Source organism: Thalassophryne amazonica, chromosome 23, assembly GCF_902500255.1.
Source record: "Thalassophryne amazonica chromosome 23, fThaAma1.1, whole genome shotgun sequence".
NCBI lineage: Eukaryota > Metazoa > Chordata > Actinopteri > Batrachoidiformes > Batrachoididae > Thalassophryne > Thalassophryne amazonica.
Genome location: NC_047125.1, coordinates 13,641,703 through 13,784,492, shown reverse-complemented (window position 1 = coordinate 13,784,492; position 142,790 = coordinate 13,641,703). Strand labels below are relative to the sequence as shown.

Sequence of the window (142,790 nt, the reverse complement as noted above, 5' to 3'; positions counted from 1 at the left end):
GGTTTGGGGTGTGAGGCGAAGCCGTCGCAGATCACACCAAACGCCAATCCCACAGATAAGGACACACCAGGAAAACGGCTGCAAAGAAGTTCAGATTAATACTCAATGTTTTGAGTCAGCAGAGAAAGTTACCTGAATGGTAGCTGATTTCTCGGCGAGGAGGTGGAGTTGCAGTCCGGCCTTTATGGTGATGGTGATGAGATGAATGAGTGACAGCTGGTGCTGAGGATGAGTGACAGCTGTCACTCCCAGTGGCTCCGACGCCCTCTCGTGCTTGAAGCCCGCACTCCAAGTAGGGCGCCATCTGGTGGTGTGGGGCCAGCAGTACCTCCACTTCAGCGGCCCACACAACTGGTTGGGGCTGAGGGAGAGAACCAGGAAAAAGACATGCTGTGGAGGGGAGCAGAGATCAATCACTAATGATTAAATACAGAGTGGTGCATACAGAGCAAAAAGAGAAAGAAACATTCAGTGCATTATGGGAACCCCCCAGCAGTCTACGTCTATAGCAGCATAACTAAGGGATGGTTCAGGGTCACCTGATCCAGCCCTAACTATAAGCTTTAGCAAAAAGGAACGTTTTAAGCCTAATCTTAAAGTAGAGAGGGTGTCTGTTCTCCCTGATCCGAACTGGGAGCTGGTTCCACAGGAAAGGAGCCTGAAAGCTGAAGGCTCTGCCTCCCATTCTACTCTTAAAAACCCTAGGAACTACAAGTAAGCCTGCAGTCTGAGAGCGAAGCGCTCTATTGGGGTGATATGGTACTATGAGGTCCCTAAGATAAGAAGGGACCTGATTATTCAAAACCTTATAAGTAAGAAGAAGAATTTTAAATTCTATTCTAGAATTAACAGGAAGCCAATGAAGAGAGGCCAATATGGGTGAGATATGCTCTCTCCTTCTAGTCCCCGTCAGTACTCTAGCTGCAGCATTTTGAATTAACTGAAGGCTTTTCAGGGAACTTTTAGGACAACCTGATAATAATGAATTACAATAGTCCAGCCTAGAGGAAATAAATGCATGAATTAGTTTTTCAGCATCACTCTGAGACAAGAGCTTTCTAATTTTAGAGATATTGCGTAAATGCAAAAAAGCAGTCCTACATATATGTTTAATGTGCGCTTTGAATGACATATCCTGATCAAAAATGACTCCAAGATTTCTCACAGTATTACTAGAGGTCAGGGTAATGCCATCCAGAGTAAGGATCTGGTTTTGACACCATGTTTCTAAGATTTGTGGGGCCAAGTACAATAACTTCAGTTTTATCTGAGTTTAAAAGCAGGAAATTAGAGGTCATCCATGTCTTTATGTCTGTAAGACAATCCTGCAATTTAGCTAATTGGTGTGTGTCCTCTGGCTTCATGGATAGATAAAGCTGGGTATCATCTGCGTAACAATGAAAATTTAAGCAATGCCGTCTAATAATACTGCCTAAGAGATGAAGAGAACTATGCAAAAAGACACAGCCAATAAGCCTATTTTCATGAAGATAGTGAATTTTAAATGGTGTAGCCTAAATAATTCTTCGTTAAGACAGTGTTCCACTTCCTGAGAATTGTTTTTAATACAAATAAAACGAAGGTTTATTTAAATCCCTCGTTCCGCATGTGGGATTAGTCACCCTGCAAGTCTGCACTCATCTGCAGACTCTTTCCCAAAAAAATGGTGGAAAAACAAACCTGTGAAAATGAAATAATAATGTCACTGAGTGGAAGCAGCAGGTGAGTGAAGTCGAACTGGCAAAACATTTCTGCTGAACACACAGCCCTGGAGTAAGTTTACCTACAGTTACAAAAGTCATAAGGGTTGCAGAGCATATCCATGTGAGCCTGTTCAAGATTTTGGTCTAGAGAGCACGTGTATCCAATACGAAAAGAAAATGCAGATTTGGATTTAACGCAGCGGAAGGAAGAACAGGACCAGGAGAGTGGGAACACGGCATTAGATTAATATCTAATTAAACATTAATTCACCTCCTTGGGTGAGTTCAACAAGTTAAAAATATATTATGCTGCAGATGAATAGCGGTCATTTTTGCTTAAAAGTTCGGGTTAAATAAATAAGATAAACCAATGAATAAATGGTAGATGGGGAAGATGAATGTGTTCTAATTTTAATCACAACTCTGTTTCCAGCACTCAGCGTCATTGACGCCTGGCGGCTCTCCACTGGTTACAGCGCGGCGCTAAACTTTTTGGAATTTCAAATCAAGTGTTAAATAACAACACGTCAAATTTACAATTCGCCACCCATCCTTCCATCTCGTCTTAATGTGGGTGGTGGAAAGAAGACGAAAAGTCAGTCCCAATACCCGTATCTGTGTGTGGCACCACACACACACACACACGCACACGCACACAAAGACAATGCCAGGATCCCGGGAACACTTTATCTCCTGTGATCATCTGAGCTTGTCAGCTTTGAGATAATGATCGAGCAACAGGATGAGACTCATCAAAGAGCGTGTCAGCACTGGACATCACAGAACCATCTTGAGTCCTGAATGGCAACCACCAAGGCAGACAACCAGACCATCCCCACCTCTCGAACGTAACCATCTGTCTGCCACAGCCAGGCCAAAGGCCTTCTCCAATACTGAGGCACCTACATACTGGATGACGACCACGGAAAACACATCCAGAGTCTTCACCTTACATCACTGGTTAGTATACAAGTCTTTCCAGGACCTTAAAGACTTAGACCTTCGTTCTCCTGCAAAGGTACTGGCATTGCCAAACACCTCTGTCCAGCAATGTCAAGACTCCAGAGAAGCAGAGATAGGAGACTGGATTAGATTAGACAGAATTTTATTAATCCCTTGGGTAGACTTCCTCAGGGAAATTGAGGTTCTAGCAGCATTGTGTAGCAGCACACAGGGTAAGAAGCACACAGAGTATCAAAAGTGAAAGTAAATAAATAAATAAATAAAAACTGCAAATATAAATACCAGAAATACTGCTCGCTACTGGTTTACTGGCTACTACTGTTCCTCTTCTTCCCGCCCCCGTCTTCCTGTTACCCTCGAGTGAGGAGTTGTACAGTGTGAAGGTCTGAGGGACAAAGACGTTTTTCAGTCTGTTGGTCCTGCACTTGGAAAGGAGCAGTCTGTGGCTGAAGAGAACCTTTCTGGTTGCTAACAACAGTGTGCAGAGGGTGACTGGCATCGTCCATAATGTCCAGCAGTTTGTCCAGTGTTCTCTTCTCTGCCCCCGTCACCAGAGTCCAGCTTCATGCCAACCACAGAGCCAGCCCGCCTGATTAGTTTGTCACAGGTTCAACTTCAACTACAACTTCACAGCTTTGACTGCACAGATACACATCTGTGCAGGAAGTCAAATCTCAAACCCAGACACTTAGACTCCTCGCTCAGCTTCTCAAGTGCTGCAATCAGGGAATTCATTGATTCTGCAAAGGTCACAGCACTGTTGGCAAAGTCAAGGTCAGTAAACCTTTCCTCATCGATAAAGGCATCTAAGTCGGTGGTTTACATAACCCAACCCAACACCCAGTCCGTGCAAGTATTGAACAGTGTCTGTGCCAGAAAACATCACCTCATATTGTACAAAGTCAAAGAGTTTGGGGGCCATTGCTGTCATCCCACATAGTTTAACATTGATATAATGTCAAACATGATATCATAAATGAGCTCATCGTTATTGCGAATGTTTAAATTTCAGCATAAGGTTCATGCACACCAAGTGCCTTTGAGTGAGGTGGGGGGTCCCCCACAAAGCTTTAAAATTTGATTTTGGAACATAAGCATGGCACAATCTGAGAAAAATAAATAAATAATTGGAATGTCATAATGTTACAGTTCTACATTTAAAGGATAAAGCAATGAAATATAAATAAGCCCTTCTCTCTCTTTCTTTCTCTCTCTCTCAAAAAGTTTTATGAGCAGCAGGAGTCAACAAACAAAAGAGCTCAGCTGTCAGCGACTAAGTCCTACATCGGCCGCTTTGCTGAGAGAGATTTCTGTATGTCCAAAATAATGTCTCAGAGTCGCTGCGTTACATCAAGCTCTGTGGTGCCACGATGAATAAATCATGAGGGAAACATGGAGAAAGTTGTCGGCTCAGTGAAGAGATGCAGCTTCTTCTCCCTGACCTAGATTTCAGGCACAAGGAGTCGGGTCGTCTGTCTGCTTCTAATAGGTCTCTGTCTGTTTTCTTTCAGTCCTACTGATGCTTTTCTTTGGAATTCTTCACAGATAACAGATGGACTTACTTCACACAATACAGTGAGGAGAATGAATTGTGTCGTTTAAAAACACATTATTTTGTACATTAAGGAAATCTTTACTTATTATTTCACTATTATTTACTACTTTTTACATCATTTATTTGATACTTGGTCTTGTCTCAGAGTGATGCTGAAAAACTAATTCATGCATTTATTTCCTCTAGGCTGGACTATTGTAATTCATTATTATCAGGTTGTCCTAAAAGTTCACTGAAAAGCCTTCAGTTAATTCAAAATGCTGCAGCTAGAGTACTGTCGGGGAGTAGAAGGAGAGAGCATATCTCACCCATATTGGCCTCTCTTCATTGGCTTCCTGTTAATTCTAGAATAGAATTTAAAATTCTTCTTCTTACTTAGAAGGTTTTGAATAATCAGGTCCCATCTTATCTTAGGGACCTCATAGTACCATATCACCCCAATAGAGCGCTTCGCTCTCAGACTGCAGGCTTACTTGTAGTTCCTAGGGTTTGTAAGAGTAGAATGGGAGGCAGAGCCTTCAGCTTTCAGGCTCCTCTCCTGTGGAACCAGCTCCCAATTCAGATCAGGGAGACAGACACCCTCTCTACTTTTAAGATTAGGCTTAAAACTTTCCTTTTTGCTAAAGCTGTTGTGTGGGCCGCCAGAAGAGGAGGTACTGCTGGCCCACCACCACAAGATGGTGCCCTGCCTGGAGTGCGGGCTTCAGGCGCGAGAGGGCGCTGCCGCCACGGACACAGCCGGGGGTGACAGCTGTTACTCATCATCTCATGACAGCTGTCACCCATCTACACTTCATCATTCTCCTCCATAAAAACCGGACTTCATCTCCACCTCGTTGCCGAGATATCATCTACCAGTAGAGGTAACTTTCTCAGCCGTTGTTTTTGTCTTTTCAAACAGTGTTTGCTTCTGTATTGTTTGCAGTCAGTTCTGTGAGTGCTCGCAGCTGGAGGCTGAGTTTGTGATACGTGGAGAGCTGACGTCTTCGCTCCCCACGCCAAACTGTTGATAAGTACTCATTACTACTGCACGTGCCAGTTTTCTGGATTAGAAGTGGAGGTGGAATTCCCACCATTTGTTATTACTGGGTGTGCACACACCCACCTTTGATTGTTTCTGCTCCTCGCCAGTAGTACCAGATCCGACGCTCGGGGACGGTGGGCACCTGGGGACTCGGGACTTGGCGGCTCCAGTATTCTCCAGGTTCAGTGGCGGAGGAAATCGTGTGGTTCCGGTTCTTCTCAGGACAGATGTCTTCTATCCTCGAGCCTGCCCACACGTCACCTTTGTGATTGACTATTGTCTTACATTCTGTAATCTGTTGTATTGTGGTTGTGCTCATTCACAACAGTAAAAGTGTTCATTTTTGACTATCATTGTCCGTTCATTTACGCCCCCTGTTGTGGGTCCGTGTCACGACACTTTCCCAACAAAAGCTTATAGTTAGGGCTGGATCAGGTGACCCTGAACATCCCTTAGTTATGCTGCTATAGACTTAGACTGCTGGGGGTTCCCATGATGCACTGAGTGTTTCTTTCTCTTTGCTCTGTATGCACCACTCTGCATTTAATCATTAGTGATTGATCTCTGCTCTCTTCCACAGCATGTCTTTTTCCTGATTCTCTCCCCTCAGCCCCAACCAGTCCCAGCAGAGGACTGCCCCTCCCTGAGCCTGGTTCTGCTGGAGATTTCTTCGTTAAAAGGGAGTTTTTCCTTCCCACTGTTGCCAAGTGCTTGCTCACAGGGAGTCGCCTTGGGGCAACTGTTTGTTGTGATTTGGCGCTATATGAATAAAATTGATTTGATACTTTGTGGGCCTGCGATGAAAAATTGGAGCACACCTTTGTAAAGCCTACTGGCTAAGGTTAACCATAACCACAAATTTATCCGTAATCTAAGTCTAACCTAACCTCATCCGAACCGTAATCTAAGCCTGGCCTTCACCCAAGGCTGAGTTTAACCTAATCCTAACCTTTAGCCAAGACTAACCCTAATTTAAACAACAGCAACAACAATAACAAACGGTGCACTATGCCCCAATCTCTGGTGCTGAAAAATCAAGCTAACACGGAAGAGCCAGATCTTGCAGTGAGACTTTAAAATATGTAAATATAAAGCACATTCAATTTTCAATATTTACTGATTCTTACTATACTCAACAAAAATATAAACACAACACTTTTGGTTTTGCTCCCATTTTGTATGAGATGAACTCAAAGATCTAAAACTTTTTCCACATACACAATATCACCATTTCCCTCAAATATTGTTCACAAACCAGTCTAAATCTGTGATAGTGAGCACTTCTCCTTTGCTGAGATAATCCATCCCACCTCACAGGTGTGCCATATCAAGATGCTGATTAGACACCATGATTAGTGCACAGGTGTGCCTTAGACTGCCCACAATAAAAGGCCACTTTTAGATCTTTGAGTTCATCTCATACAAAATGGGAGCAAAAACAAAAGTGTTGCATTTATATTTTTGTTGAGTGTATATACCCAGGCTTTTGAAAAGTCTAGTGAATGTCATTTTCAATTTATTTTCATTTATAGAGAGCCAAATCAAAACAAAGTTGCCTCAAGGTGCTTCACACAAGTAATGTCTAACCTTACCAACCCCAAGAGCAAGCACACAGGCAACGGTGGTAAGAAAAAACTCCCTCTGAAGAAAAAACCTCAAGCAGACCAGACTCAAAGGGGTGACCCTCTGCTTGGTCCATGCTACCGACACAAATTACAAAACAGTTCACAAAATGAATATTCAGGAAATGTTGCCGGTGCACAGGATGGGAGGGTTTCAGGAACAGATACCACACCCATCTCTGGATGGAGACGCACCTCAAACAGAGAGGAAAGAAAAGAAAAAAATAACAAAAAAAAAAAAAAACAGAATCAGGCATCAGAAAGACAACAAATACAGTATAATTTGTCAGCAGTAAACAACAAGAAAAACAAAAGAAATACTAAGGTGATCGCCGGCCACTAGTCCTAAGCTTCACTAAAAGACCCAGAATTTAGATAAAGTTGAGGCCGTAATGAGCAAACAGATAAATGGGTTCATTTATAAATGCTATCATATTGTGCATTACAAAATCAAAAGGCCACACAAGGAGGACAAACTGATTAAAATATGGTGACTTTTAATGCACGAGATCAACTAAAAAAATGTTTTGCTTAAATAGTAAGCAGACAAGGCTGCCACCTGCTGCCTGAATTATGAAAAGGAGCAGATGCTTCTGCATAAACTTATTTTCAGTATTTTTTTTTCCTACAGTGCTTATGTTCTATAGCTCACACAGCCCAGCCATGCCTCCACACAACCCTGCAGAAAGGATCTGTATGAATGTAGCTTCAGCAGACACTTAGCACTATCTCTCACACTAAAAGGATTTAATTTTCTTGTAACCCCAAGCTTGGATAAGAAAATGCAAACTGCATCTACTGCACATCATGTGGAGGCAAAGCAGCCTTCTTATCGCTGTTTGGAATGATCACGCATTCTTCTCATAGTGGAGCTGTGATCTGTTTACATGAGGGCAGCAGAAGCAGGGAGACTTACACGGCAGGGAAAGCAGGGTCAAGGAGGTAAGCGCTGCTCCTCTGGATCTTCTCCATGGTCTCCAGGGCAACACCAGGAGGAGGCTGAGGTCATGCACAAGGGAAAGAGTGTGTGTATACACACACACACACACACACACACACACACACACGCACGGGCAGCAGAAAGGCAAACATCACTCGCCAGTGGGTTGACTGGATTGCATAATCCGTGCAAAACTTCTGGAAATGTGGGAACACGAACAAAAAGACAAAACCTCTTTACTCTGGCCATGAAAAGCTGCAGAACTCACATCACACTCACTTTCAAGTTCTAAATCATCACTTGTCAAATTATTGTGCAAGACGTACGGTGGTGTCGAAAACTGTCAGGGCTTCCTTTGCTGCTGTCGTCGCCTATGCAGGTGGATCCATGTGGTCAGAACAGGAAATACACTCACATTCATCAATACTCACTGACACGCCCAGTCTGCTACAACACAATCAAGGAGGGTGCTATAAATATATATAGGGTGTGTGTGTACGTTTGCATTTTCATTTATTTCTAATCACACTGTAGATTTCATCTCACTTTAAGATGAAACATAGCATTTTTTTTCCAACTTGAGCTGTTTTTTTTTTTTTTACTTTGATTTAACGCTATCTTCTTCTTTGTCTTTCGGCTGTTCCCGTTAGGGGTCGCCACAGCAGATCAATCGTTTCCATCTCACCCTGTCCTCTGTATCTTCCTCTGTCACACCAACCACCTGCATGTCCTCTCTCAGCACATCCATGAACCTCCTCTTTGGTCTCCCTCTTTTCCTCCTGCCTGGTGGATCCATCCTTAGCATCCTTCTCCCTATATACCCTGGGTCCCTCCTCTGCACATGTCCAAACCATCTCAATCTCGCCTCTCTGACTTTGTCTCCAAACCGTCCCACCTGAGCTGTCCCTCTGATATGTTCATTCCTAATCTTGTCCATTCTTGTCACTCCCAAAGAGAATCTCAACATCTTCAGCTCTGCCACCTCCAGCTCTGCCTCCTGTCTTTGTTAGTGCCACTGTCTCTAAACCATACAACATAGCTGGTCTCACTACTGTTTTGTAAACTTTCCCCTTCACTCTTGCTGATATTCTTCGGTCACCTTTCTCCACCCACTCCACCCTGCCTGCACTCTCTTCTTCACCTCTCTACCACACTCTCCATTACTTTGAACAGTTGACCCCAAATATTTAAACTCATCTACTTTCACCACTTCTACTCCTTGTAACTGCACTATTCCACTGGGCTCCCTCTCATTCACACACATGTACTCAGTCTTGCTTCTACTGACTTTCATTCCCCTTCTCTCCAAAGCATATCTCCACTTCTCCAGACTAGACTCAACTTGCTCTCTACTCTCACTACAGATCACGTCATCTGCAAACATCATAGTCCATGGGGACTCCTGTCTGATCTCATCTGTCAACCTGTCCATCACCACTGCAAACAAGAAAGGACTCAGAGCTGATCCTTGGTGTAATCCCACCTCCACCTTGAATGAGTCTGTCATTCCGACTGCGTATCTCACCGCTGTCACACTATTCTTGTACATGTCCTGTACTACCCTAACATACTTCTCTGCCACTCCAGACGTCCTCATACAATGCCACAACTCTTCTCTTGGCATCCTATCATAAGCTTTTTCTAAGTCCACAAACACACAATGTAACTCTTTCTTTCTCTGTACTTTTCCAACAGTATTCTCAGAGCAAACATTGCATCTGTAGTCCTCTTTCTCGGCATGAAACCATATTGCTGCTCACAGATCTTCACCTGTTTTCTAAGCCTAGCTTCTACTACTCTTTCCCATAACTTCATGCTGTGGCTGATCAGCTTTATGCCTCTGTAGTTACTGCAGCTCTGCACATCACCCTTGTTCTTGAAAATAGGAACCAGCACACTTCGTCTCCACTCCTCAGGCATCCTCTCACTTTCCAAGATTTTATTAAACAATCTGGTTAGAAACTCTACTGCCATCTCTCCTAGACATTTCCATGCCTCCATTGGAATGTCATCTGGACCAACTGCCTTTCCACTCTTCATCCTCTTCATAGCAGCCCTCACTTCTTCCTTACTAATCTCTTTTACTTCCTGATTTACTCTCACCACATCATCCAGCCTTTTCTCTCGCTCATTTTCTTTATTCATCAACTCTTCGAAATATTCCCTCCACCTTCTCAGCACACACTCCTCACTTGTCAGCACATTACCATGTGCATCTTTTACCACCCTAACCTGCTGCACATCCTTTCCAGCTCTGTCCTTTTGTCTGGCCAATCGGTACAAGTCCTTTTCTCCTTCCTTACTATTCAACTTCTTGTACAGCTCACAATATACCTTTTCCTTTGCTTTTGCCACTTCTCTTCTCGCCTTACGCCGCATCTCCTTGTACTCCTGTCTACTTTCTTCATCTCTCCGACTATCCCAAAACTTTTTCGCCAACCTCTTTCTCCTTATGCTTTCCTGGACCTCTTCATTCCACCACCAAGTCTCCTTGTCTTCCTTCCACTGTCCAGATGTCATACCCAGTACTGCCCTAGCTGTCTCCCTCACCACATCTGCAGTACTCTTCCAATTGTCCAAAATTGCTTCCCCTCCAACTAGTGCTTCTCACCTGCTCACTAAATTTCACACAACAGTCTTCCTCCTTCAGCTTCCACCATCTGATCCTTTGTTGAGCTCTCACTCTCTTCTTCTTTACCTCTAAAGTCATCCTACAAACAACCATCCTATGCTGTCTAGTGACACTCTCTCCTGCTACCACCTTATAGTCTGTGATTTCTTTTAGCTTGCATCTCCTATAAAGAATGTAGTCCACCTGTGTGCACCTTCCTCCACTCTTATATGTTACCCTGTGCTCCTCCCTTTTCTTAAAGTAGGTATTCACCACAGCCATTTCCATCCTTTTTGTAAAATCAACTACCATCTGTCCTTCCCCATTCCTATCCTTGATACCATATCTACCCATTACTTCCTCATCACCTCTGTTCCCTTCACCAACATGCCCATTGAAGTCTGCTCCTATCACCACTCTTTCATGCTTGGGCACACTCTCCACCACCTCATCTAACACACTCGAGAAATCTTCTTTCTCCTTCATCTCACAACCTACCTGTAGGGCATATGCACTGATGATATTCATCATCACCCCTTCAATTTCCAACTTCACACTCATCACCCTGTCAGACACTCGCTTAACCTCCAACACACTTTTAACATACTCTTCCTTTAAAATGACCCCAACACCATTTCTCTTTCTGTCCTCACCATGGTACAACAACTTGTACCCACCGCCGATGCTCCTGCTCTTACTTCCCTTCCACTTGGTCTCTTGCACACACAATATGTCTACCTTTCTCCTCTCCATCATATCAGCCAGCTCACTCCCTTTACCAGTCATACTACCAACATTCAGTGTCCCCACTCTCATTTCCACCCTTCTAGTTTTCTTCTTCTCCCGCTGTTCGTGGCAACGTTTTCCTCCTCTTCTTCGTCGTCGTCTTCGCCCAGCAGTAGCCCAATTTCCACCGGCACCCTGTTGGGCAATAGCACCGGTGGCAGACGTTGTTAACCCGGGCCGCGACTGATCCGGTATGGGAATTCGATTCTGAGTCTGCATAGTTGGGTTGGCTTGTTTTACACCGGATGCCCTTCCTGACGCGACCCTCCTCATTTATCCGGGCTTGGGACCGGCACTCAGAATGTACTGGCTGCACAACGCTATAAACACTAAAAGTATGTTAACATCACAACAGTGTGATTGTATTTAATCACTGCAGAAACAGGATATTGAGGTGATACACACAATACCACAAAGAGATCATAATATTTTATATTGAGCACAGATTGTCACTTGCCACACACACAGTGAGGAAAATAAATATTTGATCCACTGTGTTCTTGCAAGTGATTTCCCACCAACAAAGAATGGAGAGGTCTGTAATTTTTATCGTAGGTACACTTCAACTGTGAGAGACAGAAAATTACATTGTATGAAATTTAAATAATTAATTTGCATTTATTTTATTGCATGAAACAAGTAGTTGATACAATAGAAAAACAGGCCTTTATATTTGGTGCAGAAACCTTTGTTTGCAGTTCCAGAGGTCAGACATTTCCTGTAGTTCTTGACCAAGTTTGCACAAACTGCATACAGATCTTCTCCAGATCTTTCAGGTTTGGAGTTTCAGCTCCTTCCAAAGATTCACTATTGACTTGAGGTCTAGAGACTCCAGGACCTTGAAATGCTTCCTACAGAGCCATTTTTTAGTTGCCCTGGCTGTGTGTTTGGGGTCATTGTCATGCTTGAAGACCCAGCCACAACCTATCTTCAACGTTCTTCCTGAGGGAAGGAGGATGTTTGCCAGAATCTCACAAGACATGACCCCATCCATCCTCCCTTCAATATGGTGTAGTCGTCCTGTCCCCTTTGCAGAAAAGCACCCCAAAAAATGTTTCCACCCTTATGCTGACGGTGTTCTTGAGATTGTTCTCATCCTTCAAACACAGCGAGTGTATATAGGTGGGTTTTGGAATTGCCAAGATAAAGTCAAATTTGCCAAAGATGATTAATTTAGGCAAAGGTCACTGTGGTCCAAGGTTTTTCCCCCCATTCCAATAGGCATCAAGCTTAGTATCCATGTGTGGGAAGGTTCCTGAATTGCTAAGACAAAGTCACATTCACCTAAAGTCAATCGCTGAGATGAACGTCAAGGTCATTGGGGTCAAAGATCAGATTTCGACCAGGCACAAAGTGAAAATAAGCATTCGGCATTTGCTGCAGAGCAACAATATGGAGCAAAGGAAGAGCCGATAGGATCCCTTGAAATTAAGTGTCACCAGGCAAGATAATTTACATGTCTCACAGATCTCTTCGAATGCAGAATTAGAATCAGATTTTGGCAGCTTCACATGGATAAAGAGAGGATGGCACTGAATTTTTAAAAACTCACTTCCCAGAGATGATGTAACGGCACTCTGGCTCACACTCGCTGCTTTCTAACAAGCTCAGATAACTCAAAATGCCGGGTGTTTATGGACTTGAGAGGTCTGGTGGAGGGTCGAAGGTCATGGGTTCCATGGGCAAATTTACAGTCTTCATCCTGTAGGGGGCAGCCCTGAGGGTGGTGGGTGTAAAACCAGCACGGGCGAGTTTTTAAGTCGCCGGGAGTGACAGGTTTCCTCTTGACATCCACCCTGGTCTTGCAGTCCCGCCAGTCTCTGATGCGTACCCTCCCTCCCTCCACTGAAAGGAAAAGATTAGGGTTTTGTTTAAAGAAGCCAAACCCGTTAATTTAAATAAACAATCTCTGTACACACGTGTATTAACTGCACAATTATCTCAAAGTCAGAACTTAATAGAGTGGAACCTCGGTTTTAGAACTTAAATGGTTCCTAAATGTTGTTCTTAAACTGAAAGCAATTTTCCTATAAGAAATAATGCAAAATGGATTAATCGGGTCCTGGCCCCAAAAACAACACTGTGGTTTTACCTTTTTAACAGCATTTCATGCATAAAAGGCAGACAAAAAACAAAGAATATGTGTCGTATCTTATACAAAATACTGTACAGGAATTATAAGAAAATAGCCAACTTTATTTCACCTTACCTGTACAGGAGGACAACAAGTAACTGAACTTCTGAACGGATCAGATGCCTCCGTTGCAGTGAAACTCTGGTCGTATTTCATGTTGTACGCTAACAGCATTAGCACTTTTAGCTGTCGGCAGCCACACTCTTACAAGCGCCACTAGCTTAGCTTATGACAAGCTAAAAGTGGACGCTCTTGTTTTGGCCGAACTTCTTTCCACAGTTTCTGGGGATTCTGTGTTAGTACGCGCCCGCGGCCAATGTGCTTGATGAATTCCTGCGCAAAAAGTAGTTCCCAGATAATTGGGATATATTCCTGTGAGATAATGAGTATATCTCACCTAAATCAATTCTAAAATTTACCAGTAATAAAATTATAAAGAGAACTGAAGTTTTAAGAGTGGCCATAATAAATATTTAAGAAACGTAAAAGTTTATGAGCATTGTAAACATTGACACAATGGAGTTTGTGCGGAAGAGTTCAGAAAGATACGATTGGAATGTTTTGATTACCATTTACAGTTGGCGATGAAAGACTTGGGTGTTAACTTCGTGTTAAAGTCAGATCAAAAAGCTACACTGAAAGAGATTTATCTGGCAAGAGAAGCATTCTGTGTGTTGTCGCTCCAACAAGAGCGGCACGCTGACCAGTTTCGCGAAAGTAGTCCGGCGAGCTCAATCTGTGGGCGCGAGCTATCCCACAATGCCAAAATAGCAGAGATGTCGGTCCAATGAGAGTGGCACTCTGAGCAGGGTGGTCGACAGCTTCACCCGTTAGCACCAATTAATGTATGATTACTGGAAAAAATACGCGGCTCATAACTTTTAATGTCCACAACAAAGTAAACTGTGAGGAGAACCAAACATCCGAAGACGGGCTTTCTTGCTTCTTCTTTCGAGTTGATTGGTGGCTTGCAACCCAACACGGTGCATTACCACCACCTACTGTGGCGGAGGTGTTCGTGAACCAAGACTTTGTTCAAAAAATTATGCATCTTTCGCTCTAAAAAATATGTTCTTAAACCGAGGTTCCACTGTACTGCAATCTATTTTGTGTACTAACACCCTGATTTATAGATATTTTTGAAAAAATATTTACTCTGCACTAAGAAAATCAAGAGACGATGTCCTTGAAAAACAAGTGCTACTAATATTTTTGCCCATCCAGTGGGTGTTTTTTTTTTTGTAAAGCAGCGTGCACTGTAAATACCTCTAAAGACTTGGTAGCTGTTCTTGAGGAGCGTCTGCAGTCCTCCGCACTCCTTTTTTAAGAGCCGAAGGGTTTTGTGCTCTAGCAGCCCGGCGACTTCGCTTACAGAAAGGCTGCCTGAGAACAAGGGAGGTGGGGGTTGCGGAGGGAGTATTAATCAATCAATACAACATTCAGCGAGAGTATTAACACGCTGCTTCGCACAAGTGCAGCGATTATAGTCACCGCAATGAAAGAAGTCTCCAAATCAGCAGAAGAAATAATCAAAGACCATAGAGAAAATATTCTGCAGGAAGGAAGAAAGAAAAAAAAAAAGTTGCTATCTTTCAGCGTTATCCCGGGTTGGAAAATGTGCTCAATTAAAACAAGCTGACAAAACAACCAGCATGCATTTCACCGCCGCATCTCCCACTGGCCATTTGAGAGTGTGAGTGATTTATTGTTGTCACTCCCCTACTGAGATAAATAACTTTAGAAATGACAGAGGGATGAGAGAGAGAGAGAGAGAGAGAGAGGCGAGCTCTGCTCATAAAACTCCATTCAAACAGTGAAAAGATAAATAAAAACCTCTTCCAGTTCGGAGCAGCCAGTGGTTTCACTTTTTCCTGTTTGGCCCTTTTTTTTTTACCCTCCAGAAGGGAGTTCGATCTGTGCCGACCTTTGGCTCGTACAAATGACAATCTCCCCTGTTTTCTCTGACATATTGGACTGCGCCACGCCACAGGATTTCTAACGCTCTGTGTGAAATCTTAATGCAATGAGCAGGAAAAAAAAATAAATGTGCAGATGTCCCTGTTTTTACAAAATTGTTACCTAAAACACATTATGATGTTAGTTTTTTTAATATCCTGTGAACTGGGCATTGAAAATGGGTGTATGTTGGATAACTTTTGATTTTGACCAGTTTTCACCCAAGACTGTTTAAGATCCCCCCACTTACTGAATGGAGCACTAATTATTGTAATTTATTCAGACATGAAAATTTGACAGGAGAACTGCAAATATTTTACCCAAATTCCGATGTGGTAGTGTGGTGCAGTCAGCAATATATCTGTTTGTTTTTATTTCCAAATACAGCATCAGAAGGAATAAAAAGATAAGAAGATCTGCTATTCTACCTTCCAAAGCGATCAAACCAAGCCACCTTGACACTTGCATGAATTTGATCCCCGCACTGGCACGCAATCTTGCTTGCCATTGAGTAAACTCGTAATCTGTGCGAGTCCCTGTGCATGATGACACGCACTGACACACAGTGACATGCGGTGTTTTCAAATAAGTTGCGCAATGTTCACTAGTTCACGCAAGTGGCTCAAAATTTACGCGTGCCAGAAATTTTGAACATTTCAAAAAATTTTTTGCACACTGCCACTCAGCCTCACACTGTTTACGTCAGTTTACGAAGATTATATGCAAGTGCGGGGATCAAATTCATGCAAGTGTCAAGGTGGCTTAAGCCGACTGAATACCATGATATAAATTAGCAGTGGCGGATGCTCAAGGCAAAAGTGTGCCTTCTTATCTTTTGCGGCGGTGCATGATCAAGTATGTCACGGACTTCCGGACTAGTTGCATTGTCTTTGCCAGCAAAATCTTAATAACGTTATTTCATTTTGTATTAATTCTACTCCAATTAACACCTATTAAGAGCTACATTTGGAGCTTTGACAGCATTCGATTGTGCAAAACCTCTTTTTGTGCCACTAAACCATATTGCACACTCCAACTATAGGTGGTCAAATTACTGAGATAATGCCTAAAATATGCAGCGATACACTCCTACATTCACACATACTTGAACAGCCAAACCGTCTTGTGCTGCAGAGTGTGAAATGAAGCTAAGTGCCAGAATGCAGCCAAGACACCGTAGAGCTCCAGGCTTTAATATAATATCAATAGAGTGTTTAGCGCTGCCCTTTACTGTCTACAATCTTAATGGGGATTAATGGGAGGAGTGCAGTATTGACAGAGTGGGTCCTACTTGGATTAAAACTAACCGTAGATGATTATTAATGGCTCGGTTTGATGTACGTCTTTAAGGTTGTGCGTCCCCCCGTGTAAAAAGCTAAGAAGGCCACAGATTGATTTCTTGTTCTGGAGAAATGTTTCTGCTGCTTAAGCTGATTCTGAATCAGGCTGAGTGGAGGTGGAAAAATATTGTTGAGCAATGAATAACAAATGTGAAAGTGCCACTTTAAGGTGAGCACAGATGTGTTGTTCGAGCATATTGCACGAGATGAAAATTGAAACGATCCAAAAGAAAATAAGCGGGAGCGCAGATTGTAGACCCTCATCCTTATGATCAGTTCTCTGCTTCAAAATGTCATGTATAAAACATCCAACAACATGTACTATACTGATGAGTGGGGGGCATCTGAATACCAATCATCAGTATAGTAGTCTACTCCTTCCAAATACTTTGGCCAATTTCTACCAAACTTGGTAAGTGGATTTAAAGGTTGACTCAAAGGAATTATTTTGTTCAAGGTCAAAGTCATTGTTGCTGAGATCAGTGAATCTGATTTTCCACCCAATTTGGTCAAAATCTGCCACAAATATGTAGGTGAATTCCAGAATTGTCCTGGCAAACTCAGCCAAATGCCAATCTAGGTCATTGGGGTTAAATGTCAGATTTCCACCAGGAAAATAACTGTTGTTTCCGTCACCAGAGCCACCAGTTTCACACATTAAATGCCTCAGTTTTCCTATTCCTAAAACAGATTGTGTTTAGGTAAGTCCTTCTCTTGTAAATTTCCACTGGGTAGACGAATGCAAATATCCAGTGCCAAATATCGGTTTGGACAAATTACACAATCTGCTTTGTTCTGACTTGATCAGGCAAATGTGTGCTTTTGAGATGTGTTTGAACGCACAATGAAAGAGAATCGAGCTAAAGGCTGATCAGACTTACTGAGCACAGAACCAAAGGCCTGATCAACAACATTTACAAATGTGGTACTGAAAACCACATGGACCCAATCACCATGGACCCAATCTTTTGTTTTCACTGTAATCTTGACTCTTCCTGCACAAAACGGACCTTGAAAGGGGGTTTCTACTGAAAACACAGGATTCATAAGGACAAACTTAACAGCAGAATGTGCACACTGTATGGAAACGCTGACCCATAAAACAGACATTTTTGAAAATGATGGAAATTGGCACCGCTAATAGACATTTCCCCACATATAAAGTGAAAAGTTCAAATGTTACTCACTTATGGGAAATGGTGGCAGCAGTTGTACAGTGTGTGCTATTCATGAGGACAAACTCCTAAATTTTAAAAACCCAGACTGTCAAAGTGGTTCCCAAACTGGCAGCTCAAAGGAATTGCAAAAGTGGTAGAAAAACCATGAAAAGTGTGCAAAAAAACATTATTATTGAGTCTGCTTCACTTTAGACCAATTACAAAACAATTTTTGAAGGCAGCAATGACATCCACACTCAACATGGCTAGATTTAACCAGACATAAAACCAACCAATACAGCTGTAGACCAGCTTTTCTTAAGAGTGTTGCAGCAGCAAGAGTCGTACAGTAAAAATAAATAAATATATATTTATTTACATTAAAGAAAGGTGACTAAAGTACATGAATGACCCCGAGAGGTCTGTGGTAAAATTGGCAAAATGCTGATAAAATTTAAAATATTTTAAATTAATCACATTTTTAACTGAAAAGTGTTTTTTTTTCCAAACTGTTTAAAAACTGGAGCTCTTGGTAAAATCTATTGTAGCTGCATTAATTGAAAAATTCCACCAGGTGGAGATATTGCTCCATTTCAAGAACCATGAGTACAGGCTGGTGATGGACACACCAACAAACCTGCTGCTTATAGTAATATATTACTTAAAAGTCTAATAGATATTAGCACATATTGTAAGTATTATTTTTGTTATTAACTTAACCTGTATATAAATAATTATAGTTTTTGGATGTCTGGGGAGTTGGGTGGAGTGAAAGATTTATTTTAAGATAAATGTTACTGATTTCACAGCAGGGAAAAAAATCACTTGTTGCAGCTGCAAGAGTCGTACAGTAGTAAAAAAAACAATTCATAAAAGAAAGCTGACTAAAGTATATTGCAATGTTTTCTGGTGGGTGCATAAATACTGATGTGAACAGATTATGTGAAAAACAGAATATAGTGAGTATAAGTATGTATAGATATGGTAAAAGTATTGCACAGGACAACATGCACAATTGTGCATGTAATAAAGCACAAAAGGTGACGGTAGATGTAGTTGATAGTGCAAAATCAGCAGGTGATTATGGTGCAAGAATCTTTACTGGTTAAATGGGCCTGGGCCGGAAAAGTTTGGGAAACACTCTTCCAGACAAACAAAAAGGAAAATGGATATTACTCATTTTTACACAAAACAGGATTTATTCAGTCTTGGACTCCCTGCCAAATTTTGAGTCATTTCTCTTTATGGAGAGATGGGAAATGTACATGGAATGTGCTTGTTAATGCGACATGAAAAAAAATTGTAGTTTTTTTCCTCAATATTAAAAAATGTCAGTGAGATAACTTTCTTTTCAACATCCAGATGAGGAACTGTTGAAAAATGTTTGCCTGGTTCTGCAAATGTTTTTGTTGTTGCTGAAAATTATACTGTAAATTTCACTCTGTTTTACACAAGAGGCACCAGCTGATAAAAAAATGCCTTGCTTCCCGATGGCAGCTGACAAAAAACAAAACAAAACAAAAATCCATGAGGATAAAATTTCCAATAATCCTCACATGCTTTGTGAATGCAGATATAACGTAGAGCGAAACTGAACCCCAGAGCCCTTTTGCTGACTCAGAGCTCCCCGCTGGATTTATTCAGCACAGTCAGTGTATCCTGAAGGTAAACCTTTGTTCTTAGCCAGCAGATAACTGGTAGGAAATCCTGAATACAAACACACAGTCATGCATAAATCATAGCTGACGGTGCATTATTCATTTAGTCTCTGCACAGATACAGTCGCTCACCCTCATATTTCCTATCCCTAATTTCAGCACCGTTTTAATCATACTAGTTCTCGTCTCCTTATGTCACTCATACTGCGTTCTTGTGCAGCAGCCGGCTTGCAAAGGCTCTGACAAAAGTGATATGTGGGTCGCGTGTAACAGAATGTGCACGTCATGTGGCGTGTGTATGTGATGCAGGAAATGGCGCGGAGAATAAGGTGGATTAGAGCGCTGCTGCTCAGCCGAATTTGTGGGGGACAAAATTCAAAGAAGGCACAAAGCATGACATATATTTCAAGGTCCTGATGAGAAATGTGAGAGGTGAATCATCTGCATCCAATATTCCTAAGTAATGAATACGGAAAAATGCAATAGTAAAAGCCCAGATTTGGTATGAGCTTTAGTGGTAACCCGTGTTCAGGGACGTGTGTATGTTTATCGTGGTTGTCGCAGCGATCATTTCTGCCTACCTCCATGGTTCCACTCATTGGAAGATGCTCCATCTTCATTCAGAGTCATTTTCAAGAGAGCGTGAGCGACCTGCAAGACGACGCTGTCGGTTAAGTCCCGTGGGAGAGTGGCGCAGTTTCGAACAGTTTCAACCTTCTCTCGTGGCTGGAACCCGGCTTCCCATTCATTCCTTGTGGTCCCGTCAGCAAGCCCATTGCAACATTCTGCACTGTTTTGAATATCTGGCTCTTGTACTGTGACTCTGCCGGTGGGCTGGCGGCTCTGGATGTAACGCGCTCGCCGATGCTCAGCCTGAGCCTCGTCTGACACCTCGTAATTTCGTGACTTCCCAACCAGACAAACCTGTGTAGGAAAAGCTTGACGTTAAAGTGCGAATGTCAAAAGTAACATTCAAGAGGAACGGGGAAACATTATGATTTTGTGAGGAAAAATATCATAAAGTGGTACTAGAGCACCGCACTCGTAGAGCGCAAACCTCCGCCAACACTCTTTCCACAAATTTTTACATTGGGAAAAAATTTTCAAGGTCAAAGTCTTGTTAGAACTGGCTTTTCATAAGCTAAAATATAAGATGAAATATATATCAAAAGGGGTTTGCAGTGTTATAATGAAATATCTGCTAAATCCGCAATATGTTTCAGATGCAGATCAAACTTAGTCTGTTCATTGACAGTGACAGTCTGCACCTCGTTGTCACAAATGAGAGTGATTGAGGCACTTTTGATTGAGATATAATGGAAAATATACATCAAATGGGCTTTTCAATATTAAATTCAAATGTATACAAAGTCCACAATCCGGATCAGATCCGGATCAAACTTTGTCAGGTGACAGTGAGTGTCAGTCTGCACCTCACTTTCAAATATGAGAGCTATTGGGGCATGTTTGATTAAGATATAATGTAAAATATACATGAAATGGTTTTCAATGTTCAATTTTAATGGCCACAAAATCTGTGATCTGGATCAGATCCGGATCAAACTGTATCAAATCAATAAAGAATACCATCTTACATAAGGCTCTCAAATATGAAAGAAATTTGATCTTTTTTAACAAGAGATATGGATTTTTGAAAATTACTTCAATGTTAGTTAATATGGATTTTTCCAGTTTTCCAAGATTTTTCCTGACTTTGCCATTTGACTATGACCTTGAAAATTGAGTAAGTTTTTGCCTATCACGATATGAATCTTCAGTAAAAAAATTTTATAAAGATATATGAAAAATTGTGGGCTCCAAGCTGTTCACAAACAAGTAGACAAACAAACAGGCGAAAACATAACATCCTCCAAATCATTTTTTTAATTTTGGTGACTTCACGAAAATGTTTGAACCTTAAGAGAAAACCTCTTCTTGGAAAATTTCATCCAACCAAGAGCGGCACAAACACTTATGCAGTGGCTGACAAAGTGAGTGATCTGCATGCAAAGGCGCCAGTAAAAAAAAAATAGCATTCTTTTCTTCTGCAGCCATGAATGGTGACCACCTACAAAGCAAATCCCATTTTCACAACAATAAGACCTGTTCTGGTTCTGTGCCTCTTGTGGTAAATGAGGTTCAGGTTAGAACACAGCAAGCGGGCACAGCTGTGCCCATTTTAAGGAAATGAATAAATTTTAAAATCTAAATGCTCAATACCAAGCGGCCGTTGCATGTCTGCATGATTGACAGTCAGATGGAATAAAGACAGGAATAAGAGAGATAAAGTCCACAAATATCTGGACAATGTCAAAGTGATCTGAAGACATGCAAATCTTAAGAGCAGCATTTAACTGTTGATTTGCATGTCATGAGGGAAATTTGAGTGTGAATCAGTACAGGAAATGGGTGTCCAATTACTTATTGTCCACTGAAAATAGGGGTCTGTGCACACACCATTCACCAGATCTGGATGTAACTGCAAATTAAAACTAATAGCATGTGTTAGTGCAGCAGATAGCAGAAACAATCTTTCAAATGGTGATGCAAACACCAGATTTGGCACAAATCCTCCTTACAGATTAACTCTTTTGAAAAAACAGAGCGTTCATTTGAATTTTCAATAGGCCGCCAGGTCAGGGTCAATTGAAGAATTACACAGGGGTCACAATTTATAAATGCTCCAATCATATTGAAAAATATACCACATTATTTTACGAATCATAAAGATTCCAAAAAAGGTATAGTTTGGACTATTTATGGCTGAATATTATGGAGTTATGGGATAAAAACAGCAAAAATGGTGAGAAATGTCCATTTCAGTTTGTACAGGGGTCAAAAGTCAAAGTTACTCCAATTTTGGAAAGAAGTGATGCAAATTATTGGTCAAGCTAATAGGTTTAATAAATTGAATAGTTTTGACCGTGTTGAATGTTTGGTGTCCATAGTAAAGGTCAAACAATGTCCACATCCATTGGATTCTGTTGTGTGGGCCGCTGAAGAGGAGGTACTGCTGGCCCACAACCACCAGAGGGCACCCTGCCTGGAGTGCGGGCTCCAGGCACAAGAGGGCACCGCCGCCTCACAGGAGCAGCCGGGGTGACAGCTGTCACTTATTACCTGTGACAGCTGTCACCAATCATCTGATCTTCAATCGTATATCAGCAGGACGACATCTCCACTTCTTTGCCAAGATATCGCTATGCTTAGGAGGTAACAAGCTCAGCCAATCAAGTTGTCTTTTCGACAGAAGAATATTGTTGCTTTGTGTTTTTTGACAGCAGACTTTTCGACGAGAGGTGGAGGAGGATTTCCCACCATACGTGTTGCTGGGTATAAACACACCTACATCTAACTGTTTTTGTTCCTCGCCAGCAGTACCAGATCCGACAAGCGGAGGCAGTGGCCACCTGGGAGTTCGGGACTTGGCGGCTCCAGTATTCCCGGGGTTCGGTGGCGGAGGAAATCGTGTGGTTCCGGTTCTGCTTTGGACAGACGTCTCTTATCTTCGAGCCTGCCCACATGACACGTTCTGTAAATTGACTTCATTGCATACTATTGTGACCTGCCGTGTTTGTTGTGCTCATTCACAACAGTAAAGTGTTGTTATTTGACTTCCTCCATTGTCCGTTCATTTGCGCCCCCTGTTGTGGGTCCGTGTTCCTACACTCTCACAACAGATTCAACAGCATATAACGTATGTTACCCTGTAATATGATAATTAAGCATGACAGATGGTGCAAACTATTCCTTTTTAAAACTCTATTGGCTCAACCAATAATCTGCATCACTTTTACCAAAATTGGAGCAACTTTAAATTTTGACACCTGTACAAATTGAAATTGTCCTTTCTCACCATTTTCACTATTTTGTTAACCCCATAACTCCACAGAATTCAGTCATAGATAGTCCAAACTATACCTTTTAGAAATGTTTATGATCAGCCAAAAAATATGGAATACCTTTCAATACGAATGCAGCATTTTTAAATTTTCATCCCTGTGTCATTTTTCAAGTGACCCCCTACCTGGAGACCTATTAAAAATTCAAGTGGACATTCTGCTTTTTCAAAAGTAATGTCTAAGGAGTATTTATGCCAAACCTGGTGTTTGCACCACCATTTGAAAGATTCCTGTGTAAATATTCTCTTATGTGCTGGACTGTATGTACAAAGAAGTCAAAGCCATAATTTGGTTTTCACTCATACATGTTGTGAGACAGCAAAAATAAATAATAAAACCAATGATTGTGGACCAAACTGTCGATGGTGCTTTTGCTCCAGTCTTCCACAAACTTTCATGAAAATCAGCCTGGAGGTTTTTGTGTAATCCTGCTCAGACAGGCAAACAATAATGAAAAGCGCAACCTCTGTGGCTGAGATAATAATAAAAAAAAAACAAAATACTTGGAGAAGTGGTCACAGGTTTAGTTCCCAACCTAAGAGGAAAACATGGGTGGGGACTTAATCCCCAAATGGTGCTCCATTGAGCGCTGTGCATGGCAGTACACTGACATCAGCGTGTAAATGTGCAGCACTTTAGGCGTCTACATTTGAGTTCCTCCCCCTACCCGTTTGGTGGACGGTATTCTCAGGCAGTCCTCCTCCGTGTTGAAGCCGCTGACTCGGCTGACCTCCGCGATGAAGTTGATGTATTCTTTATACTGGCACTTCTGGGACTGGCGCCTTTGGTATTTAGTGTAGAAGTCAAAGAAACAGCAGGGGAGGACAAAGTACCTGCAGGTGTACGACAACCTGCCACAGAAACGCAAACGGTGATTAAACAGATTTTCTTGTTAGTCAACAGAGAAGAAATACATCCAGGAGATAACAGAGCACATCTGTGCTAACAAGTGATGAGTCCCAACACTGGCTCATTGGCGCCACCATGTGGTCCTCCTAATAAACTTACTTTTGACCTGATAAGCAGTGGGACACACACACACACACACACACACACATACCCTCACGCAGAGACAAGCTGCTACTTGAGTAGCGGAAGGAGACTGTGCCTGCTGATGACTTGCCTGGCCGCCATAATGGGGATCCACGGTGTGAGCTCATCTGAGTGGTTCCCAATCAGCCAGTCCGTACCGGGGAATAAGAAGCACTCCTTGGGAGTAATTGCCTTTTCCTAAAATAGCAAAGAAAAAAAGAAAAAAACACAAGAGGTTGTTAGAAAAGGGAGCATGCACTATACTATGGTGGTATTTAATTTTTAACTAATTATTGAGAAAATGTCTAAGAGATGCCATCACCGCCCCTTTTCATCCATCACGAAGCTAAAAATTACCTGTCACTGGAACCAACTGGGTTGGGGTGGGGGGTGGGGAGTCCAAAAGACCTGACAAGAATAACTGGAGAAAAAAGCTTCCTTCACTTGTAGAATAGGAAAAAAGATCATTCAAATTGGGATGCCCCAGCCCAATCGCCGCAGTTGTATTGGGCCCAATTAAGGGATTTTTTTTTCTTGCATTGATTGGTATCAGATTTATTAACCCTCTGGGGTCGACGCCGTCGTATACGATGGCTAAGACCAAGCGTTACTAAATTATAAATAGCTTTTTCATGAGATAGAAACTTCCTTTTTTTTTTGCTGAAAAGTTAACTCCGCGGACGTTCGAGCCAGCCATCGGCCATCTTTGTACTCCTCATAGAAGCTGTATGATGACATGCGCAATGTGAGTGTCCAATCAGAATTGGTTCACCGTCACATGGTTTTCCAAAATCCAATCGTGGGGCAGATTTGCCTCATGTGAAAAGGCAAAGATCGTTTTCAGGAGTGATGTGTTCCAAGTTGGCCCGTTTGAATAGCCGCCTGGGTGCTCCAATGAGGACATACTATTAGTACATACTCAGTGTGCCCTGCACCATTACGCACAGCGATCAATGAAAGCAGGAGCAGACGAAGAGCCTCTGATGACAATCTCACTTGCTCAAACAGAGTGTGTAACTACCAGGATTGCTCCACTAGTTTGCATGTGAAAGTTACTAGATAAATCTGTTGCTTTCTCTGCGTAATGCACGGTTTACCATATCAATGGACAACTAAATGCATACACCATTTTGTTTATATTGTTCAAAATGCATTTGTGTTTATTGTTTGAACCTTTTTCTTGTACAATCTTTCTCACAAGACCTCAAATTACCTTTATAAAGTTTCAAAACAGTTGTTTATTACAGTTTTCTGTGTGTTTTGAATAAATGTGTGAAAAATTATTTTTTGATTTACTTTTTCCTTTCTTATTTCTGATTGTAAACCTTTATTACACTTATAAAACACAACAAAAACATATATATTCTGAAAGCACAGGTTGTCCTGAAAAAAGACATAAAACTTGATTGTGGGATGCAGGGAGAGCTGTTAACAGCAATAATAAAAAATTTATGCCAGGCGAGTGAACTGTCCAAAAAATGCCCTCGGACCCCAGAGGATTAAACACTAATTGAAGTGTTCTGACGTGCTCCAATTCAGAAGCACCATGCTGACAGAGCGAGCAGCTACCACTCTATCAATGCTTCCCGATCGCTCATCAGTAGCACCACAGTGCATGTTGTAAAAGGATATTTATTCTCTGCTTCGCTTAAAATATGAATCAAGTGTGTGTGTCTGACAGATAGTGTGTGTGTGTGTGTTACACTTCTTACAGGCCACCCAGGTTGTGCTTCCCACTCATCATTTTGTCCTTGTTTTTCTCCCAAGAGCATATTTTGAAGAACTTTTTGCATACATAACACTACCACTACTCATTATTATTATTAATAATACTATTATTTAGAGGGTGAATATTTCTAACAATTAAGAGATGGTCGCCAGACATTTATCAAAGTCATTCAACTCTGTATATTCTAGTTTTACTACTACAGTGCTGCACTAAGTGGATTCTTCTTTTTTTTTTTTTTTTTACTTGAGTTGGATTTTTTTAACTCTATTTTGTAAATAAATAAATAAATACAAACATAAGAAGCAGCTCAGACTGAAGGTTTTTTTCTTAATTCATTGCAGAGCTGTTCAATTGTCAAGCACAGTGATTCCCAGTCAGTGGACACCCATTAAAAATGAATAAATATGCATTTCATTTTCAATTTTGTCTAAAATAACCATTGTTAAAAGGAGTAAGAAAACAACAACATGAGATTTAAATTATGTTATTCTTCATTTATATTATCTGGTTTAACATAATGCATGAAAATGCTTCATCTTAACCACATGAGTTGATCAAAATTGTAATTAAAGGAATGGGTAGACTGCAAACAATGTTCAGATTTCAAAGTGGGCCCCAATATTATCATCTTTGTAGTGTGGTTGATGTACGTGGAATATTTAAGAAAGTACAAGTACTGCATCGTGACTCGGTATTGGCAGCTACTCCATATTCAATGACTTGGAGCTGGATGGGAAGCAAAAGCAAACTTGATCAGGTCATCTCTAAATATAAATATACAACACTTTAAAACAACATATCGAGCCAGGAATTTAAATAAAATAATTTCTATTTGGCTCATTTCAACTGGCTGGTCCATCGCCAGCATCACAAATGAGGTAAGTGGTGAGAATTAAGACCTGCAAGATTTTGTCAGCCTCTGAATGAAAGTTTTATGGTTGATTAGAGTTCCTGGAGGCCGACAGAGAGTCATCTGCTGCATCCTTGGCTGCCAAAAGTGGCCGATAAACCATTACCAGAAATGTAAGCAGTGAAGAGCTCGTCGTCAAAGCAGACTGAAGCCAGAAGGAAGGAAAGAAAAAAGGCGACAAATATTTCAACATGTTTGACTGCTTTCATCCCCCATTACACTGCAAACCCTCACAGCAATCATTACATCAGTGAAACCATTTATTCGTATAAGTCTACTTTATCAAAATCACTCTAAAATAAAGAGGACTCAAACGGGATTGCTTTTGGAATGTTAAATTTTTGCCAATGATGAACAGTTGAAGGCCAACGCTGTAATCCCAGGACGACTCTCATCCTTGTGAGCCATTTTTCATTGTTATTGATATCTGTTTTGTCAATTTGCGGAAGACAGAGCTAGGACTAGAGCCCGACCGATATATCGGCCAGCCGATATAAGCCCTTTTCAAAGTACTCACTATCGGCCGAACTTTTGCTGATAGAACGCCGACAATTTCTCATAAACAGAACAGTTACCGAAATAATGTTTGTGTCGGCAATGTAAAATGTCCTTGCACCATTTGTCCAGTAGATGGACCTCTGACTCCATTCAACTGAGAGCTGCTTACACCACTGCTTACATGTGTTCATCACCGACCCCCGTAGTTCGCCGTCACACTGCACTGATCAGCTGACAAAAGCATACAAGTAACTTTAGAATGATGTTGTTTGTAATAACTTTGTGATTACATTCACCCCACATTTCTCCCGTTTCAGTTCAACTCAGTTTGATTAACTCAGTTTATGTAGTAATGTGTCAAATGTGCTTCATTGTGTCGGTCATGGTTTTTGTTAAGCCCACGTTGTGTAGACCTTATTTCTAGCATGAAAAACTTTCATTTACTGCTAAGAGGTTGAAACATTCAGATTCACTGGTCGTCCGGAAGGGTTCTGGGAATTACTGCCGTTCGCCATTAACCCTCTGGGGCCAACGCCGTCATATACAACGGCTGGGACAAAGCTTTACTAAATTGTAAATAACTTTTTAATGATATGAGATAGAAACTTTTTTTTTGCTGAAAAGTTAACTCCACGGACCTTCGCTCCACCGTTGGCCATCTTGGTACTCCTCATAGAAGATGTGTGATGACGTGCGCAATGTGAGTGTCCAATCGAAATTGGTTCTCCATCACATGGTTTTCCAAAATCCAATCATAGGGCAGATTTACCTCACGTGATATGGCAAAGATCGTTTTCAGGAGTGATAGCTTACTAGTTGGCCCGTTTGAATAGCCCCCTAACTGCTCCAATTGCATTTTCGCATTTTTTGAACTTGAAAATTCTTCTCTGTTATAAAGTTACTCAGTATGAGGACAAAGCTTCAGCTTTTAGCTCATACCTTTTTTGTCAAGGGTCCAAAAAAGAACATTTTATTCATTAAAAAAAATAATATCGGCTGATTTATCGGCTTTCGGCAAATCAGCCAATTTATCGATTATCTGCATTTTTTCATCCAAATATCGTTATCGGCATCGTCCTCAAAAAATCCATATCGGTCGGGCTCTAGCTAGGACTGTAAGACAAATAAATCTTAAACCATCAAACCAGCTGAACTATCGACACACCAAACTGAAGTGATGGATTTAGAAAGTTCGCATCCCAGCTCCCTTTTCAACATTGAATGTGATGGGGCTTGAAGTCTGCAGCTGTTTTTTAAACGAACTCTGCAGCAAACAATCTAAAGGCGTTAAAAACTAACACAGATCGACAGATTGTTCTCTAAGATGGGAGAGAAAAAACATCTATATTCCAATGAAAACAAAGAAGGAGTGCTCGCGATGTGGCATCATGTCATGTGACATTATAACATCAATTACAAATTGAATTTTGAGTATATATTTAAGCTGTGGTGTTCACGCTCAGCTCACTCACCTCCAGCAGCGTCAGCGGGCCGTACATGTCCCATATCTTCCTCTTCCGCACATCAATGCCCTTTCCAGGATGCTGCAACACAAGATGGTGTGATGCGTAACGGCTAATCATCCTCATACGCTGACCCCGCCTCTCCGCTGATGTGACGCATTTCACTTATGACATTATTACGCACCACGACACAGTGGAACCAACTCTGAGCAATAATATGTCATTATTAAAGTACTACTGCAGACTGAGCTTGCTGGAAAATCTCTGCAGAGAGCAACACGGTGGGGGGGGGGTCAGCATTTGCAAATCAGCCATATTTGTCGCCAACGCAAAATATGTAGCTCAAACATTTGAGAGTTACCTAAATTAGCATGCTTGTTGTGTGGGCCGCTGAAGAGGAGGTACTGCTGGCCCACCACCACCAGAGGGCGCCCTGTCTGGAGTGCGGGCTCCAGGCACCAGAGGGTGCTGCCGCCTCACAGGAGCAGCCGGGGTGACAGCTGTCACTTATCGCCTACGACAGCTGTCACCAATCATCTGATCAGCAGTGGTATATCAGCAAGACGACATCTCCACCTCTTTGCCGAGATATCGCTCTACCTAGGAGGTACAGTACTCAGCCGACTGTGTTGTCTTTTTTGACATTAACACTTTGTTACTTTGTGCGTTAAATAGCAGACATTCTTCCGACGAGAGGTGGAGGTGGTTTTCCCGCCATAGGGGTTGCTGGGTGCAAACGCACCCACATTTAACTGTTTTTGTTCCTCGCCAGCAGTACCAGATCCGACACGCGGAGGCAGTGGCCACCTGGGAGTTCGGGACTTGGCGGCTCCAGTATTCCCGGGGTTCGGTGGCGGAGGAAATCGTGTGGTTCCGGTTCTGCTTTGGACAGACGTCTCTTATCTTCGAGCCTGCCCACGTGACACATTTTGTGAATTGACTTCGTTGTCTATTGTTGTAATCTGTTGTGTTTGTTGTGCTTATTCACAACAGTAAAGTGTTGTTATTTGACTTCCTCCATTGTCCGTTCATTTGCGCCCCCTGTTGTGGGTCCGTGTTCCTACACTTTCACAACAGGATATCTCAGCCAACGTCATGGACCCTGAGGGGCGTCAACCAGCTGTTGAACGGCCAATGGAAGAGCAGGGCGCACAGGCGTCTGCAGGAGGAATGATCGGAGGGCGTGGCCGGGCACGCGCCGTCCCTCTCCCTTCCGGTTCCGACCGAGTTCCGCCCTCCCCACGCTCCACGGCCTCTACGCTCCGTGTGGTTACAGCTCCCCCTGCTGATGAAGCTATGGACACGAGCAGGGCCACATTTAGGCCACCAGATAGACAGAGGAGGCTGGTCCGCGGAGCGTGCTTTGTTTGTGGCTCAATAGAGCATCAAGTGAGGGACTGCCCCGAGCGGTTAAACACCAACGCCCGACCCTAGAAACTGGGCTAGGGGTGGGCCAAGACATTCACGTGGGACATACCCATATTGCCACACGACTCCCAGTTACAATCCTTTATGAGGATTTAACCCTGCAGGCCCCAGCACTGGTGGACACGGGCTCTGAAGGGAATCTGCTAGACAGCAGATGGGCCAGGGAGGCAGGGCTCCCTCTGGTGGCGCTTACCTCGCCTGTGCAGGTGCGGGCACTAGATGGCTCCCTACTCCCTCTAATCACACATAAGACACCACCAGTAACTCTGGTGGTGTCAGGGAACCACCGGGAGGAGATCGAGTTTTTTGTGACTCCTGCCACCTCCCGTGTGATTCTCGGGTTCCCTTGGATGTTAAAACACAATCCCCGGATCGATTGGCCGTCCGGGGTAGTGGTTCAGTGGAGCGAGACCTGCCATCAGGCATGTTTAGGTTCCTCGGTTCCTCCCGGTTCCCAGGCTAAGGAGGAGGTCAGAGTCCCGCCCAATCTTGGGACGGTGCCGGTGGAGTACCATGACCTTGTGGATGTGTTCAGTAAGGATCTGGCGCTCACCCTTCCCCCCCACCGTCCGTACGATTGTGCCATTGATTTGGTTCCAGGCGTTGAGTTCCCGTCCAGCAGGCTGTACAACCTCTCACGACCTGAGCGCGAATCAATGGAGACCTACATCCGGGACTCTTTAGCCGCCGGGTTGATCCGGAATTCCACCTCCCCGATGGGTGCAGGTTTCTTTTTTGTGGGTAAAAAAGACGGCGGACTTCGTCCATGCATTGATTATAGGGGGCTGGACGAAATCACGGTTCGTAATCGATACCCATTGCCCTTGTTGGATTCAGTGTTCACGCCCCTGCATGGAGCCCAGATATTCACTAAGCTAGATCTTAGAAACGCGTATCACCTGGTTCGGATCCGGAAGGGAGACGAGTGGAAGACGGCATTTAACACCCCCTTAGGTCACTTTGAGTACCTGGTCATGCCGTTCGGCCTCACAAACGCCCCCGCGACGTTCCAAGCATTAGTTAATGATGTCTTGCGGGATTTCCTGCACCGATTCGTCTTCGTATATCTAGACGATATACTCATCTTTTCTCCGGATCCTGAGACTCATGTCCGGCATGTACGTCAGGTCCTGCAGCGGTTGTTGGAGAACCGGCTGTTTGTGAAGGGCGAGAAGTGTGAGTTTCACCGCACATCTTTGTCCTTCCTGGGGTTTATCATCTCCCCCAACTCCGTCGCTCCTGATCCGGCCAAGGTTGCGGCGGTGAGAGACTGGCCCCAACCCACCAGCCGTAGGAAGCTGCAACAGTTCCTCGGCTTTGCAAATTTCTACAGGAGGTTCATTAAGGGCTACAGTCAGGTAGTTAGCCCCCTGACAGCCCTGACCTCTCCAAAAGTCCCCTCACCTGGTCGGATCGGTGCGATGCCGCGTTCAAGGAGTTGAAACGGCGCTTCTCGTCTGCACCTGTTCTGGTGCAGCCCGATCCTAGTCGCCAGTTTGTGGTTGAAGTGGACGCCTCGGACTCAGGGATAGGAGCCGTGCTATCCCAGAGCGGAAAGGCCGATAAGGTCCTTCACCCGTGTGCCTATTTTTCCCGCAGGTTGACCCCGGCCGAACGGAACTATGACGTCGGCAATCGAGAACTCCTTGCGGTGAAAGAGGCTCTTGAAGAGTGGAGACATCTGTTGGAGGGAACATCCGTGCCATTCACGGTTTTCACTGACCACCGGAACCTGGAGTATATCAGGACTGCCAAGCGGCTGAACCCCAGGCAAGCCCGCTGGTCACTGTTCTTCGGCCGTTTTGACTTCCGGATCACCTACCGCCCCGGGACCAAAAACCAGAGATCGGATGCCTTGTCCCGGGTGCATGAAGACGAAGTCAAAACGGAGTTGTCGGATCCACCGGAACCTATCATCCCGGAGTCCGCTATCGTGGCCACCCTCACCTGGGACGTAGAGAAAACCGTCCGGGAGGCCCTGGCACGGAGCCCGGAACTGGGCCGAAGAACAAACTTTACGTCCCACCAGAGGCCAGGGCTGCAGTCCTGGACTTCTGTCACGGCTCCAAGTTCTCCTGTCATCCAGGGGTGCGTAGGACCGTGACAGTTGTCCGGCAGCGCTTCTGGTGGGCGTCCCTGGAGGCCGACGTCCGGGATTATATCCAGGCCTGCACCACCTGCGCGAGGGGCAAGGCTGACCACCGCAGGGCATCGGGACTGCTCCAGCCGCTACCTGTGCCTCATCGCCCCTGGTCCCACATCGGCCTGGATTTTGTCACGGGCCTCCCGCCGTCCCAGGGCAACACCACCATCCTCACGATAGTGGACCGATTCTCCAAGGCGGCCCACTTCGTGGCCCTCCCGAAGCTCCCGAGTGCCCAGGAGACAGCGGACCTCCTGGTCCACCACGTCATCCGGCTGCATGGGATTCCAACAGACATCGTCTCCGATCGCGGTCCCCAGTTCTCCTCGCAAGTCTGGAGGAGCTTCTGCCAGGAACTGGGGGCCACGGTGAGCCTCTCGTCCGGGTATCATCCTCAGACCAACAGGCAAGCAGAACGGGTCAATCAGGAGGTGGAACAGGCCCTGCGCTGCGTGACGGCCGCACACCCGGCGGCCTGGAGTACCCATTTGGCCTGGATCGAGTATGCCCATAACAGCCAGGTGTCTTCAGCCACCGGCCTCTCCCCTTTTGAGGTGTGTCTGGGGTATCAGCCCCCGTTGTTTCCGGTGGTTGAGGGAGAGGTCGGTGTGCCCTCGGTCCAGGCCCACCTGCGGAAGTGCCGTCGGGTGTGGCGCGCCGCCCGTTCTGCTTTGCTAAAGGCCCGGACGAGGGCAAAAGCCCATGCAGACCGTCGGCGGATCCCGGCCCCTGCGTATCGGCCAGGGCAGGAGGTGTGGTTGTCCACAAAGGACATTCCCCTGAAAGTGGACTCCCCTAAACTACAGGACCGTTACATCGGTCCCTTCAGAACCCTTAAGGTCATCAGTCCAGCCGCAGTGAGGCTTCAGCTTCCGGCCTCACTGCGGATCCATCCTGTTTTCCATGTGTCCCGGATAAAGCCGCATCACACCTCACCCCTCTGTGTTCCGGGTCCGGTGCCGCCTCCTGCCCGGATCATCGTTAGCGAGCCGGCTTGGACTGTGCGCCGGCTCTTGGATGTCCGTAGGATGGGCCGGGGCTTCCAGTATTTGGTGGACTGGGAGGGGTACGGACCCGAAGAACGCTCCTGGGTGAAGAGGAGCTTCATCCTGGACCCGGCCCTCCTGGCCGATTTCTACCGCCGCCACCCGGACAAGCCTGGTCGGGCGCCAGGAGGCGCCCGTTGAGGGGGGGGTCCTGTTGTGTGGGCCGCTGAAGAGGAGGTACTGCTGGCCCACCACCACCAGAGGGCGCCCTGTCTGGAGTGTGGGCTCCAGGCACCAGAGGGCGCTGCCGCCTCACAGGAGCAGCCGGGGTGACAGCTGTCACTTATCGCCTACGACAGCTGTCACCAATCATCTGATCAGCAGTGGTATATCAGCAAGACGACATCTCCACCTCTTTGCCGAGATATCGCTCTACCTAGGAGGTACAGTACTCAGCCGACTGTGTTGTCTTTTTTGACATTAACACTTTGTTACTTTGTGCGTTAAATAGCAGACATTCTTCCGACGAGAGGTGGAGGTGGTTTTCCCGCCATACGGGTTGCTGGGTGCAAACGCACCCACATTTAACTGTTTTTGTTCCTCGCCAGCAGTACCAGATCCGACACGCGGAGGCAGTGGCCACCTGGGAGTTCGGGACTTGGCGGCTCCAGTATTCCCGGGGTTCGGTGGCGGAGGAAATCGTGTGGTTCCGGTTCTGCTTTGGACAGACGTCTCTTATCTTCGAGCCTGCCCACGTGACACATTTTGTGAATTGACTTCTTTGTCTATTGTTGTAATCTGTTGTGTTTGCTGTGCTTATTCACAACAGTAAAGTGTTGTTATTCGACTTCTTCCATTGTCCGTTCATTTGCGCCCCCTGTTGTGGGTCCGTGTTCCTACACTTTCACAACAATGCTTGTGTCAACATACAGTGTCCTCCAAAAGTATTCAGCCTCTTGATATTTCACACATTTTAATTTGCTTATGCCATTTCAAATACAAAAAAATAAATCAGGCTTCTCAATATAAAATTTTCTACAATTATCTTCCTTAAACTCAAACTCAAAGCAAATCTCTGCCATTTGATATACATTAATTAAAAATATAAAAGCCAAGATTACCAATTTTCTTCAGACACGTCAGGGGATGGATACTTAGGCTTAGACTCGTTTTTATTGTCATTCAGTAAAAAACATAACAGATTCTGTCACAGAATGAAATATCAACGCACTGCACAAATAGATGAAAACACAGAATACCAGCCCAAGGTGTGTGATAATGATAAAAAGTTTTTTTAAACCTATCGATAACTGTCTCTGTAGCTGTGTATACACAAATTACAATAAAATAAAGGAATATTGCACATATGAAGATGCTCCAAGGATAAAGTTGCTACCAGATGCTACAGTGCATTCTATGTCTTACTTTCTATATTGCACAGTTCTTTCTATCGATTTGTATTTAACTGTCTTATAGCGGTTGGGTATAAGCTGTCCCTGAATCTGCGAGTTATCTGCAACTCAGGCTACGGTAGTGTCTACCTGAGGGCAGGAGGGAAAACAGATTGTTAAAGGGATGTGAAGTGTCCCTGACTGTCCATCTTGCCCTGGACAAGCAGCACTGTTCTGCCAGTTCACCAATGGTTGGCAGCCTGGACCTAATAATCTTCTCTGCTGCCCTCACGACCCTTCTTAGGAGCCTGTCTGCAAGGCTTCTACTTTCATGCCACAGAGAGTTACTACTGGTTAGTACACTCTCTATTGTTCCTCTATAGATACACGAACATTTCCAAGTCACTGAATATGTCTTGGACTTTATTTACATCAGTTATGAATAAATACAAACAGTATGGCACTCTATGGTAAATCTGTGTGTAGCAGACAGTTCTCAAAAACTGAGTGACTTTGCAAGAAGGAGAAGAGTGAGGAAAGCCACCAAGACACCCAGATGACCCAGAAGTTATAGGCTTCTGTGGCTGTGAATGGAGAAATTGTGCGTAGTGCATGTTTTGCATTTTGTATCCCCACTTATACAGCTTCACGATTAAGTGGTACAGAGAAGGATTTTCTTAAAAAGAAGACCCGAAAGTTCAGCTACAATTTGCCAGAAGGTACATCTGAGATGCAAGCCGAGATTTGATGTTTTGGTAAATCAAAATTTATTCAGCTCATCTCCTCCCCAGGAAGTACCCAAGGTGCAAGTATCAATCAAGCGTGTGTGATTTATTGTTCAGGAGTGATCAGGTTCCTGTATTTTTCACAATACTATTCTGGGTCTTGTAAATATTTCACGTCCTTCTTTATATCTGTCTTGTCTGATTCAATCAGTTTGGTAGTCTAAAACATTATTTTTTTTGTTTTTTTCAGTGAAACGAGGTTTGCATTCACTCACCCCTTCGTTGGCCAGTATATGAACAAGGAGGCCATTTCCACAGCCCAGATCCACAAAGGACTGTTTGGCAGTCAGATTTTTCTCTGCTCGCTCCTCAGCCCACAGCACCTGCACACAGTCCAGCTTTTATTCATTTTGCTAAAATCTAATTCACAGCTCCAGCGTGACACCTGCTGCTACGACCCTCTTCTGACAGGACGTGCGAATTGATTTGCTGGCTTAGAGCCATTTTCATACTCAGAGTGATTGACCTGGCTCTGGCTACGCCAGCTGACACTGACCAAACACATGTACAGCAAATTTAAATAAAGACAACTGAGGAGTAGGAGAGCTTTTTGTTCCAACAAAGCCCATAAAAAACCTTACAGCTGAAGTGCAGAAATTTGACCAAATTAGGTGATATGACCCATGGGCATGAAGACTGTAAGAGCTCTCGCAATCTGACATCTGACCCAATGATCTTGACCTTCATCCAAATGGTTGACCTTACCAGGGCACTTTTGGAATCCACCTAAGTGCTGATATGACATTTTTGCCAATGACCGACCCCATATGTTTGCCAAGTTCGATGCAAATCAAAACGGAAAAACTTATATTTTGACCTTCAGCACCAATGGCCTTGAACCCAATGATTGACCTTTTGTGAATTTTACCACACTTTGGCAATTCTGGAACACAACCCCATGTGTGTCAGGTTTGGTGTATATTTGAGCGAAAAAGTTCAATTTGATGTTTGACCCCAGTGACTGGCCTTTGGTAAGCTTGATGTCACCTGGGTAATTCCAGAACTCACCTACATATGTCTGCTAATTCAGATGAACACGGGATTTGGGGTGGGGTCATCATTTCAACCTTTGACCCCAAAATCAAACTCTTGAAGGGCAATTCTGGGATTGACTGTTATGCTCTTTGCAAGTTTGGTGGAAATCAGCCAAAGGACCGGGGAGGAATGATCTTTGATCCCAATGACCTTGATCTTTGCCACAAGAAAGCCCCGAAGGACAATTCTGGGGTCAACCTAGACGCGCACAGCATGTTTGGTGGAAAATGGAAGAAGCACTGTGAAGGAGTAGTGGAATAAATAGACAAGACATTAAAGGCTGCACTCACTAGAAGATACGTAGCAATCGCAACATCCTCATACACAAACTTCTCTGGGTCGGTCACCTCAGGCCAAGCCTGCAGAATGTGTGAAAACATGAACGTCAGATCTCAGGAAAAACTCTGTCTTAGAGTGTGCACGATCTCCTCACCTTAACCATCGCCTTGTACTTCTCCTTCAGCTGCTGGTACACCAGGCTGTATTTCTCCACTGGCAGCAGAGACAAGGTGCTCTTGAACTCGCTGCTTGTGCACTCGGTGGCCCAACGCGCCAACTTAGGCAGCAGATCGGTGGAGAGCCATGGCATCTTAGGATAGGCCACGCCGTCTGAGAACCAGTTGTCTGAAGTCAGGAGATGTAGCTCCAAGATCCTGCAGGTGAAGGCAGTCATCCACATCTTTCAGATGTTCCTGAAATCACCTGTGCATTCTATCGTTTTAGAAATGTTGCATATTGCTGATATGACCACGTTGCTGCTTTTTTTTTAAAAAACTTGCTTCACTTGTTTTTGTGTGATTGTTGATACACAGGCCTTTGGGGTGTGTTGGGCGACCTATGGACACTCACCATTCCCCACCATCCTGACGAAGGAGCTGAATCTGATGAATGTTGCCCTTCTTTAGAGACACCTGCCCTTCTGCATCCTCTTCAAATGGTAGAAAAGTCACTTGTTGTCTGCCCAAATCTACATAAAGTCATGAAACATAAAAGGGTCATATTCTGCAAAATCTGCTTTATCTACTTCTTATAGTTAACATAGTTAGGGCTTCATTTTAAACACAACAAAAGTCCCGCAGTTGTATAATTATGCATGTAGATATTCTCCTGTTATTCGCATTATTTGTACATGAAATAGCTCATTTTAGACTTTTGTGACATATGTCACAAAAGGACAGTTGATATTGTGCAGGGTGTTGTCACAACCACGACACTGCGGGACTATCCCGCGTCCTGGATGGGACCCACCCAGGCCTGACAAATGGTCCATCTCCACCTCTTAAATGTTAGCCAGGACCCATGGACACCTCCTTGTCCATTTGCAGTTCCTGGGGCCCTCAAGAGTGAGGGACCTATGGGCTGGATCATGCAAAATGAAATGCACCACAAATGCAAAATGAAATGCACCACAAATGCAAAATGTTGTTGATGACGTACTCTCCACAATGCAAGTAATCCTCCTCCGAGTGTCTATAAGTAACTGTTCATTTGACACATTCATTCCAAAGGTACCCAAGGATACTTCAGAGATACCTCGTACAAAAGACAACACATTAGGTCACTGGTTAGCGTCCAAGTGTCACCACCATACAAGCACCAGCACCCCAAAGGTATCACCAAACAATTTTGCCCAGTGATCTTATGACTCTGTAAGCTCTTCCCAAGTGTCTCCTGATCTCAAAGGTGGAGGGCCCACAGATATGTCTGCGTGTAGATACACTTCTGAAGGCAGAGTCCAGGAAGTCATTGAAAGCCTATTCCATCTTAATCTGAGAAAATCACAAATCCAGACACTCACACTCCTCAAATTCCAAAGTGCTGCGATCAGAGTATGCCTTCTGTAAAGGTAACAGCATCGTCCACAAATTCAAGGTCAATAAACCTTTTCATGCCAACAAAGTACCTGAGCCACTGGTCTCCACAACCCCACCTAATACCCACTCCATGTAAGCACTTTATAGTGAAGGAGCCCAAAAACATCCCTGATGAACACCAGAAGTAATTTTCCCCAGCACGCGTAGTATCTGTGTATTAGCTACTTGTTGAGGAACCTACAGCATTCCCAGGATGTCCCAGAGAGCAGTTTATTCAAGCGAATCAAATACCTTGTGAAAATTAACCTTGGCTAATTAGAGGCCATTAAAATAAAATAATTTGCAAGTGTGCTTAGCAGGCGAAACATTAGGCTTTGAGTCGTTCGAACAACAGAGTTGTACAGCACCTTTCCACAAATGGTAGTCAGCTGTAAGAGCAGAAAATAAAAAAATCAGTTTGTCCCAGTTTGCATACTGCATGCAACACATACATCAACTTTTGTCCATTTGGAGACATTTGGCACTATATTTCGCTGTAAAAAGGTTCTAATATGACCCCTTTAATAACAGCACAGACCCCAAGTCTCACCTTTGAGTATCACTTCTTTCTGAATATTTGTCCCATAACAGTTTACTTTAGGAACAAATGTCCTGACACTAAAAGACCAAGTCTTTCCATTTTGCTGTCCAGCTGGCTGTCTGCTGGTCAGAAAAGTCAGGACATCATGGGAAAGTCCAAAACCAGGATCCAGCAGGAGTTCCAGGTCCTCTGCGTCCACATCTGTCCTCTGAGTCTCTGTGACGCCACAAAGCCGTTTGTTCACCACGTGAGGTTTCTTTATCCACACGTCTACAGCTGTCCAAAAGCCGTCAGGCAGACTTTTACATTCTCCTGGAAGCTTTAAACCGAACAGTTTGGACATGATTCAGCATCAGACACGATCAGAAGTCTCGAGGACAAAAGAATAAAGAAAACCACGTTCATAAACCGAGTTCGTTTAAAAAAATAAATCAATACATTTCAACATTTAACGCACATGCTTTAAGCTTTAGATCAAAGTGAATGTAAAGAGTGGCGCTGTGTGATGACGTCACCGCAAGACACCAAATAATCCCGATTTAAAAACACTAGATGGCGCTGTTTCTACTTGATTTGAGTTGATGCAGTAAATAAATATTACACAAATCAGACCGTTGTAATAACGTGACAATAATCAACCAAAGACTCACAAACTAGTGACAGCACATCAATAAAGAGTTTTAAAACACATCTCAGAAAAATGCAACGTGCTTGAAAATACAGAAAGTAAATATATAAACATTAACACTAAATGTAGTTGAGAAATAGTACACATACTACAAATATTAAAAATTTAAATTACAAATTGTACTGGGGTGGCCCAAGAAATCAGTCACGCTCATTTCTACCAGGGTCCTTTATAAATAATTAAAATTAAACAAATGGAAATTAAATATAAAAGTAAAAAGCCTATAAAGTGACTGTTTATACCTAGAGTTACAAATACTGTAATGTTTAATACTATTTGTCCAACAGTCTCCATGTATTCACTTCATCTGTTTAACTCAACAGATAATTCTATGACAAAATTTCAAAATTTGACATAGGTGCACATTCCTGAACTGTCCAGCAGGTAGCAGCACAGCATATGCTGGCTTCCTTTTTGTACCGATTTTGATACATTGTTTGAAACGCAGTTGTTTGATAGGTTTTGAAACATTTCAGAAAAGTGTTTCGAGTTTGCAGTACCGGTGAAAATATTTGTTATCATCCTCATTTACATTTTCTAGCTGTTATTTATTTCTGGTTTTCATTTCCCGTTATGTTATCTGTTTCAGTCTGATAATGGTGAGGTAGTGACCGAAATGTTTCTTCCTACACCTGCTATCTTGTTAGCTCACATAATGGGCACCGCATCCAGCGAGTGACACAAAAATCTAAGGAATATTACAATAGACAAACAAAGTTGCTGTTTTGATTGATGTGGTGCATCACGGTTCACCAGATTTGAATCAGTTCATCCACATGATGTGCCGTTTTAAACTGAGCGTGTACAAGGTGACAGCATTTATTGTGTGTGTGTAGTGTTCTTGTACTATAAAGTGATACAGAGGAACTCTGACCTCAGACTCTGACACCGAACTTGCAGTAAAAAGACAGTAAAAGTGTAAAACTGCATTCCACAACAAAACCTGCTTTATCTCCCTGGAAGTTTACAGGATCTGAATATGTCCGTGCTGCATCACAGTCATGATTAATTTGCATATTTTATGGATGAAATACTTGGCTCACATGCAGTTGCCACACAAACGTGCCATTAACCTCTTGCAGCTTTGTTTGGAAGTGCAGGAAATAAATAAAAAGTAATCTGTACAGGCTCTCCTGTTTGCACAGAATCTATTGTGCACGTTGAGTAATCGAGGTGCGGGAGATACTGTACCAGGAAGGGCAGAGTACAAGCACAGAAACAGCCAAGTGAGCAGGTAAAAAAAAAATATCCTGTCAAACCTGCTTGGCAACACCGGGTACAACGGAAAGACACACACACACACACACACAGAGAGAGAGGGAGAGAGAGAGAGAGAGAGAGAGAACAAAAGTGAGTTCTTTAACTGATACACACGAGGATTACTGCATATTTTGACTATCATTTAAACTTATTTATTTTTTTCTCCAGCACTGTTAACAGCATATGACATGTTTATCAAAATGTTTGCTGATCCCCAGCCAAATTGTGTTGACAATAATCCAAAAGGAATTAACACAACCATCTCGTACGTCTCCATATTAAAAGGGCATATAATGAGGATACATTGAATGAAATCTGGTGAAATTGGCTACACCACATCAACCGAAAAAACAACTTTGTTTAGATTATGTACTGTAATATCCCATTGACATCAACACCCGCCTTGAAGTGAGCTAGCAAGTTTAGTTAGCAACCGTGGTGAGAAACATGGCGTAAAACAAGAATTAAACAATGTGAATAGGGATAACAAATCTTTTGGGGTGAGACTCCGTAGCCACTATGGAGAGTGTTGCTTTCTGTAACCGGCAATCAGTGCACAGCTACAGAAAGCAATACTTTCCGCTAACCCTAACTCTATATATTTGTTATTATATATAACATTATTATATTCATTATAAATATTTATTATAATGGTTTCACGGCTAAGCTGTTTAACAGCTATGGAATCAGTTCCAATCTTTTTTGCTGGTACTCCAAATTCCTATTGACTATCTCGAAATACTGCCCTGAAACCTGTGTTTTGAACAGTGTTCCGAAGTCTAAATAAAAAGCAATGCATTGCATGTTGTGCTGCCACCTGCTGAACATTTCAGCTAGTGCATCTATGTCAAATGATGAATTTCATATTTAACAGTCGGCACAGCTTATGTAACGCACAAATGTAGCTAATTTACAAATTTGCTATGGATATTGTCTGAGCAAGTCTAAATTATGCAGTACTAATGCGCATTACCTGATGAAGCACAAACTAGATTAGAGATGTTATTTTCCATTTGCATGCAAGGTTTGGGTACACAGGAATTCTTGTGCAGGACTCTTGAGTAAATAAATATAAAAGTGTGTAAGAGTATAAATTCTTGTTCAGTGCTTCAAATTAGCAAAATTCTTTTTTTTTTTTTTTTTTTTGCTCACAAACAAACCCAAGAAGTATTTTTCCCCAATTTTTTTTTCTTTTGTTAGCTACGTACATGCTAACGGGATCAGGAATACTTACATACGCCCCTGCAAATGCGTCACTAAAATAATAAATAAATAAATAAATATGTGAACTCTAAATAATAAAATTTGGGTTTCAAAGCATTTTTAAGAGCTAAATACCATATTTATTCCGAATATACTGATCTAACACCTGTGCTGAAGTTTGGAACGTTTGCGAACACGAAAGTTCAGGTGAGAAAAAAGTGCGAAAGAGGCGTGGCCACGGCAGAAACTCAAACTAGGAAGGGGGCGGAGACAGGAGCTGAAAAACACACAGGTCGCTCACAGGTCCGTTTTGTGACGTCTCACTGGCGTATTTCAGACAAAGTTAAAAGCTTCAATTTAACCGAAAAACGATTCAGGTGGTGGCGAAAGGAATAAGTCGGAGGGACGTGCTGTGATTTGAGGGAAGAGCGGGAAAAGGTGTCCCAAGGTGTTGATGGCGACATGGATGATTACTTCAGGGCGTGTGTGGAAAAATGAAGATCAGCTCATAAACCAGTTAGTTCGCTTGAGGTTGGTGTCAAATGTTTCTGTTTCAGCTTTGTTTCTGTTTTCGGGGGGCAGAAAATTGTAAAAAATAAATAAGTAATTATTATTATTATTAATAGTAATAATAATAACAAATTTATTAATTGTGATTTTTTTTTTTTTTTTTAGAATGAAAGATATATCCCAAGCATAAAAATTATACAGACTAGCTTTACTGTGGCAGTTCAGGAAAATAAGATCAAAATACAGCCCCCCCCCCCCCCCCCCTGTTTTTTGTTGTTTTTTTTTTTTTGCTTAAATTCTCTCAATTAAAATGTTCACTTACAGAATTCTAAGCATAAATCAATGCCAAAACTTTGACTTGTTGTCTTAATAGTTGTGATTTAGTGTACTCACTTTGACAAACAGATCACACGTTTGCCTGAATATATAATACATTTCAATTGTAAAGCTCAAATGTTGACATACAGTGGACATATTTGTCGTAACATGAATTTATGATCTCATAATTATGTCTTTAAAATCTCAACTTAAAGTTAAAGCTTTGATTTTAAATAAAAATGACACAGGACCAATTTTGTTTTACAAAGTCAAGTTGTTATTGTTGCGACATTAGACCTAATGTTACAACAATAATACATATATATTTATAATATATATTTAAAATAAAAATACAAAAATGAATATAGTATCAAAATTATTGCTGTTAGTGATGATGATGATGATGATGATACTAATAATGATTTATAATGTTGTATAAAATGTATTTTGATATTAAATTATAAAAAAATAATATTGATAATTATTATTATTTCACAGCGTAATAAATTGGCAGCCTGTCCAGGGTGTGCTCCCCCCCCCCCTGACTCTTAACTGGCCTAAGGAAATTTAGAAACTAGATTTTGTTGTTATTCACACTCATGTCGTGACTTACGAAAGTGACAGCAAATGTTACATTAAATAAACTAGAACTCCGCGCTTGTAGAGCGCAAACCTCCATCATCACTAGTTTCCAATTCCACAAATTTTTACCTTGGAAAATTTTTCGAGGTCAAAGTCTTGGTAGCTTTTCATAAGCTAAAATATAATACAAAATATAGATCAAAAGAGATATTTAATGTTAAAATCAAATATCCGCTAAATCCACAGCACAGATCAGATGCGGATCAAACTTAGTCTGTTCATTGAGAGTGCCAGTTTGCACCTCATTGTCACAAATGAGAGTGATTGAGGGACTTTTGATTGAGATATAATGCAAAATGTTCACCAAATTGGCTTTTCCATATTAAATTCAAACGTCCACAAAATCCACAATCCGCATCAGATCCAGATCAAACATTGTCAGTTGATAGTGAGTGCCAGTCTGCACCTCACTTTCAAATATGAGTGTGATTGGAGCATGTTTGATTTATATATAATGTAAAATATATATTAAGAGCCAATTTTTTAAGGATCAGACAGGCTGTGATTCAAGCCGACTCAGATTTCAACTAAACATGGGTCAGAGATGGAACCTAGATTTTCTATCTTTCCAAGATTTTTCCTGATTTTCCCTTTGACTTATGACCATACCAATTGCATCAGTTCTTGCCTATCAGGATATGAATCTTCAGTACAAATTTCATAACAATATATGAAAAATTGTGGGCTCCAGTCTGTTCATAAACAAACAGGGGTGAAAACAACTCCGTTGGTGGAGGTAGAAAGGACTGTCAAACACAAGTGCAGTTTTGATGGGTAACAGTGCTGGGAACATTTGAATTTAACTTTGCCAGTGGAGGTTGAGGCTGACAGTCTATGGTTGAGACATTTTTTTCTCAAGAAGGCTCCCCCACTTTAGGGTGTTACTTGAATAGTTGTTCGATTGGTCACAAGTACCCATAGGCTTAGAGGATTTTTTTCGGTAGCTGTCTGAGTTAAAGATTTATCACTCTGTACATAGCGCGATGCGATCACAGAGCTCTTTGTGGTTTCCACGTTGTGTGAGAGTCGCTTTAGATTTGTGCTTGTATTTGACCTGCAGAGAATTTGCATGGTGTTAAATAAAGGTGCATTGCGGATTTGATTGGGAGTTGTCCTTGCAAAGAATACAAGCCCAGGCTTGGTGCCCTGTTGCATACCTCTTTTTGTTTTGGGGATCGTGACAAAGATTGCTGCATGTGACTGTAAGGACTGCAACTGGAAAAACAGTTTGAAAGTAACAAAAATAAATAAATAAATAGTTCAACCAGCCATGACAGAACTTAGTCAAAGTTGTGTTTCTGTTTCTCCTTTTTTTTTTTTTTTTTTTTTTTCCGTCACATAAAAGGCGTGTAAAAAGTATCCGGTCCGACTGGTGGATCAACACGCTTGAGTTTCCATGTTTGAATTTTTCCCTGCAAGAACGTTACCTCTGAGGTTAAAAATTAGTTCCTTTTCTTTCAACAGTTCATATGCAAAGACAGAAAATTATGTTATGAAAAGGATTACCATAGTGTTGTGTCTCCATGGTAACCTAAAAAGGTTTGAGTGGGAGCCATGTCTTTTGTGCATGTCTAGAATACATGGTTGAAAGATTTAGTTTCTGTGTGGTAATGCTATCTGTTTTTCAATCAGTGCAATGTGCATGCACATCTTGCACACAAAATGTCCCTGAAACGTTTTATTTAACTAAAGGCAGGTTGGCGCCTTGTAGGCTGGGTGATGCTGATGGACCAGAACACTCAGTGGCTGTACCAACTCCTGGCTGAGGTCCAGCTGGAGAAGTTCTACCTGCTTGTCAGAGATAACCTCAACATCACCCGGATCGAGCACTTTGCCTACGTTAAGGAGTCTGATCTGGAGCAGGTCGGGATCAGCAAACCCGGTGAGCCTCAGTATATGTCTTTATATATCATGTAGAAGACGTATGTCAGGGCCGGCAAATCCAGTGAAACTATGAGTTCAAGAATGCGCAGTAATGTACAACGGATCATGAAAGTTCAATCAAGAGAGCAGGTTTCTAAGGTGGATTGAAGGGAAGAAAGTAACATCATAAGAGCCTGCTGACTCCTTTTTCATCTCTAGCATACAAAGTATTTGTATTTGGAATATTTTAATAAAACATTTGGACAGTGATCCAGAAAATAATTTCTACAGCAATATCATTGATAACTGTTTCGATTACACAGAGGAGCAGTATATCGGCACGTAATAATTTTCCATTATACATGTCAACAGTTGAACCTCTACGCAAACGTCGACAATTTCAGACTATCTAGGCCAGTTCTCACAGCGATGACCTTGACCTCATGTGAACTAGCAGTGCGATGTCCACTCACAGAGGCCCAAATAAATAAATATCTGTACTTTTGTGCAAATGGACACCTGTACTGAGATGTTAAGGTTTGATGCATGTTTTTTTTTCCATCATGTAGCACAAAGAAGATTATGGGATGTTCTAAAACGCCACCGAACAAATGTACGGCCACGGATGGCAAAGGTACTCAGATGCCGCTTCTTATTATGTTAACCTTCCTGTAACCAGGTAGATTTAAGTCCTCACACTTATGATTGTCCTCAGGCTAACAGTCGAGGTCAAGATGGGTGTGAGCAAGGCCTGGAGGCGACCAGTCGGACTCTTCCTTGCCTTATCCCGGACACCGAACTGGTACTCGGGGAGAAGCTGGGCTCCGGCTCCTTCGGAGTGGTGAAGAAGGGCGAGTGGCACACGCCCTCCGGAAAAGTGGTAAACAATTCCAGGCAATCAGATCCTTGTTCAAAGCTCTGTTGGTAGTACAGCATCAGTACTCTTAGGTTCTTTATTTACTTTACTGCAGCTGCTTGTGGCAGTAAAGACGCTAAGGGCCAGCCTGTCTGCGCAGATGGACTTCATGAAAGATTTCTTCCAAGAAGTGACGACCATGCAGTCGTTAGACCACCTCAACATCATCCGGCTCTATGGTGTGGTGCTCACACAACCCCTAAAAATGGTGAGATTGTTTTATTTCTCACTAGGTTATTGATTATACCTGTAATCTTTGAAGAACCTCTTCAAACTAAGACCTTAACATTGCTTCAACGAATTTCTTCAAGGTAACAGAGTTGGCTCCTTTGGGTTCGCTGTACGATATGCTACGTGCACGCCAGTATGAGTACCCTCTGGTCCGCCTCTGGCTCTTTGCTACCCAGATTGCAGCAGGTATGGACTACCTGGAGAGCCGGAGGTTCATCCATAGAGACTTGGCTGCACGAAACGTGCTGCTGGCATCCAGAGAACTGGTCAAGATCGGAGACTTTGGCCTGATGCGCGGCCTGAGCCAAGAAGTAGACCATTATGTGATGTCGGCGCACAAGCGGATTCCGTTTGCATGGTAAGGAAGGTCCAGCAAATAGTCAGTTTTGTTTTTTTTTAATTGTTGGAGGAACTCAAAGTCTAACACTGTAATGTTCCGTCTTGTTGCTGAGCAGGTGTGCTCCCGAGAGTCTCCGTGTTGGCTCCTTTTCCCATTCTTCGGATGTGTGGATGTTTGCCGTCACCCTCTGGGAGATGTTCACCTACTGTGAAGAGCCGTGGTTTGGTCTTTCAGGCAGACAGGTACATCTCAATCTCGCTTCATGCCATGATGACATGCCCATGTCACTCAGTACTTTGGAGCATCTTGTGATCACTCTTGTAGTAGAATTGGTTTTACTCTTCTGTGTAGATACTGTGGCGAGTGGAACGGGAGGGTGAACGACTGGAGAAACCACCGGATTGTCCCCAAGAGCTGTATGGCGTCATGAGAAAGTGCTGGGCCTGCAACCCTGCAGATCGACCCACTTTTGCCCAGCTTATCACGCTTTTAGCAGAGGTCCGTCATTTGTAAAAACACGTCTTTATTGTTCCTGGTGATAAAAATCAGATGGTTCAGGTTAAACTGCATCTTGGAATACTGTCAGACGTGTGACTCATCAGTTTGTTGTTGCATCCACAGGCCAAACCTCTGGAGGTACAAGCAGCAAGGGATTTTGCAGAACACAGAAAACTTGCACTTACAGCCACCGACGTTGTGACCGTCATAGACCACGGGTGAGACCAACAGAGCAGGATGGCCAAAAAAAAAAAAAAAAAAAGCACATAGTTAAACAAGTTTTTTTGAGGATTGGAAGTGAATTTAAACAGTTCCATTATCTCAAACATACTAACTGTGATCTGACAGACGGTTGTCTCATTTGTATGTTCAGCCACCCACCAAGATGCTATAATTCTGGAGAAAGGCTACAATTTTTTTAATTCTGACTTCAAAATAGCGCCCCCACATACTCATTTCTCAGCTGCTTGCCTCTGTCTGACTGTAGGTTGGAGATGACTGAGTGGAGGGGTCAGAACCAGAGGACTTTGTCAGTGGGCTGGTTTCCTGCCTGCCTGATAGTGCCGTTACTTCCTTCGGTCTCTGCAGTTGTGATTTCCAGCAACGCCGGACCAAACCCTGCCTCTCAACCCACCTACATCTCACCACCCCAAAAGGGTATCTTCCATCACGCGGGACACGGAGACGTCAACCCTGATCGTAGCTGGGGAAAACCTGAGACCTTGGATGAGTCAGTGACACTCCTTAGATGTTTAATCAACATTAAACCTCCGATTATTTGTGCATGAATGTTCTTGTATGTAAAGGATACGGATACCCCCCCCAAAAAAGTGGCATAAAATGAAGGTGTCATTCTTTCAAGTACAAACACCATCTGGTTGTGCACATATTAATTCATAAACTGCTGTGAGGGGGCGATGTTTCTCACTCGAACCATAAGGAAGAAGTGTTGTCTTTGAAATTTATGGTCTACTACAGTTACTCTTAGGCTTTTTCCACCTACAGGGAAAGGGCTCGATTGTGGTTCACGCATTAAATTTTGAATCGTTCGAAGCATTTCCAAAAGAAATAAACCAGTTCTTGGTCTGGAAATCGAGTTCCCAGTTGGAACCAAAAATACTTGTTTTTTTCTGTAGCCATGACTCTTTCGTTTGATGATGTCCTTGATGACAAAGTTTCCGCTCAAAACTGGTAGAAACATGGTCCAGTGCCCTGAGGCCCATTTATGTTGGCGCTTACTGCTGGATTCCGAGGAGTGCACTGATAAGAATCTATACTTCTTTTGGATGAGAAGCATTGTTGTGCATAGTGCATACATTATTATTAGCAAACTTTATGTGTATATTATGTAGCCTGGAACCAAATACCATATTAAAGCTATCAATAGTAACCACAGGTTGAGTGACCCCAGAACCTGTACTCATTTAGACTTTAGAACTCTTAAAATTTGTCTGCTGCCAAATTCTCATAAAATAGTTCAATCTCAGCTGTACACATTTTGCTGTGTTGTGGTGCTCTGACAGTGTAGTTTGTTAGCCACCGCTGTCAGACTAATGTGTGTTTTGTTTTTCACAGTATGGACTGGAATACTGGAAAGCAGGGCTCCAATCTGCAGAAAATGGCAGGTATGTTCAAAATAGCCCATCTGCAGAATATCAAAGTCAAAACTCGTATATTTGCATTTGCCATTTAAAGATTAGATTAGGTTAGATAGAACTTTATTAATCCCTTGGGAAGATTCCCTTGGAGAAATTGAGGTTCCAGCAGAATTGGATAGCAGCACACAGGGTAAGAAGCACACATGGCATCAAAAGTGAAAGTAAACCAAAAAAATTGTCTTTCAGGTATGTCTCGGAGCCTGGAGTCAGTCTTGGGTGCCCCTCGTGCCAGGGCCCTTTCAGTTGACGTGGTCAGAGTGGATCAGCACGGCAGACTTCTCCCCCCCGCAATGGTGGCTCATAGCGCGGTGATGCAACAGGACCCCCGTCGGTTGAGTGAGGCCAGTATCATCCCTCCTGCGCGCCCGCCGCCCCCAAATATGAAACGCCTGAAAACCCAGAGAAGGCCCGGCGTTCCCCTAAACCCTGGCTCCCTGTGGTCGCCACAGATGGTCCACTACCACCTGCCACAGCCTCAGCTGCCATTCCAGCCTCAGCCGGGGGGTAGCAACCTGGCCAAGCTGTCCCACCTGGCTCGATCTACCCCCCAGCTAGCAGACCATACAGATGGCAGAGAGGCGAATCGAGAAAGGGAGCGAATGAGAGATCGACAGAGGGATAAATCGCCTCATGTGCAGAACACGAAGGAGGCTCTGATCGCGCAGGTACAACACCTTTCTGACATGCTTCTTTTCTGTGTGAGTAAAATAGGGGAGTAACATATAAGTTGCTCCGAGCAGGTTATGGAGGCGGTACACGGCGTGACCACGGAGGAAGTTCACAACGCACTTCACCGGAATGACTGGAATCCAGTAAAAGCTGAGCAGCTACTCAAGGTGAGATGACAACAGTCCTTCAACACACCTCACTGCTGAGTCATTTCCTGAATGAAAACAAATCAGACATTTTATTTAAGGTAAATAAAAATGTAAAACATGATAATTGTAACGGTTTGTTGTCTGCCTCGTGTCTCAGATGGAGCAGCTGTATTCGCTGAGCGTTTGCTCTCGAGAGGATTGCGCAAAGATCCTCTCCAGGTACCAGTGGAACCTGCAGCTGGCCAGCCGCTACCTGATCCGCTATTCGCGGGATGATCGACCCGGCCCAGGTGAAAGAGAGCGACCTCAGATCGGCGCAGAAAGACGAGTTTGACATCAACTCAAATGATCTTTTGTAGCGATCTCCTGCTGGGTACAACCTCCAAACAGAAATGGATGTACGACGTCACTACGGAGGATGAAGATGAAAGGGGGAATAAAAACGACAATCACAACACACACACCTTGCATTTTTAAGTGGTTACCAGCGCATTTAGTTTTTTGCAAATAGTTTTGTATCTTCATGCATTTGTACATAGTTTTTATGTTGATTGTTTGGTCAAATAAATGGGGATCCAACTACAGAGACAATATGGGCATCTTTCGTTTAGTGTTGATGACCTCAGCAGCTGGAGAACAACACAAAGATGCTCTCGTTTCACCTGTCTACAGCAGATAGATGGTTATTCTTGGGATGTAGGAATGAACCAGCTGTCTACCTTAAGTGGTTGCCATCCAGGACCCAAGGTGATTCCATTTAAATGAATGGGAAAATGTGTCCAAACATAAGACTGATAGTGTATCCATAATGTATATGTGGCAGACATGAAGGAGCGAAGTACCTCACCATGCCATTTAGGTCCTTTTTTTTTTTTTTTTTTTTTTTGAGAAAATGCTTCAGGGGAGCATTAGCATGGCTAAAACCTTTCAAGTGGTGGTGGGGGGTGCTTTTTAGCCATTTTTCTTTTTTTGCCTTTCAGCTTCTGGGGGGGCTCCAGCCCCAGACCCCCTAATTACAGCCCTCTTAACCCCCTGCCACTTTAAGCATTTTTTTTTAAATGTAGATGTAAATTAATATTCAAAGTTGACAGTAGGGCTGTACAATATGGCCAAATTATCGTATCTCAATATTATCATATCAATATGATATACGATATGACTGATTTGACACAAAGTGCAGCAACAGTGAAAATTAAACATTCTTAAACAAAACAGTAATAATACTACACTCATTTTGCGCTCATCATACGGTTAGGATACTGTGCCCTCCAAAAGTATTGCAGCACTTGGAATTTCACACATTTTAATTTGTTAATGCCATTTTAAATACAAGAAATACAAAAAATATCTTCTTCTTTGTCTTTCGGCTGTTCCCGTTAGGGGTCGCCACAGCAGATCAATCGTTTCCATCTCACCCTGTCCTCTGTATCTTCCTCTGTCACACCAACCACCTGCATGTCCTCTCTCAGCACATCCATGAACCTCCTCTTTGGTCTCCCTCTTTTCCTCCTGCCTGGTGGATCCATCCTCAGCATCCTTCTCCCTATATACCCTGGGTCCCTCCTCTGCACATGTCCAAACCATCTCATTCTCGCCTCTCTGACTTTGTCTCCAAACCGTCCCACCTGAGCTGTCCCTCTGATATGTTCATTCCTAATCTTGTCCATTCTTGTCACTCCCAAAGAGAATCTCAACATCTTCAGCTCTGCCACCTCCAGCTCTGCCTCCTGTCTTTTTGTTAGTGCCACCGTCTCTAAACCATACAACATAGCTGGTCTCACTACTGTTTTGTAAACTTTCCCCTTCACGCTTGCTGATATTCTTCGGTCACAAATCACTCCTGCCACCTTTCTCCACCCACTCCACCCTGCCTGCACTCTCTTCTTCACCTCTCTACCACACTCTCCATTACTTTGAACAGTTGACTCCAAATATTTAAACTCATCTACTTTCACCACTTCTACTCCTTGTAACTGCACTATTCCACTGGGCTCCCTCTCATTCACACACATGTACTCAGTCTTGCTTCTACTGACGTTCATTCCCCTTCTCTCCAAAGCATATCTCCACTTCTCCAGACTAGACTCAACTTGCTCTCTACTCTCACTACAGATCACAATGTCATCTGCAAACATCATAGTCCATGGGGACTCCTGTCTGATCTCATCCGTCAACCTGTCCATCACCACTGCAAACAAGAAAGGACTCAGAGCTGATCCTTGGTGTAATCTCACCTCCATCTTGAATGAGTCTGTCATTCCGACTGCGCATCTCACCGCTGTCACACTATTCTTGTACATGTCCTGCACTACCCTAACATACTTCTCTGCCACTCTGGACTTCCTCATACAATACCACAGCTCTTCTCTTGGCACCCTATCATAAGCTTTTTCTAAGTCCACAAACACACAATGTAACTCTTTCTGTCTTTCTCTGTACTTTTCCAACAGTATTCTCAGAGCAAACATTGCATCTGTAGTGCTCTTTCTCGGCATGAAACCATATTGCTGCTCACAGATCTTCACCCGTTTTCTAAGCCTAGCTTCTACTACTCTTTCCCATAACTTCATGCTGTGGCTGATCAGCTTTATGCCTCTGTAGTTACTGCAGCTCTGCACATCACCCTTGTTCTTGAAAATAGGAACCAGCACACTTCGTCTCCACTCCTCAGGCATCCTCTCACTTTCCAAGATTTTATTAAACAATCTGGTTAGAAACGCTACTGCCATCTCTCCTAGACATTTGCATGCCTCCACTGGAATGTCATCTGGACCAACTGCCTTTCCACTCTTCATCCTCTTCATAGCAGCCCTCACTTCTTCCTTGCTAATCTCTTTTACTTCCTGATTTACTCTCACCACATCATCCAGCCTTTTCTCTCGCTCATTTTCTTTATTCATCAGCTCTTCAAAATATTCCCTCCACCTTCTCAACACACACTACTCACTTGTCAGCACATTACCATGTGCATCTCTAACCTGCTGCACATCCTTTCCAGCTCTGTCCTTTTGTCTGGCCAATCGGTACAAGTCCTTTTCTCCTTCCTTTAATATTCATCTTCTTGTACAGCTCGCAATATGCTTTTCCCTTTGCTTTTGCCACTTCTCTTTTCGCCTTACGCCGCATCTCCTTGTACTCCTGTCTACTTTCTTCATCTCTCCGACTATCCCAAAACTTTTTTGCCAACCTCTTTCTCCTTATGCTTTCCTGGACCTCTTCATTCCACCACCAAGTCTCCTTGTCTTCCTTCCACTGTCCAGATGTCATACCCAGTACTGCCCTAGCTGTCTCCCTCACCACATCTGCAGTACTTTTCCAGTTGTCCAAAATTGCTTCCCCTCCAACCAGTGCTTCTCTCACCTGCTCGCTAAATTTCACACAACAGTCTTCCTCCTTCAGCTTCCACCATCTGATCCTTTGTTGAGCTCTCACTCTCTTCTTCTTTACCTCTAAAGTCATCCTACAAACAACCATCCTATGCTGTCTAGTGACACTCTCTCCTGCTACCACCTTACAGTCTGTGATTTCTTTTAGCTTGCATCTCCTATAAAGAATGTAGTCCACCTGTGTGCACCTTCCTCCATTCTTATGTTACCCTCTGCTCCTCCCTTTTCTTAAAGTAGGTATTCACCACAGCCATTTCCATCCTTTTTGCAAAATCAACTACCATCTGTCCTTCCCCATTCCTATCCTTGATACCATATCTACCCATTACTTCCTCATCACCTCTGTTCCCTTCACCAACATGCCCATTGAAGTCTGCTCCTATCACCACTCTTTCATGCTTGGGCACACTCTCCACCACCTCATCTAACACACTCCAGAAATCTTCTTTCTCCTTCATCTCACAACCTACCTGTAGGGCATATGCACTGATGATATTCATCATCACCCCTTCAATTTCCAACTTCACACTCATCACCCTGTCAGACACTCGCTTAACCTCCAACAAACTTTTAACATACTCTTCCTTTAAAATGACCCCAACACCATTTCTCTTCCTGTCCTCACCATGGTACAACTTGTACCCACCGCCGATGCTCCTGCTCTTACTTCCCTTCCACTTGGTCTCTTGCACACACAATATGTCTACCTTTCTCCTCTCCATCATATCAGCCAGCTCTCTCCCTTTACCAGTCATACTACCAACATTCAAAGTCCCCACTCTCATTTCCACCCTTCTAGTTTTCTTCTTCTCCCGCTGTTTGTGGCAACGTTTTCCTCCTCTTCTTCGTCGTCTTCGCCCAGCAGTAGCCCAATTTCCACCGGCACCCTGTCGGGCAATAGCACCAGTGGCGGACGTTGTTAACCCGGGCCACGACCGATCCGGTATGGGAATTCGATTCTGAGTCTGCATAGTTGGGTTGGCTTGTTTTACACCGGATGCCCTTCCTGACGCAACCCTCCTCATTTATCCGGGCTTGGGACCGGCACTCAGAATGTACTGGCTGCAAACCCCATATGGCTGAGTTATTACAAATACAAAATACAAAAAATATAAAGAATAAAAATTTCTAAAATTATCTTCAAACTGAAAGCAAATCTCTAAAACTTGTAAATAATAAACAGTTTTATTGCCAGTTTTCTTCAGACAAGTCGGGATGGAAACATTAACATTTCCAGGTCACCGAATATGTCTTGGACTTTATTTACATTACATACAATTATGAAGAAATACAAAATTTTCTATCACCAAAACATCAAATCTAGGCTTTCATCTCAAATGTACTTTCTGTCAAATGTGTAGCTGAACATTCAGGTCTTTTTAAGAAAATTCTCCTCTACACCACTTCATCAGGAAGCTGGATTTTATATTTTTAATTCATTTATATCAAGTTGTAGAGATTTGCTTTCAGTTTGAGTTAAGGAAGATCATTTAAAAAAAAAACATTGTAATGTCATTGAAATGGCATTAATATGTAATATTATTACGTAATGTATTACGTAATACGTAAATTGAAATGCTTGAAATACCAAGTGTTCCAATATTTTTGAGGGCAACTGAGAAACACTGGGGAGCAACATCTTATACAATACAGCAGAAAAGAGAATATTTAGAGCGGAATGCTGCAAATGGTGATAAAAGTATCAAATTTGGCACAAATACTCCATGATGCAAATTTTTGGTTAATTGGGTTTTAAAAAGTAACAGTTTGCATCATGTGTCATGCTTACCTCATGTTACAGGGTAACGTGTCACGTGTCATAGAATCTAATGGACATTGACCTTGTTTGATCTTTACTTTGGAGACCAAGCATTCAACACTGTCAAAACATTTCCATTTATTAATCCTATTAGCTCAACCAATAATTTGCATCACTTTTTACCAAAACTGGAGCCACTTTAACTTTTGACCCCTGTACAAGATGAAATTGACCTTTGTCACCATTCTTGCTGCTTTTATCTCATAACTCCATAACATTCAGTCATAGTCCAAACTATACCTTTTTGGAATCCTTATGATCATACAAGTAATGTGGTGTAGTTTCCAAGTTGATTGGAGCATTTTTAAATTTCAACCCTGTGTAATTCTTCAATTGACCCTTACCCTACCTGGCTGCCTATTGAAAATTCAAGTGGCCAGTTATTTTTTTCAAAAGTGTAATGTCTAAGGTGTATTTATGCTGAATTTAGTGCTTGTATCACCCTTTGAAGGATTGTTTCAGTTATCCGCTGCACTAATAAGCCAACAGAGCATGAACCAGCTGCTATTAGCTTTATTAATCTAAAATCACTGGTAAAACGTGTATATATAAGGCAACCCGAATTAAAGGAAAAATGCTGCTTTTAACAACTTGGACCTCATTTCGGGCACAAAATATGGTCATTTACTCACCAATATAAGTTTGGTGTCATTAGGAGTCCATGGTTCACACATGTTCAGGTTTAAATTTGGCTCCATGATTTTTCTTCTTCTACTAAGGTGAATTAGAACTTTTTGTGGTACGCAGTGCCATCTACTGTACAGGAGAAACCTAGCAGTCAATATGTGTCAGATTTAAAATGGCTTTTTGCAAGCAGACCTGCAGTGCCGTGACATGTCAATCATCTGTGGTGGTAACTGGGGTGTCCAATCAGATTTCAAGGTGGTCCAGTGACAACCAGCTCCACCCATGCCAGGAAGTGTTTGACATTGACATTTCCTGTTTCACTGTGGACTCAAAATTTGGCACTTCCTGTAAGGGACTCCCTGTACGACAAGCAAGCTTTGTACCACTGCCACTAACACTTCACTCATATAACTCATCAATTTGAAGACATTTTAAGTCATAAGATTATGAATAATTAGGTAGCTTTGAGTGACAGCTGTGTCCAGAGCCCCGCTAATGGACAGTGCTGGCTGTTGTGGACTGACCATGTCTGTCCTTTCTGAGCATTTTTTGACAGATAATCTGGTTTGTGGTGTGGTTAGCTGTATTAACAGACCATATACGAAGTCTGTTTGAATATTTCCATTGAGCAAAATTTTTGTGTTTACTAGCAGATGTTATCTTAGTGATGCTAGCGCCACGGTTACTCCATTACTGGGGCAATATGGCAAACCATAATTTTTAATGCCCTCACCCAAGCCGCCCATAAGGAAAACTGTCCAGTCAACAAAAATCAAATCAATTTTATTTATATAGCGCCAAATCACAACAGTCACCCCAAGGCGCTCTATATTTTAAGGCAAAAGCCATACAATAATTACAGAAAAACCCCAATGGTCAAAACGACCCCGTGAGCAAGCACTTGGCGACAGTGGGAAGGAAAACTCCCTTTTAACAGGAAGAAACCTCCAGCAGAACCAGGCTCAGGGAGGGGCAGTCTTCTGCTGGGACTGGTTGGGGCTGAGGGAGAGAATCAGGAAAAAGACATGCTGTGGAGGGGAGCAGAGATCAATCACTAATGATTAAATGCAGAGTGGTGCATACAGAGCAAAAAGAGGTGAATAAAAAGAATAAAAATGCATTATTAAACACCCAAACTAAGCTCAGCCTGTTAACTTGAGCTTATTTAACTCAGATGTGTTCAGGCTTCTTTTGTCGCATTCAGGTCACAATGATCTTGACTACTACATTATCACCCACCAAAGCACAGTCAACATGACGACATTCAGCTCTACAACATGAGCGTCAAAACGCTTGAAAACCGACAGGTGACACCGGTTTGTCCAGTGTGTGTACACACACAGAGAGAGTCGATGCCAAGTTTGAGAACTCTGAGAAGGAAAACTATTAAAAACATGAAGGCAAAACAATTGTGACCCTTGATGACAATGCTGTCTGCATCCTCACCAGTAGTTTTGCACATGCATTGTAATTTTTGAAACCACAAACGCAATTTCTAATCTTTCTTACCCACAGTGGCATTGGCAGCAGTTTGCACTCTAAACCCGATCTTCACTTGAGTGTTTAGACTTGATGAAGATTCCAGAACCTGATGATTTACTAAATATCTGCACTGCAGGAGCAGGGTTGTAATACCAACTGGTGAACCATCAGACTGATTTTCTCTTTCATAAGAACTCGTAAAATGTTACAAAAGATGTGGGCATGTCTGGACATCTTTAATATTAGATTAAGCACAAGCAGCGCACAGCAGGTGGAGCTGTAGGTTACCCAACAGCTATCTGCTGAAGCACCATATTCCAGTTCAAAAAGATTAAAAACACACCTGAAAAAAAAGCTGTGCTTTAGTGAGTTAATGCTGGGACAAAACAATCAGGGTGGAATCATTTTTTCCCCTCCAAGCGAAGCCAGATGTTTCCTATTTAGAAACCTTTAGATGGGCTTTCCCCAAAGTTTCCTGGACAGTCACTCGAACAGAGCAACACAACACACAGGCATCTGCAGTGGCTTAAAAAGTCAAAACTCTATTTTTTATAGCCGATTTATTTTAGTTCTGTAAAAAAAGTGTACAACATGAGACAAGTGTTGCAGAAACTGGCACAAAACCCAACACTATCTTGTGCATGCTGAAAATAAAACAGCATGAGTGAAATTATAGTGGGTTGTATATCTGAGGTCATATGCGATTAAATGTATAAACACACACTACAGAAATTAGTGGCAACTTTTAAACAGTGGGTGCAAAAGTAACTCTTTCTTCCTAAAAGTTTCTGCGCACGCCTGAACAACATCTTCACTCATTCATGGGTCATAATAAAGTGCAATAACCTAACTTCTCTTTCCTTCAAGTTCCTCTTGCTTTTGACCTTTCGCCGCTTTCGCTCTGCCTTCAATGTCCTGCTGGCGCCGCTTCAGTGCAGCGAAATCTGGAGAACTGGAGGCTGCATTGCGATCAGTCTCCGTAGCAACTTGTCAAGTGAAAACAAGTGAGGGAGCATTTACGCCAAACTCTAAATTAAGGAGGTCAGTTAGATTATCTACAGGAGACGAGAGGACGGAGTGGAAGCAGCAAAGCAATGTGATAAGTACTGCTTCAGCCAACAGGATAAAAAAAAAAAAAAAAAAAAAAAAAAAGAAATGCAACAAAAACAACTGGATTATGATCAGCATTATAGCATGTTATTGTACTTGTTTAAAAAAGTCACTTAAACAGCTTCTACATCCACAATAGTACTGCTCCAATTCTTACAAGTTTATATTGATAAGTATAAGATAAATACGGTGGCCATGAAAGACTACACTTATAAGCGCAAAAAAAAAAAAAACCTGCACCAATTCAACAAGTACTTCTATCAAAAACATACTTGCAAACTGGTAACTGCAGCATATGCAACAAATTTAATTTGATAATGTGTCTATTGCAAATTCATAACTCCACACACTCAAAAAGAGACCAGATCAGACTGGAGTCTGGGACCTGCCGTTTGTATGGAGTTTACATGTTTTCCTCCCGTTTGCATTTCTAAAAACATGCAGGTTTGGTGAATAGGTGACTCTATATTGGCCATAGGTCTGTGAGTGAGAATGTGTTCATATACGCATCAGCCCTGTGATAGACTGGCAGCCTGTTCTGGGTGTACCCCCGCCTCTCACCCATTGACCACTCGGCTCCAGCCAAACCAAGTGACCCTTTATTGGGCACGTTTTGTGAATTTGCAACAGACACGTTATCAATTTAGTTGAATGTGATGCAGGTTGGAGTTGTTTGTGTTCTCTGTTTGCAAGCTTTTTTTTTCCCTCAAAACCCATTTTTCAGAGCATTTTTCATACAATGACCTATTGTTAAATAAATTTGGGTGGGATTTTTTTTGTATTTGTTAGTGTCGTCGCCTCTTTTGGTCAAAACAGAAATTAAAAGTATGGAATAAAAATAAAATGTCAACGCTGGTGCAGCATAATGGCCATTCAAAGCTTCCCTCTATTCTGAGGTACTTCCAAAGACACTGATGGCAAATTTGACTCTTTGGCAGCCGGAGCTGGAAAAAAGGACAGAAATAATTTCCACATGGTAGACACTCTGTTACTCTGTCTTTTGAAGATCAAAACACAAGAAGAATAAAATCTACAGTGGACATTACAACTCGGAATCTCAAATGGAATTTTGTGTATCAGATCCTGGGATTGGCACCATAATGGCACAGGGTTACCAAATGAAGGAGCAAAAAAAAAATATTGCAAAATATTGCAAATGGACAAAGAATGCATAAATGGATAAAGTTCTTCTCGTGCCCCTTTTTCTTCTGTTATGAAAACACGGTGCTGCGCTGGTTTGCGTCCCCAACTTTCTCAAAGAACATGAAGTCCTGCAAAAAGAAGAAAAAATAATGTTTGTGTACAAATTCTTCAAAAAAAACTAATCATTCAACAGGTGTGTTAAATGGAGAGTTTTTGGCTATCAAGAAGGTAGGTTATTTACATCTTACTTTAAATGGGGAGGAGGTGCTGTTTGCCCGCCTTCTCAAGCAGTTCATATGGGTGTGTTACATAACATACAGACAGACAGACTTAAAAACAAGCTACTTCAGACCTAGGTTTTTGGAGAAGATGAAAGTTGAAAAATCTTTTTTAATGAAAACATTTTTTGGAGACTGTGTGTAATATCTGTACAACTCCGTCTTGACTTTAGAAGCAGCTGTAATATTGTTTAGCTATTGCTTATATTTGTACGAGCAGAGTGCCGCGAGGCTCGCTCTATGGTAGACGGAGGCACAAATCGGAAATGGCAGAAAAAATAAAAAATAAATCTCCCCAGTGGGGAAAAAGCACAAACAGTTGTTGTAGAAAGCAGTAAAAAGCCACAAATCGACGGTAGACAAACAGACATTATAAAAGAGGAGTAGATGCCACATTGGTTGCTGAGGTGCAAAAAATGCAGCCGCCATCTTGGACCGGTGACTATAGCGATTCTATCAAGGCACAGTGAAAGTTTGATTTTATATAATCTTATTTTCTTTTTTAATCTTTCTAACAAAGCCCATCCCCCAGAAGCTGAAAGGTTTTAGCCATGCTCATGATCCACCGAAGCATTTACTCAAAAAACTATGAAGGTCCTAAATGACATGGTGAGATCTTGAGGAGCTTTGCTTGTCATGTCCGCGACATATACATATTAGCTTACTATAGTGCCACGAATAGTTCTGGAGTCAGTTTTCTACTGGAATGTGGATACATCAATGATTAAAATCTGTTATTGGATTTAGACTATGGACTTACAATGAGGAAGCAGGTTCCCAATAACACCGCTTTCATTTTAACATTCATGTCCAGCGGGAACTGGATGCCAAAGTTGTCAGCGTCTGTAAAAACTTCCTTCAAAAGGCCGCTCCATTGTTTGGTAATTCGGCCAATGGGCCCGCCGCCATCTTTCGATTTCAGCTGCAAGGGAGAAGAGCAACAGTGTCCACAGACCCATTTATAAATGTACGCAATTGGATGAACCATACAAAAATTAGCTGAAGCAGCTGAGCTTCACCAGCAATATGCGCCAACCTGAAAGGTGACATCGCCACAGCAGTTACAGGCGAAGCAGGGTCCCTCCAGTTTCATCAGGGTAACCTTGTTAGCATCCTGGATGGAAAAGCGAGGTATGAAAGGGTGCCAGTCTTGCTTCACGTAGCCAATGGTAGTGCCTGGTGGGGCTTGGACCTCCATCTGTGATGGACAAACATGACAAGACACGGGGAAATTTTTAGACATTCACTCATTTTCTATACCCACTTACTCCAATCAAGGGTCACGGGAGGAGGGGGTGCTGGAGCCAATCCCTGTAAACAAAGGGTGTGAGGTCGGGTACACCCTGGACAGGACACCAAGTTATCACAGGGCACATTACAGAATTAGATATAACAAAGCTGAAACTTTGCCACTGGGTGGCTTTAGGGATAATTGTAGGGTTGGTGATGGTCTAGTAGTGGTTAAGCGTTGGGCTTGAGACCAAACAATCCTCGGAAATGACAAGACAGCAAATTTCTTAATTTGCTGGACTTTGCAGGATCTATTACAATTTTTATGGTTCTGATGGGGTTTTTTTTTTCCAGTCACCCTGTAATACTGTCAGGTCTCCTAACGTTTTATCAACTCCTATCTTAGTACAGAGTCTGTTCCAGCTGCTTTTAATCATGCTCTGGTTCGACTCCTTAAAAACCTCACCTTGACTCGTCGGCTTTATCCGACATTAGACCCGTCTGGCATCTGCCATTTCTCTCCAAGGTTTTAGAAAAGTTTTTTTTTCTCCATACAGTCATTTTTAGGAGACAATCACATCATGGAGTTGGGACACAAATGTCATGCGGTACATCAGGAATGGGAATGTTAAGCGAGACACTGACTGCTCCACTGTGGCGTAATGACGATAACGTGTTTCACATGGCTTGTGTCTGGACAGTAAACAGAAGGCTGAGCTATGTGAAAGTTCACATGGCCTGATTTGGTTTCAGCAGACACATGGGAATGGACGAAAGCAGACAGCTGAGGATTTAGTAAAATGGAGACGGAGAGCAAGGGCTCTCATCCGCGGAAGATCAGGAGAATCTAAGAGATCATTTGGACACAATCGACTATGGACATTGTTTATCATCCGTTTTTCCAGTTACTGAAAACCTCTGTGGGGTTTTAATTTTTCACTTTTTGTTATTCCCCTCCAGTGAAGTGAACATAACTGAATCAATATTTTTAATCAACTAAACACTACATCTCCAGACAAGGAGGAAAAGAACACGTGAACCGATCAATAAGGTTGAAGATTAAAGAGCTCATATCACAATTTCCTGTGAATTACAGGAGGACACAGGTCAGCTCAAGTGTTTATCCAGAATAAAGTGAAACAACTAATCAGGGCGAACGAGACAACGGAAGAATGTCTGAATTTGGATGATTAAAAACAATAAGCTAAACCGTTACCCAGGAAGCTCTGCTAAAACATAAGAAATTGAAAGTGGCTTTAAAGCAGTTAGCGAATTTCTTTTAATCTGTTATCTGTCAGATTAGCAGAAAGGACAAAAGTGTTTTTATAATATTTGTTGATGAACCAGTCCTACAAGAAGATGCAGACGACTCGTAATGTTTTCCAGAATGGGCCCAAATGTGGATGGAAATTCAAAATTCTGGCTCCATGGACCTAGTTTGGATAGTTAATTAAAAAAGAAAAAAAAAAAACCCACTGATCCAATAAGAACCCTAGAAACTGCAGCAATGTGACATTTTCACCAAATTTCCACCATTTCCACATGCTGTTCATGTGGAATCAAATTTATAATTCCAGTTCCATTCTTTTAATTTGTAATGTTTTATGTGGTGGAAAAAGTAAATAAAATCATCCACAGTTATCCAATAGGATGTAAACTATTTACTTTATTTTCAATATTCCACTTCCTGCAGAAATTATACTTGGAAATTCTTAATTCCGGCTCTACTAGTTTGTGTACAATATTTTATATTGGAGTAAAACTCAAGAAAATTCAATCTGTTCCAACATGAATTTGAGAGGTTTTGACCCAATTTCAACTATTTCCATTTCCTACAGAAAGTGTGGATGGAAATTTGTGCATTGTGTTTTACATGGTAGAATAATTCAATAAAATTTAAACTGATCCAAGAGGAGCTCTGGGACAAGCAGGGATTGAATGTTTTGACTTGATTCACAGTATTTCCACTACCTGCAGAAATTGTTCATGGAAATTCAAAATTCTGGCTCCATTAGTTTCTGGCTCCTGTGGATTGTTACATAGTTGAAAATTCAGACTATTCTCGTAGGAACCCTATACGTGATTTCCGATCGACTGATCGGAAATCAGAGAGATGGATACAAAGATAAATACATAGATACTTTATTCATCCAGAAGGGGACATTCAGATATCTACTAGCTTATGAATAAAAACACACCACATACAAACAACAAAAGTATATATAAATAAATTAAAAGTGCACCATACTGTAAGCAAAAAAACTATTGCACGTGAGCCCAGACGTCTCTAGAGGGAGGTTGTGGTGGTGTCAAGAGGCATTAAAAAGTCTAATGGCTGCGGGAACAAAGGATCTCCTGAACCTCTCAGTCCTGCAGTGCAGTGAGATGAACCGCCCACTGCAACTGACACTTTGTCCAGCCAAAATGTTGTGGAGAAAGTGATTCACCATTGTCCATTATAACTTGGAGCCTGCTCCATGTGCGCCCCACCACAGTTTTCATTAAGTCAAGTCTCCTGCCCAGCACCAAACTGGCCTTTTTTGTTTTGCTTTGTTTTTTTTTTTAAACCAGCTTGTCCAGGTGCTTGCTGTTTCTGACTGTCATACTGCAGCATGAAACAGGGCACTCGCTACAACAGTCCGATAAAAGATGAACTGTAGCCATCATAAACTGCGCGCGGCTGTGTGCCAGTGCACAAAGAAAATTTTGAAATGTTCAAAATTTCTGGCACGCATTAATTTCATGCCACGTGCGTGAACTAGTCGTGAACATTGTGTAATCGATTCAAAAACACTGCATGTCAATGCGCGCAGGTGATTATGACAAAATGTTACAACTATAGTAAACATAACTTTACAGATACATTAACTCCTAAGAAGGAATGAAAATGCAACCGTTTTACCAATCCATTACCGTATATATTTTAACAGCCAAATGTCCTCTGTGCGCATGTGTGTATGGCTTTGATTACGCACCACTTTTCTTTTTGCTCCCATTTTTCATGAGCTGAACTCAAAGATCTAAAACATTTTCTATATACACAACATACCTATTTCTCTCAAATATTATTTACAAATCTGTGTTAGTGAGCATTTCTCCTTTGACGAGATAATCCATCCCACCTCACAGGAGTGGCATATCAAAATGCCGATTAGACGACATGATTATGGCTCAGGTGTGCCTTAGGCTGGCCACAATAAAAGGCCACTCTGAAACGTGTGTTTAACAAAGTGTGGCCTCCATTGGCACGACGAATTGCGCAGCAGTGTGGGGGTTCAAATTCGTGCAAGCGTCAAGGTGCCTATACTGTCAAGCTTCTCTCTCTCAGTATGGGGGGCTGAATGGTATTAAGCTCATTGGAAAAGTAAAAAAACATAATCCTCACATGGGAACCAAGCTCTTCCAAATAGGCATGTACCTGGTACAGCATATAGAGTACAGCATCCTCCACTCCTATATGTTCCTGGTATACAAACTGTAGGGGATCCAATTCCTGTGGTACCTGTGGCATTATGTAATGGAAGAGAAGAGTTTCCACTGATTTCATAATGTGTGATGTCAATGCTACTGGCCTGTAGTCTTATCTCCACTGGACGCCCTCTTTTGGGTATTGGTACAAGACTAGATGTTTTCCACAGCACAGAGACTTTCCATCTGCAGACTCATGTTAAAGAGCTTCTGTAGAGGTTTGGCTAATTGAGCTGCAAAGTCCTCCAACATTCTTGGACCTACCCCATCCGAACCCACTGGTTTCCCTGAATGCAGCCTTTTGAGCTCTGCCCTCACCTCATCTGTTACAAAAACAGGGAGGAGGGAGGCTGGTTACATATAGAGGTGATGTCTGAGAAGGTGGTGGTGGGAGGGAGAGTGAAAGAGGCTCTCCCAGATGAAGCAGGACTATCCCGAGCTGCCCGATCAAACCTGTTAGAAAGCTGGTTAAAGTCATTGGCTTTGTTCACATCCCCCTCCACAGCCTGGCTTTTCCTGTTCTTATAGCCAGTAATGCTCCTCATTCCTCTCCACATTTCTTTTATGTTATCCTGCCGCAGTTTTCTTTGCATCTTGTTTTTTATAATTCACCTTCGCCTGCTTTAATCTCCTCCTGGTCGCCATCCTTAAACACTTGCTTTTTCTGATTCAGTAACTTCTTGATGTCACGAGTTAGTCATGGTATATTATTTGAAATGCAGCAGACAGTCTACAGGGAGCACAGTGTCCCGACAGAGTATAACGCCATCAATGCTCATGGCCATCTCATTTTCCTACAACTCCAACAGCACATCCTGCTCTGTGCATTCAAAACAGTCCCTCAAGAGTATTTCCGTTTCCTGCAAAACCTGGGCCCGGTTTCATGAAGCAGTCTAATCTTGTTTAGTCAAATAAACTCACTTCTTTAACACATTTTTTTTTTTGACAAAGTGCTTAATCGGCTAAAGTTTCACGGTAGCCGACTAAGGTTTTCAGCCTGGTACAGAGGAGGCTAATCTTATTTTAGTCGACAAAACTTAAGGTTCTTACCTCAAAAATGGCAGCTATCATGTACCACCGCTTGATGGTATACTCAAGAGCACCCCTACGTAGCTCGTATTCCTCTCAAAGGAGAATTTCCTCCGCTTTTGGCTCTGGTTTTAGCAGACGACGACTCATGATGCGTCTGTGACAGTTCTCAGATTAGCCACCGGGCATCGCTGAGCTGCGTTGTGTGCACACAAAGGCTTGACGGAAGTCCTGTAGTATGTAGAAGAATAACTGCTAGGCTAAGAGCTAAACAGGTTGTTCTGTTTGTAAATGTTAATAAAGCCAATTAACGAAACAAAGACTGGGCATTTCATGACAACGACCAACTCGGAAGAAAACAAAACTCACAGGGCCGCTGTGTGCCTGTGAAAATCACTGACTAATGTAAAACGGCTAATCTACAAGTTTAGCCATCAATATAAAATGGAGATTAGATGGATAATGTTGAGTGACTAACCTTAGTCAAGTAAGTTTAGTAGACTAAAAGATTAGACTACTTTATGAAACCAGATCCTGGACTGATTCGTTTCTGAGCACATGAGCCTAGTTTACATGCCGGAAAAGTCAGATGGATCCTTTTATGTTACTGAAAGTTTTGACAGGCATTTTAAATGTCACTGTATTTTTACAGCTTGTTCTTTCTACAGCTCTTGTTATTTCAAAATATTTTCATATTCTTGTGATTTGTGTAGAGTGTTTGACACTAGGTTTAAAATGGAATATGTAAGTAAACAATCTTGCCTTGATGCTAAGCCAATAACATTCGGTAAGAGTGTCTGTGTGAGTGTGCGAGACACTTAGCAAAGTGGGTACACAAAAATAACCACACAGACCTCTTGCAGGCAGCAGGGACACCAGCAGGAGACGCAGCGGAAGGGACGTATGAGACGTATGACTTCTCTGTCCATGTTGTCCTTGATTTTCATGTCAAAGCTGCGCAGCGAGCCACAGCAGTTCCTGGTGCAGCAGTCGTTCTTCTCCTTGGCCTTGTAGATTTTCTGGCCAAGACTGTTCTTGATCTCATACTGGTTGTTTGTCTCAAACCCAATCAACGCTGGCAGGACAGGAGAATGAGGGAATAAGGAAGTGGCACTGATTCAGTAAGAGGCTTAAAGCTCACCTGCTGCACCAAAAATTCAAAAAGCTACTTGTTATTTGCAGTTTACCTTCCAGGAGTTCCACTTTTTGATGAATCAGAATCTGGTCAATCTAAAGTCAAAAAATGAGAGAGATCGATCATTTTAATAAATACTGTGATTCATTGTCACTTACATCTCTATTGGTCATTTCTACAGAAACGGAACTGAATAGTCAACCATGTATCAGCTTACCATAAACAATTTCCTGAAATTGTAATTCCGCTACAATAGAATTACCCTATTGTAAATGTCCCCTTTTTGAAGATAAATGATTTATATAATAAAAGCAAAGTGGCCTCTGTGTACGTGTATGCATGTATTTATACCTTCGATCACAAAAACTGGGGAGAGCTGACATTTGCCATGTTTATGTATTTTGGGTCAAGGTTGAACACCACAAAAACAGAAAGTTGACAGGACTAATATTTTTGGAGAAATTAGGGATATTAGGTTAAAAAAAAGGGGGAACAATGGACGTTGATATCACCATTAATCAGTCCTTGGTAACCAGACAAGCTCTGAACAAAGGAAATATTTCTACCGTGCCTGTTGTAAAACATGACAAAACGAAATGTGCTAAACAATAAATACAATTATTCACAAAACTTTCACATTTTAAATTTCCTGCACTTTCAGTTACCCTTGAAAAATGTCAGCAACCTATTTTATAAACACTGCCCAATCTAGAGCCCGTGGATCCCCATGAGCAACACGCTAGTGTTAAAATAACAATAAACTAACTTTTAATCAGTTTTCAGAAACCAAGCTAATGTTTTTTTTTTTTTTTTTTAAATATAAATGGTACAGTGTTGATTTTGGTGTCAAATTATTCCCAGCACACAGAACTGTTTATGGTCTGCCTCACTGTTTGAACGATAATCGCTTTAATGGCGAACATTTACAGTGTCAGGTCATTTTGGGAGTGTCAAAAGTCATATTCAAGAAAAAAATTAATTAATTTTACTCAAGCAAATGGTCATGTGGACTCTGAGTAATTTAAGGCCTGTTTTTCAGCCTCAGTGGTGGTGACAATCCCAGCCGTGGCTGAATTATGCTGTTTTCAGCTGTCAAACCGCTCCAATCAGATTCAATAGATTTTACATCTTGCAACTAATTTAGCACCAAATGACCTGCAATTCCTTGAATATAGCAGAACTTCCATGGAAACAAAGAATGGATGGAAAGTGCTTCTTTTTATTTGGGTTGCTCTCCATGTGACTGAGGCTCCAGTTCTGCATTTTTTTTCCAACATTTGAAGCTACAATTTAAAAAAAAAAAAAACCTACCTGTGTGAGGTACTCCAGCCCCGGTGGGACTCCAACAGCAACCATAGGTGAAGGGGCGGGTGCGACCTGTACAGGTGCCCCTGAGGGCCCCCCGTATCCTGGTCCTGGAGCTGGGCCCGGCTGATACATGACAGGGTGGTTTGGCGCGTAGCCCATGTTAAAGCCGACAGGGGGAGGGGCTTGACTCGGGTCTCCATAGCCACCCTGATTGACAGGGTAAGGGGCCACAGAGTGGCCACCAGGTTGACTCATCGGATAAGCTGAAGAAAAACAAGATGATTGCACATAAAGTTTTTTTTTTTTTTAACGACATATTTAGACCATCTTGAAAATCTTCTCTGAGGAACCTTCAGATGCCTCATTTGGGCATGGAATTCTTTGTCTCGCCATTCCAAAAAGAGAAAAATTAAAGGAGTCACATAATCATAACATTGGGTGTAAGACATAAAATATTACGATCTGTGTGCACAACAGGATACTGTAACTGTGGATCATCCTGCTTGGCAAAAAACAGCAGAGCCAAGAATCCAAACCAGGAAAAAAAAACAAAAAAAACCCAACAGCGAATTAAAACATATTTAAACAGTTTGTTATATTTAGTTGGTTTGGGTTATAATTTTGCATGGTGAAGAACTAAACAGCTTCATAAACATTGCAATCTGCTGATTAAACTCTTATCAGCACCAAATAAACCACAGTTATCAGGATGTTTTGTTTTTTTGTTTTTTTTCTTCAACTGGCAGCTCAGAAACAGTTACAAAAAAAAAAAAAACACTTTCTGGAACTGAGGCAGGTTGTGCAATATTCATGCACTGACATTTAACATTTGTAATTAGTCACACCATTTACTGCTGCTCGGAATTTCTGAATTTAATTGGACAGACAAGCATGGCAGTTTTTACTGGTGGTGCCGTCTTTAGATGGATTCCGACGCTATTAACTGCAATCATATTGGTCACATTTGTGTCTTTTTTGTGTCAAGAAAAGTAGAGAGGATTTGTGGAAATAAAAGGTAAATCCAGACCTAATTACTTTTTTTGATTATGCTGGAGTTTGTATTGGAAGACAGAAATATGTGCACCACATAATAAAGCACGGTTACCTCAGTACGACCAATTTGACTGATGTCCTCCCACATGACAGAACGGAATGCCTAAATATTATTAGCCTGAGCGCGCGCGCGCGCACACACACACACACGTCATCAATCAGTATAAAGCCATTGCTCTATTGAATTCAAACCTACAGTTTGAATCCTGCAAATCAAAATCAGAATATAATCCAAATTATGATGAAGTGCTCTCATGCACAGAACTAATTCAGGTGTAGTTTCTGCAAAACATTTTTCTGACTACTCACAAATAAATGTCATTTCAAGAAAGGATGGGGTAAAAAAAAAAAAAAAAAAAACTTTTACTTAACAGTCATCATTACATTGTGTCTGCGCTTAACACATATGCACTAATAAAAGAGATGTTGATTCAGAATACTGATTACACATTGGTACGTCGCTGACTTGACCAATCACCGATGAGTAATATGATGAAAAATGAAATTAGGCATTCCCGGAGTAACTCGTATTCACAGTAAAACTGACGTAATGTTGATAATGAACAGACACATTCAACCAGCAGCATTTTCATTTGTTCATAAAAATGACCATTACATGTTCTCGGAACCCAGAAAGATGCCTTCTAGTTACTTTATCAGGCAACATTTGAAAATTCAGAGATTTTCAAGTGATACACGATTTTGATTGATTATGATTATTAATTTCTGATTATTCTACCATTGGTTGAGAACCATTTTATAACTTGGTCAAATTATGTTATGCGTACTATTAATGACAAAGGGTAATTGAGAAGTTTTGAGTCTGACCCAGAAAAAGTAGGGTGCGGTTCTCCACATTTTAAATTCTGAGAATCCAACATTTCTCAGCTTTTCACCCAGTGAGTCAAAAGGTTACAGTCTTAAGAAATGCTGGTTTCTCAGAATGCAAAAGATGGAGAACTACACCCCACTTTTCTGGGCCAGGCTGAAAACTTCTCAATTACCCCTTGTAGAACGGCACTCAGTGGAGCGCTGACCAACAGCTGCACATTTGAAGAGTTTCAACATATATATTGCCATCCTCTGGTGGCTGGACTGAAATACAATTTCCTTGAGTGGAACCAAGGACATGACCATAAAACAAGACAGTTCACTCGGCACACGTCTGCACAGGCAATAAGTCCAAATGCCACTCGGTGACATCTAGCATAGCGTCGCCAGGAAAATGCTGATGCCTGACAAAGGCTTTGACGAGATACGATCTGTTCGAGGTCTGTCCAGAAGATTCTTGGATTCTGCTAGAATGACTGCACTACATGAAGAGTTGATTACAGAGCCTCCAATCACAAACACTACTTGTATCACAAATGTCAACCACAATTCACTTGTACATCAGTGCCAAGGAAGCACTCAATTCAAATAACCCAAAGGGACGTCCACATATGGTGATGGACCTGTGGTCTGCCTGGGTGGTTGCCAACCGGGATCCACCCCAGTAATTTAGTGCGGTAAATGCACCACCAGGACAGTCCAAAGCCTAACCAGACTTCGCCAACAGAGGCAAGAAGGTACCACCCTGTTTTAAAGAAGTAGCAGCAGGGGTGGTGGCCAAATGGTTAGCACACTCGGTTTCAGTGCAGAAGGTTCCTGGTTCAAACCTCACCCCTGCCACATTTCTCCATGTAATTTGGAGCTGCTTCAGGAAGGGCATCTGGTGTAAAACATGCCAAATCAACCTTGGATCTGCTGTGGTGACCCAGAGTGAAAACGAGGGAGCAGCTGAAGTAATGGGAAGTAGTAAGACCTATACAGGCACTGATGCCCAATGATGCTGGCACATAGTGCGGGATCTCATAGCTTGAAGCAGGACGCCAGTCTGTTGCAGGTTCCTCACACAGCCAAGGCCTGTACCCATTTTTGGAAAATGCAGATGAAGAGTAGTCTCCAAGGGCACAGATAGTTGGCATGACTTGGAATCGAACACCGATCTCACCCAAATATTAAAAAGAAATGGCTTGAAAATGTCTTTCTTTTGCTTTGAATTTCAAATTTTCTTCGTGGAAACCGGTATCAACAGCACGTATTCATGCTGATGATTGAGGAACGTACTCTAATGTCAAATTTGACTAAAAACTAACCAAACCAGTTTTAGATAGCATGGAAAAACAGTGTTGCAACAGACCTGGAAATATCCACTGAATGGTTGTAAAGGTCATTTGAGCCTTTCATGTCAGTCTTGCCTGTAATCACATGCACCGTGGGGGAAAAAAATCTGGAATAAGCTGTATGAACATGTCCAGTCAGGTAACAGGCTTGCGTCAAGACACGTACAAGAGTACTGTCCTGTTAAATGTGATTCTTATTACCGCTCCACCCCCCCACCCCACCCCATTCCTTTCTCCGCTTGGAGGAAACAAAAATTTTAAGTCAGCATGGTTCACACCACAGCTTTCATCATAAGTACCTGGAGACACTCCTGCACAAACAGGGCTTTGGAAATCAAATAAACAGTGCTGGTCAAAGGGGAATCAGGCAGTATTCACAGGTGTTTTCACTTCTGTTATCATGCAAACATCCAGGAAAATTGCATCCAGTGTCACCAGTTTGGTGAGAAGAAAGTTTCTCTAAGCGCATGGAGGAATGTGAAGGAGCGGCAAGGAATTCTCCTTTTGTATAATGATAATGGAAAGTTTGACACAACGAAGACTTCAAAAGAGCCAAACCATTTCACAAATGATACCACAAAATCAACAATTTAAGGGATTCAACTGGCTTAGTGTTTACTTTGGTAAACACTCAAACCCAGACATCTCATCTGTAGAGGAATCTTGCTAATTATTTTAGTTTGCATGGTTTACGATTAGTTATTTTTTTGTGCAACTGAGACATACAACCCCTGGCAAAAATTATGGAATCACCGGCCTCGGAGGATGTTCATTCAGTTGTTTAATTTTGTAGAAAAAAAAAGCAGATCACAGACATGACACAAAACTAAAGTAATTTCAAATGGCAACTATCTGGCTTTAAGAAACACTATAAGAAATCAGGAAAAAAAAAATTGTGGCAGTCAGTAACGGTTACTTTTTTAGACCAAGCAGAGGGAAAAAAAATACGGACTCACTCAATTCTGAGGAAAAATTATGGAATCATGAAAAATAAAAGAACGCTCCAACACATCACTAGTATTTTGTTGCACCACCTCTGGCTTTTATAACAGCTTGCAGTCTCTGAGGCATGGACTTAATGAGTGACAAACAGTACTCTTCATCAATCTGGCCCCAACTTTCTCTGATTGCTGTTGCCAGATCAGCTTTGCAGGTTGGAGCCTTGTCATGGACCATTTTCTTCAACTTCCAAAGATTTTCAATTGGATTAAGATCCGGACTATTTGCAGGCCATGACATTGACTCTATGTGTCTTTTTGCAAGGAATGTTTTCACAGTTTTTGCTCTATGGCAAGATGCATTATCATCTTGAAAAATGATTTCGTCATCCCCAAACATCCTTTCAATTGATGGGATAAGAAAAGTGTCCAAAATATCAACGTAAACTTGTGCATTTATTGATGATGTAATGACAGCCATCTCTCCAGTGCCTTTACCTGACATGCAGCCCCATATCATCAATGACTGTGGAAATTTACATGTTCTCTTCAGGCAGTCATCTTTATAAATCTCATTGGAAAGGCACCAAACAAAAGTTCCAGCATCATGACCTTGCCCAATGCAGATTCGAGATTCATCACTGAACATGACTTTCATCCAGTCATCCACAGTCCACGATTGTTTTTCCTTAACCCATTGTAACCTTGTTTTTTTTCTGTTTAGGTGTTAATGATGGCTTTTGTTTAGCTTTTCTGTATGTAAATCCCATTTCCTTTAGGCAGTTTCTTACAGTTCGGTCAAAGACGCTGACTCCAGTTTCCTCCCATTCGTTCCTCATTTGTTTTGTTGTGCATTTTTGATTTTTGAGACATATTGCTTCAAGTTTTCTGTCTTGATGCTTTGATGTCTTCCTTGGTCTACCAGTATGTTTGCCTTTAACAACCTTCGCATGTTTGTATTTGGTCCAGAGTTTAGACACAGCTGACTGTGAACAACCAACATCTTTAGAAACATTGCATGATGATTTACCCTCTTAAGAGTTTGATAATCCTCTCCTTTGTTTCAATTGACATCTCTCGTGTTGGAGCCATGATTCATGTCAGTCCACTTGGTGCAACAGCTCTCCAAGGTGTGATCACTCCTTTTTAGATGCAGACTAACGAGCAGATCTGATTTGATGCAGGTGTTAGTTTTGGGAATGAAAATTTACAGGGTGATTCCATAATTTATTCCTCACAATTGAGTCCATATTTTTTCCCTCTGCTTGGTCTAAAAAAGTAACCGTTACTGACTGCCACAATTTTTATTTCTTATAGTGTTTCTTAAAGCCAGAAAGTTGCCATTTGAAATGACTTTAGTTTTGTGTCATGTCTGTGATCTGCTTTTTTTCTACAAAATGAAACAACTGAATGAACATCCTCCGAGGCCGGTGATTCCATAATTATCGCCAGGGGTTGTAGTACAACCTGGCCTGGGCTTCAGCCCAGGTCGTACTATAAGGTATTTTATAGTATGTGGTGACCATGAAAATGTTCCCCAACATCAACTGCTAACAGGGAAACAAACAGCATAATCACCAGTGAATTTCTGACAGATTGACCAGAAATGACCAAAACACTTTCATGGAAATAATCGAAGTTTATCCTACTTCTAGGGACAGATGGTGTAAAAAATTACTGCATATTGTTGAACACTGAGATATGCTCAGCTTCCCCCCGTGGAAGATTACTGAAAAATTGTGGAAAACATTGTTATCAAACTTAAAAGCTTTCTCTTGTTTTATTTTCGTTCTTCCTCAATTTTTTTCATAGCATCTTTTCTTTTTCCCATCCCTGACTTCTGAGTCTTATGCAGGAGCGGAATTCAGATTATTTCTATATAGCCAAATCACAACGTAAGTAACTCCAAGGCCATTCTCAAGGGTAGGATCTCAGGAACCCCCCTGAGCAAGCAACAAGGCAACAGTGGTAAGGAAAACTCTTTAGAAAGAAACCTCAAGCAGACCAGACTCAGAATGGTGACCTACTGCTTAGGCCATATAAACAATAACAGATGAAATACACAAAGTACAAAAAAGTTTAAAAAATAAAAGTTTTGATTTACATTCTAATGTCCTCATTTGTAGTTTTGTTTGTTTTTGTTTTTTATTTTTATATTTTGAAGACTTTGCATCCGTCTGTCCTTCTGTGCTCAGTATAAGTATAGTCCGATTACTGTCAAAGTCTTCAAATTCACAGGGAACATTTGTGGGACACAGACCTTGGACACGTTCAAAGACGGCTAACCTTAACCTATTTTAAGAAATTAAAAAGTCACATTCTGTTCCTATTGTTATTCAGGCAAATCCTTTGTTTTTTTTAAGGAGTGGAGGTGACAGCCAATCAGACAAGAGCGGCACCATGGCATCACTAGCTGGTCTCTCTCTGGTGCTCCAAAACTGCTTTGTTTATCGATAAAAATAACTTGTTTCTCATATATTATGTAAAGGCTGGTGAGAAATAAACACTTCTAAAACTGAAAACGCTGTTTTGGAACCTGATAACACCTCTGGAATGATTTACAAGACAAAGGCAGATGTTAGCGTGGAGACTGGCTGGTCTAGCTAGCTGCTAACTCAGTTTGGTTTGTGTGTAAATAGTAGAGAAGCTTGAATCTTCGACTGGACTGGGTTGCTTGATGCGAGGACGTTTCGCTTCAAATCGCAGAAGCTTCCTCAGCTAAACTTCTTGCTCTGTAAGTCTGACTTCTGTCTGACTGTTCAGCACTGCTGTGACTCTTAGTCGGAGGTCCCCAGCTTCTGACTCTGACAAACTGTTATGTTTAATGGCTGACTCTAATGCAGTGATGTAATCTACTGTCGGAATATGTTTAGGGGTCACTGAGAAATTTAGTCCTTTGGCGAGTACATCCTTTTCTGCCTGTGTAAGAACCCTGTTGGAGAGATGAGATTCTTTATCCAATTTTCCCTGTTGTCACTAATTTGTCTGGGTGTATCTTTAAAAAAATACTCCCACTGAAAGTATGCCTTTTCTGCACTAAAAGGTTGTGAAACTTCCTGATTTGCCGCTCCTTACTTTTTAAATGCTCAGCCATTTGAATTTTAACTCACACTGACCAATATCTGCTCTTCGGCTCAAACCACCCCCTTGAACACAAGCTCGGGGTGATCAGGACGCTTCAACACAGAGCCCTACAGGTGCCCACAACTGCAGAGGGAAGGGCTAAAGAACAACGTGTCCGGAAAGCCCTCACAGTATGTGGGTACCCACGATGGTCCCTGGACAAAGTGCAGAAGTCCCAGAGAACAAAGAGACCAGATAGACAGGAGACGGAGACAAGAAGAAGAGGAGTGTCTCTCCCTTATTTAGCAGGAGTAGGGGAAAAACTACAGAGGATCTTCAGACAGCACAAAATCCCAGTTTACTTTAAACCGGTTAACACCTTGAGACAGAAATTAGTTCACCCTAAGGACATGATCCCTAGTTACAAACAGAGCAATGTAGTGTATTCTATCAGATGTCAGGAAAACTGTAACGAACACTACATAGGTGAAACGAAGCAACCTTTACACAAAAGGCTATACCAGCACCGCAGAGAGGGCGCCAGTGAACCTCAGTCTGCAGTTCACCTCCACCTCAAAGACACTAACCACACGTTTGAGGACAAGGAAGTTAAAATATTAGCCAGAGAGAAGAAATGGTTTGAGAGAGGGGTCAAGGAGGCATTCTTTGTGAAATGTTTGAAACCCAGCCTTATCTGGGGAGGGGGTCTGAGACACACTTTGTCCCCTGTTTACAGTGGGGTACTCAGGTCAAAGGAGTTTCAGTCTTTTGTTCATGGTAATGAGTCATTCACGTCATCAAGGGAGCCATCAGAAAGGCATCTATCCCATCATTAGAGGGACAGCTGTCCTGCCATTAGGTGTGAAAACTACAGCACAATAGTTGCTAATTAGAGCTATTGTTTAGTCACTAGCCTATAGCAGTCTGCCTCTCAGTAGGAGGGGTCTGGTTAGGTTTAAAACTCCAGCTTTTGTTGGCTTCTGTTTTATTCTTCTGTACAAGAGTCAGACAGAAGTCAGACTTCCAGAGCAAGAATTTTAGCTGAGGAAGCTTCTGCGATTTGAAGCGAAACATCCTCGCGTCAAGCAACCCAGTCCAGTCTAAGATTCAAGCTTCTCTACTATGGAAACCACCTGGACAACTGAGAGCCTACACAGAAACATTTGTGTGTAAATATAACATCTTTCTCATATATTATGTAAAAGTTTCCAACAAATAAACACTTCTAAAACTGAAAACACTGTTTCTGTAACCTGATAACACCTGTGGAGTGATTTACAAGAGATCTAGCAGACATTAGCCTGGATGCTAACCTCCGCTCTTGTCAAAAGCTCATGTAGAAATAAAATATTATTTATGATTGAATGACTGAGTTTATTCTGCAACATCAATATAAACATACAGAGGTGAATGTATTAATGATACACAGATAATCATGAGACGGGGTTTGATTGAACATGTACCCTATTGGGCACCGTTGTCTCGTTTGAGGGTGGGCGCTAAAGGGGTAAAATATGACAATAATTCTACTTCTGGGGACAGCCCTTGTATGTCCCCATCAGAAAAAAATGGCACGTTGTCTGAGTGTCAGGGCAAATTACACAGTAAAAGTGAATATGCAAAGAAAAAAGTGACACTGCAGTGGAAAGTGGACGTATTGAGGTTTGTTTCTGACTTGGTGCTCAAACATGTCGAGGTGGTTGTGCAGGCGAGAGACCACAGCTACTTACCGACGCGATCGCTCCCATTTGCCTTGTCTTCCCTTCTCCACTGGAAACCCAAAAAATGCCCTGCACTTTTCGTGACTGCTTTGGCGATGGCGCCCAAAAACAGAGTGGCTATACTCCCAATCATTGGTTCAATAAAGTAAATACGCGAGCATATACGCCCAACCACAACCAACCAATGAGCGCGCTTGTAAGTTCACATCCGGTTTCAAACACGGGGGGAAAAAAGCCGGATATTTTCTCGCCGGCTGCGGAAGGGTTCGCACCCCGCGGCGGGGCTGTGATCTAAAGCGGTTCTGTTTGGCTCATTACACCGAGGAAACTGTGTCAAGCTAACACCATCTTACAGGCAACAAGTATGTAAGTAAATCTGTGCCATCAGAATTTGAATTACAATTTTGAAGGTTGAATGTTTTTAAGCATCAAAATCAGAGTTTGAAGTTGAATTTCTAAGGCTGAATTCATTTAGCATCAAAATATTCATCCTCAAAAACATCAACCAAAAAAAATAAAAAATAATTCAACCTCAAAAAAAAAAAAAAAAAAGAAAAGCAGGGAGAAGCAATTGATCCCTGTCTCAATCATCCAACGTCACAGACTTACTTCCATAGATAAACGTTGGATGATTGAGACAGGGATCAATTGCTTCTCTCTGCTTTGATATTTTTTGATTTTGAGGTTGAATTTTTCAAGGTTGAATTATTTTTAGGTTGGATTTTTTTTTTTTAGGTTGAAGTTTTTGAGGCTGAATAATTTGATGCTAAACAAATTCAACCATAGAAATTCAACTTCAAACTCTGATGGCACAGATGTACTTCCAAAACAAGCAGCATTTTGTTCATAAGAACTGTTTCGTCATCATTAACAGGCTTCCATTCAAAATGCTTTTGAAGTTTGTCTGCTTTCATCCATTTCGGCCTTTTTTTTTTTCGCAATAATTAAAGACGGCACCGTTAAATGTGTCAAACATACGCCGCTTTTCACGCCGCAATAGAGCCTTAAAAAAGTGCTGTAAAAAATGTAGTTTAGATGCACAAAACGTGTCAAATACACGATCACGGTTGGGCGAATAAGGTAAGACATATTTATCTGCCCAACGGTTGGGAGGGTAATGGTCAATGGATGACTTATCTGACCAACGGTTGGGCGAGTAGCCTTTGCCAAACAAAAAAGAATACCATTTTTTCCATTAGCCATGTTGGTACAGGCTGTCCCCGGAAGTGGTCAAATCCCGGGATCACGCAGGGGTTCAAATGAGACTGCGGTTCCCTGTTGGAGTCAGCGGGTATAGAAGATGGATGGATGGATAACAATATCATCATATTGTCTATTTTAGCTTCAATATGCTGTGGTAGACAACTAGAACAACTATAGCAGCGCATCTACAAATCAAACCAATTCTGAGACAGGAATCAGAGGTAATCAAATCCACTTTTTCCTCCTTTCTTACCAGGAGCAGACATGGGGAAGATGTTTGGCTGTAGTTTTTCTGGAATTCGAGGTCAGACTTCCTGGACCACTCCCAAGATCGCTCTGGAAAACTGGAAATCTAAGAAACGTAGAAAACAATGTTCAGACAAAGAGCAACTACAGCAATGTTGGAGAACTAAAATCTAGTTTGTTATGTTATTGGTTAAAATGACGTGAAACGGGTGTGTCACATTTTAGCAGTCGAGAGGAAATTAGACGTATTTTGTTGTCGCTGAAAACCCAGCTGTTTTTATTTTTTTAATTTTCTGTCGTTAACGCTCACAAAACGAAGAAAAGCTGAAATATTCGAACACTTTAGCAGAAAACGAGTGGAAATAACATGTACATCTCACCTGTTCTGCAGTTGTTTGACTAGAACATCCGAAACTCTATCATTAAACGGGGAAAAAAAAAGTAGCAAAAACTCACGTCACCATTAAATTGATCCTCTTCGTGTTTTCTTTTTCCCTCCGTGACTCCTCCCACTAGTTTTTAAAACGAAGCTCCGCCCACCGTGTTGTCCACCGTGATGCAAAGCAAAACGTTTGCAAACCGGTAAACGCTTTAAATTTAATCTAAACAAGACGCAATACAAAGTTGCTGCTTATGTTTCGTCATTTCAGCCTTTCCTTCAGTGTTTGAAAAGTTGCATCATTTTATTAGGCTTTAACGTTTCCGTTTGCATTTGATTTTTATTTTTAATTCATGCAGCTGCATAAGACGTAAGGAGAAGGGGGGCGGTGTTTCTTTTTATACACTTGGGAAACACGAATATGCGCAATTAAAATTCTAAACAAAACAAAAAACTGGGGCAAGAAACTCAAAATAGAAAGAAATGACAGCCAATGCATATTAAAATGCAGTATGTCACTTTAATTGTGCAGTCTGGATGGAGGATGGATCAAGCTCATTGTACTGCTCCATAAATATGCATAATCCGCATTTGAACCGTTCATTCTTCAGTTGTGCTTTGCACACTTGCAAATCCCTTACCCGGTAATTCTTCAACTCTGTTTAAAAACAAAGCAAAAAAAAAAAAAAAAAAAGATTCAAAAAAAGTAGGCAAATGCCTCCCTCTAGTGGTGGAAAGCACAACGTCGCCTTGCTCAGTTGTGCGTTACTTTAGTTTTATATACACTCAAAAGTATAAACGCAACACTTTGGTTTTGATCCCATTTTGTATGAGATGAACTCAAAGATCTAAAACTTTTTCCACATACACAATATCACCATTTCCCTCAAATATTGTTCACAAACCAGTCTAAATCTGTGATAGTGAGCACTTCTCCTTTGCTGAGATAATCCATCCCACCTCACAGGTGTGCCATATCAAGATGCTGATTAGACACCATGATTAGTGCACAGGTGTGCCTTAGACTGCCCACAATAAAAGGCCACTCTGAAAGGTGCAGTTTTATCACACAGCACAATTCCACAGATGTCGCAAGATTTGAGGGAGCGTGCAATTGGCATGCTGACAGCAGGAATTTCAACCAGAGCTGTTGCTCGTGTATTGAATGTTCATTTCTCTACCATAAGCCGTCTCCAAAGGCGTTTCAGAGAATTTGGCAGTACATCCAACCATCCTCACAACCGCAGACCACGTGTAACCACACCAGCCCAGGACCTCCACATCCAGCATGTTCACCTCCAAGATCGTCTGAGACCAGCCACTCAGACAGCTGCTGAAACAATCGGTTTGCATAACCAAAGAATTTCTGCACAAACTGTCAGAAACCGTCTCAGGGAAGCTCATCTGCATGCTCGTCGTCCTCATCGGGGTCTCGACCTGACTCCAGTTCGTCGTCGCAACTTTGCACAGCCATTGAAGAGGAGTGGACCAACATTCCACAGGCCACAATTGACAACCTGATCAACTCTATGCGAAGGAGATGTGTTGCACTGCATGAGGCAAATGGTGGTCACACCAGATACTGACTGGTATCCCCCCCCCCAATAACAAAACTGCACCTTTCAGAGTGGCCTTTTATTGTGGACAGTCTAAGCCACACCTGTGCACTAATCATGGTGTCTAATCAGCATCTTGATATGGCACACCTGTTAGGTGGGATGGATTATCTCAGCAAAGGAGAAGTGCTCACTATCACGAATTTAGACTGGTTTGTGAACAATATTTGAGGGAAATGGTGATAGTGTATGTGGAAAAAGTTTTAGATCTTTGAGTTCATCTCATACAAAATGGGAGCAAAACCAAAAGTGTTGCGTTTATATTTTTGTTGAGTATACATTACGTATAAATCAACAAACCAACTGTATGCTCCCAAAGATTTTTATTTTTCAAGCTACGTTTAAAGAAAACATCAACGGCAGAAAATATATACTTTGCTTGGGTATTTTGCCTCTTCACTTTCACATATGTACAGCAGTCAAGGAAAAGTATATATACACAGAATTAAAGTTGTGGCAGAGAGTGCAACTGCTGATGGAGACACATCAAGACTCTCCCACAGCTAAAGAAAGAAAAAGAAGAAAAAAAGCATGTTAAAAAACAAACAGAAAAACCACAACTCACATGACAACTTAATTTTCTGCAAGCAACAACTTTGTTCTGATGTGAGCGTCATTATGAACCCCACATTTCATTAAGGTATGGCATAAATGGGGAAAAAAACAAAACAATTTTACAACCATCCTCTAAGCCACTCAGCCGACCATTCAGTCCAGAGCAACATTAGCCCGTACCAGGTGACAACAAATGTGAAAACGAAAAGAAAGAAAACGTTAGCGCAAAACAGCTTTATCAAGCCAGGCAGGGAGAAAACATCCTCGCACTACGAGTACAGATTTAACACATTGTAGTTGCTGATATTCCAAAAATACATCCCATATACGCAATAAAAATCGCATCCGAGTGTCCATTTAAACAGCGCGCAGATTAAACAATCCTGCACAATTCGAATGTTAATTTTGATGCATTTGCAGAGGCAAAAATAATGAACCTTCTGTTACTTTGAGCAAGACCTTGTTCTCCAATGGAAAAATAAAATACAATCAGAAATTAAAACGAGCTGCCGCTATAGCAAATCAAATAACTGGAGGTGAAATTTACCATTTCCTTTGTGTAAACTTTGCATTATTTCAATCTGAAATAGCCAAACTTTTACTCCACAGGACCTCCTGTCCACCCCCCCGACCCCCCAAAGTTGTGGCATGATCTGCATCTGCAAAAGAACTTGCGATTCAAAATGCATGTTTTGTGAGTATGAAAACTATCTGTGCACGTCGCCAGCACAGCGTTAATCAGTCCTCAGCTGACACGCTGCCTACTGTCCCACTCTTCAAAGTCACGTAAATCACAAAGACATAACAGTTGTGAATTGTGATTGTCAAAAGAAATAATACAGACTGACATAACAGTTGTCATCCAGACGACTGAGAAAGTTTAGTCCGAAGAACAAAAAAGGAGGTGCTCTGAAATTCCTCGTCACTCCCTAGGTGTCTTTTTTGTGCGCGGACCGCCTTAAGTCCCTGCACTTGTGGCAGTAAAAGATGTCGGGAACATTTGACTTCTTGATCTTTGCACAGGACAGGTGAACCCAAATGCCACAATGGTTGCACTCGATCATCGGCCTTCCTGCGAATGGTTTCCCACAGTAACAGGTGATCAAGTCCCACGAATCGTCACCTATGATGGGCAGGAACATGGTTGTTGAGTTGCCACGGTTACAGCACACACATATAAACCAACAGTAGTATTAAAAGCTCAAATGCAGAATGACATACCCGACTCCACCATGATGTCTTCATCTGCAATCCAGGTCTCGCCTTCACTCGAGCTCATTTCCGCGTCTCGGACGGAGTCATCCGGCTGCATCTTGCCCAGTTCTGGCATGCTGGTGGTGGAGCAGCTGTGCACGCTGAGCTCCTCTTTGACAGCTTGTGCCTCTGTGTGCGTGTGGCGTGCCTCCAAATCCGCCTCACTGGGAGGGGGTGAACTCTTGAGCTTCTTGGATGTTTTGGGCTGTTTGGAGTTTTTGCTGCGTTTGATGCGAGCCCTCTTCTCGCTTTCGCTGCTGCCGCTGTCTGCCGCAGTCGTGGTCAAGCCCAACGACAGCTTTTTCAACTTTTTGTCCTTCTTGCGCTCTGCCTTGGTACTGACTGGGCTCTCGTACAGGGAGTCTTTAAGGCGCATCTTGTCCAGCAGGGAGCTATCAGAATGCAAGCGCCGAATACTTTTTCCTTTGTTTGCTCGAGCTTTGTGGACAAATGTGTGGATGGTGTGGATGTCAGACCTTCCATCTGCCCAAGCACCGCCCATGGAGCTGCTGCCTCCACCGCCATCCGCTGACAGCCCTGAACTGTGCGCAGAGCTGGATGATGTAGGGGACCAGGAGCTTTCCTAGGAGAAGAAGCGAGAAAAAAAAAAAAAAAAAGAAATTGCATTGCATGTTACCCCAATGCAAACTGAGATATGCAAACATATTATTCCTTTTGGGCCACCCGCGCTGTTGAGGATTTGGCCATTTAACAGAGGGTTGAGTACTGTCTTAATAAAACCACTGTGACCCATTGTTTACGCTAGCAGTCATAAAACACAAACTGCAGCCTGCTTTTGGGTATCATCACATAACTGTTCAGGTTGGAGAAACAAAGATTCACGCATGGTTCAGTGGTGCTTAAGACATCAGTGTTGGTCGAAAGCAATTAAAGTTGTTTTGAGAGACCTTTACCATAAGATTAATCATTTCTAACCTGATAGGAGTCTTTTGTTCCAGGATGACAACATCCCAATCCACTGTCAAAAATCTCTAACTTTCCATGCAGTCATCTAAGTTATTTTTCAAAGAAAAGCATGCAAGTATTTCGGTAAATAAAAACAATTTCTGTGCAGATGGGTGAAATATGTTGGCCACATGACTATAAACGGTCGGAGCTAGCTAACTGCTCTTGTACAGAATGACATGGTAAATATATAAGGTATGAAAGGTATAGAGCAGGGCTTCACAGCAAGAAGATCCCATGTTCCCTTCAGACCCGGTCCTTTCTGTGTGCAGTTTGAATATTCTCCCTGTATTTGCGTGGGTTCCCTCCAGGGGCTCTGGCTCCCTCCCACTTCCAGAAACATATAGATTAGGCAAACTGATGACTCGAAATTGGCCATAACCATGCATATGAATGAGCTGGTCTGTCTATGCGTGTCGGTCCTGTGATAGACTGGTGGCCTCTCACCCAGTGACCACTGGGATAGGCTCCAGAGCTCCCGTGATCCCAAACTGGAATCAGTGGGTTTAGAAAATAGATGTTCAGAGCACACTTTGCTTTTTTTTTTTTTTATGTTTAATGTCAAGTGTAAGTGGGGTATATTAGACTATTTATGTTTCTTTAATTCACAGTGACATTCTGAGCCACTTACCTCTTTTGGACTGGGGATGTAACCAGCATACGCCAAGACGAAGCTGCAGAACTTGTTGAAATCCTCAACAGTCCTCTTTTTCCTCTCAGGAGGCTAAAGAATGCACATGTCCTCACATTAACCAACATCTACAAGTCAAACTTCTGAAATGCATTTGTTGCAACACTTCATATTAAAATTATTACATATACTCACCAGAGGCTCTGATTTGCATGTCAACAGTGAATCTAATGGAGAGGAAGAAATTCTGTAAGTTCCAAGAAAAATCTTAATTTATTAATTTAGATTTTTAACACAAAAGGTCAGTGTGTCATCATAGTGTGGGATGCTAGCTGTAGCAGGCTGCACTGCATCGCACTTCAAATTCCTATGGGAGGGAATGAGCTCCAGCTTGGAAAAGTTCTACAGGATGGTCATTCAAGAAGGAATTCCAAGTCGGATATACGGACAAGATTCACAAAGACCAAGGTAGCAGATTTCACATTACAGCAATGCGGTGGCACACACAGTGAGCTGTAAACCAAACAAACTTTTTGTTAATATTGATTTGTATGTAGTGTTTGATGGTGGGTTTTATGCCACAAATGTATCTGACTGGTCCTGAGTTGAGTCGTGGACCTGTGCAAACTCCCAAGACGGAGAATTAAAATTTCAGAGAAAGGAGCGTCGTGTCCTTTTCCTGAGTAAGATGCACTGGATTGCATTTCGATTGGAGGTCAGAAATGCTGACTTTGAAATAACGATTTCCAGTTGAGATGACCATGTATACACCCACGCACCCATTGGGGGCGCCCTTGCTTGCAAACTGTGACTTTCTTTATTTTCAGTTACAATATGTTTTCAGCACCAGGTGTTTGGACGTTTCAGTATCGTGCATGCAAAATAGTTTATTAATTTAAAATTGGCATATGCATGGTTAAACTCAGTGCTATGCATTTAACTGCTATCATTACATTGTCTCGACGCTATTTGCTAGCATCAGATACCTGTCATTTAAAAAGTTGTCATAACACATTATGATGATATGTAGTGGCATTTTCAGGTGAAAAAGCAAAGTTACAGCCTAAGTTAACAGCTAATAAACTTGGCGTGTTTCTTTAGAAACATCGGTCACTAGCGTTGTGCTAGCAAGTAGCCATTCGGTCGGTTAGCTAATCACGCTTTCTTTCGTATCCAACTCCTCAATTCGCTTGGTGTCACAAAATTCAACGCAACATTTAATCTTCCATGTACGCTACACTAACGTTTATACTGTTGTGTTTTGGAGCCGCCATGTGAGCTAATTTAATAGCAAAACGATGTTAGACAACTTAGAAAATGCGTTTTCAGTTAGCTAGAAAGTTAGCTCCCCGGCGATGATGGCTCGGCGCGTTTACTAGTAGCCTAAACGCCATTAGATTAGTTTAACTCGTGGTAATCAAAGTTGCAAAACACGACACTACGAGATCGCCCCTCTTCAATGCGTTTTCAAGACAAACCCCAAGCAAGTCTTGATAGTAACACACACGTAACATCGACGTTAGCCTGAGTTAGCATTAGCAAAACACGACAGCTACATTTCAACATCATATTGAGCAGTTTAACACGCTTTTTTTTTCCTAACGTCAATATTAGCGAAATACAACTCACCTTGGTGTTCAGACATTATGTCAAGCATTGTCGCCTTAACGACAAGGCCTCGACGTGACAAACAGAAGCAGCGGGCGAGCTAGCCGGGGAGTAGCTGTGCCTTTACCCCGGCGTGGCCGCACCTTCACCGGGCAACTTTCCCTTACAAGGTCCGCTGGTAATTCGTCTCCACAAACAATCAGCCGTTGGTCCAAGATGTACTATTCCATCGCCAAATCCTCCGAACGATCACATTAACGTTATTTTAGTGGGAGAAAAAACGAATTCCTCTTTTGCTTAGCGTGCTGTAGAACTTGATTCCTTCTTCAAAGCGTATAAAGACGATTAAAAATGGCATAACTGTCATCACACTACTTAAACGAGTGCGGATAATCCTTGATGCAGTACAATTGCGAAAAATTTCCAAACTAAGTTTGTCTTTTTTTTTTTTTTTTTTTTAAACGTCGGCATAAAAGACGACTCTAGCTTTGATTCCGTACGTCTACTCCGTGCGCGGCAGAAAGCTCTTCTCGAGTCTGCCAGCGCGGTGTTTCTTTGCTAAGTATTCTGGGTAACGGAGTTTGACATATCCATCCACGTAAAACAAAACAGTTACTATCATCCTAATGAACTACATTTCCCACAGATTTTCAAATTTGAAAGCGCAGTGAACCGTGGGATATGAAGTCTTCAAGTCGATTGATTCCACACACGCAGCTTAGCTTAGCATCGTGTATTTTGATAAGGCCAGAGGATGAACAAATGTTGTAAAGTGCAGCGTTGTTGTTTATAGTGCTTACTTTTGAAATGTGGAGTGTTTTTTGACCTTAAAATACCGCAACATCCGGCATTCACGGTATTGTTTATGGTGGTGCTAACTGAAGCTAGTTCGTTTCTACAATGCTATCTGAATTATTGCAAGGAACAGATGGTGGTGTTTTTGTGGTAATACAAGGTAAACACTTTAAATGGTTCTGTCTAGTGACCCAGTCTAATCTACAGCAGACGTTTTTCCGTTGCTTTCATAATGAACAAGAATATACCTGTGTGTGTTAAATCATTTAATTAGAATTTTCTTTTGTAGATTTTGTGAGTTACTGTGGTCGACAACTCCTGTGGAGCTTCATCAATGCTGCATTAGCCAGGTACTGGAAAAACTATCCATACATCTGAACTTGGTCAATAAATATTTGGTCACTGACACTATATATGGTAATTTTTTTAGCAGCCTATAACAGCCTAACAGCTCTTAAATCAGGTAATAAACATCAGTTTGTTGTGTAAACTGTCTTCAATTTGAGAATAATTGCATTCAAGTGGTGTGTAGTCACCCATTTGCAAAGAAATTTGACAGTCAACTGCTGAGATGCTTCTTGATGAGATGTGTCATTCCCTTGTTTCTTTTCTTTATTGTGTCACCAGCCAATTTTGACCTAATTGACAACACCAAAGGGAGCAAAATGACAGATGTAACCATTCTCAGTATACCATGCCGGGAGGGGGTCAATGAAAGATCACACAAAAAAAAAAAATTCAAAATTGCATCAATCATGTTGAAAAATATTCCTCATTATTTGTCCCATCATAAAGATTCCAAAGAGCTTTAGTTTGTACGATCTACAGCCAAAAATGATGGAGTTATGGAGTAAGGACAGGTCTGGACACAGCATCCCCCACCCTATAGAACTGTCCCGGGTCCTTAATGGCACTTAACCAGACAAACAGTCAATCCTCTGTCCTTTAGAAATGGGAGACCTCAAAAAAAAAAAATAAATAAATAAAAATCCTGTAATTCTGACACAGCCCATGGTAGAAATAAACAAAACCTTGTCAATGTCCAGTTCATCTAAAACTCTGTCTGAGCTGTGTTATGATGTCTAGGGATGAGCATGTCCATGTCCTTGGGTTCGAAATCAGCGAGAAAGAGCTCAAAGACTCATTGAAAGGATCGGAGGTTGAAAGGTAAGTAAGGTCAACACTAGGCATCACACGATTGCTGGTTACACTGTATGCCGCGGGTTGCAAATACCGCGGCTCCAAAACTGCAAAGATTTCTTGTCCTGCAGTGTGCGCTCTCAACAAACCTGATGTGATTCCTCATGGACCATCCGTTGAGCTTAGCATAGATAAAACCCGTGGGTCATGGCTGAAAGAGTGTGGGAATATTTTGGGGATCAAGGTAAGCCTCAAAGTTGGCAAGCTGTATCACAAAGTGCATCATGATTTGAATCATGAAAGACTGTTTTAATCTGCTGGTGGAATACTGTCCGGGACATAGTCAGTGACACCCCCCCCCCCCCGTCCAAAAGAATGACAAAATTAAAGGGTGTGTTTGCTGTGTGACACTGCTCATGTCTATTCAGCACACACCGAGAGGTGACTGTGTGCAAAGTAATAACCTTCTGTTTCTGTCACACCAGGCTCCACTTTCATAATGCTTACATCGACCCCCTTGGCTGGTCTGATCACCCGGCTTTCACAGTCCATCAGTTCACCGTGAGTGAACTTACACATCTTGTTAAGAAAACGCAACAACCCAAACCACCAACATTAGTGATTGACTCTCTGTCATCGATTCTGAGACATCACAGCACTTCTGCCGTGTGCGACACTCTACAACGGCTTAAAAAAGGTGAATAATTCACTTCTGCATACCTGCTTCTGTGATGTTGATGGTTTTACTTTAAAGGTGTGAATTGATACTTTAACCTCAATAATAAAATTTTTGTCATTATTGTTCCAGATTTTGCCCAATTCATGCTTACTGTAGACAGCAGCAATACAACAAAGTACAGCACTAACTGCCATTTTATTCTTAATTTGTACCAAAACTTTTCTTGTGGAAGGGGATCCTGAGGTATGACATTGCAAGAGTGTATTTAAATGTAGGCACAGTAGTGAAAGTAGGCATGATGTGCTAAGGGATATAACTGATAAGTAACTCAATCCATTGACTGTTGGAAATTTGACATTCAACCCCAATGATCTTCAGCATTCACTTTCACACACAGAATTGACCTGTGGCTGAAATGCCAGGACAGTTTCAGAATTAACCTGCATACACGCATCAGGTTTGGTCCAAATTGTGTTGAAAATGGGTCAAAATGGTTGAAAATGGCTGGTTGTCTGACTGGGTGGTTACCATCCAGGACCCAGGTCAGTGCCATGGTGTGGTGGGTGTGGCACAAGCCAAGCGCTCTGATCTGACCCGATTCTGTTGTCTGATGTCCACAAAATAACCCGTTTAAGGGTAACTCTGGGGGTGATCTTCATCCATGTGAAGTTGTCCATCCTTATATAATTGAGGGTAAAGTGTAACTTGAGCCTAAGCTGTGCACGTCAGAATTTTAGGATTTTTTTTTTCTCTCTGTTTTCATTAGGAGGAGCTGTGAGAGCAATAATCGGTCTTCTGCATGTAGATATGCATCAGCGAGGTACGGTGGGAAGTCTGTGCCAATTGTCCACTTCAGTCATCACAGTGGAACCCAGCCTGAGAGGAGATGAAGCAGCAGCCAAGATAACGAAACGATCAAAGTCGGGGAAGGTTATGCAAGATGTAAGCACTTTCCCTTGGGATGGCTAGATTCTGTAATAACCCATTGATAAATTACTGTGTGTTTCCTTAGGAAGAAGTTTTTAGTATCAAAGAGGATCTTAGTGTGATCGTGCAGACCAAACCCAGTCAACTTGCACCCAGACAGGCTGGCCTAGAGGAACCGCAGGTGCAGTATTACCCATCATATCTACACACCGAACTCAGTTAATTAAAAGCTGTGACATTTGGGATATATATGGCTCACAATATGCTAAACTGTTATGAAAGTGTAACACAAAGGTCAATTTTTCAAGTTACATGTTTTTATTGCAAACTAGTTTGAAATTGTAGTGCACATATATTTCTTTCATAAACCACAAAGCTCAAGATAACTCATTAACTATTAACTTTAAAAATTTCACTTTTCCATTATGGATAAGTGAAATTAATAAGAGTATGGACCCTTGCAGATGTTATTTTTGACGGACAATTCTCAGGTTGTTTTCAACTTGTTATAATTTCTTCATACGCGTATCTTTTATACAAATTGATGATGTATATCGGAGAATACATATTTCAAAGTAGAATGCCCATCTAAGTGTAAATGTGAGCTATAGTTTATGCGACTTTTAACCATCTATATCTCCCACTTGGTTTTGACAGATGGCGTAACATCCGCAAGGGTCATTTTTAATTTAATTTTTGTACTTAAAATTGACTCAAGGGCCTTTTATTTACTTTTAATCTTTCATTTCATGGGTTTTCTATTGACTAACGCACATTGCAATTGCCTTGAGGTTGGTTTGAAAAAAAAATTACCTGGTTGAAAAAGTGAGGTCCAATCGTGTTATAATATGTGATGAAAAAAAGTGGATTTTCCAAACTTCTTTTCAATTTTTCTTTATTTTATGAGCAACGAAATACACTCAGATTATGCATACTATATATACATTAGTTACATTAGTGTTAACAATAAACATTTCTATTCAACAATCCATATTTAATAAACATTCATGAAGTACCTCAGGTGTAATATAACGGTTTAGCATATTGTGAGCCATATATATATATATATATATATATATATATATATACACACACACACATTTCTGTCTCTGTAGATGGACCCAACAGCCAACTTGACCTTCAACCTTCTATTGTCGGACAAAGAGCGTGAAGCCAAAGAAAGGCTGACACTTCCTTTTGCCTTCAGTGATGAGAAGTGAGAGCATTTCTGCAGTGGTTGTTGTTCAGTTTTTTTATTACATGTTTTAACTTTTTTCTTTTTTACAAAATGTCTTTTCTGACAGGAAAACAGCTCTTCTTCACTCAGGCCCGGGTTCAGGGCGTATTCTGTATGAGCCCGATGTCAGTGATGACTACGACCAGGAGGATCCTGATGATGATCTTGATGTCTAACTTTAGGGTACTAAACCCAGTATTGGCCTTTTCTATTTTTTTTTTCTTTCTTTCATTGACACCACCTAATGTTGCTCCAAAGACAGGAACTCTCAATAATATGTGTACTATTTGGGAGGACTTTAGACCCCCTTTCCTTCTGCTGTTAATTCTCTTGGTTTTCTACAGTTTTTAAATTGTTGAATAAAATGTGCTTAAATCCTTTATCTCATCATGTATTGAATACTTTCATTTTAATAATACTTATTGTTCTTTTATTTTGCATTATGAATTCTGTAATGAATTTTCCCAAGGAGGATAAAGCAATTTCTGTAAGATCATCTACAGTACATTATCATCTACATTGTCGTTGTGGGGTATTGAGTGTGGAATTTTGAGGGGGGGAAAAAAAAGTGAATTTCACCCATTTTGGTATAAGGCTGTAACATAACAAAATGTGGAAAAAGTTAAGTGCTGTGAATACTTTCCAGCCGCATGGTATTTGTGATATTTTGGATCTGGGTGCAGAGCTGTACCATGTGGATTCCAAAATGACATGTCTCTACTGTGTTCAAGAAAAATTCTGGAATTCTAAATTTAGATTTCCTAAAAGGTCCCTCAGTCGCTATGCTTTAAAATTTTCTCACATCTTTGCTGACACAAGAACCGCCTCTCTGGGAAATTTTGTCAAAATCTTTCCTTGCTTTGCGAGATATACAGATATATAAGCTCCACCCTCTCCATTGGCTGGCATTGTGGGACGTTATTTTGCAAAGCTCATCCAACTGATTGCAAGACCCTCAATGTGGGACAAAATTTGTTCCAATATATGCTGCAATTTTTCCTGGTGTACGAAATGCCAGAAGCACAAAAAACTCCCCAAACAAAAACAGCAATATAAAAGAAACATGAAACTTAAAAATCATATGGTTTTTGTCTGGCTCAGTTGAGATTTTGATCAGTAATTCAATAATAATAATAATGATGCATTTCTCTTCCGCTTTGGTAGCAAAGCAAAAATAATCAAGTACCACAAAAAGAAAAATAAGATAAGAAACCTGGAGAAGGTCAAGGGGACACCCACATTTCACCTGTCTGCAGCAGACATGAATAATTTAGAGAGGTGAGGATGGACCAGTTGTCTGCTGTGTTGGTTGCTATCCAGGATATCAAGGTGGTGGATGCAGTGGTGCACTGCACTGGGCACACTTCCACACCTGACCTGGCATACATGGGCCAAATTAGCAATCCGAGATTTCTGACGTCAGCCAATCCAGATCCGGTGTCGCAGACCGAACCCCCCCCCCCCCCAAAAAAAAAAATCGGTCCGCCCTGCCTCCAATGCGCATGCGTTATTTGGGCCCACAGCAGGTCGTCTGAGACCGAGTCTCTTCACCCAAAGCGATCAAAGGGAATAATGGGATTATTAACCATCAGATAACAAGGTAAAACCTCGTAAATCATTCTAAAATCAGTTTTAAGCATAAACGAGGTGATAATCCGTGAGTCGCTACTGACACTTTAAAATGACAGGTGCAGTGAACGTAGCAGCTCGCAGCTTGTGCTACTGCAGTGCTTTTCTCCATCCGTTATTATGAAATAATGCTGAATTTATGCAGAAATGATTGTTGTACAAAAGCTTCAGATATCTGTTACTGAGATAGATGATGACTGGAGTGCAGTTTTAAGCAGAAACGAGGTGATAATCGGCAAAACGCTAGCGATGCTCAGAAATGATGCATGCGCAGTGAAGGCAGGGCAGACCGAATTTTAGGGGGGGGACTGTTCGGTCTGTGAAACCGGAGAGAATCCATGAAGTAGCTTTGATGTAATCCTTCAAAGCCTATATATTTTCAACATTTTGTCCAAATCAGTGCAGGGGGTCAGGGGGGGGGGTGGGTGAGGGAGATTCCTGAATGCAGGCGCGACACGTTCAGTGCGCAGCGAGCGCGGAGCAGAGAGAGGATTTTAAATGGAGTGAACATGTTAACAAAACGAAAACGTGAAGCTTTTACTTCTCTCTGAACTTTCTCTAAAGGTGTGATTCTGCCGTTACCGTCCTGTTCACACCATGTGCGCGTCGTATGCTGAATTTATGAGATCATGAGATGAAATAAACGGTCAAATATCTTTAAAAACATATTTAAAAAATGAGAATATATGAATGAACTGAGATACACACACACACACACAAAAAATGTTCAGACGCACAGATCACAAAAAGCAGGTGAGAACTCTGAACTTTAACAGCTGTTATTTTCCAAAGGTATTTATTTGTTCAGTCTTGAGCTTAACGTAGTGTTTAAGCACAAAACGTGACTGATGAGGAGAAACAATTTCAGAAATGCAACAGAAACAACCACAAATCAGAAAAAGTTGGGACTGTATGTAAAATGAAGATAAAAATAAAAATGTTGCACCATTCCCAGTTTCTCCACTCACAGAAAACAAACGTTCTTCCAGAGTTGTGTAATTATACTACAATAGTAGAATATAAAGAAGGGGAAAAAAAGAAAAAAAAAATAGACAATATATTCGTCAATCGCAATTATTTGCAACCAGAGGTAACAGCATTATAATATTATTTTAGTTGGTGGTGTGCCGCAGGATTTTGTAAATATAAAAAGGGTGCCGCGACTCAAAAAAGGTTGAAAAACACTGATCTAAGGAACCTAAAACAGTTGGTTTGCTTTAGTCCTGGGGGTGGGGGGGTGGGTGTGCAAAGGTAGTGATAGCTCCCCAAGTACTTGGCGGATGTAAAAAAAAAAAAAAAAAAGCCAAAAAAAAATGCATAGGCCTAATGCTGCGTTCATGACATGTTGTAAATTTGGTCATTTTCCAGGTTGATGTAATAAGAACTTGAAATATTACACGTACTATTGAATTACTTTTAACCAACCCTTTTCTTTTGTTTGTGATATGTTTACATGCTTTATATATTAGTGAGGTTTAAAGATGTCTGCAGTAATTCATGGTCATTCAGTCCAAATAAAAATACACATTTGACACATTTTTTCCCCTCATTCATCCTCAACAAGCGGCTGTAGTTCCATTATTTATTTATTTTTTGTCAATGCAACAAAGCTTAAATATGTTTCTGTGTGCATGAATATTGATTTCTTAGAACTCGAACTCAAACGTTTGCAGTTTGGATTTTCCAACATTTCTGATATCATGAAAACATGCTTTTAACTTGCAGGATGAAACGATTTGTCATAAAAACTACAGATCGATGGCAAACTATTTCTTACACCATTATCACTTTTGGCTTGCATTTCTTGTTTCTGGTGGAAATCACATTTCCCACCCTTTAAGAAAAAACTTGGCTCCACCCCTGGCACAGATCTGCTTTCTCTTGACTTGCATCTGTGGAATCACTGGATTACTTTTAAAAACATAAAAGAAACAGTAAAAAAAAATGTGTTTGCGTTTTAAGTGAAGAGACCAAAAACAGGAGGAAAGCGGCGCGTCAGCTCCGCTCCTGCTCGTCCACCTCTGTTTATTTCTTCTGCTCCACGTGGACGTGCCGCGCGTCACTGTACGTTCCTAAGCGGAAGTGACGCGCAGGGCGGCGATGGCGGCTCGCAGTTCCATTCCGGATTGCCACTGGACTACAAAGTGAATTTAACCGGATCGGTTCGACTTCTCGGACAACTTTTATACTGCCGTCTCTCTACGGGTGCCACATAGAGTGAAGTCGAGTAGAGCGGGTGCTTGACAATTTGCAGACCCGCAGTTCTGGGGGTGTTTTGGACCTAGTTGAAGGTGATCACCCTGTCGAGCTAACGGTAGCTCGCTGGTTGTTAGCAGCTAGCCGTTAAGCTAGCTTGTCATCGAGCTGTGTGCAAAGGTCCTTTCAGCAGCAGGAATTGTTTTTTTTTTGTTGTTGTTTTTTTTAAATCCACGTTTGTACTTCTCGGTTACAATGCCAGCACACGCGATTTAATACTAGTTTACCACGAGTGTGCAGAGCGAGGTACCCACACGTTTGCTTGGCCGCTCCGTTCCGAGTTGCTAATTTGGCGGCTGTGGCTAAAGACTGGAGATCTCCAAGCGAGAAAAGTTCCTTTTAACTATCAGCTGAGACGTGAAGTGAAGCTGCAGTGGAGGGTCTTTGCATGGAAGCCAGCATGCTGAAGACCCGGCAGTGTTTACTCGGCATCCGCACCTTTCTCAGTGTAACGTCCAGAATATGGGGGTTCATCGTGTACATCCTCAGGAAGCACCTACGAACGGTGAGTTCTTGGAGGGGGGCAGAGATGAAACACCTCACTTACGGTCAGAATAAGTAGACTTTGCTGTCACAGTGCTGAGATTGTCTTTAGAGAGTGTGTAAACAGTTCAGAGCTGCACTGCAACTCATGACTATTTGGGTCATTAAGTTTTCAGGCTCTGAAAAAGCCTTGGCAGTGCAGTGAGTGATGACAGAGCTAAACATGATTTCTCCTCCACTTTAACTTGGAAAAAATGCCATCGTTGACTTTATATGAGGATATTCTGTATCCCCAGTTAAACAGCTTCATCATGAAGTGGTATAGAGGAGGATTTTCGTGGCGACGGGTACAAACCCGTATCTACAGAGACCGTTCTAAAGATACGGAGGGTGTCTTACCGACCAATCAGAATGTGTAAATATGTCCGTACCCGTACCATATGCTGCTAAAGGTCCGGCAAGACTTCAAAACTCATCCGTACATTGTCCTTATCTTAAGTGAACCCATGGAGCTGTGAGAGCTCCATGAGAACTAGAGAGCGCACTCCCAATGCTGCACACTAAACGAAAACGTTCCTTCATGGACAGAGACATGACGTCTCCTAACCGGGCAAAATATTGATGAAGTACCCGGATGTTAATGCATTTTCAATGGGGATTTGCGACTGAAAACACTCAGAAAAATGCTCCCAAAATACATGTTAAAATGCCATTTTGACCTGGATATCAACCCAGTAAAATTAATTTACATTAAATTATGTCAGGAAAGTATTAAACTTACTCTGACACACATTCCCAAATATTAGTGTTGAAAGTTACACGGATCTGCGATGTTCAAGCTGCTGAGCTAAGGCATTCTGCTGCAGCTGCTGCTGTGTTCAACGCTGCGCGGCTCTGTACCTTTAGCAGTCCCACAGAAGATACGGATGTACGTACCCGTAGCCACTTAGTTTCTTAAAAAGAAGACTTGAAAGTTCAGCTCCAGCCCTGGTGGGGTCCAGGGTCAATGCCCCAGCAGGGGTCGACGGGGCAGGGTCCCCTGAAGCTATAGGGTTTTAAAACGTTAATGGCAAGCTCTATTTTAATTAATTTTTAGTGGTTTTAGATGCACCAACTCAGTCCCAAAATCAACTTTGATTTGCTAACTAAAGCTTGAAAATCACCCATGGAGGCCATCTTTAATTTCTAAGCTAGTTCCCACCCTGCTCAGAGTATCGCTCTCATTGGACCGACATCTCTGCTATTTTGGCATTGTGGTATAGCTCGCTCACAGATTGAGCTCGGACTACTTTCGTGAAACTACTCAGCGTGCCGCTCTCGTTGGAGCAACAACACACAGATTGCGTCTCTTCCCAGATAGATCTCTCAGTGCAGCTTCTTGTCCTGACTTTAACACAAAGTTAACACCCAAGTCTTTCATCCCCAACTGTAAATTGTAATCAAAACATTCCAGTCGTGTCTTTCCGAACTCTTTCGCATCAAACTCCATTATGTCAATGTTTATAATGTGCTTGAACAATAACAGGTGAAGTTGCTCATAAACTTTAAGTTTCTTGAATATTTATTACAGCCAGTCTTAAACTTAAGTGATCTTTATAAATTTTTTACTGGTAAATTTTACAATTGATTTAGATTAGATATACTCATTATCTCACAGGAATATATCACAATTATCTGGGAACTACTTTTTGCACAGGAATTCATCAAGCACGTCGGCTGCGGGCGCGTAATAACACAGAGTACCCAGAAAATGGACAGTTGTTCGGCCATAACGAGAGCGTCCACTTTTAGCTTGCCATAAGCTAAGCTAGTGGCGCTTGTGAGAGTGTGGCTAGTGCCAGAAGGATTCATCAGGACTTATGTTTGGACTTATATTTGGCACCACTATAATTTTATTTATTAGCCTTTAAATAGGAGATTCAAACTATGACATTGCCGATATGATCAAAATTTGTGCTGTCTGGAAATTTTTTTTTTATTATTATTTCCCCTGAAGGGAAAAATCTCAAATGAACAGACGGCCTTAAAGTACTTACAGGGGCAGCCTTTATGGTCTGATAGCGACCATAGTGACATCATAGATCACTTGGGGGCTTCCCCCGATTTGAGTGAGGGATGCTGGGAAACAAATGGCAACAGCTATTCAGAGTAGAGAAAGGCACAGTGCTGTCAGCTGGCTGCTCGCTCGAAAAGAATAAACCAATTTGGCATAAAATGCCGCAAAACGGCTTATTTTTGAATAAATCTAATATGTTTCTCATATTTTGTCAAGGTTAGTAAGAAACAAACACTTCTAAATCTAAAAATTCTGTTTTTGAAACCAGATTAACCCTCTGAAGTGATTTCCAAGGCATCTTACAGAAATTAATGTGCACGCACATCACGTGAGATCAAAGGTAGTTTGAGAAGCTCTCGCATGCTCGCACTTGCTTCCTCCTGCAGACGGTATTAAAAGGAAAATGAAATATTTATGGAATTTTCCCCAGCTAAATGTGTTCTCTTCATTAAAATGAAGTGTCATTTTGCAGTACGTTTTAAAAATAAACATTACATTTGTTTTAGAATAAATGAAATCCAAGCATTACAATGTTTGGATTTCGGAAGAAACTAAATTTTGTCAGTTTTGTGAAATTTGAAAGGCCGTATATATAGCTTTAATTGGAATGAGTGGGTATAGAAAATGAATGAATGTTTACAATTGTTCTCTTCATCGTTTAGTCAGTAACAAATTGGAAGAAAGCCACTTTATTCCTGAGCCCAAAGTGAACTTCACTTTTTTTTTTTTTCTTGCAACTATAGAGTGGCTTAAATAACATTTAAAGACACCTTTATAATGTACGGAACTGTGAAGTTGTACATCTGAAACTGGTCGCTACATCCATAAGTTTGCTATGCACGTCTTGAATTTGAATAAGGCTCTGGTAATGTTTTATCTTCCTAGTGATCTTGCAGATCACATTCTTTTAAACATGTTTGAGTTTAAGTTCTGTGAAACTCACAAAACCTTCTGATGAAGAATGGAAAGAGTTTGAAACTTGAACGACACAATACAGTCCAACTTGAACTTTCGAACATGTTGCTCATTCACTTCCAAAGTCATGCAAAGGCTTTGTGCACGTAAGGAAGTATTGCATAGTATTGTAATTCCATTATGGGCCGGGACCACTTCAGCAAGTAGACCAATTGTGATTTTGAGCTGAACATGTTTCCAGCTGTGCATGTAGACATTTTCCTGTGTCTCAGCTCTGGCACAGATATGGGTTAGTGGGTCTGACTCTATTTGCAGCCAGTACTACCTCACAGGCAACGCTATCAGTCAGTGCTGGAACAATAGCCCCAATGTAATGGATCTGGAAACCAGAAGAATAGCAAGGATGTGATCTGCCTCGGTCCAGACCTATGGCAGCAGGTTGATTTAAACCAGCGTGTCCATGGTATAGAGCATTTTATACACTGATTGGTTAGCTTAATTAAGTGTAGTTGAAACCGGTGGTTCTCATTCCTGATCCTCAGGGAGTGCTGTCCTCCACAGTTTTCATCTCTTCTTGCTGTAATGATAACTAAATTTTCTACTTCTGGTGACAAACTCTTCTTGATTGTCTTTCTGAATATGCACAAATACATTAATGATGTGAGGTAAGATGGAAAATGTGTAGGTCAGTGGACACTGTAGCCAGAAACAATTAACATCCTACTTAAAAATATGGTCCTGTCGGGTTTACAAAAGGATTAATATATTTTAAAGTCAGTTTATATATGTATAATGTCTTAGTGGTACCTCTGCGAGCAGTTGTTTGGCGATTATATAGGAATTGCTCTGTCCATCTCTTCATCTGTCCTTGGATTTTGTTAGAGAGATGATTCCTAAATTGTTTATGGGTTTCATTGAAGCTTCATGCAGTAGCAGAGCACCATATGAAGATGTGTAAGAAGGAAAATAACTGTGGTCCATTGTTTTCAAGAGATATGCACTGTTTATTTACATATTTGTTTAATTTAAATGCAAATTATTTAACAGTGACAATCCTGTGGGGCTCTTTAGCACGATGGTTGATAACTTCAATTCAGGTATTTCATCACACGATTTTCTGCTGCGGATTATGCATACAAGCCAGGCCTGTGGCAGAGTGGGTGTATCTCGAGTTTAATACAACCGCTTAAAATCAGTACCAACCATTTCTGTCTTTTCATAAGATTTTTTTAATTAAAGGATTATCGCAATAGTTTTCAATTGTTTTTCTAACAATAATATAAGTAGTATAAATCTACTAACAGATTATACAGTTAGATCATTTCAGTTCTGCTGTGTAGTGACACTGTTCATGAATGCATCATCAAACTACACTGAGGAATACTCCCACATGGAAATGCCTATGTGAGAATCTCCCCATCCACCCTGGCGACTAAGCTTTGACTAAAGCTGCTGTCATAAGCATGGCATTTAAGGTGTCAGAAGTCACATGCTTATAAATGAAACACAAACAGGTGCAGTTCATAGAAATGCATATGTGATGCAATATGAGTGGACTTTGATCTCACTTCATATCAGCCCAACAAAGCCTGGAAGACTGCCCTGTGCATGTGCGCTAATCATCTTGTTGTTCAAGGATTGTCGGCAGTTTATTGTGAGGGATTATGTCTGCACACATGGAGTACACGAGTGTTGACATGATACAGCAGGTGTTGTAATGTGCAACTTTGGTGCATAGGATAACGTAACACAAAAATATCTTATAAAACCACATTCAACACTTTGACCTCCCTTTTAATGAATCTCATAATCCTGTCTGTGAATTTGCTCTGTTGGTGACACAAACTGCAGTGTACGTTGCACAATTTTGACTATAAACAGCATATTTGACTTATTGTAAGCATACATTTATAATCCAATGGACATCATGCTGGGATCACAAAGTGAGTTCATGTTAAAGTAAAAAATCTGTCATATTTGACACTGCATCATGTGACCGTATTAATGGTGAAAACCATCGTTTAGCCGAGCGAGAGTAGTGCACAGAGCTCAGTGATCGTCAGATGAATGAGCTGGAGGTTTTTTTTGTTTTGTTTTTATGCGATGTTGTCAAGTAAAAACACCCATATGTAAAGATGGCAATTTCAAAACTTTAGAAATTGAAATTGAAATTAGAAATAGTCAGCAAGTCAGAACTTGGGTGAGATGCAGTTTCTCAAATGTGAACAATCTCTTTTCTTTATTTTATGTCTTTGTGAAGTGAACAACTTTAAGTTTTGCATCCTACAAGACGAATTGTTTTAAGATTTCATTTTGGACACTTGCTACTTTTTAATGGGTGTTTTTCTTTATGTGGTAAATACTAAATGTAGCTCATTAGTATGATTGACAATAAATTATTGTGGTGCTAATTGGGGAAACTAGTGTTTTCTTTTATGGTTGCAGTAGCACTTTGAAAAATCCACACAGATAACATTGTATATATAGATGAACAAAATAGACAAAAACATAGAAGGGAAAAAGGGAACAGGTTGAAATCCAATAAATACAGCAGAGCTAAATTTTAAAATTTAAGTCGTGTCCTTACCAAATTTATTACTGACTATTGGTACTTTTATTTAAAAAGTTTTTTGAAATGTATAGATGAGGATTATAGTTATTTTCATTTTCACAATGTATTATAACCATTACACTTTTTTGTACGTTTGCAAAATACTTTCCATGTGTTTTGCAGTAGAGGTTTTTGTAAAGGAACAATCAAAGTTAGTGTTACAATTTAAATACTTAAGGATTCCAAAATTACTGAAATCACACTGACACACCTGCAGCTAAGCTCCAAATTTCCATCAACCCACCGGGATCCACTCACCATGCAGTGGGGGGCGGGGCAACTCAGTGGGGGGGGAATCACATAAGCAAAACCGAGTTGCTTTTCTTGACTGATGTGGTGCTGCAGATTTTAATCAGGTTGTCCTCATATGCCCCGTAAATTTGGAGATGTACAAGATGACATTTACTGTTTGTTTGGGGGGGGTCGCCAGATGGGATGGACTCATGGTCTTTCTATTCACTCAGTGCATTTTACAGGCTCCATATATGCCCAGCTTTCTCCAAAGCCTATGACGATATTAACCAAAGCACTGACAGTTTTCAGGCCGTGTTACATGATGGCGAGAAGGTAAGAGTCACCCACTGGACTCGCTAACGCTCACTCTGCCAAACAGCTAAGGAAGAAGACAGCGGGAGAGGCCCCGTCCGATTGTTCATACCAAGAAAAAAGCAGTCCATGCTTGGCAAAGTCACCCTGGAAGTCTACTTTTCTTGTGTGCCCATGCTTCATTGACACTCACTGACAGCTGGGGGGCTAAAAATAGTTTCCAGTGAGAAAAGTACAGTGCACTTGGGTGAGCAGGACACCATAAAGGATCCTCTGTAGTCAATTGGCCGGAACAGAGTGCACAGGGCTGATTTTCAGCATTCCAGCTCTGTGGCATTTTCAGGCTTTCCACGTTTCTTCTCTAAAAGGCTCAAATAAAAAAAATTCTGGTTTTACATGAAGGTTGCTGAGCTCTTTGAGATTCTGGAGTTATCTTGAACATAAATCATATTTTGCAGAGTTCAGTAGTAAATCACAGATGAAATAAAGCCAATTCTTTGTGCTCAAAAGGTTTGGTACAATAATACTTATGCTGTCCTGCAAATCAAAAATGTGTACAGTGTGTGACACCAGGGGGTGGTGGCCAAGTGGTTAATGCGCTTGGTTCAGTTCAGAAGGGTTCCGGGTTCAATCCCACCCCTGCCACATTTCTCCATGTAATGTGGAGTTGCGTCAGGAAGGGCATCCGGCGTAAAACTTGTTGCCAATTCAACATGCAGATCCACCTTGGATTTGCTGTGGCGACCCCAAGTGCAAACAAGGGAGCAGCCGAAGGGACTTACTTTTTGTACAGTGGTGTGACACCCCAGAAAAACTGTTCACAGGAACTGGAGAGGCTTTGAAATCCAAAGACTGGAGACGTCTGTGCTTTGATGTCCAAAACATGTTCGGTTTCTCTCCACTATTTAAATCCCATTTGTAAGTTAACCGCCCTGACATAATGAATGCAGCCTGAATCTGTGTGCAGTGTGTTTTTTCCACTGTGTAAAAAGGTCTGAAATAAAGCTTGTTTGCCTTGCAGATAATCCAGTATCAGACGGGTCGATATGACACGTTTGCATCTGTCGCCCATCTCTAGAAACAGACTCGGTGAGTTCACCGTTGCACTTTTGTCAAGGTTTTTAACATTGCTTGTGTTATAAAATGGCTTTGCTCAATTGTGAGTGCTCTTACGAATCGTGACATCGTACCAAAGCTAGTTGGGAATATCTGACAGGTTCTGATTTAATACTTTAGTTGTTTATACTGACAAATTTTAAAGGAGCTGTTCAGTTACCACTGCAATGATATTCAATAGTAAACACCCTCCTTTTGAGAGGTGACAGCTTTTTTTTTCTTTTTCTTTTTTTTATGAATCAGAGAGAGAATCGCTTTAAAGTGTAGCATGTGAGCCTTATGTGGAGAAATAACATTTTGACTGTTTGTATCCTGATGTGGAATTTAAGTCTGACACCAGATCTCTTCCTTTTTTGACTTTGGGATCACTCTTCTAAGTGCAAAGCAGAGTATGAGTGAACCTGCACATTTTTCAAAGTGAAGTTTTGTTTTTTTGGTTTGTTTTTTTAAAGCAAATGTAGTTGCAATAGTATGAGTTTTGGGGATGCAGTTAGTAGGATTAACAGTTGTTACAAAATGTTTAAGGTGGTTAGGTCACACATGGTTAATGTGTAATCAGTTTAAACTTGACAGAAATACTGAACATGTGTCAGAACGGTGCACGTCTCAGCACCAGAATGCCGTAACATTTATGGCAAAGGCTATTCACCCAACTGTTGGGCAGATAAGTCATACATTGAACATTACACACCCAACCGTTGGGCAGATAAATATGTCTTACCTTATTCGCCAACCGTGATCGTGTATTGACATGGTTTGTGCATCGTAACAACATTTGTTTACACCACTTTTTAAGACTCTATTGCAGCGTATGTTTGACAAACATTTTACGGCGTTGTCTTTAATTACTGTGGAAAAAAAAAACACTGCATGGATGAAATCAGACAATTTCATAAGCATTTTGAACAGAAGCCTGTTAACGATGACAAAACAGTTTTGATGGACAAAATGCTGCTTGTTGCTTGTAAGATGGTGTTATATTTGACACAGTTCCCTGGGAGTGATGAGCCAAACAGAACCCCTCCCACAGCCGCCAAGAGAATATCCGCCCTTTTTTCCCCCGCGTTGAAACCAGAAGTGAACTTACGAGCACGTTCATTGGTTGGTTGTGGTTGGGAGTATATGCTCACGTATTTACTTTATTGAACCAACAGTTGGGCGTATAGCCACTCTGAACATTTATACATGGAGACACTTGTAGCTGAGCGGTTAATGTTTGCAGCATCCCCAGGTTTGAATCCCAGCCTGGTTGACCTTTGCCTCATGTCTCTCATTCCCCAGTTTTCCCTCTCTTTTTCACCATCTCTGTAATAAAGGCTGAAAAATACCCTGATCAAAAAAGAAAAAGGGGCTCGATGACCCTTAAGTCCATTCAGGCAATACCGGCTCTTTAACAGGAATAGCTCATATCAAAACCACCCACATGTCTTGCAGCTAATTCATCATGTTAATGCATAAGATGTCAGAAGATGGTTTTGGTTAATCACAGAAGTTCACAGACTTCTGTCGTGAGAATTAGGCTGAACATCAGGGCAGCAGGGTGGGGCAGCGGTGAGCGCTGTCACAGGCACTGACTTCATCTTTTCTACTAAATCACATCTACACTCGCTCGACACAGGCAGAGACCCTCGCTGCAGGTCCGCGTCTACTCCCAGTGAGCGAATCATTACCCTCTATTCTAGTAGTGGCACTGACCCTCCCAGAGCAGCTGAAAATTTAAATGGACAATTTGTGACATTCTTTGAAAAGAGTCAGTGAAAGAGATGTTCGTTTGAAAATGTTTCTAAAGCCATTCCTAGCATTTTTTGGTTAACTTAATTTATTATTTTTTTTAAAAGAAGCGTGTGCAATTGTGTGGTTTGTCGCGTCATACAGTTTGTCGCCAGCATTGTAAACTGATATGTAACCATTCTTGTCTCCAGATGCAGTGGAAGAGGAAGATTCTGGTTCTGGACTTGGATGAGACGGCTGATACAACTCTCAGCCATGACGGGGTCCCTCAGACCGACAGTGAGACCTGGCACACCCGCCAACTTCATCCTTAAAGTACGGGCGCTCGACGACACGCGAAACACATTAAAGCTTCATTTTCAATTTGTCGTCATTTCACGGTGTCTTCTTTCTGTTGCATTTGCAGGTCGTCATCGATAAACATCCTGTCAGATTCTTTGTACATAAAAGGCCACACGTTGACTTCTTTTTGGAAGTGGTAAGTCGCGTTCGGAGTTTGTAAGTGCTTGATCGAATCTTAGATCGATTAGGTAGCAAACAGTAGAACAGACGGTGGAGTTTGCCTGAGGTTCTTCTCTTGGTAGATATCTTTGTTAAGCTGTAATCTTGTGCTATCTGTGGTCATTAATCTGAAGTAAATTGTGTGCATTTAGACTACTTCACTCTGTGTATACGCAGGTGAGCCAGTGGTACGAGCTGGTAGTTTTCACAGCGAGTATGGAGATTTATGGCTCTGCAGTAGCAGACAAGTGGACAACAACAGGAAACATCTTGAAACGTAGATACTACAGACAGGTGCTGCTTTTGATACGACTGAATTACTGACTTCATTTCTTCACATCCTTAAAACACTTCCTGACTTGTTGTTGTCTTCTGCTTTTTTTTCTTTGTCTCTGTGCAGCATTGTACATTGGATTTAGGTAGTTATATTAAAGACTTGTCTGTAGTACATGACGACCTGTCCAGTATTGTTATTCTGGACAATTCGCCTGGTGCTTACCGTAGCCATCCAGGTAAGAATTGCATTTCATTCACTTGTATCTTCTGCACTCACTACTTCCTATTTTATTTATTCTTCCACCCCACCACCACCATGAAATTGGGGGGGGGGTGTTTGAAATGGACTCCGTCACGTTTTGACAGCTCTAGATTTCCCTCTTACTCCTTGCACTTGAAGTATACACCCATAATGTATTGTACAGACACAAATATGACCTTGGCCCAGACTTTCAACGTCATCCAAGATAATGGCTGACAGACGCTAATGATTGCACTTAACAGTACACATACACTTCAGTTTCAACAGCGATTTGTAGTCTTCACTGAAATTGCCTGTCTGGCATATCACTCTATAGAAACTCATGATTTCAGTGCCCACAATTACCTGTTGACACCTGCATGTACACATCACATGTACCTGTTAGACCTGTTCAAAATGTCAAATGTTACAAAATCTGTTGGGCCACATGTTGTTCTTGTACCACTAATAAAATAAAAGATCTGTGCCAAATTTTATTGTAATCGAACATTATTTAGGGGTCCCACACAAAGCAGCAATTTTCCCCTCCACTAATTCCAGTAATGTTCTCCTCTGGGTGACTAATCAACCACCACTTTTTGTGATTAAAAGCCATCGCATGTACCTGTAAAAGAAAAATGGCACCAGAGTCTTGTCCCGTTGGGGCGATGTTGCCTTGCCAGTGGAGGGAAAGTGTGTCACTCTGGGGGACTCCAAAATCTTATCTGATTGAGTCCAAATTTGGTCTGCACCTATAAAACCCCAAGTGGAACAAAAACAACATGTGGCCTGAAGTCTCTCACAACTTTTATTTTTTCACTATACGTATAACATGAACAGCGCATATCAGCATAATAGGCGGGGGGACCTCAGCAGAGTATTGGTTCAGCTTTTTAAACTCAGGTTATTTTTATAAAACAGTTGGATGTATTTAAAATGATATTTAATGTCCAAGTGGTAGTGGCTACAGGTATGAGACATTTCTGTAGGTATAACAAACCCAATAGTGGCATGGGGTGATTAATAATGTATTGAGGTTTTACGACAGTTCTTTTTGAGAGGTTTCGTAAAAAAATCTCTAATGGTCTAAATTTTGCAGAACTTGTCTCCGTTTTGAATTTTGGCAGAAATCCTGGAAGATCCCGTGTGTAATAGCCACAGGAAAAAAAAAAAAAACACACCCAACAGATACGACGTGGTTAATCAGTGCATGGTGCTACTGGGTTAGCAATGTGAGTGCAGTACTTTGGTCGTAAATGAATACTCCAGGGGTCTATCAAGGCAGCTGGGAGTGTTGGCGCTCCACTGTGTGGAAATGTACGCTTGCAGCGCTGAGAAACGCTGGTTCTCCACACATCCACCCTGAACACAGAGAACAGCATGTAATATGAACATAAAGCTAAATTAAAGACAAACAGCAAAGTAAAATAACACACAACTTTGATCCGTGTGTCTTACAGACAATGCAATACCCATCAAGTCCTGGTTCAGCGACCCTAGTGACACAGCGCTTCTTAACTTGCTCCCTATGCTGGACGCACTAAGGTGAGTACGATGAAAATGTTTTCTTCCCCTGATGCTTTACTGTATCAGGTCCATTTGTTGCCTCAGTTCCAGAGGTTTGTCATCATTTGTGAGGTACAAGTTTGAGTAAAACTAGCTTACAAGAGATGCTAATACAGTGTGCAGCGTTCTGTGTCAGATACGAAAAATGTGAGAAAAATGTTGCACTTGATGCAATTGGTCAAATTTGTCCTTCATTCACACCGAGTGACGTGGTTAACATCTTCTCTCTTAGGTTTACTGCTGATGTTCGCTCCGTCCTAAGTCGAAACCTCCACCAGCACCGGCTCTGGTGATTGGCTTGAATACAGAGGGGCGAGGCTTGTTGACCAGCCTCTTCCTCTCTGCTGGCTTCCACGTGCACCCATGTTCCCATGGAGATGACCCCCCCCCCCTTCCTCTTGCTGTCTCAGATAGGATCTGAGGAGAGGAGGGTCGGGGTGACCATCTAACACGGGGATGAACAGTACAGGATCACCAGAGTCACAAACTACTGGAGAGGGAGGGGGGAGCCAGCTTTTCTTTTTCTTTTTTTCTTTTTTTTTTTTCTTGATTCTTTATTTGTATTTTTTTTTTTTCCCCCAAAAACAAAATGGAGCGTCTCTGCCTTATAGCTCCTGATACTGTGTGCATCTGGAAGTGAGCAGGAGTTTGCTCGCTGAGTTTGTTAGTCCTTCATAATTTTTTTTTATTGTTTTTGACCATCGATGGAGGGGCAAGAGAAGGATCAGCAAAGCGACAAACACCAATCTTCACAATGGTCTTTTTTTCTCCATCATCATCAGACTTTGTGCTTCAGCATTTTACTCTTTTAATTTCTGTGCGTCTGTGGTGGAGCTGATGGAAAACCACCCATTTTAGCTCAACCTTACCGTTCCCCGAAAGCAAATTTATTTATTTGGGGGCAAATTACTGCTTCAGTCTAAAATAATAAATCAAATTGCAAAATTGGAGTTTTTCTGTAAAGATGCAATCTGCAATTTTTTTTTTTTTCTGGATCGACAAGCAAACAGATGGATTTTTTTTTTTTTTTTTTATCAACTGTGGGCATCACCCCCCCCCCCCCCCCCCCCCAAAAAAAGCTCAAAATACTTGAGAATAAAAACTTGACTGAAATGTTACGAAGGGGAAAAAAGGCTTGTGATGATCTATGGACTGCTGCGCCGCCTTTTCTCCCCTGTTCCTATTAACCCCCCCATAATAATGACATCTTTCCAGCGTTCCCCCTGTTTGGGATCAGATAATCGACTTCAAATGCCTTCTGAACAGTGTCAGTCTTGTCAGGCTCACAGAAGCTTCTTATTGGCTCTGTCTCCAACTCTGTGTTACTAATAAAACACTTGTCAGTATCAACCAATTATTATCAAAGTGCTTCCCTTTTTTTGCAGATTACATGTCCCCACCCTCCATTGAGGAGGGTCTAGGTGCACCGGTAGTTCATGCAGTTTGCTGTTGCAGATTTGCTGCCATCATGTGGTGGTTTTGTGTTACTCCACCTGCCCCCCATTGGAAACTGCAGGAGTTTAAAGATGCCATGCTTTTGTTTCCTTCCTCTCACTGAACACGATTTCCTCCCCAATATGACAAATGGACCTAACCACCAACATTTGCATCTATAGTAACTTGTCAAATCTGACACTATGCGCTGCTGTCTCATCACAGAGTATAGTTTATATTTTCCTTGAGTACATGCTGTGAGATGATTAGTGGCACTGAAAAAATTGCAACCAGAAAGGCTTGCATACAATTAGAATACAATACAATACAATGCAATACAAATTAGACTGCTGCAGCACAACTTTTTTTTTATTTGATAAAAACAGAAAGTCAGGATCAGATTCAAAGCATTTAATCAAACTTTATCTGTGCTAAACTTAGAGAGCAAAAACTGTCTCACCCATACTTGACACTTATAATAAGACATGATTAAATCTGTGAAATGATGCATAACATAGAATTTGTGCAGTTTTTTAATCCTTGTGTCTTTGGCTTGAATGGGCAAGGCTGTGCGTTACCACAACAGGCCACTAGGGGGTGGGGACGCTTAATTTTTAAGGAGCTGTGCTGATCACACCTTGACGTTCACGATTGTTTTTGTGATCGTTTTTCCTATTCTAGTCCCATTCCTGAATTTATTGTTGACCAAGAGGAGATGGTCAAGAATGTTGCCAGGTTTGACTTTGTGGCATTTTCCAGAATTTTCCAGAGTGACTATAAAACTGGTTCAACAATTAACTGAATCAGTTATCAGAATATTTACACTTGTCTAAAGGTAGGGGAAGCAAATGTGTCCTAGGAGTTACTGCTACACTTTCTGGGCCTTGTGAAAAATTTGTTGCTTTGAAATTACATTGAATTTGTGTTTCCTGATTAAAATTTGAGAACTTTCTGATGGTCACCCCTTGCAGAGTCATAAGCGATGATTCATAGCATGGAGGTGTCACAGGAGAAAGCACATTGAATCACTGTGCAATGGTCAGGTCAGTCACCTTTTCCCTGCACAAAGTAAACAGGTTAATGCACTCCACTCACTGTTCACAAGCATTTCTCTGGCTTGAGAAAAACTGGGCAGGTGCCATATTTTGCAAGGTGATGTAAGTATTTGTACAGTGGGTATTAGAATTTTGCTTCTGTGCAATGAGAATGCAGTTGAAATTTAATCAAGGTAAGCTTATAGACTTTTAGCATTAATTAAAGTTGTTTGACAAATAAAAAATAAGTAGACTTCATAATGAAAGAGAAATTCAAAACATCGGGGTCTAGCATGGCCCCCGGGCCAAGAGTTGGATACCACTCATTATTATTATTATTATTTTGATATTTAAATAATACTTTTATCTGAAAGTATAGCCTCGTCTTGCTCACTAAAACTTCAGGAGTGCCTTTTTTGGGGGGGTCTGCTTGATCGTAGTAGAAACTGAAACTATAAACCAGATTATTCACGCTTTGCGGATGTTTTTGGGCCTCGGTCATATGACAAGGGCAGGAGACGCATCACTACCTTATCCTTCCGCTTATCTGCTGTTGCTCAAAATAAAGTAGTTCCACTACATTTGAGATCGTACGGCTTAAATCCTTAGAAAATATTTACTCCGATTACAAGTGTTTACTTTATATAACACTCCATGTTCGGAGATAACATGGTATGAAATCGCTTGACTCGTGCACTCGTTACGTCATATTGTTATTGTATCCCTCCGCGACAGTCGCACTAGGAAAACAGATGTAGCAAGCTAATGCTAGTTAGCCTCGTTTGTGTGTCAGCGATTTACGGCGCCCTGTGTATAAATCAGATCGTACGTTCCTGGCTGACAGATTCGGCTTCTGTCATCTCGTTTTCACCATGAAGTTCCTCTACAAAGAAGAGCATCCTTTTGAGAAGAGACGGTCCGAAGGCGAGAAAATAAGGAAGAAGTATCCGGATAGGGTCCCTGTAAGTAGCTAATATTAGCTCGTTAGCGCCCTTGGGCTAGCTAACCAACTACCTGACAGTGACACCTATTTAACAAATTTAAACCCTAATTCCATTAAGTATTGTTTGCGTTTAAAATTATATTGTCTTTAGGTTTACTATACGATACACGTTTTTCTGCTGGCTAACGCAAATGGAGGAAGAAGAGGGAGTCGCAGTGAACAGGCCAGCTGTGTGGTCATCGAATCTGTTTCTTCTAAAATGACATTTTGAAATAATTTCATGTTTACCGTTTCCTTCACACATACAGGTGGCATAACAGGGAAAGTCAGAGTAGCGTTAAAGGCATAAAAATCGCGTATAAACATTATACAACTGTAGGGTGCGCACCTTTTAGTCAACAAACAGGCTTGTTTACTTCGAGTTACTTTGGTATTCCAGAATAACTAATCCTACATCAGAACTGTCAGCAAATCAAGTTATTATGGAAGACTTTTGTAAACTGAAAAAATGGAAAACTGCAATAGATTTTTCTACCCTCGTTATTAAATCTGGTTTCTCAAAATATGCCATGTCAAAAAAAAATCTAGATATTTACAGTCTTCATATGTCGATTTTGCTAAATGCTAATGCTACATCTCAACTGTTTTTACCAACCAGTAGAAAAGGGCAGATGTGATCTGATTCTCTTTTTAATCGGATAAACCTGGACTTGGATAAGTGTGCAAGTTTTGCTTTCAGTTTCTGACATTACCAGCATCTGATGGTGTTAATATAATTCAGATTTCTGTTATTTGGCAGAGGTGTATATACTTTGCATCTCCATTTGAGTTCCAATGATTAGTTGAGTATGACTTGATTGATAAATCAATCATTTTGAGTCCAAATTCTCTTGATTTCAGCTTCTTAAATGTGAATATTTCCTGGTTTTGTTACTTATCTCTGACAGGAAAACTGAGTAACTTTAGGTTGTGGACAAAGCAAGACATTTGAGGATGTCATCCAGAGCTTTGGGAAGCACACATGAACATTTCTCAGTATTTGCTGACATTTTATGGACAAAATAAACCATTGACTCCAAAATGTAATCACCATATTAAAAAAAAATACATCAGTTGGTTAATCCATAAAATGAATAAATTACAAAAGTAATCATTAGCCAACATTTTACATCTCATTACTTATCTTGTTTTCAGGATGTGCTCTCCTGTACTTAAGATTTATGTCATTATTATAACCGTCTCATAGCTTAATGATAGAACAATGCTCAAGTAGAAGGTGTACATTCAGAGATCTTATACTGTATCGGGGCGGGGTGTCTGTAGGTCTTTAAACTGTTAATGCAAGAATCCCGTGATCAAGATGTTTACACATTCTTGTCATAAAACCAGTCCTCTGGAAGAGATTTTGAAGCATAACTGGACCAAAACAAAAACTTTTCTCGGCCCAGTAACTGGGGAAAAAATAAGTTGATCAAAAGCATACTTGTTTATTTTTAAATTAAGTAAATACTCTCTTTCCATATGTCAGACATGGGTCTATAACTTTTTTCTTTACTAAGGGTTTCTTTACAATAATAATTATACATTTGTGCATCTGTATTGTATGCATAAAGCCTATTTTTACACTGAAGACAATGAGCAAAATATGCCCATCTAATCCTCTGCTAAATCTGAGCTTTTAATTCTTTTAACTTATTTACAGCATGTTTGATCAGCATAATGTCTGATCTGCTGATGTAGTCAGTGACTTGGAAATTATCATGTATCAGTCCCCTTGCTTGTCTTCAGAAAACTGGCTGGAAAAGTGATTATTTTACAACACCATTAAAGGGTGCCAATAAGGATCTCACACACACACTTTGTTTGCACTTTTTTTATTTAATTGTATGAAAGAATTATTTGTTGTTCATATGCTACTTGTGATACGCTCCAGCCCCAACCCTTAACTGGAATAAGTGGGTTCCAAACATAAATGGATGTCAAAAAGCATTGGACATCTTGTTCTGTGCTTAACAGGGGCTGATAATTGGGACTATGACTGTACTTTTTAGTCAGCGCTACAGAATTTATATTAATTTCTACTTGACATTTTACACAGCTGTTTGTCCTTTTTAGGTAATTGTGGAGAAAGCCCCCAAAGCCAGAATAGGAGATCTGGACAAGAAGAAATATCTTGTCCCCTCTGATTTGACAGGTAATTTGAATGAACACTTTGAAATTGAATTGTATTTTTGCACTAGACCGGTAACATCTGACAGTGAGTCATTTCTTGTGTTTGTCAGTGGGCCAGTTTTACTTCCTCATCCGAAAACGAATCCACTTGCGAGCTGAAGATGCTCTCTTCTTCTTTGTAAACAATGTCATTCCACCCACTTCAGCCACCATGGGACAGTTATACCAGGCAAGTCTTGTGGTATTTGTCAGTGACCCCTGTCAGGGGATTTTTATTTATTTATTTATTTTTAAGTTTCTTTTTAAAAATGTAATTAACTTCCTGTTTTGACATTGCCATCCTTGTGATCCTCAGGAGCATCATGAAGAGGACTTTTTCCTCTACATTGCCTACAGCGACGAGAGCGTGTACGGGAACAGCCAAAGGGAAATCTGATCCCACAATACCCCCCATCCCCCTTCCCGAGCCACTCTCCACTTTTCTGAGACAACATACGTTCATTTAAATATTAAATCCAGTGCAGCAGTCTAGAGTTCTCAGAATAAAAGAAGTCAAATGCACTTTCACCCCTCATATACCCCCTGCCACCCATACATCTTTATTAGTCAACAGTCTGAATTGTATTAGACGCTACTCAACCAGTTGTTTGTAGGGTCGTAAACCATCACGTCTGGCTGACGCACCTGAGAATGAATCATGGAATGACTTTAGAATGAGGCTGTAACTTTTGTTACTGCAGAGAAAAGGGAAGCGAGGCATCATATGCGAGTATATGTTCAAATCCGCTCTGACTGACAGTTCAGTTTGTCTTAAAAAGGATGAGATATAACTGTTTTGAAGCAGTTATTTTCCCAGGAACATCTGACATGGCCAGTTAAAGATTGAGCTTTTTTTTTCCTCTCCCTCATTAAATTTCACTGTTTGGGAATTACAATTTAGGTTTGTAGCCTCACCTCTGAACCATTTTTGAGTATAATAGAATTCAGACTAATCAATCATCCTCTGCTTTCTGTGGTTATAGGACTATTATGTTGGATTGCTACTATGATTGTTATTGTTAATTTTAGATGGCCGAATTTGTAAAGGTATTGTAAAGCTGAGTGCATCTTCTCTTTGTTTTTGTTTTTTTCTTTTTTTAAAGGAAGATTTGAACTCTGTATACAGCTGCATTACTCGCTCTTTCCACTCATGACCGTACATAATAAACTGTAATGACAAGCTGTACTTGGCTTTATTGAAAGTGTTTCTACATGAGGATTTGTTAATGGACTTCAAGTTCATTGGTTGGGTTACCAGCTGGTAGGCCACTAACCCTATGTCGTGGCACAGCCTCCGTCGTAGTTGGCGGCGGCGTCTATTTATTGCGATATCTCAAAAACTGAATACTTTTTTCTAATTTGACAAAAGCCTATGGGACATTCCTGTCTAAAAATCATATTTGTAGATTAATTCATTTGGAAATAGGGGCCATTTTTATGCTGAAAATGGCCATTCTGCCTTTGGTTTTAATTGACCCAGTAACCCACAGGGCACTTGGTACACTAGTTTTTACATATTTTCATGGTGAAGTTTTGATATGAACTATGAAACTCGTCACAGAAGGCAGGGAACACCTAGGTAGCCTACTACTCAATGTCATGTGTCCGTGTGCTTGACGTGCAAGTGACAGACTTCATGTGTCTAGGTGAAACTTGATAGAGCAGTTGGCCTTTTCCACCAACAGGGAACAGGTTGTTGAACTGGTGCTGTTTGAGGTAAATATCTGTGCCATCTATCAAACTATTCCACCAGTTTGGGGGCAGAACCAAGGACATTTCTGGTTAAGAGTCACTTTATTTTTGGTCAAAGGGCTTTCAAAATCTGGTGCACAAACCACAGCAAAGCACTTTCTCATTGGTGGAAAAGGCCAAAGTCACTTTCCTGACTACTACTAATTTATGTTGTGAAATTAGATACCGATTATGGTCACTGGGGGTAGAATTTCTTAAACTTTCTGCACACCTTGGTCACCTCACAACTCAAGCAAGTTCAATGTTAAATGGTACATTCCAGCGTTACCGAATACACCTGTTTTGAGTTTCAGTGCCGCAGTGGCTGATGGGTAAGTTCAAAGGTAAACGCATATAAACACTGCGCATTCCCAGGATCATGGCGGAAAATTACGGACAAGTCTGCTTGTGGAAACGGGAATGATTACAGCAGTTTCTTTGTCCAAGCAGTTTATCAGTGACTGGGAGAGTGGAGGAGTTTTGAGCTTTAGTGTACAGTGCTCAGTTTTTTGTAACATATGTTGTCAATTGTTATTTATTACAGTGTGTAAACGCTCAACACACAAGTGGGGACAGCAAACTGCCAAGTGTTGCACAAACTAACACAGTGTCATCCAGAACTAGAACACGAGTAATTGGCACAGTGTTTTTTAATATGGCAAATCATTTCATCCTCCCACTAACCCTGTTACATGTGAATCCTGGCATTTGCAATTTTTCTCACCTTTGCAACATCAGTAGCAGTTTGTTGATCAATACCTGAGCTGGGAGGAGGGATGTGCAGTTTGGCACGGCGCATCAAATGTTCATGTCATCATTTGTGGATTAGACTTTTCTTAAACCTTTCAGGTTTTCTTTTTCATAGTCAACTCGAACCTCAAGGGATAAACAAGTCGCACCTGGCTATGGTTCAACCCAACCCTTTTCTTTAAATCAACCTTACATTTGTGGTCACCCCCCCCAAAAAAAACAAGATTGTAAAAAATTTAGACCTCTCTAGTCTGAAGGCGAAAGAAGCTTCTTATTTCCATGACACAATTTTACAAATGTTACAAACACTCTGTGTTTTGAAAATAAAACATCCTTGAATTTCTCTTGTCTGTTTCTTTTAGATATACGCATTAAAATGAGAAGAAAGCTACGTTTAACCTAGTATGTTGCATAAGTGAAAAGCTGATACATGGGGGGGGGGGGGGGGGACCGTGACATAATTATCAACATTAAACATAAATATATACAACAGTTGTTCTAAGACGAGCATGAGAAATTACATACTTTCACAACAAAAAACAGGTCTTGCACGGCAATGTAGCAGTCCGATAAGCTACTTACATAGCTACTTTGTTTACAAACACTGGAGGTCTATCTTCTTACTACCAGTGTGAGGCAACGAGTTTGTGTGCATTGATCTATGAACCGGAAGTGTTAGCGAGCTCTCCGCGCATGCGCACTGAGAAACGCGAGTGTTTATATAACGGCTAAAGTAGATCCTTGTCGTTTGATATTTTATTAATTTATAAACAACAGAAAAGGGACTTACGTTTTGATGGTCATTACTGGTGCTATGACGTCAACAGTTCAACACGAACTTTAAATGGGTTGCCGTGGACTTTACACCGAGCGCCCTCTGGTGGCCATTTCTGGCAGATGAAAAGAACTCGTCAATAAAGTCAATTTAATCTACAATGGTTCGTTTCAGGTCAGCTTGGTGTGTAAATTTCATCGTTTCAGGCAATGAACGCTGTCCTGTCAACTGACTGTTTGAAGCAAGTCACAGACAAAACAAAACCAACTGATTTCAGCCCGAACTTTTTTTTTTTTTTGTGGAAGTACTTCGCCGGAAGTGACGTGACCCCGCGGCAACCCATAGAAGTCCAAAATTGTTCTCTCAGTCAACTTGGAAAAAGTTAGGCAGTTTATAAATAATCCTGACGATGTAATCCATGCGCTGACTGTGTAATTACAAAAAAAACCCCCCAAAAAACATTAAAAAAAATTCTCTTTATCCTAACAGCTCTTCATGTCTCCAGACAATTTACGTGTGGTGGATTTTTGTGTGTGTGTGTGTTGGAAGAATTAGCACCGTCAATTAGCTCGTTCAAATTGTAGTCCATCAGCAATACAAACTCTGCCATGTTTAGCACCCCGCCCCCACAAGTGTGCATGGGCGGGGTTCACAGCGTGCAATGGAATAAAATATATGGAACCAAATGTGCACGCTAAATGCAGCGCAACACAAATGGGATGAATAATCCATGTCACGTGACATACAAAAAAAACAATCAAATGACAAGGATCCACTCAGCCATTATATAAATGGATATGATTCAAATATTTACAGATGGATCTAAAGATCCAGTCACACCAATGACAGGAGCAACGCTTTACATTCCCCAATTTCATAAGTCAGTCATAAAAAGACAGCCAGATCATTTAGCTGTCTTTTCTGTGAAACTACTACCAATTTTGCTTCTACTGTGGTGGGTAGAGGAGGTGAAGTTCAGTCACCATGTCATTCGTTCGGAATCAATGGCAGCATTCATCAGCATTTCAAATGGCAAATCTGTTTGTGGGCCAGACCTGATCAATGAAATTCTTCCAAACTTATTTAACCTACAACAACAGAATATTTCAGTATGTCTCATGTGGGTTCCATCTCATTCTGAAATTGAGGCCAACAAACCAGTAGATCAGCTGGCAAAAGTAGCTCTGAAATCAGAAATACAGATCAACATTCCACTCAGTAAATCTGAAGTCAAAACAATCATCAAGATGGAAATGAACAAAGCAGGAAATAAGGGCTGGTTATTAGATAAAATTCAGGGACATGTTGTATCAGCGAGACAGGGAAGAAGAAGCAGTCACACGACTAGGTCATATAGGCTTAAATCATACTCTCAACATCACTGGAAAACATGAAACCGGTCAGTGTTTGAGATGCAGCAGAAGGGGAGAATGTTGAGCACGTGTTACCGGAGGAATTCTGCTCCATAATACTCCACACCCAAACAGTTGGTGGCGGTAATGCACCGTGTCGGTTTGCAGACCGCCAATAATTTCAACAGAAGAAGAAGAAAAGCACCGGAAAAGCAATTTGTTGTCACCCGGACGGAAAATTTTTAGGTGTGTTTGTTTTTTACTCCCTTTCCTTAACAGGTTTCGATTGTCTAACAAGACCGTGTCAAATATAAACCCTGAGGTGTTTGGATTCTCATTAACCGACTGAAAAAGCAACAAAAGTAAGATATTTCGCATTTTATCATTCAAGTAACGAGAAAACGTAAGTGCATAATGCTAAACAGCTAGGCTATTGTTAATTCACGACAACTGACGTAGTACAGAATACGAATTCCTGGATTAGAGTTATTGGGTAGTTCTAAGCATCTTACACTGTGTAGCATCCACGGATAATGGTGCTAAATATTAACAGTTCACGGGCGCTGAAGTCAGATTTTAGCCTAGCCTGCTAGGCCTGTGTCACTTATGTTGCGTTTGCGGCACATGCACAGCATAGTTTTTGTTTGTTTGTTGTTCCTCCACACCAGCTGGCCCCTCCGCTTCCTGTCACCATGCCTGCCTTGCTGGAGAGACCCAAGCTGTCCAACGCGATGGCCAGAGCCCTCCACAAACACATCATGAGAGAGAGGGAGCGCAAGAGGCAAGGTGCGTTCACGGACCTTACTTTACAAAGCACTTTCTACTGTCGTGTTTTAATGTAGTTACTTTAACCCTTAAGGTGAATACATAAAATGTATTTTTGTGGTATAGACCAGTAAGCAGAAAACGGTATTTGATTCCCAGTATATATGTGTGTGTGTGTGTGTATATGTATATATATAATTATTATTATTTAAACTGTTAATCATTTTGCAAAGTAGTTGACAGGTCATTTTGTTGAGCAACATGTTGATTAGTCATCTAATCACCTTACTTTATTAAGCATGGTCACTGGTAATAAAATACAGTAATATCATTAAATGTCACAGCAGTTAAAATATTAGGCACATGAATGAACTATATGTAAGATCACACAGAAATGTCACATAGGCAAGGACAATAAATTAGCACCTAACTAGTGAATGACAGAAAAATATGTGCATAGCACCTGTTGTGCAGTCTAAAGAAGGCTGTAGCAAATTTAGACTTGAGAAGATAGAATAATAATAGATTAATTAAACAACTAAGCAGTGAGAACGTTGATTTTAAAAAAAGAGACCCAAGAATAGCAGTCAGTTGGGTCAAAATTTGTAAAAACATTTATGGACATTTCCAATAAGGAAATGATAAGGAACTGGTGGACTGATTTTTCAAGACACAGATTATTCCAGACTGGATCAATTCTCTGGAAACATGATTTTTCAGATTAAGGGGATTGGAAGAGAATCTGGTGCCATCACTCTCTGGGTCTGTGCAATTACATGAGCTATAATTTTCTTTTGCCACATTCCAGTCCCCTTTTATGCACATTAATTTTCTGCTTATATGACAGTGGAAGTAACTTGAGTTCTTCTGACCCTGTCTTAAACAGTGCTTTTCTGCTCAAAGCACTTTAATGCCTCACATTCACCCTGATGTGAGGGTGCTGTCATACAAGGTGCTCACTACACACTGGGAGCAATAGGGGATTAAAGACCTTGCTTCGCTGTTAGTGATTTTGATTTGAACCATTTTGATTTGAACCAAGGATCTTCTCGTCTCAAGCCCAATGCCTTAACCACTAGACCATCACCTCCCCTTATAATTTAGTTGGAGTTGAGATAATTGAGTCCTGGACTCTTTCAACTCTATGTGAATTGTAGCTACTATATTCCAGATCACTCAAATTAACATCACATTTTGTGAAGTAGCCTTACAATTGTCACGGCTGGTGCTAGCTATTGAAACCCCTGTTTACTCCCGATCAGGGCAGAGTACAAGGTTAGTTACCCTTGGTGGGGTATGATAGTTAACAACACAAACAAATCATTCCGCCATCTTCTGTTATATACGAACAATCATTACAGATGTTACGGTTAATATTAATGAAAGATTTATTTTCCTTAAACAAAAATATTCTTAAAAACATTTTCTGCAACTCAAGTGTTGTTGTATTTCAGAGGAGGAGGAAGTGGACAAGATGATGGAGCAGAAGATGAAAGAAGAGGAGGAGAGGAAGAGGACAAAAGAAATAGAAGAGAGGATGTCTTTGGAAGAAACCAAAGAACAGGTTAGAAAATGGAACAAAACACTGCTCCGTCGTTCAGCTGCTAGTTTATGGCAGCTGCTTATTGGAATGCAGACAATAGTGTTGTAATACTTTTTTTTTTTGCTTGGGGGGTTATCTTTCTCATGTTGGGACAAATACATGCAGTTTTTGTACCGCAATTTGTTATAAATACACTGTCACAAAGTTGTACTGCTTTTATGAAGCATTATTTAGGAATGTGCCTTTTTCGTTGATGTTGAACACGTGTTTCATCATGTTCACGTTTAGGTAATGAAGATGGGGGAGAAACTCCAGGGCCTCCAGGAAGAGAAACACCAGCTCTTCTTACAGCTGAAGAAAGTGCTTCATGAAGAGGAGAAACGACGCAGAAAGGAGCAAAGGTGGTCTGGTTTCCTTCATGTTTCACTCCATTTATCAGTACTTGCGTTCGTTTTTTTTTTTGTTTTTTTTATGAAAGTGTTGTTGGTATTTCCTCTTTAGTGACATCACCAGTTTGACCTCAGCCAGCTACCAGCCCAGTCTGCCCATGCATGCCGGACAGCACCTCCTCAGCATTCAAGGTGAGGATGGTTTGTCTTCCAACGGCTGAGGCGACGTTAGCGTTTTCATGTTGCCACCATTTTAACGTTATTTTGAAGTCAGCTGATTTGCTTTTTTTTTCTTTTCTTTTTTTTTTTTTTTTTTTTTTACATCTTGCAGGCAGTCCGGTCAGCCACAGTCGACCCGGCGCACTGCTTGGCGAACGTAGCAAACAGCTGTTCCCCACCACTGTGCTTCCAGTGAATTCAGGAAGATTTCACTCGAGATACCAAATCTCACCATCTCTCTCCACAGAGACCGAGGGGGATTTACGGGTGTGTGGGTCATTTCATGCAAACTCAACAGCTGGCCGCCACGGTCCATATCACAAAGAAAAGAAAAATGCAAATATATACACATTGAAGTTGAGAATGAAATATGAAGATTTTGCCATTTACAGATCAACTGGGTCAACACAACTAGCATTTTATGAGCTGACACAAAAAAGTATTATCCCCCCAAAAAATCCTTGAAGTCATAATTTTGCAACCAATGGAATCTGGAATACATGTACACCCCACCCCTAATTTTGATCCTCAAGGGTGTGGGGTTTTTTTCAGTTATGCTAAATTTTTTCCCCTCTATGTAACCGCAGGTACAAGGAAATCAATTACACTCCAAAGCCATTTTCAGTGTGACCCACATCCATATGTGGAAGTGTTTCCAAAGAGTGGCCAGCCTGGCTGTCTGTAATCTAATTTTAATGCAATTTCAGCCATTGGTTTCAAAGCTGAACAGTGCTGGAACACAAATATTACATTTTTGTTGTTCAACGTTGACTGTTGGCCCAGTTAAGCTCCACAGTTGAGAATTGTCTAATGATTAAAATACGAGTACTTTTACTGCTTTTCCTTTAGGGACGTCACTATCAGGCGCCTGGGTTTAGCTCAGGATCATCTGAGCACGGACAGTTTAGTGGAGGTCAGGGGGTACACGAGCCCTATGGGGTAGCCCAGAGCCAGCATCCCTCCAGCTACGCCCCTGGACCTTCTGTACCAGTCAGCTTTGCAAGCAGCTCTCAGATCAGAGGTGTGCAGTGTTACTACTTTAATACACTGGAAATGTCATTGTTGCTCTGTGAGAAACAGGATGTGTTGCTTGAAATGAATGAAGTTCCATTTTCTCCCTCAGGTGCGTCTGCATTTCAGGCCATGCAGTACCTCCCCCACCAGCAGCCTGGATACCCCGTCCACAGTCACTTCACCTCCCAGCCTGGTCGGTTTTCTCCTCCTGCTGTTACTGGACTTTTATTCACAGCCGGAAACCCTGCTTTTATGAGCATTCTTTGTGTTTCTCTTGCAGGATACATCCCTGGTGCCGGAATCCCTCTGCAGAAGCAGCTGGAACACGCCAACCAACAGTCAGGCTTTACTGATGCAGTAAGACCTTTAGAATTTGTGAATTTCAAAATGTACGAGGGCTGTCAATAAAGTAACGGTCCTTTTTATTTTTTTCAAAAACTATATGGATTTCATTCATATGTTTTTACGTCAGACATGCTTGAACCCTCGTGCACATGGGTGAGTTTTTCCACGCCTGTCAGTGACGTCATTCGCCTGTGAGCACTCCTTGTGGGAGGAGTCGTCCAGCCCCTCGTCGGAATTCCTTTGTCTGAGAAGTTGCTGAGACTGGCGCATTGTTTGATCAAAATTTTTTCTAAACCTGTGAGACACATCGAAGTGGACACGGTTCGAAAAATTAAGCTGGTTTTCAGTGAAAATTTTAACGGCTGATGAGAGATTTTGAGGTGATTCTGTCGCTTTAAGGACTTCCCACGGTGCGAGACGTCGCTCAGCGCTCTCAGGCGCCGTCGTCAGCCTGTTCAAGCTGAAAACCTCCACATTTCAGGTTCTATTGATCCAGGACGTCGTGAGAGAACAGAAGTTTCAGAAGAAGTCGGTTTCAGCATTTTATCCGGATATTCCACTGTTAAAGGAGATTTTTTTTAATGAAAGACGTGCGGACGGCTCCGCGCGTCGGCTCACGCGACGCTCCGCCACAGGAAAAACACCTCCGTTGAAAGCCTTAAGGACAAGTTGGAACATGTCTTGCTGTTAAACAATTTCTCATATACTCCACTGAAAGCCATCAAAAGCCGCCTGGATTTTACAAATGGTTATCAACACGGAGGTGTTTTTCCTGTGCCGCCGCACCACGTCGGCAAAAAAGTTGAGTGTTTGGCTTCTCCAATTGATTCAAGTCCTATATGAACCCAAACAAGGGTGTAACAAACAGCGAAAGTATTTATAAAAAAAAAAAAAAAAAGACTGATGAGGCAATATCCCCCTCCTTTTCCCCAGGTCCAGTGCGTCCCGTTTGCCCCTGAAACACAATTATAAAGGAAAAAGATTTAAAACAGCCTCTCCAGAGGAAACGCCGCACATCAACCTCAATTTGTGTTCTTTCTTCAGAGCGCTTTATTTTACAGCGGGCAGCTCAAAGAGCAGGAAACTGAACTGGCACTAACAAAAAGAATATACAGGTTGCTCAATCGCTGCACTCGAGCTGTAAAATAAAGTGCAGCCTACAATTCATCTGCACAGAGGGCCACAACAACCTGTACGTATTTATAATGTAGCACCAAGTACAAACATACACGTGGGCACAGCATTAACATGAATACACATGTGAGGGGGAGGCAAGTCCACTTTGCACAATTTTTAAAGTGGAATCAACCACTCATCAATGCCTGATGCGAATTTTTTTCAGGAGTTGATACTGGTATGGATTTTTTTAATAAAGTTACAATATCAATATATCTGCTGATAAATGCCTAAAAAATGCCAATGGTTCTGAACTTTTTGCTATCAAACCCTTATGACAAAATTTAGACGTGCCGACGCGCGGACCCGTCCGCACGTCTTTCATTAAAAAAATCTCCTTTAACAGTGGAATATCCGGATAAAATGCTGAAACCGACTTCTTCTGAAACTTCTCTGTTCTCTCACGACGTCCTGGATCAATAGAACCTGAAATGTGGAGGTTTTCAGCTTGAACAGGCTGACAACGGCGGCTGAGAGCGCTGAGCGACGTCTCGCACCGTGGGAAGTCCTTAAAGCGACAGAATTACCTCAAAATCTCTCATCAGCCGTTAAAATTTTCACTGAAAACCAGCTTAATTTTTCGAACCGTGTCCACTTCGATGTGTCTCACAGGTTTAGAAAAAATTTTGATCAAACAAAGTGCCAGTCTCTCAGCAACTTCTCAAAGGAATTCCAACGAGGGGCTGGACGACTCCTCCCACAAGGAGTGCTCACAGGCGAGTGACGTCACCGACAGGCGTGGAAAAACTCACGCATGCGCACGAGGGTTCAAGCATGTCTGACGTAAAAACACATGAATGAAATCCATATAGTTTTTGAAAAAAATAAAAAGGACCGTTGCTTTATTGACAGACCTCGTAGTCACTCTGAACGCAGAAGTTTCACACATCAGATTAGATTTGTCATTCAGCTTCCGACAATAATAATTTATATATCTCAGGGCGCTTTGAGGCCCATGCATCCACAGGCACTCCATGCTTCTGCTCCAGGCATGCTCCCAACACAGTCCATGGCGGTCCAGATTCCCACTGCAAAGGTGAAGCCCTCAAAGTTCTGTTGCACAAGGTTTTTTTTTTTTTCCTTGCCCTCATGCTGTCATCACAATTTTCTGTTCTTGTACTTCTTCACTGGGTTCAAAAAAAGTAAAGTTTGTTTTTCACCGTTTCCAGGCTCCATTCCAGAGCTCTTCCCAGGGCGCGCCTTCCCGCCACAGCTTTCTCCCACACACCCAGAGCGGGCAGCGGTTCTATCACCACGGCAAATAAAAACCCTAACAAGCTCCACACAGCTGTCATTATCCCAGAGGAGCTGAGGTTGACTGAAGAGGAAAATGGGATAATTCCACAATTTTAAAGTTGTGTTAACAGGTGCCCGCCCCCACGGTTTTCTGTAACTACATTGCACAATTATGCACAAAAATTTTGAATAAAAAAAATTGCATGAACAAAAATTGTCACCATAGAGGATGTTCACCTGAAATACTAAAAAACTGAATCAATCTAACAATGCAAATGGGCTTGCATTTCAAGGAAAGTGCTTATAGACTGTTAATGAGCTGGCGCCTAATTGAAATGAATTGTGGACAGGAGTTGTCAGGATTATACAGTATGCCTCAATATTTTCATCTTTTCCAAAGCCAGAATGTTTGATTTGCTATGGTGGCGCACGTACTGTATTTAATTCAGTCATAAGCAGATGTAACAGACAGCAACCCTGTCAAACTCCTGGGTGGTTTTGTTCTTTGTGCAAATGATGTTTGTGTGCCAGTTGGAAGCTTTGTTAAATAATAATGGAATAAAACATCCAGCTGTTTGTCAATCTTTATTTCTGACCAGGGAGATATCCTGCACAGTTTAGACCTGCTGTCTGAACACCAATGCAAGAAAACCAAACTGCCTTCTGAATCGGGGAGCAGTGGTTTCAGGTAGACCAAATACTCCTTGACCAAATGGCTGTGGAGGCCCGTGACGAGGCTCTGCCACAGGATCTGAAGAGGGGGAAGAGCGGAAGAGACTATGTACATGCTGTAATGTCAAGGGGTTGGTGGCATTAAGACAAACTGAATCGTTATGGTTTATAGACAGGTTTTATGTGGCAAGTGTGGCATCAAAATAAATTGAAGGAGGAGCTTGTTCAGATAAACTACAAAACTAAAATCACACAGGAGACTAAAATGAGTGCTTGAGTCCGTGTGACACGCTTCTGTGCTGAACGTAACGTAAACAACCTGAACAAACCTCAACTGAACATTTAGAGTTCAAGCCCTTAATAAAAGAGGGGGGAAAAAGCATCTTAAGTCGCCACCTTTCACATAATGGTATATAACTATGAAATATAAGCAGACCTACTTGAAGATTAATGTTTCTTCAGCTTTCCCCTATGCGGCTTTTTTTTTTTTTTTTTTTTTTTTTTTTTTTTAAACATCTGTACAGCCAGAGCCAGGTGGTATTACATGTACATAGAAAAAAGGAAACAAAAAAGTTGAGTGTTTGGCTTCTCCAATTGATTCAAGTCCTATATGAACCCAAACAAGGGTGTAACAAACAGCGAAAGTATTTATAAAAAAAAAAAAAAAGACTGATGAGGCAATATCCCCCTCCTTTTCCCCGGGTCCAGTGCGTCCCGTTTGCCCCTGAAACACAATTATAAAGGAAAAAGATTTAAAACAGCCTCTCCAGAGGAAACGCTGCACATCAACCTCAATTTGTGTTCTTTCTTCAGAGCGCTTTATTTTACAGCGGGCAGCTCAAAGAAAAGAGCAGGAAACTGAACTGGCACTAACAAAAAGAATATACAGGTTGCTCAATCGCTGCACTCGAGCTGTAAAATAAAGTGCAGCCTACGATTCATCTGCACAGAGGGCCACAACAACCTGTACGTATTTATAATGTAGCACCAAGTACAAACATACACGTGGGCACAGCATTAACATGAATACACATGTGAGGGGGAGGCAAGTCCACTTTGCACAATTTTTAAAGTGGAATCAACCACTCATCAATGCCTGATGAGAATTTTTTTCAGGAGTTGATACTGGTATGGATTTTTTTTAATAAAATTACAATATCAATATATCTGCTGATAAATGCCTAAAAAATGCCAATGGTTCTGAACTTTTTGCTATCAAACCCTTATGACAAAATTTAAGTGAAGCTTGATGTTTTAGAGTTTAAACATGAACTTCATTATAAATAAAATATATCCAACAACCAACAATAATACATTATTCTGTCATCACTTGGATTGGCAGTTGCTGTGTTGCATAGCTCAGAATTTGCTTAAAACAGACTGTTTAAAATCAGACAAGCTGTAAACAACCCACTCCGAAAATGATTGCCAGTTGGTGTCTTTGCCTTTGTCTCTTGCGGCTGATGTGCCCAAGAGGTGATGAGGGTACCAACTATACTTGACAGCACTGTAACAATAAAGGAGATACTGCTGTTTGGCTCATATTGACCGATATTAAGGGCTAACCTATATAGGCGATTGGACGAAAAATCCTTTACATTCTGTTCCAGTAAAAATCTGTCTAAATAATCTTTATGCAATATCTTTGTTAAAAATATACAAAAGTACATTTCACAGAGTTCAACGCAAAAAATCTGCACAGCAGCGAGACATAAATGCAATAAAAAAATTTTTTTACTGAGAAGCAGAACCTCACGTGAGCTGTCTGAACCAATAACTGTTCAGCTTTCACATCCTAGCAGCATGTAAATAGCATGGCGAGTGCCAACTCACTGGCTTGAGAAGCAAAAATGTTATGCTTTTTCCACCTTGAATCCATAAATAATGAGATATCCACCCCAATGACAGCAGTGAGGTGGATAAAGGTTGCTAGGGGTGCCGGGGGAAAAGAAAAAAAAAAAAATCACGTCCAAATCGCGATTCTTAATCGATCCAATCCAAAAAGCAGTTTTTTTTGTTTTTTTTTTACATTTTCTTGCTTACTCGCTGCGTGTACTGTTTGTCAGGCAATGGCCTCCGTACTACAGCGTCCCTGCGAGGGGAGGGTTTGGCGTGCTTCAAACATTCGTGAGCCGCAGCTTAGCATGGCGGAATTCAGCCAGCACCATCTTTGCTGAAGGCAAATGTTTGGGCACATTTTGGATTTTATTATTTGCTGCATAAGAAGGAGCTTGACATGACTTATGCAGTGTGCAAAATCTACAAAATGAAAGTCAAGTACTTCGGAAACACTTCAGATCCGCAAGCCCACATGCTACGCCATCACCAGGAGCTAAAAAGTGGAGCAGCGGTCTCTGCCTACGACTGACCAGTGCTTCGCTAAACTGCCACCCAACTCTGAACGAGCAAAGCAGATAAGTAAATTTACATCTTTAGAATCACTTGATTAACCTTGTAAAGCTGCCTTTTCTTAAACATAAACATTTTTAAGTAATATAACTATTTCTCAGAGCTCTTTAAATCGAAAATCGATTCGTCACCCCAAAAATCGGAATCAAAGCGTGAGTTGTACGAATCACATCCCTAAAGGTTGCTGTAAATCCAAGTGAAATGGAGGGAAGTACTTTCATGTTGCAGAACACCTGGACTTTGAGTTTTATCTGACGTGTTAGCATCAAGGTACAGTAGGAGAATATTTTGTAATATTTTAGGGTTCATTGTTGACAGAGCACTTGAAAGGCACTGTTTACCTGTTTAAAACATTCTTCCTTTACATGTACATGGATGCTTGTGGTCAGGGGAGGTGATGGTCTAGTGGTTAAGGTGTTGGGCTTGAGACCAGAAGATCCTGAGTTCAAATCCCTGCCTGACTGGAAAATCACTAAGGGCCCTTGGGTAAGATCTTTAATTCCCTGTTGCTCCCGGTGTGTAGTAAGTGCCTTGTATGGCAGCACCCTGATATCGGGGTGAATGTGAGGCATTATTGTAAAGCGCTTTGAGCATCTGATGCAGATGGAAAGGCACTATATATATGCAGTCCATTTACTGTACAGAGCAGAGAACATACATACATGTACATTTAGTATGTTTTTAATTGAATACATTTGTTCCCAGTAAATAAATGTGATCCTCCTCACTCCTCAGAATGAAAAGAGCCAAAGACCAAGATCCTGCTCTACTGAATGAACCAGAAAAAAAATAAAATAAAAATGCACTTCTTAAGAAATGGCAGCACCAGCCTGGTTCAAAAGTCAGCTATTTTGCCAGCGACCTGTATCATATGCAATAAAGTGGACAAGTGGAAAAAAATCACTGGTGTATTTGTTACAGTTCATCAATTCCATGTATTCCCCAAGTTTGTCTTGACCAGAGTTAGGCCCAGTGCTGACACCGAGCCCGTTACCTTCTTAACATCAAATATTTTTGAAGCTTATGTGTAAAAATCAAGACACTCTGCAAGCTTTTATTTCTAACTTCTGCAAGTCATGCCAAGAAAACCTTTCAGCTGCAACAAAATTGGCTTCATGTGGCTTGATATGAATGAACATACAAGGCACAAATATTTTACATCTGCCAAGTTCTCAACATTATGACAACTGTGTTTTTCTAAGGATTCTGATATTGAAAGCTATCCTTTTTCATTCTGCACATTCAAAGTAATTTATTGTTTCACAGCATCAGGGGACAGGTTTACTGTCTTTTTGAGGTGATTCAGTTGTGTTGGTGAGCTCCATCTAATCATTATTGTTCTCATCGCAATTAATTTAAATTCCCTTTTGTAAGATCGCTTTGTAAGGAGTACTGGAAGCTGGCAGGGCAGCAACAGACAGATAACATGCATGGAGACAACTTATTTAAATTATGTGCTCTACATCTGCCCTATAGACAATAAAAGCATGGAAAGCTTGATGATTATTATTGCTTTGGGTGTTTACTATTAACAGCAAAAAAGGAAAACAGGAATTTAGAAATGAATGTCAACTGCAAGAACATTTATGATATGTAATATACTTTCTGGGGGTGGTATTCTATCGATATGTAAGTAGTTGATGTTTTTAAAAATGAAAAGCAAGTAAAAAATGTGCAGGGAAAAAATTATTTTTTACAACTATACTACTAGTTTTTTATGGAGATTAACCAGATTATCAACAATAATTTGATCAACAAATTCTCGTGCTTGTTTGAGTCAAACATATAAATGCAACTGTTTAATTATTTAATTAATTACAACTAATAATATATTATTTTTATGGCCAGCAATTGTAAGGTTGTGTTGAATCCCCACGACAAGGAAGGAAGCCAGTCTGTCTCTGCTGATGCTCTCAATGCAAGTCGGAGAGGTAAGGTAACGGAAAGGCAGGTCAACAACACACATAAATGTGCATGAATAAGCGAAGTGCGCATCTCAGGCCACGCGGTGCATTATGGGTAGGCTAAATTTTCAGCTACCAACCCACAAGCTATGGTGGCGGAAAGCAGCGAGGAGTGCTGTGATTTGGATCATTTCAACCGCTGGAAAGTTGCCGATTTAAAGCGTTTTTGTAAGCTCCGCAGATTTGCCTGTTACAACCAGGACTACGTATGGCAGCGGACAGAAACGGAAAGAAGAGCTGGTTGTGTTTGCGTGTGCTGCATCTGTACAGAAACTACCGTTGGTGCCGACGAAGGAGGAAGAGCGCGTTGCTGTTGATAATGAGCGGTGCTTGTTGATAGTTGGAGACAAACAAATTTCTGACCCCTTGAAGGCAACTGATGGATGGTTAGATGAAGTCCAGAGACTGAAACTGTGGATACTGCAGAATATTTGCTAAGCAGGGATGAGAAATCTCTACCGGCGTCGTAATGACAACAATGATGGTGAGTCTCGCATACAATAATATGTGCATGCATGCAGTTTGTTTATGGAACATGTCAATTTTACAATATTACGCGCCACGTCATTCATGGCGCGTAATAATCATAAGCCGATGCATGAAAACAGCGGCCTGGTTTCAGGATATTAACAAAATAAATGTGTGCAAGAAACTTACAATTTTAGTCCATCTTTTACGTCCGTCTGGATCTTTCTTTTCTGTGGCGAAATTGTGTAGAATGAATGGAGGTTTTAGACCACATTTCTTCTTTCCGTCTTTGTTTGGACTCGGCGGAGCTTTGCAATTGCGTGTTTTCAGCCTACTTTCAAGCCTATAAATTCCGTTCGAGCATTTGAAAACAGCACAATGCGCACCTGTCATTATTGTATGCGTCGCTTAAGGCTTAAAGCCTTTGAAACAGTCCCTGTAAAAGCCTCAACTTTTACAGTTCGCTAATGCTACTGTATAAGAAATTCAATGGGAGCAGTGTGAGTGTGGTAGCTGGGATTTTTGCCCCCGTTTGACCCACGCATGCGCAGATGCGATGCGCACTTCGCTTATTGGCACGTCTAATTTAATTCAATATATATAAAAATACTGACAGAGCATGCGTGCCATTTTCACTGATTTCTCACTGGAATTTTTCCAGGTTTCACTCTAGATATATCCCGTTCACTCAAGTGTGTTGAACTTTTCAAATTGTATTTTAATGTACAACCAATGTTATTTTTAAATATACCAGATCTACCGGAACGAAAACTTGTTTCTGGGAACTTGTTTCTAGTGTTGACCCAATCGCCTAATATATCAGTTAGGCTCTACAGCCAACTGCTCATTTTATTTTGAAACGAGAATTTTGCCTGACCTTAAATGCCCTGTTGGAATGGATATACTGAAAGAAAAATCCTCATAATTGTCATGATACAATAGTTATTTTGGCATTGCCTTCCCCTCACCCCACTGATGAACTGTGTACATGTATCATCCCGCATGCATACACACACGTCGCATGCCGTTCTCTCTCTCGCACACGTCTATATTCCCCCTGAGGCAGACTAGAGTCAAGTGATGGTGATGGGGACACGTGTGCCAAAGCAGTTCTGTGTTTACCTGCAGCGGCTTATTTACTAAGGGTTTTGATACCAATTGCGGCTTCTTCATTCATTGCGCACAGAACGGTGACCTGAAAGAACAAGGCCTGGGTCAGTCAAGGTGAAGCCATGCATATGAATATAGTGTGCTCCACAGTGGCCATACAAACCAGAATCTCCTCCCCGCTTTCATATTTGCTCTCTATTTCTTTGCCCAGGTCGCCCTCTGGAACCTTCAGGTCCTCTCTCAACTCCCCACTGTCCTGGAGCAGAGACAGGTAGCCATCTTGGATCCCGATCACCTGGCAGTGGACAGGAAAGTGAATGTGGCTGGCAGGAGACAAGAAACCAATCAACAATTCAACCTATAGTACAATAACTGTGCTTGTTTTTGTCAACATACAGTGAGTTCCACGAGTACTTCGGCACGTCTATATTATAACAGCCAAGTGGCCTCTGTGTGTGTGCATGGCTCTGATCACGCAAAAACCGGGGAGAGCTGACATTTGCCGTTTGGTATGTTTATGTATTTTGGGTCAGAGATGAACGCTGTGAAAACAAAGTTGATAGGAAAAATATTTTTGGAGAAATTAGCAATTTTAGCTAACCAGTCAACAACGGACATTGTGCTGCAATGCACCATGGGAGTTCAGGGTTGTGAGGTTTTAAATGTTATAGGGTAGCGCAGTCTCGTTTGAACCCTGCATGATATCGCAGGATTTGACCACTTATGGGGACCGCCACTCCCGTTGCGAAATATATACACAGCATAACTTCACATGGAAAAATGGTGTACTATATTGTTTTTGGCTGCAATCCCCGAACAAGTTGCGACAAGTGCAGTTTCTTGGTTCCCAGTTGAGAAGGGAAGACGAGGCAAATGTGAGAGGTCGCATCAGTAAGCGTTAGCCTTGCAAAACCGCCTCGATACGTTTGAGCTCCGGGTCATAAACAAACCGCATCACATGTCCGCTTTCCACCACACCATCACCTTTTCTTTGTATTTTCTCTGTTTGCTTGTAATTTGCCCAAAAACTCAGAAAGTGCCATGTTTCTGTCCCTGGAAGTAGAGAAATTATGTCATATTTTACTCCTTTCGCATCCACCTTCAAGACTGCGCTGCCCAATTGTGGTTCATGTTAGTTTAACAGTGTTAGTGTAATTGATTTATTGTGGTTTTGTAGTTCAATTGGTTTAGTCAGTTAAGTCTCATGTTGCCGTTACCATGAGTGAATTAAGAGTCATGTTGCACCATATGTGAAATGTGTAGTGTTTTTAATGTCTTCCGCCACTGTCTGTCAAATTTAAAGCACTTGCTTACAGCAGCTGTGAGTGCGTGCAACTTCAATTACAGAGAAATTGGACAGCTGACATTTGCCCTTTGGTATGTTTATGTATTTTGAGTCAAGGATGAACACTCTGAAAACAGAATGTTGATAGGACTAATATTTTTGGAGAAACTATAGGTATTAGTTTAACTACAATGAACAATGGATGTTGCTAACCACTTTCTGGACTCACACGCCATTCCAGCAGGGGGCAGGAAGTCACCTTTTTATTAAAAGCGTGAGTGATTTTATATAGTAAATTCAATGTAAGTACATAATATAATTGTAAATGTGTTGTAAAAACAACATAATAATAATAAGTAGTATATGATAACAAGAACCTAAATTTAGAAAAACATTACAGTAAATTAACATTAAAAAAATACATAATTAACAGGAAATAAAAGGGTTGAGTTCTTCAAAGAATTGTTGCGGTCTATGGTTCTAAAAACATTCTGGACTCACACTTCCCACCCTTGAAAAATGTCAGCTACCGATTTTATAAACACTACCCAATCTAGAGCCCCTGGATCCCCACAGGCAACATGCTATTTCACTTTAACTTAAAAGTGATGGCAAAAATATCACACTCACCCCCAGTTTTGATCATGTTAAGACAATGGACAAACTAAAACGTGCTCATGTTTCCCTATGTGCCTTCTAGGAAAATGCAGCTGAAATTTGGTGAAAATGGTTCAAATGGGACCACTAAACTAAGGCACGTTTTGATTGTTTCATTTAAACTCGTGTAGCGATGGGACGAACAACACTGGTGCGTCAGCACTGTGCTGAGCACAAAAGCATGAAACCCCGTATTGGTGCATGTATCGCTTTAAGAAAAAAATTATGTGACCAATACAGGAAGTGTATTGTTTGGATGCGCCAAATTGTGTTTATAAGGAAACTGTTTCAACATGTTGCGGATTTGTTGGACGGAGTTTTGCTGTTGCAGTTGGATTTTGGCTTGCCCTCACCTTGTTCCACTGACTTCATGGATCATTAAAAGAGGTTTACCCCAGTCTGGAATAAGTTTGATTTTTTTTTTTTTTGTTTTGTTTTTTTTGACGCCAAAATAAGGTAAATCTTTTTCTTCTTTGGGCAGTGTTTACTGTTATTTTTCAATTAAATATGTTTGTACTACTTTCTGGTAAGAGGTTTGAATTGTTTTCAGATAAATTAACATTTTATTTTATTGTCCGTGAAGTGTCGGCTCTGCTCCACAGAGCTATCTTACAGCAATAAGAGCACTTCATAAATGCTGAGGCATTATAGAGCTCGGCATGGCAATGAGGAATTGGTACATACTCGTGTGAGTACCCCTGGTAAAGTTTAACTCTGAATTTTATTACAGACAAATTTGCTATATTCTACATACCAACTCAGTTTAGCATTTACACAAACAAGGTTTTAAGCAAAGTTTAAACTCTTCTCATGAATAGCTTAACACACAAATTGAGCACATGAAATTATGCAATGATGAGATCATATTTTATATAAAGGACTGGCGATTGAATATTTCACAGGCTGTTGCTGGTTTTGCAGCATGTTAGCTTTTCCATCTTATGTTCATTTTATTTACCTGCAATGATTTTATAACTACTGCAGGGGTCACTACTGAGTGATCAACAGTGTCAATACAGTGCCGATACAGTTTGTGTACTGTGTCAATACACTCCTTGAGGTATCATCATCCCATCACTAAACTCGTGTGCTTGTGTACAGACAAAATTACACACATAAAAGCCTTTCTGTTTAAATACTTCAGGACCTGATTGCAGTTAAACAGCTTGGCAGCTGACGTACAACCTTTCAATATTGTAGTACATGAACATGAGACAACCCTTCATCTTTATCTGTGGTTTCAGCTACAATGACAATCAAAACAGTTTATTATCCCCACTGCCTCTGACACACCATTTCACTGGTGGGAGGAGTTTTAAAACACCACAGTACGTTTGTGAATCAAGGTGCAATGTCAGATACCATTTCTTCTCAAAGGAGAACTAAAAGTTTGCTCCATTTATAAATTGATTCATGCATCAAAAATAATTATACATTTTACCAGCAAAGAGGACTACCCCGGTTTTCTATAAACACGTCAAAATGTGCAAACGCACATACAAGACCTGCACTGAGAGAGTAATTAAAAAAAAAAAAAAAAAAATCTAATGATATTTCACGTCTCTATCGTAATATTTTAATCATTAAATTCAATGAATTGGATCAGAAGCAAACAGGAATGCCGAGGTTCTGTCCGTCTCACCTGGTAGTCCATTCTCTTAATGTTGGGGACATCCATGTTATGGGTGGAAGGACAAATATCTTCATACTTCTTACCAGAGAAGATGTCTATGCCGACCAAGTGGACCTGCATGAATCAGAGAAAAGCCAATCTGCACACATCCCAAAGACTAAATATGTTTTTTTTTTTAAATGGGGGGGGGGGGGGGGGGGGGGGGGGGGGGGGGGGGTGGGTGTTCTTGAAGACATGTTAATGTTCATGCACAAGCTAAAAGTGCGTGTTAATGTTGGCTTGCTGACCTTAGCGTGACCGTGCTTGCCAGTCTTGGAGGTGGACATCTCAACGATCTTGCAAGGTCGCTGTTTCAGGACCACAAAGCCATTTTTGCGCAGTGAAGAGCACTGCATGGGATACGTGACAGATGCCCCGGCATCACCTGTCTGGAAGTCCAGATCCGCATCTGCCATGCCTGCTGTGATGGCAAACACAGATTTAAAACCAGCTTCCTCCCAACGGTATAATATGATATCAAACCAGACAGCGTGATGTCCTGGTGCAGTGTCAAACCTTTAAAGTAAACTTGCAATTGTGAAAAAAAAAAAAAAAAAAAGTCAGTTATTCCAATAAAACACATAGGACTTAAAACTACTCCTGTTGGTGCTTTACAACAGCTGTGACTCAATGAGAGCGCTGATACGTGGTTACCCACTGACCACGTGCCCAAAACACAGAAGGAGCTGCCTGCACAGCTCAACCCCACACAGCCTTTTACAGAACGATGCGACAGGCCGGTCGAAGCAGCAACGCGAGGGTGGAATTACACTTCAAAGCTGCCAGGCCCGTTGGTGCACATATGGAATGAGATTCTTGTGGACACCAAAGTGTTGATCACACAAGGTGATTTAAATATGTTTCAAGCAACTTTTAAACTTCAACTGAAGTCACCATTAAAAAAGCAGACATTCTAATTTATTGGAATGGTCTTCTAAATGCTGAAATGGAGAGCAAATGTCTTGGAAGCGTGGCTTCAGAGCGGGAGTGCTGCTGTCTCTGACAGCAGAGACGCTGTACATTATGTCAGAGCGGGTAATGAAGATTCCACATGGCTGCCTCCCAGACTTGGTGTCTACGTGCACAACGGACAGTCAGAGTTATTTTAAGGCAGTTACTTAGTTGTCAGATAAGGGGGTGGTGGCCAAGTGGTTAATGCGCTTGGTTTCAGTTCAGAAGGCTCCGGGTTCAAATCCCACCCCTGCCACATTTCTCCATGTAATGTGGAGTTGCATCAGGAAGGGCATCCGACGTAAAACCTGTGCCAATTCAACATGCAGATCCACCTTGGATTTGCTGTGGCGACCCCAAGTGCAAAAACAAGGGAGCAGCCGAAGGGACTTAGTTGTCAGATAGATCTGGTTCAGTAATGTCATTTAGTCAATGGATTCTCTTCCTGGACAATGATCTTTTGGGCTTCATTACCATACAGGGTGTCATGATGTGAGGCCATGACGTCATAAAAAAAGTAAATAAAATCACTGGTCATTATGCTGCCCTGCTTCATCTCCTCCATTTCTTCACATCACCCTGTCAATCTTTACTTTTATGCCCTGGCATTATCTTTAATTTTATAATGGTAGGCATTTAACAGATTTTTTTTTTTTTTTTGCATCGCAGGCCACAAACACATTCTCAAAAAAAAAAATTGAAAAACACCCTAAAGCCAAATTGTTAGAAGGCAGTGCCAAAATGGGACACTCAGACATTTTCTGTGAACATTTTGTAGCCAACAAAAGGTAGCCCCATAGCTGTAGCAAAACTACACTTTAGCTCTGTAGCAATGTGGGATGAGATTGTATAGATTTATAAGAACACCCACTGTCCAAATAACATTCCCGAACCAAGAATGCGCACTTTATCCAGAACACCATTCAAGTCAGACATTTACCAGTTTCCCAATGTTTTGCAAGAGCAATATTTGGAGTTGAGCATCACTGATTTCCAAAATTGATGAAAATTTCTGGCACCATCTCCAGACCCATGTTCTATCTATTCTTTAATTATAGTTCTACTTTTCTGTTCTGCAGGCCCACACTGTGATTTTTCCTTTTCACATTTACGCTGGATACATGCTGGAAACACTGGTGTTTCATAGTTTAGCAGTGCTTTAAGATAGACATCACTAATTTGCAGCACAGACACAAAGTTATGGCACTATCCCCAGCTACCTTCCTGTTCTTTTGTATATTTTGTCCCATATCTTCCCACAGACAGAACCTTAACTTGTTGGCTGATACTCACGGGAAGGGCGACAGGCACTGGTGAGCACAATCCACCCAGCAGGTGGCAGACATGTCTATAGGACTTTATACACAACAAACACTACATAAAGTTGTTTTGATTGATCTGGTGCATAAAAGTTCACTGCAAACTAATCGCTTCATTGTTACATGCCTTTTTTGTTTTTGTTTTTTTAAATGTATAGCAAATTTCAGAATGCCATTTCTTAAGGAGTGGTGGCCAAGCAGTTAGTGTACTTGTATCCAGAATGGAAGGTTCCTTGTTCAAGACCACTCCTACCCATTCTCTGTGCAATGTGGAGTTGTGTCAGGAAAGGGAATCCGGTATAAATCTAATGCCAAATCAACATACATAGTGCCAGTCCACCAAGCTATAAAAGGATACTGTGTCGCAGACCGAATGGTTCGCCCCTAAAAATTCAGCTGCCCTGCCTCCACTGCACATGCATCATTTCATAGCTAAATCGCTCATCTAAGACAGAGTCTCTTCACCCAAAGCGATCAAATCTATTAATGGGATTATTAACCATCAGATGACAAGGTGAAACATCTTAAATCATTCTAAAGTCAGTTTTAAGCAAAACGAAGCCGTTTTAAACAGGAACGATGCAAAACTGACGCTTTGAAATGACCGATGCGCAGTGAACGCATCAGCTAGCAGGTCGTGTAACCCCGGCGCTCTTCTGTCTTTTATGATGAAATAATGCTGAATTTATGTGGAAATTATAGTACAAAAAGCTTCAGATATCTGTTGCAAGATGAGACAGTAAAGGATAATGTGAAATTCCTGGCAGAAGTGAAACTGTTCAGCCCAGTCATCAAGCAGAACAGATTGGATTAAAATCATCTAGGCAACACAAAAATACCTTTAAATACAAGTAGAGGAAATAAATGAGATTCTTACAGCAGGAACACAAGAAACACAGTCATCCTGTGGAGGATCATAATGTTTTTTACTCTTTTACAGTGGAATGCCTGAAACCTTCGTTCAAATGGGCAGGAGTTTAAGAAATTTATCAAACATAGGAATGAGAAACCGATTTTTATTTGTATGCAAGAAACATGGCTTAGGTCACATTTAGATATTATTCATGGTTATGGAGCTGTGCGTAGGCATTGGTAGTTACCTTTATTCAACACGGGCTGGGTTATAGGGTTATTAAAGTAAGCAGGGAAGCCAAGGCAGTTCTGAGGTATCGATAAGTAATACAAACCTATGGATAGTGACTTCTATAATCCCAGTGAAAGGATAAAATACCCTCGGCTTTAAGAACATTGTGTTCTTCTTGAGATGGCGAAACTTTCAAAGGAACGTAATAAGTTCAGTGGGATGGACAGTCTAGTTCACTGAATGAAATGAAAATTGTGAAATCCGAGGAAAATTTGCAGGGGGTCGAGGGGGCACAGCCCCCAGGAGCCAGGGTCTAGGGCCACATGGGGCCCCAGAAACGAAATAAAAGTATTTTTTGTTATCTAATGATACATTTTCAGCATCTCCAGGAAGAAAAAAAAATATCTCAAAATTAGTGCACATTTAAATGATCCTATATTCAACCTTTCATTTGAACTGTCAATGATGATATTGAAATAACAGAATATGACATGGAAGTAGGACCTGGAAAGATTTTCCTTTTAATTGTAAACTAAATTATGCATTAACTCAGAACAATTAAACTACACAAAATTTATGAAGACTGAAAAGACCGTTAAAGCATTTCAAAAACCACAGCTAAAGCTTGCAGAATATTTTGAAAATCACGGTAAAATAATAATAACATACCTTACTGTAAAAAAGCCACACATTCTTGTGTAAATTCATGTAAATCCATTATTCAAAGCCACAATCTTTTTCCAATGAAAGAAAGGTCACATAATCTTGTCTAAAATCCTGTTTGAACAGCACAATGTTTATTTGCAAAGAGAAAAATTCTTACTGTTTAACAAGGACACAGTTCACTTTCCCATTTATCTTTCAGGTGTGTTCATGAAGCCAGCAACAACTCCACAGATTCTTGTCATCAGACTTTTTCAAACCGTCTTTCTCACCATCTTCCCCCTGTCCAACGTCGCTTTGTGACACAGACATGCTGCAAAATTATTCTTTTAAAAACTTGACAGTTCTAAAAGTTTGTGATGTCCACATGCTACATTTTGCTTAAGTGTCTCGCAGGAGCCACAGCGTCACCGCAGCAACCAACCCCGCTTTATAACAACTGTCTTAACAGCCAGGCTTTGAGTGGCATTTATCCTCCACAAAGTTCCACTGATCCAAGGAAACTGATTTGTATCTGTAACCAGTGGTGGGCACAGTTCAGCCAATCCAATATCAGATAATTATCGAACCTAATGTTTTTGTTATCGGATTAGCTTTTCAGATAAGTTTTAAAACCATCATCGGATCAGTTATCTTCAGATAAATTTAGTTCCGATAACATTTTCTTTGCTGGTAAAGTTTAACAGTCAAAAACGTTTGTAAACCCTAAAACTCAAACATTTTAGTCCGTTTGTTGTGTCTTTGGAGCAGACTGGCTGCCTGTCGCTTGCTGATTACATCATCATTAAGCGCGATTGGCCGTCAACACGGAGTATTGTGGGTAGTGTAGTTCAGGTTCACTTTGGACGTTACTTGTCCACTCGACACAAAAAACAAAACAGACTAATTTTAACATTATTTTATTTCTTTGTGGCTCTAATTTAATTGCCAAGACTCTGCAGGGGAGAGGAGCTCTCACTGCGCAGCTGTGTGTACAGAGGGAGGGACTTTTCTTCACGTTTCGACACGGTTTTGGATTTAAAAAAGGACGCTTTATGTGGATTATTTATTCAGATGAATCTCACTGAAACTAACAGGTAAGAATTTATATTTACTACATGTATTTTACTCTGCCAACCAATGCATTAATGGATGTATTTCGGTTGTTTAAGCAACAGGGTTCAAAGCATGCAAAAAAAAAGCGGCAGCTTTTGAGAAATGACGGTGTATCTAATAACGAGATAAACTGACTGTTTTACTGCTTTTGAAAGATGATGACAGTGTTTGGGGTTTTATTTTTTTTTTTTTATTTATTCAATTTTCGTGTGTTCTTTGTGTTTGTGATCCTTGAATTTACCCAGTAGCCCCTGCAGTGCTTATGCCGCGTTCACACCGGACGCCACAAATTCGCATCCCTCGCCTGGCAATGGACGCGCCACCATCACCGGTGTGTCGCTCTGCTTCTGCTGCAAAAATTCGCCCCAATGCGTCATCAAATAGAAAGAGCTTCCATTCCGCTCACCGTCAAGTCAACATGCCGGACCTTGATCACACGGAGCGAGTTGCTGTGCTCCATTTGTTGTGGAAAGCTGACAAACGTCACCAGCGGCACCGTCCCTGGGTTCACAAGATCCTCATGAAACGTTCCCAATTCGGGGAGTTTCATTATTTGCTGCAGGATCTGTGTCTGGATGACGGCCACTTTCAGCGGTACTTCCGCCTCTCCAGGACCCAGTTTGAGGACCTCCTGTCCCGTTCGTGCGCACACATGTGAACAATTGAAGAAAAAAAAAAAAAAAAAAAAAACTGGCTGTTGCTCGCTCTCCCCTCAAACTCTGTCACAACTGTGAAATAAAGGACAAAAGGGACATAAGTCCTGCTCACAGGCTGGCTGTCAGAGACAGGACACGTCCACATCATGTATAAACTCCAGACATCTCCACATCACTACATATACAGCCCGATTGGTCATCGCGACAAGACGAAAGAGTTCCGATTTTTCAACTTGGGGAGGAGGGCAGCGCAACGCGATATCGCGTCACAAACGGGCCAATCACTCAAAATCGGTTCATTCGCGTCGCATTGCGTGGCTTAGACTTTTGTGGTGCCACAACGCGTCCTTCCATAGGGATTACATGGCAACCTGTCACCGCCGTCGCTCGCATGTCGTCCGGCGTGAACGCGGCATTAAAGTGAAACTGGTTTATCAGAAGCCGGCAGTGTAATCAGATGTGGCCGCATTCAAATCAATACTAATAGTTATCAGTTATCTGTAATAAAGATCAATTTTAAATAAAGATAACTTTTCAGTTATCGAAGCTAACTTTTTGGTTAGCCGTGCCCACCACTGTCTGTAACACACAGATCAGTGTCCGCGGACTTATAAAACTTGCACGACGTCGCGCAAAAAAAAAAAAACACTTTTGCGATAGACATTTTAAAAACTCAGTGACGACCATGATTACAAAGTACAACACTAACACCCCTCCCCCGCCCCATGATGAAATTGGTCACTGGATCTGAGATCTCTGGACATAAATAGAAATTTAAAAAAAATTTAGTTTTTGTCAAAAAGCATTTCCTTTCAGTTATAAATGAGAAATTTAACTCCACACCCTGAGCTGCAGCCTTGCAGATGGCTGCGCTGCACGTCAAGATTAATGTCATTCGGGTCGCTGCATGAAGCTTCAAACAGAATCAGCACTGCAACCCGCTGCTCCAATCAACGTATAGAAATGATCACTTTCAAGATACACACCCTCAAAAACAACGGCTGCTCCAGCATAATGTGAACTGAAGATCTGATAAGGGCATCAAGAAAAAAGATAAAACTTTATTGATCTCAGAGGAGAAATTCACGTTACATCAGCTCTTAAAAAAACACACAAGATGGGTGCAAGTTGAGGAAAATGTTCAAACAGTGTGTGCAAGGATAAGCAATAATAATAATACTTGTAACAGTACAATAAAATAAGAAAATGAGGTAGAAATAGAATATGTATATACATATACACACGTCTATTGATGTTGATGGATTGAATAATTTATCAATTCTTAACAGAAACCGGTTTTCGATACCCATCCCTATTTACAGATGGATCCAGTCACAGGAATGACAGGAGCAATGCTTTACATTCTCCAATTTCCTAAGTCAATCATAAAAAGACCGCCAGATCATTTAGCTGTCTTTTCTGTGGAACTGCTACCAATTTTGCTTCTACCGTGGAATGGGTACAGGAGGTGAAGTTCAGTCACCACGTCATTCGTTCGGAATCAATGGCAGCATTACTCAACATTTCAAATGGCAAATCTGTTTGTGGGCCAGAACTGATCAATGAAATTCTTCCAAACTTATTTAATCTACAACAGAATATTTCAGTATGTCTCATGTGGGTTCCATCTCATTCTGAAATTGAGGCCAACAAAGCAGTAGATCAGCTGGCAAAAGCAGCTCTGAAATCAGAAATACAGTTCAACATTCCACTTTGTAAATCTGAAGTCAAAACAATCATCAAGAAGGAAATGAACAAAGGATGGTATAAGCTATGGGGCAGGCAATCTAAGTTTTTTTTTTTTTTTTTTTTTTACATAAAATTCAGGGACATGTTGTATCAAGGAGACAGGGAAGAAGAAGCAGTCACAGGTTGAAGATCGTTCTCTCAACATCACAGGAAAACATGAAACCGGTCAGTGTTTGAGATGCAACAGAAGGGAGACTGTTGACCACGGGTTACTGAAGGAATTCGAGTCCATTCATGCTCCACATCCAAACAGCTGGTGGCGGTAATACACTATGTCGGTTTGCAAACCACCAATAATCTTGTCAGAAGACGACATGAACCGTTTCGTGCAACGCATACTCTCACGAGCAGCACTAGCTTAATTTATGGCAAGCTAAAAGTGGACGCTCTCGTTTTGGCCGAACAACTATGGCTGACGTGCTTGATGAATTCCCGCGCAAAAAGTAGTTCCCAAACAATGCTGTATTTGCGATGACAGTGCGTTTTCGTGGGTAACAAAAACGTAAGGAGTATGTTGCCACAAGAACTTGTGTATCTCGTGTGTTTTTACGCCTAAATGATCTTAAGTCAATACGCAAACTCATCCAGCAGCATATTTTCATGTCGGCAACGCTGGGTCAGGCGAAAGTAGTCCGGCGAGCAATCCCACAATGCCAATATACCAGAGAAGTCGCTCCAACGAGAGCGGCACGCTGAACGGGGTGCGTGCAACGTAGCGATGCTGTGACGTCGTCGCAGTGAGTCCGCAGTGATGAAAGAAGGCGGCGCAGACTGCGGCCTAGTCCCCCCCGCGTCCACGCGCACTGCGCTCAGGCTGGAGGCCTTCCGGAGAAAGCGCGAGACACAATAATATGTCAACAGAAAGAAGTTTAATCGGGCCGCAGCGTGCACACGGAGCTTCACACGAGACCACGCGGTTATGTTAATCCGCGCTTCCCCAAAGCACACCCACAAACCCAGAAACTGAGTGAATTTTGGCCGGCTCTGTGGAGCCATGACTAAGCTAATACTGGCTACAGCACGAGCGCACAAGCTAGCTAAGTGAAGCTAAGAAGAAGAAAAAAAAACATACACAAGCTAAAGTCATGTTTTTTTAACCATTTCATTTTACAAGACTCCTAATCTTTAAACGAGAAAGAAGCGACAGCCGCGAGTGAAAACTGCAACGACGAGTTAGCTAATTGTTCGAAAAAACATTTTTTTTTTTTTGGTCTCTGAATGATTCCAGCTTATATAACTTTGGAGACGCGCGCCTCTCGGTTAAACTTACAATGTACGCTTTTTAACCACTTTGTACAATTTTTTTCACACTGTGACGTGCATAAACTGCTCCGTTGGAAACTTACCCGAGTGGTCAAAGATCCGCTTTTCTCCACTTCTTTTGCCTCCCAGCAAACGGGGCTTCTGTCTGCTTGTCGTTCGCTAATTCACTCCTCTTTTTCTCCCCTTTAATTCTTCTTTCATTCCGGTTGTTTCCACTCCCTTCTCTCCCCGTCCGATTTTGTCCACCTCGTACAGACAGACACAGCCGATAAAGTCAGACGACAACCAGGAGGGAGAGAAGGGGAAAAAAAAAAGTCCAGACGAACCTCGAACCCAGCTGTGTTTCAGTTTGCACTCCACCTTCTCTCGCTTCTTCGTCACGATGGTTGAAGGCGGTAGCGCCACCTACTGGAAGTAATCGTAGATCGCATTAGCTTCCTCTCCCTCATATAAAAAGTAAAAAAAAAAATAATATATATATATATATATATATATATATATATATATATATATATATATATATATATATATATATATATATATATATAATTTAAGCTTTGTTTAACCAGGTTAGTCCCATTGAGCTCGAGACCTCTTTTGCAAGGGAGTCCTGGACAGTTATAAAGTTTCCAATTCACCTTACCTGCA

The 142,790-nt window shown here is 41.5% G+C and overlaps 9 protein-coding genes across 13 annotated transcripts; 5 read left to right on the top strand and 4 right to left on the bottom strand.

The window, feature by feature from the left end:
- Positions 1-11,916: 11,916 nt before the first annotated feature.
- trmt44 (tRNA methyltransferase 44 homolog) lies at positions 11,917-39,633 on the bottom strand. The gene is made up of 11 exons (XM_034164585.1): positions 39,155-39,633; positions 37,601-37,718; positions 37,185-37,404; positions 37,042-37,110; positions 35,932-36,039; positions 28,993-29,064; positions 24,475-24,581; positions 24,019-24,202; positions 20,031-20,373; positions 14,605-14,721; positions 11,917-13,049 (listed from the first exon to the last, which is right to left on the bottom strand). The coding sequence occupies exons 1-11, from the start codon at positions 39,486-39,488 to the stop codon at positions 12,787-12,789; spliced, it is 1,935 nt and encodes a 644-aa protein (XP_034020476.1). The 5' UTR covers positions 39,489-39,633; the 3' UTR covers positions 11,917-12,786.
- A 2,932-nt stretch (positions 39,634-42,565) lies between these two features.
- On the top strand, positions 42,566-50,674 carry tnk1 (tyrosine kinase, non-receptor, 1). Its single transcript, XM_034164584.1, has 14 exons — positions 42,566-42,827; positions 45,459-45,648; positions 46,199-46,263; positions 46,345-46,509; positions 46,601-46,753; positions 46,857-47,134; positions 47,232-47,358; positions 47,468-47,614; positions 47,738-47,832; positions 48,102-48,344; positions 49,190-49,239; positions 49,459-49,937; positions 50,013-50,108; positions 50,248-50,674. Exons 2-14 carry the CDS (start codon positions 45,486-45,488, stop codon positions 50,422-50,424), a joined length of 2,238 nt encoding a protein of 745 aa, XP_034020475.1. The 5' UTR covers positions 42,566-42,827; positions 45,459-45,485; the 3' UTR covers positions 50,425-50,674.
- Positions 50,675-58,268: 7,594 nt separating this feature from the next.
- Positions 58,269-79,000, bottom strand: LOC117505152 (phospholipid scramblase 2-like). Of its 2 annotated transcripts, none has more exons than XM_034164702.1 (8): positions 78,875-79,000; positions 78,502-78,600; positions 68,109-68,368; positions 66,850-66,892; positions 66,517-66,737; positions 60,972-61,133; positions 60,696-60,857; positions 58,269-59,785 (listed from the first exon to the last, which is right to left on the bottom strand). In XM_034164702.1, the coding sequence occupies exons 2-8, from the start codon at positions 78,512-78,514 to the stop codon at positions 59,726-59,728; spliced, it is 921 nt and encodes a 306-aa protein (XP_034020593.1). In that variant the 5' UTR covers positions 78,515-78,600; positions 78,875-79,000; the 3' UTR covers positions 58,269-59,725. The 2 variants fall into 2 exon arrangements, with proteins under 2 accessions (XP_034020593.1, XP_034020594.1); XM_034164703.1 differs by having other exon boundaries at positions 78,951-78,997.
- A 1,795-nt stretch (positions 79,001-80,795) lies between these two features.
- On the bottom strand, positions 80,796-86,205 carry phf23b (PHD finger protein 23b). Its single transcript, XM_034164541.1, has 5 exons — positions 85,525-86,205; positions 84,091-84,122; positions 83,896-83,988; positions 82,266-82,881; positions 80,796-82,167 (listed from the first exon to the last, which is right to left on the bottom strand). Exons 1-5 carry the CDS (start codon positions 85,550-85,552, stop codon positions 81,974-81,976), a joined length of 963 nt encoding a protein of 320 aa, XP_034020432.1. The 5' UTR covers positions 85,553-86,205; the 3' UTR covers positions 80,796-81,973.
- A 17-nt stretch (positions 86,206-86,222) lies between these two features.
- Positions 86,223-91,322, top strand: elp5 (elongator acetyltransferase complex subunit 5). Its single transcript, XM_034164542.1, has 8 exons — positions 86,223-86,458; positions 86,588-86,648; positions 87,385-87,465; positions 87,924-88,135; positions 88,884-89,059; positions 89,130-89,225; positions 90,160-90,260; positions 90,349-91,322. The coding sequence occupies exons 1-8, from the start codon at positions 86,404-86,406 to the stop codon at positions 90,455-90,457; spliced, it is 891 nt and encodes a 296-aa protein (XP_034020433.1). The 5' UTR covers positions 86,223-86,403; the 3' UTR covers positions 90,458-91,322.
- A 1,884-nt stretch (positions 91,323-93,206) lies between these two features.
- Positions 93,207-107,562, top strand: ctdnep1a (CTD nuclear envelope phosphatase 1a). The gene is given in 10 exon segments (XM_034164730.1): positions 93,207-94,671; positions 101,799-101,831; positions 101,833-101,877; positions 103,828-103,890; positions 103,892-103,939; positions 104,031-104,102; positions 104,303-104,419; positions 104,526-104,637; positions 106,103-106,187; positions 106,441-107,562. Coding segments are annotated over 10 exon segments (753 nt in total). The 5' UTR covers positions 93,207-94,554; the 3' UTR covers positions 106,502-107,562.
- Positions 107,563-109,411: 1,849 nt separating this feature from the next.
- On the top strand, positions 109,412-113,014 carry gabarapa (GABA(A) receptor-associated protein a). Its single transcript, XM_034164478.1, has 4 exons — positions 109,412-109,638; positions 111,735-111,813; positions 111,902-112,020; positions 112,147-113,014. The coding sequence occupies exons 1-4, from the start codon at positions 109,549-109,551 to the stop codon at positions 112,225-112,227; spliced, it is 369 nt and encodes a 122-aa protein (XP_034020369.1). The 5' UTR covers positions 109,412-109,548; the 3' UTR covers positions 112,228-113,014.
- Positions 113,015-116,540: 3,526 nt separating this feature from the next.
- On the top strand, positions 116,541-123,214 carry gps2 (G protein pathway suppressor 2). Of its 3 annotated transcripts, none has more exons than XM_034164190.1 (11): positions 116,541-116,684; positions 117,107-117,224; positions 118,658-118,767; positions 119,035-119,150; positions 119,227-119,327; positions 119,467-119,621; positions 120,204-120,375; positions 120,478-120,561; positions 120,649-120,725; positions 122,830-122,925; positions 123,059-123,214. In XM_034164190.1, exons 2-11 carry the CDS (start codon positions 117,131-117,133, stop codon positions 123,152-123,154), a joined length of 1,101 nt encoding a protein of 366 aa, XP_034020081.1. In that variant the 5' UTR covers positions 116,541-116,684; positions 117,107-117,130; the 3' UTR covers positions 123,155-123,214. The 3 variants fall into 3 exon arrangements, with proteins under 3 accessions (XP_034020081.1, XP_034020082.1, XP_034020080.1); XM_034164191.1 differs by having other exon boundaries at positions 116,637-116,800; positions 119,035-119,147; positions 119,248-119,327; XM_034164189.1 differs by having other exon boundaries at positions 116,637-116,800.
- Positions 123,215-123,693: 479 nt separating this feature from the next.
- Positions 123,694-142,505, bottom strand: LOC117504695 (eukaryotic translation initiation factor 5A-1). 2 transcript variants are annotated; one of them, XM_034164193.1, is made up of 6 exons: positions 142,226-142,505; positions 133,611-133,780; positions 133,333-133,437; positions 129,912-130,043; positions 129,761-129,833; positions 123,694-124,521 (listed from the first exon to the last, which is right to left on the bottom strand). In XM_034164193.1, exons 2-5 carry the CDS (start codon positions 133,776-133,778, stop codon positions 129,771-129,773), a joined length of 468 nt encoding a protein of 155 aa, XP_034020084.1. In that variant the 5' UTR covers positions 133,779-133,780; positions 142,226-142,505; the 3' UTR covers positions 123,694-124,521; positions 129,761-129,770. The 2 variants fall into 2 exon arrangements, with proteins under 2 accessions (XP_034020084.1, XP_034020083.1); XM_034164192.1 differs by having other exon boundaries at positions 133,611-133,783; positions 142,226-142,496.
- Between the last annotated feature and the right edge of the window lie 285 nt (positions 142,506-142,790).

Excerpts from the sequence above, each read along its gene's own strand:
- elp5 (XM_034164542.1), top strand. The coding sequence starts at position 86,404 with ATGCTATCTGAATTATTGCAAGGAACAGATGGTGGTGTTTTTGTGGTA. Across the intron at positions 87,466-87,923 it reads AAAGGATCGGAGGTTGAAAG|GCTCCACTTTCATAATGCTT; the intron begins GTAAGTAAGGTC and ends CTGTCACACCAG. Across the intron at positions 89,226-90,159 it reads CTGGCCTAGAGGAACCGCAG|ATGGACCCAACAGCCAACTT; the intron begins GTGCAGTATTAC and ends CTGTCTCTGTAG.
- gabarapa (XM_034164478.1), top strand. The coding sequence starts at position 109,549 with ATGAAGTTCCTCTACAAAGAAGAGCATCCTTTTGAGAAGAGACGGTCC. Across the intron at positions 111,814-111,901 it reads TGTCCCCTCTGATTTGACAG|TGGGCCAGTTTTACTTCCTC; the intron begins GTAATTTGAATG and ends TGTGTTTGTCAG. Across the intron at positions 112,021-112,146 it reads CCATGGGACAGTTATACCAG|GAGCATCATGAAGAGGACTT; the intron begins GCAAGTCTTGTG and ends TGTGATCCTCAG.
- LOC117505152 (XM_034164702.1), bottom strand. Across the intron at positions 66,738-66,849 it reads AAAAGTGGAACTCCTGGAAG|CGTTGATTGGGTTTGAGACA; the intron begins GTAAACTGCAAA and ends CTGTCCTGCCAG. Across the intron at positions 61,134-66,516 it reads GTCCCTGCTGCCTGCAAGAG|ATGGAGGTCCAAGCCCCACC; the intron begins GTCTGTGTGGTT and ends TGTCCATCACAG.
- gps2 (XM_034164190.1), top strand. The coding sequence starts at position 117,131 with ATGCCTGCCTTGCTGGAGAGACCCAAGCTGTCCAACGCGATGGCCAGA. Across the intron at positions 118,768-119,034 it reads TGGAAGAAACCAAAGAACAG|GTAATGAAGATGGGGGAGAA; the intron begins GTTAGAAAATGG and ends GTTCACGTTTAG. Across the intron at positions 122,926-123,058 it reads TCCAGATTCCCACTGCAAAG|GCTCCATTCCAGAGCTCTTC; the intron begins GTGAAGCCCTCA and ends CACCGTTTCCAG.
- phf23b (XM_034164541.1), bottom strand. The coding sequence starts at position 85,552 with ATGCTTGACATAATGTCTGAACACCAAG. Across the intron at positions 84,123-85,524 it reads CATAATGTCTGAACACCAAG|ATTCACTGTTGACATGCAAA; the intron begins GTGAGTTGTATT and ends CCTCTCCATTAG. Across the intron at positions 83,989-84,090 it reads CATGCAAATCAGAGCCTCTG|CCTCCTGAGAGGAAAAAGAG; the intron begins GTGAGTATATGT and ends TGCATTCTTTAG.
- tnk1 (XM_034164584.1), top strand. The coding sequence starts at position 45,486 with ATGCTGATGGACCAGAACACTCAGTGGCTGTACCAACTCCTGGCTGAG. Across the intron at positions 45,649-46,198 it reads GGTCGGGATCAGCAAACCCG|CACAAAGAAGATTATGGGAT; the intron begins GTGAGCCTCAGT and ends TCCATCATGTAG. Across the intron at positions 46,754-46,856 it reads TCACACAACCCCTAAAAATG|GTAACAGAGTTGGCTCCTTT; the intron begins GTGAGATTGTTT and ends AATTTCTTCAAG.
- trmt44 (XM_034164585.1), bottom strand. The coding sequence starts at position 39,488 with ATGTCCAAACTGTTCGGTTTAAAGCTTCCAGGAGAATGTAAAAGTCTG. Across the intron at positions 29,065-35,931 it reads ATATACTGGCCAACGAAGGG|CATCCTGGAAAGGGCATTGA; the intron begins GTGAGTGAATGC and ends CTTGTGTTGCAG. Across the intron at positions 13,050-14,604 it reads CAGCTACCAAGTCTTTAGAG|TGGAGGGAGGGAGGGTACGC; the intron begins GTATTTACAGTG and ends TTTTCCTTTCAG.
- LOC117504695 (XM_034164193.1), bottom strand. The coding sequence starts at position 133,778 with ATGGCAGATGCGGATCTGGACTTCCAGACAGGTGATGCCGGGGCATCT. Across the intron at positions 130,044-133,332 it reads TTAAGAGAATGGACTACCAG|GTGATCGGGATCCAAGATGG; the intron begins GTGAGACGGACA and ends GTCCACTGCCAG. Across the intron at positions 129,834-129,911 it reads AAAGCGGGGAGGAGATTCTG|GTCACCGTTCTGTGCGCAAT; the intron begins GTTTGTATGGCC and ends TTGTTCTTTCAG.